Raw genomic sequence first — 143,484 nt, 5'->3', positions numbered from 1 at the left:
CACCAGGCAAAGAGAAGAGTTTTAGGCAGATACATGGGTATTGCCTTGAAGCAGGGAGCGTGACTTGTTCCCAGAGGTGAATGGGGTGTAGGAACGACTGGAGTGTGCTGTGTGTGTTAAGGTCTGGCCATCCACACACAAGACATTTTTGCATTTAAGATTTAGCACAGCGAAATAATTTTGAGGAAAATTAGAATCGGTAGCAGCATAAGGTAAAACAGCAACATGCATATGAAAGAAGTAGAAGGAAAATTTTGACACCAGGAATCTAAGCTGAGCCTGTTGACACATAGTTAATTTGATTATACTTTGTAACAGTTGAAGCAAAAATAGGAAGAAAATGCCAACAAGTCTTAGTTTCAGGAAATCTTAGTGGGTTTTTTACCTAAAATACATGGACAGGGCTGGGAAATATAGCTCAGTTGGTAGAGTGCTTGCCTCACAAGCACAAGGCCCTGGGTTCAATCCCCAGCACCACAAAATAAATAAATAAATAAATAAAATACATGGACAGTAAATGTACCGTCAAGCCTGAGGAGTGATTTCTACACTAGGTGTTTAAATGATTTGTGATAAGGTGAAGGTTTGAAACTCCTGTAGGGACTAAATTGAAGTAGCTACAGCAACTCCATGGTCGAGAATGGAACTTTACATGCGTGTTCGGCAGTTTGAGAGCTTTTGAAGCTCTTGCACATGACTTTGACTCCGTTATTCTCTGTCAGGAAAAACAGGATATGCCCAGCTTCTAAAATGGTGGTTGCTGACTTCCCCTTTGCACTATGGACAAACCAGTGGAACAGTGGAATGTTTGCTTATCCAGCTACGCGTCGCTCCCTGCATTCACTTGTTCTTTTGTACCCTGGGCCCACATTCTTCCCCTTGACTGATCTAGTTACAGTCGGAAGGAACTTCTATTTTGCCAAATTGTACAGTCCTTGGTTCCTGTCTTACTAGACCTCCCAGCCACTTGGTTCGCTATTAGATCTCTTTGTGGGGTTCTGAGAGGCAGGCAGCTCTGGCTACTAGATGCAACTAGTTGTGCTTCTACCTCACTGACTGCTGTTTTGTCTCTAATGGATCCTTGTAGGGGGCAGTACTAGGGATAAGGCCAGGGCTGTCAATGGACCTTTGTATTACTTATTTGTATGCAGTGCTGAGAATTGAACCCAGTGTTTCACACATGCCAGGGAAGCGCTCTACCACTGAGCTACAGCCCCGGCCCCCATCTTGATCTTAAACTTGAAATTGTTCTGCCTCAAGTCTCCCAAGTAGCTGTGATTACAGGTATGTACCACCTTGCCTAACTCTGCTGGATCCTTTTAAATGATTTCATTTATTCTTTGTCCTTGGTGGCTTCCTTGACTTCTCTAGTTCTTGATTTTTGGGGGTGTGGGGAGACTTTGTTGGTGACTGCTACGCTACCACATCAGGAGAGAGCAGCATGACAGGGTTAGGTGGGCATTCAGCCAAGAAGGTGGATCTGTTCCCCTTTAGATCACAGTGGGTAAGTTTCTTCAGAAAAGCCCCGGAAGCAGAGAGCCCCAAGGTTAGAAGCGGACTGAGAAGGCCTAGTCCCAGCTGCCGCCATTCTTGTGGGCTGGGCAGGGGCAGCAGGTGGAAATCCCTGTGACATAACCAGACTCTCCCATCTGACTCCGGAGGTGTGGTGGAGCAGCAGACTCACACCTGCCTCTGCCATGAAGTCGGTGGTACACAGCCTGGCAGGATGGGAGGGCTGTCAGGAATAGGAGCAGGGACATTCCAGCCCCAGCAGCAGGCACTTTGGGCCTGAAGACCACTCTGCTGAACACCTGCTGTACAAGTGTGGTTCCCTTGCCAGAGCCCACAGCATGGGCCCACATGCCAGGGCCAGGTGGGAGACACACCCCATAGGCTGGTCCACCTGGTAAGACAGGGTTGAACACATCTAGCAAAGATCCAGCCAGACTGCAGGGCCCAGTGAAGGGTGCCTTAGTCCATAATCCCCTTGTTAGTACAGCTTATCTTACCATCATGCTGGGCAGACATGCTCTTGTTTAGCAACCCTGTCCCCAGAGGCAGCTGCTGGACTTCGAAGGAAGCTGAGCCATCCTATGCAGAAACTATAGGGTTGTGCCCTGTAATCACAAAGGACTGCATCCAGGTAGCCACCTCTTTCCCAATCCTAGCCAGGCCCAGAATTCCCAGGGTCTTTCCCTGAACTTCCACTTTTCATTTGCCATCTTTCAGTGTAGCTGTCTCCCAGGGATCCTGCCAGGCCAGACACGTGGTCATCCCAGGGGTGAGCTCTGCAGCCCTGAGGATGTTCCTGTTGACGTTAATGATCAGCTTGTCCTTTTTGCAACTTCAAGATCTGTGTTATCCGTGCCTAAAACCAGCCCTACCCAGGCGTGGAGCTGCTGCTTTTTATTTTTTATTTTTAAAATGTTTTTAGTTGTAAATGGACACAATAACTGTTACTTAGGGTTTTTTTTTTTTTTTTTTTTTAATGTGATGCTAGGCAAGCACTTCACCACTGAACCACAACCCTAGCCCAACCTGGAGCTTAACATCAGTGGTCACCATAGTGGCCAAGACAAGAGGACCTTGTAAGGCCTTTGCAGTCCTACAGCTTGACTGTTAGCTCCTTCTTATCTTCATGCTGATACAGAACAAACTGAGCTGGACTCTTATCCAGCTACCAACTTGATAATGCCATCTGATATCTAAAAGGCATTCCAACATTAACATATCCAAAGCAGGGTTTATTTAGAACATCTTCCATCTCCCATCTCCCAATCTTATCCATTCCACTACCCACCGCCATCTTTCATTCAAAGTTGAAGTGTAATTAAAAACAGCAGTAATACCACCCCCGATACCGGGTCATGCACATGTGTTCAACCCGCTACGGCCCAAGTCAGGCCACGTATCCATTCAAAACTCTCAAGTAGCCATCCCGATAAAACCTGAAGCCAAACGACATGGTGTGCCAGTCCAGAAAGCAGAAGAGGGAGGATCCTTGACCCCAGAAGTTCAAGACCAGCTTGGACAGCATGGGCTCTGTCCTGAAAACAAATACAGAACAACAACAAAAAAATAGGATTGGACTAAAGTCTGCTTTGGAATTTCATTGCCACTTAATCTCTTCAGCCACGCTAGCTGCCTTGCTGTTCCTTTAATCCCAACAAAACCAATTTCTCCTTCAGGGCCTTGAAGATCTGCCCTCTTCCTCCATCCTGGAAGGTGCTCCTGTCTTATGGCGTTTCCTCATTGGGTATTCTTCACACACTCCCCCAATTCCCTCCCCTTCACTTTTATGTATGGCAATTATTACTACCTAAAATAGTGCCAGAAACTTTCTTGTTCATAGCTGTTTCCCCAATGATACACACCAAAGGCACAAATATTCATGAACAGATGAGTAAGCGTAGTTGATTGCCATTGCCCCTGAACTTACCAAGGCTTGAGATAAAGCACATGAAAAGACGGTAATTGCTTCCTGCAAGCAACAGTCACCTAAGGACAGGCAGGCAAACACTTTGCAGATGGGACAATACAGAGTCTAGTAGTCCAGGAGTTCTGCTGTAGCTTTCAGTATGGAACAGCAGAGTGTTGGCATGTGACTTACACAGTCCTCCCACGTGCCTGAAATACGGTCCAGATTATTTGCAATACCTAAGTGCTGTGTCATAGTTGTGCTGTAGTGTTTAAGGAACCAAGGACGAGGGAAAGGTCTCTAATGTTCAATGTGATTTTTCTCCAGTTTCCTTCCCCCGTAGATAGTTCAATCTGTCATGAGAAACCATGATACAGGGACCTGCTCGTGAAGATGGGGATGGGGCACGCTGGTCAAGCAAAAATTGGTAGAGACTGTGGGAGAGTGCGACTTACAGTAACTGGACCAGTTCTGATTGTCTAATAAAGAGAAACCCAAACTTCCAGTCTGGAAATTGCACAACATTAATATTTTGAGGAACCAAATCTGCTCTATCCTCAAAGAGTCCATAAGACTCCTTGACTTTTCAAAGCTTATTTGTAGTGTTTTTCATTTGAAAGGTGCACCTGAACTCATACCAAACACTGCCTTTTGACTCATAAGACCTGCCTGTGAGCTGGGGTGTGGCGGTGCACACCTGTGATCCCAGGGTTTCGGAGGCTGAGGTAGGAGGACTGCAAGTTTGAGGCCAGCTTCAGTAATGTAGAGAGACCCTGTCTCAAAATAAAAAAGGACCGGTAGTGTAGCTCTGTGTTAAAGCACCCCTGGGTTCAATCTTTTGATCCCCAGAAAAAAAACCCTGCCTGTGGCTATGTTCCTCATTGATTCTCCAAGAGATTCTGTTGTCAGAGGAAAAATGAATCGATAGGATCTGAAATACAGGCTTTTCCAAAGCTCTTGGTCAAAACTTCCCACATACAAAATCTGTAGCAGGTTGGTGCCTTTCATACCATAAGGAGGGTTTGCCACCGTGCCCACCCTTCATTTCAGGTTTGTAAGAGGAAAAGAGGGGCTGACGTGCTGATTCGAGTAGCGTCTATGGCAGAGAGGGCTGTGGATAGGGAGGAACCTCAGCAGGGAGGGAGTCATGGAGCCCCAGCACGAGGCTCCCTCAAGGAAGCCTGTGGACACACGCAGAGCCCCAGGATAGATCACATTCGGCTTTGAAAAACAGGGACGGACGGTAACTTTGCAGATCAAAGGTCAGATGTTGCTTATGAAGTACGGGTGAGCTGTGCATGGAGGAACATGCCTGTAATCCCAGTGATGTGGGAGGCTGAGGCAGGAGGATCTCCAGTTCAAAGCCAACCTCAGTAACCAAGTGAGACTCTAAGCAATTTAGTGAGCCTCTGTCTCAAAATAAAATTTAAAAAGGGCTGGGGAAAAGCTCAGCTGGTAGAGTGCCTTGCTTTGCATGCACAAGGCCCTGGGTTCAATTCCTAGCACCACACACACACAAAATAAATTAAAATAAAATAAAAAATTAAAAAGGGGCTGGGAATGCGACTCAGTGGTTAAACACCCCTAGTACCAAAAGGAAAAATAATTTGTAAAAAAAAAAAAAAAAAGTTCAATGTGGCTTTTCCACCACATTGGGGTCAGTGCCCCTGTTGTATATATATATATACAACACACACACACACACACACATATCATTAATGTATACATTACCCCCCAGTACTGGGGAATGAACCTGGGCCTCCTCTGTGCTAGGCAGGCCCTCTCCCACTGAGCTATATCCCCAACCTGCAGCATGTATTGTCAATATTTTCTATAGCCAGGAAATTTGGAAAATAGATAAAAAAATTAATAATCCCTAGACCAACATAAAGCACACTGTAGCCCTTTCCTTTGTATTTCTTTTCACCCAGTTAAACGAATTTTAGAAGCTTCTGTTTGTTTAAAACTCTTTCCTGTGTGGTAAGATGGTACTCCTAGTGAGACCGCCCTGTGGGGCTCTGTGAGGATTCAGCACCAGGGAGCTCATGGTGCGGCTCAATCAGGCAGCTGTGAGACCTCGGGACTGGTGACAGAGAGGGAGGGGCACAGCCATGGTCAAGTCATTGTCTGCAGCTGCATCTCAGTCACAGACTTACTGTGAGACCCCAGGACTTTCACCTCCCTCGGCCTGATTCCTCTTCCACAAAAAAGGCATGAACTCAGGAGAATAGTGTGAAGAACTTGGGGGGAGTCTGGCACGGCAGGGGGTTCTGCCTGTGAGAATTTTGAGAGTATTTCTTGAAATCGTGGATAGTAGGATTCACTGTCACTTATTAAATGATGACACCCATTTGTTGTTAGACATCCTGATTTCAGAGAGATCAAAATGTGGGGGAAATGTGTCTTAGATTTCATTCTGTACAGTACTAGCCTATTCAGAAAGGTCGAGGAAGGGCTCCTGAGTCAGCCTGGGGACAGACTCATCGTTCACTTTTTTTTTGCAGGGACGGGGACTGGGAATTGAACCTAAGGGCGCTTAACCAATGAGTCACATCCCCAGCCTTTATTTCGATTTTGAGTCAGGGCTCGCCAAGTTGCTTGGGGCTTCACTGAGTTGCAGAGACTGGGCTTTGGACTTGCAATCCTCCTGCCTCAGCCTCCCGAGCCACTAGGATTACCAACGGGCCACCTCTGATTCTCATTCCATCTGTCCCTGTTTCTGCTTCCCCTCATTCTCTCTCCTATCAAAGCAGTTTTCTAGCTGCTTCCACAGGGTGGCGCCTGGTCCCCGGGGGCTACAGCAGGAACCGACACCCACAGCAATCCCATCTGCCTTCCCTTGGATTCCTTCATTCTCATTTTCCTCTTTCGCTTTCCCTCCCCTCCTCCTTTCCTGAGTGGGAAGCTCTGATTCAGTGCGCAGAGGCTTTCTGTGGGTCTCCTGAGCTGGAAGAACAGCCACAGGCTCTTGCAGGCCTCCAGACCTCACGCTACCCCAGGCTGGATTCCTTCACGTCCCCAGCTGCTCTGGTCTCACTTAACACCTCGGGGTCAGGAAGGAAGCTGGCTGCTTCGTGAGGGCTCTGAAGGGAGTCCCTGGGTCTGGCTCCAGAACCCCACCTCCACCTCTAAGTCATGCTGTCCTCACGCCCTAGAGAGTGCTCAGTGCTCGAGGATGGGGGGAAACTGTCCCTGACTGGCCAAGCAATGCAGCTCACCTCTCCAGTCACAGAAAGGGACATTGTCTCCACAGAGCAGTGATGTGCCAAGAAAGGTCAGAAAGAGTTTTCGGGAGAGGAATTGCTTCTCGTGTCTGCAGGAGCACTGGAAGAGATCCTCTTTCCCTAGACACTGTGTCGAGGGGACGTGGCAGCTGGAAGGGCAGGGGCTCCCGCTACCAGAAGGGATTCCTTTTGAGGATGAAGTCAACAAACACATGAAGGCAGAAATAGAAGAAATGAAACTATTTTGTGGTGATGTTAAGTTACTCAGTGCTGTGTAACAAGTCACCCCCAATTAGGCAGTTTAAAATACTTATTAGCTATTTTGGGAGGCTGAGGCAGGAGGATGGCAAATTGGAGGCCAGTCTTAGGAACTTAGCAAGACCCTGTTTCAGAATAAAATAGAAAGGGCTGAGAATGTGGTTCAGTGGTAGAGTGTTGGTCTAGCATATACGAGACCCTGGGTTTTTTTTTTTTTTTTTTTTTTTTAATATTTTTAGTTGAGATGGACACAATACCTTTATATTTTGTTTCTTTATCTTTACATGGTACTGAGGATCAAACCAGGGCCTCACACGTTAGGCAAGTGTTCTACCACTGAGCCACAACCCCAGCCCCAGGCCCTGGGTTCGATTCCCAGGACCACAAAGAAACAGAAATCATTTCACACACTCGAGGGCTGGGAACAGGAAGAGGCCTGGTGGGGAGTTCTGGCTTGGGGTCTCTAAGGAGTCTACGGTGAGATGTTAGGAGCTGTAATGGGGCTGGAGGATACGCTTCCAAGATGGCACACTCATGGGACAAGTGGCAGGAGGCCTCCTCTCCTCACAAGAGGGCTCTCCATAGCAGATGGCTTCTGCCAGAAAGAGGATGAAGACGAAGCCGGCAGAGCGAAATGGAGGCCGCAGCGCCTTTTATGACCCAGCCGTGGCCGTGCACCCGGGCATTTCCACTCCTTCCTGTTCATTAGAAGAAGCTCTAAGTCCGGCCCACATCAAAGGGAGGTAGTGGCAAAAGCTTGTGGAGTAGTTTTAAGCCACCACTGTGGTGACATCATTTGAAACGGCTGAGTCAAGCTGACGCTCAAGGACTCGCCTCTGAACGTTCAGGACCCACAAACTCCTCGATTCCGTGGCTGTTGAGCCAGGCTGGCTGGAGTTTTCCGTCCCCTGCCCTTCAAGGAGCTCACGGGAGTGCTTCCGGCTTCCTGGGCTCATCTTCCAACCTGCCAGGTGTCACCTTGTCCTGTCTTCAGTGAGCTGGTCCAAGGTCCAGAGGGACGGCCGGGGCCACTCTCAGCCTTGGGACCTTTCTTCCCCCACGATTTTTATTGCTACATTATAATTACACACATTAGCAGGATTCCTGGTTCCATCTCTGCACACGCACAATCATAACGATATAATTTGGCCAGTGTCGCCCCAGGATCTCCCCTCCCCCCTTTCCTTGCTCCCTCTGGTCCCTTACTGGCCTCCTGGTCTCTCTTCATCTCTCACAAGTCTCCCCTCACCAACTTTCTCTTCTTTCTTCCTCTTTAGTTTCCCTGTGTGAGAGAAAAAGCAACCCTTGACTTTCCGAGCTTGATTTATTTTGCTTAACTTCGTGCTCTCAGTTCATCCATTTTCCTGCAAGTGGACAAGATTTCATTTTCCTTATGGCTGAATAAAACTCGGTTGTGTATATGTGCAGCACATTTTGCATCCACTGGAGGACACCCAGGCTGGTTCCACAGCTTGGCTGCTGTGAATTGTTCAGTCTTTGGTCCTTTTATCTCACGACCAAGTACCTGCCACCTTCCATGGCCACCGGCGAAGTCCATCATGGGAAAGCACATGCCCTGCTGACGAAGGGCCCACCACAGCCATCTTCCCTCTGGCTACTCTGGAGACGTAGCTTTTCATCATGGACTTGTCCCCAAACATTTGGCAACAATTTCCAAGTCTCTCTGGCTCAGTCCCCTTTGGGGTGTGAGGGACAGAGGAATCACGTTGCCAGGTGGCAAGTGGTCTGGGTGGACTTCCGTGCTGCCTTGCGGTGTGACCTGGAGCAAGTCCCGGCTCCTCTTTGGACCTTGTGCTCCCTTCTGGATGCAGAAGATCATACTAGCAAATCTGAGGATGCTTTAAGCACTTTCTTGGTTCCCTTCTGTCCAGAAAAGACATGAACTCTTAGGAGCAGCCTCATTTGGACAAACTGGGCCTGAGCGGTCGTTCATCTCTTTACAGAGAGGAATTCCCATTCTTCAGACTTTTTGCCATTCACCATCTGCTTTGATCTTCCCAGCAGCCAGTGAGGACCCGGGGCCAGGCACTGGGGGACTCTGGAGCACAGAGCTGCAGGACAGATGTGAACTCTCCGTCAGGACCCCAAGACTAGGCTGCAGTTGTCATTTGCTGAGTGATTTCTGCTCACTCTGTGCCAGTACCTCACGTGTGATCATCTCTTCCCACTCCTACGTCCACCCTGAGGGGTGGCTACTATATTATCCCCCTTTACAGATAAGGAGACTGACGCTCGGGGGGAAGTAAGGAGACAGGCAAAAGTCAACGGTGTAGCTGAGACGCCAGCCGGATCTGCAGTCGCGAGGTCTGTTGCCCATCCCGCCACACTCCCTCTTGGCACTGTCAGGAGTTCAAGGGCAGAAGTCGAGCGGGAAAGAGCTCAGAGTCCAAAGACTTGACTTCGTGAGCCCACTCCCCACTTGCTCATTCTGTGGCCAGGCCAGATTGCTCTTCTCTCTGAGCCTCAGTTTGCTCGTCTGTAAACTGGACATTATGATTCCCACTTGAATCATGAGGATTGGGGAGAGCCATTTTTAGTGAGGGAACGTCTGTGAGCGTCCCTTGCAGGCTGCCAAGTCATCTAGAAGTTAGAGGGGGTTGTTTTCCTTAACCCCAGAGCAGGAGCAAGGGCAGGAAGTGGGCAGGCTGACCAGGCAGCCAAGTGTCCCAGAGCGATTGTTCCGCCCTTGGCCTACGTGAAGTCCCCAGGAAAGGAGAGGCAGGGCGGGAGGAAAGACAAAGCTCTGGGTCCTTATCTAGAATTTCCCCTCCACGCCAGAGCCCTCCAGGGAAGCAGAAACTTCTGGACTGTCACCACTGAGTTCCAAGCATTCCAGAGGGCTCAGCGGGGAGGAGGTCCATCCTCGCCTGACCCAGCGTCCGCCAGAGAGGCCTGACTACTCCACTCCAGCCTGTCCAGGCCCTGGCCGGGCCTCTTGTCCAGGACCCAGCCCCAGCCCAGCCCCCAGGCTCCAGCAGTGACAAACACCTGCCCCCTGGTACCGAGGGGCAGCTCTGGAGAGCGCAGGGAGCTTGGAGACGGGAGGCCGGGGCTCCGGGCGTCTCTGCCTCGCCTGGATCACGGGACATTATCAACCGACCCGAAGGCGCTGGCACCAGGGTTCTGGTGTGTGAGACTCAACCTGGGCTTCAGTCACAGTCACCCGTGTGCCCGTCACCAGGTTCCGTCCCTCACTCCTCCTTCCTGGGCTGCTGGGGAAACGGCTGTCCCTGCCCAGCGGTCCAGGGATCTGGCTTCAAGTCGTCCGTGATTCCCTGCTGCTGCTTCGTCCTGAATTCCAGTTCTTTCTTGTCACCAATTGGCCTGGGAGCTCTCTGGGGACGAGTGCCTGGGCCTGCTGCCCCACCTGGCCACTCCAGAGCTCAGCCTAGGGCTCAGCACAGTGACTGTCATTAGTGCTGCTGGGCCGTCCCTGGGGCCCCCGAGGAACACTCATCCCGTCACCAGCGGATGACATTCCGGGAGAGGGTTCCGGCCACTCAGACAGGAAGCCCAGCCTGTGCTCCAGGGTCTGTGACACCTGGTCCGATGGCTTCAGGTGAGGCTCTCACAGGCAGCTGCAGTTTTCCAAATGTGCTCCGTGGAGGCCCAGAGAGCCCTGGACGCTCCTCAGTGACCGGGAGACCCAGGGCGCGAGCTGCTGCCCCACCCTCCCCTCCGAGCCGGCCCGCTCCTGACTTAACTTTCACACACTGGGATTCCACACAACACTGTTCTGCATCTACAGCTGGTAAAAATGATAGATGACGAGCTGGCATATGTGACATGCACAATTTGAGTTTTCACACGTACACACACCAGTGAGTCCAGCAGCGCAAGATCGAGAACATACGCTTCTGCTCAGCCTCACCTTCATCCTTTGCAGCTTCCCCTCCCCCTCCGCGGTCCAGGAGCCACTGAACCACTTTCAGTAGGGACACTACTGATTAAACCCAGGGGTGCTTTACCACTGAGCTATATCCCCAGCTCTATTTATTTATTTTAAAATTTTGAGACAGAGCCTCAAGTTAAGTTGCTGAGGCTGGCCTCGAACTTGTGATCCTCCTGCCTCAGCCTCCTGAGTTGTTGGGATAACACACCCGGCTCAGCATGATTATTTTGAGATCCATCTAAAATCAGCACATGTATCACTAGTTCATGCCTTTTTAATACTGAGCGGTATTCTAGTGTGTGAATTTTCCTCCATTGGTTTATCCGTGGACTCGATGAGTATTTGGGTTGTTTCTAGCTTTTAGCTATTACAAGGACAGCTGCTATGAACCTTCATTCACACAGATTTTTATCTGAAGTTGAAATACGAGCAGGAGTAAGACCCGAACAAGAAGGCACCTGAAGTCACAGGCTGGGAAGGACCCAGCAGCTGCTGTGGGCCGAGGTGGAGAGTCAAGGACTGGGGACTGCCTTCTTGGAGCTCCTACGGGTGCCAAGCATGTGAGGGTTCGTCACATAATCACAGCTCGGCCATGAAGCAGGTGCTGGTGTTGGTCCAGTGTAGACAAAGCAGACTCGCGTGGAAAAGTGAATGCAGCAGTTCCATGACACACCACGGCCACCACAGGGCCCTGACTCCGCCCAGGCCTGGCTGCCTGCACACCCAGGCTCACGGCTGCCGCGTGCTTGGGAAAGAACACTGGCTCCTGGCTCCCCGGACTCACTGTGGCGGGGTTACCACCTGCACTGGCTTTGCGCCCCACCACAAGAGACACCCACCAAGCCTGGGAGGATGACAAGCAGGGACAGGGTGCAGCAGGAAGTGAGTCAGTCGTGCACTGAGGGGGGCCCGACCCCTGGCTGGGCAGAGAAAGCCAGGAGGAAGTGCCTTCTTATGCAGAGGCCACTGGGCTCGGCACACATGCTCTGTCCCAGTTACTGACAGTGACTGAATTATCGTCTCTGCTTTGGGGATGAGCCTCTGGGGCCCAGGAGGTTCTGCCAGAATTCCATCAGCTTTAAGGAACGGAAAAACCCATGACAATGGGTTAAATGATAAAGACAAGAAAAGCAAAGTCCTATGCTCAGGAGCTTCCAGATTGTTGATCCAGGGACTCCTTCCCTCTTCCTGAGCTCTGTCCTCTGCTCCCCTCCTCCTGGCCGTCCTAAGATGGCTGCGCTGGTTCCATGGCCACAAGCCAATTAAGGTACCCACAGACAAACAGGGAGTCCTCCCTTCCCCTCTTGCCCCTTTAAAGAGGGAAACAGAGAGCCCAGTGCAGCACCACTTGCCTGTAATCCCAGTGGCTTAGGAGGCTGAGGCAGGAGGATCCTGAGTTCAAAGGCAACCTCAGCAACTTAGTGAGATCCTCTCTCTAAACAAAAAATAAAAAAGGGTTGGGGATGTGGCTCAGCAGTTGCGCCCCCCCTGGGTTCCATCCCCAGACAGTGCTGGCTGGTGAGGGTGGGGGAGGAGGAAACTGATGGCTGAGGGGCAGGGCACTTACTTAGCATGCCCGAGGCCATCCCAGGACTGGGAAAAAAAGAAAAGAAACAAAAAGGGAAGAGAATCTCCCGCAGCTGCTTTCCCTCACTTCCTCTCGCTTCCTATTGGTCAGGATCATCTAAACCGATCTTGGAAGGGACATGAGACCACTGGTGGCTGAAGGGGGTCCCTCCTGAGCTGACGGCCAGGGGTGTTAAGCGTAGGGCAGACATCCCACTTTTTGCTCAGAAGGAAGGACAGTTTGGCATCGGAGGACGTGAGACTCGCTCAAGGACACCTGGAGGCAGAGCTGGGTCCTACGACGTGCTGGGTCTTGAACCCACTGATTTGTGCAAATGCTCTAGCCACATTTCCAGCCCCTAATTTTTAAATTTTGAGACTGGGTCTCACTGAGTTGCCCACGCTGGCCTAGAACCTGCAACCCTCTGCCTCGGTCTCCTGAGTAGATTGGACTAGGCATCTTTATTATCCTCATTTCATGCAGAGGAAAGTTAAGGCTCCTCTTATGGCACCCGGAGCCTCCTGGGCCAGGCCCAAGGCCCACTAGGAGTCTGTGTGTAATAATAGCAGTCATCTTAGGTCGGACACTCAAAGGGCCAGCCAGCTATTATCCCGCCACCAGTCAGACAAAATGCTACTGTCATCCCCATTGCACAGAGAGAGAAATGGAGGCACAGAGAAGATAAGAAGCTCGCCTGAGGTCATGAGGTCCGACAGCAGTGACACTCATATTTGAACCCTGCTTGGTATTTCAGGATTCCATCACACCTAGAGGTCAAGCGGGAGGCCCAAGCCAGTGAGTCAGAGGGTAGGTGAGACAGCCTCCAGACCAAATAGGGAAAGCAAGCAGGAACAAGTCATGCTGGATGTTTGGGAGGCCCAGTGGCCTGGAATGGGGCTGGGGCCAGACCAGCTGGCCCGCCCAGCAGAGCCTGTAACATGAGCTCAGGGGCCTTCACCACCCACCTGCCTTGCCTCTTGCCTCTCAGGGTCCAGGTCTCCTTCCCAGGCCCCTCCAGGAGCCCCAGGAAGGGAATCAGATTTGATGGACAAGAGCTCACAGGACACCTCATCAAACCACAGCTGCTTCCAGCCAAAGGAACCTCAAGGTTCCCAGACAAGTAAACTGAGGCTACTTTTGCATTATGGATTGGGTTTGTTTTGTCTATTTTATTCACTGCCTCCCCCATTGCTTAGAACAATGTTTGGCACATAGAGCTCAATAAACATTTGTAGGATGACTGACTCATTCAATGAGCATGGGTTCCGAGGTGCTCATTGGGCAAAGCCTGGAGGACGGAAAGCTGGCTGTCAGAATTGGGTGTCTTCTCCAAACCCTCCTATCAAGCAGGAAGACCAGCAGTCAGAGAAAGTCGCTTGTCCACGATCAAGGACACACCCTCCCTAGAAGAGTCTCTCGCAGGCATGCATTGAATCCATCTCCCCGCAACTGCACCACGACACACCCACACACAGGCCTCTTTCCTTAGTAGGTCTGGACATACGTAGGCAGCGCAGGTAAAAACTGGCGGGGAGGGTTACTCGCAGGATATTGGTAACCCAGGGCGAGATCAGAAAATAAAAAATGGCATTGCCCGTCGGCACCCCTGTTCTTCTGTCTGCACGCCCACGTGGTTTCGCCTCTTCCCTGCTCCGAGCTTTCCCAGGGCCCCTGGCTGCCTCGGCCCTGCTCTCTGGGTCCTCCGGCTCAGACATTCAGGGCCAGCTGGTGTGCGGAGCTGCCACCGCCCAGGGCCCTCGCCCACTGCCCTGGAATGCGGGGGCGGACCGGGCGGGCGTGGCGGGTGGAAGCCCCGAGCCGCCGGGTCCGACCGCTTGTGGGAACCCCGCCCCGCCCCTTCTTCCCCGGCAGGAAGCCTGAGGTCTCGGAAGGCGCCCTCACTACCCACGCGAGCGCGGCGTCACCCACTGTCCCCCTTAGTCATTATCGTTTGAGTTAAGTCACCCTTGCTCCTTCCGACCTAGCCCATGCTCCTGTCTGGGGCGGCGACGGTTACGCAAGACCGCTCCATCCCGGCGCAGCGTGGGCGGCAGCGGACCATTTTTACACCTGGTAAATCCCAGCCCGGTAAAAGAGAGGCTCTGATTGGCCGTCCCACTCACCAACGTGCCAAGGCTGCTCCTATTGGCCAGACCATTCACACCAGTACTCTTATTGGTTGACAGCCAACCTATAGAGTGGCGGCTCGAGGTCGGATGCCCGCCCACCCCTGGGCCGCAAGCTTAGGGACCATTTTTGGCTTTGGCTTTTGCAACTGTTTTCGTCGCGCACCCTCGTTTTTCTAAGGCCCGGGCCAGTTCCCTGTGCGCCTGCCCCCAGCCCAGTTCTTTGTTCATTGTTTACTGAGGCTTCATTCTTCTCCTTCCCCTGTTTTCCCCACCTTTTTCCTGCTGATTGCTCATTTTGGACGCAATTTTCCTGCTGATTTAAAGCGACGGCCACCTGTACCGTTAGGGCAAGCCTCTTCCCCTCTTGAAGTCTCAGTTTCCCGTTGTGTATACTGGGGCTACCAACTTCCACCTCACCGGGTCATACAGGAGTCGGTTATGTGTGAGAATCTGCCACAGAGCAAACCCTAAACAAGCATCCGCGTCTGACCTTTGTGACTTCAGCCCTTACTTAAAATGGTCAAAGCTTCATGGTGGTGCACACCTACAGTCCCAGCGACTGGGAGGCTGAGGCAAGAGGACGCAAATTCGAGGTCAGCCTCAGCAACTTAGAGAAACTGTCTCAAAAAAAAAAAAAAAAAAAAGACACTCCTGGGTTCAATCCCCAGTACCACAAAAAAGAAAAAGAAAAAGAAGAGGAGGAGGAGGAGGAGAAAGAGAAGACGACAATGGAAAGATCCCAGAAGCAGGACTGGGAGAGAGAAGAGCCTTGAGCCTGAGCCTCAGTTGGTATCTAACATGTATGATCACTAAACACTTATTGGATATTGACTCTGAGTCTGTGCTGCCCAATGTGTAGGCACTAGCTACACGTGACTTGTCTAAATAAAGGTAAATGAAAGTTAAAATTAATCTTCTCATCTCACTAACCACATATCCGATGCTCAGTCCACAGGTGCTGCTAGTGGCTACAGTATTGCCCGGAACTGGGGGCTACTGTTAGAGGAGGCCTGTGTCACTTTAACCCAGCATTTCTTTTTTTGGGTGCTGGGGATGAACTCAGGGCTTTTGCAAGCACTCTACCGACTGAGCTATCTCCCCAGCCCCTAAACCAGCATTTCTTTAACACAAGTGACCACGCACTACTTCCATGGGACGTCTATACCAGCATAAGAAATGTACTGTTCCCAGGAACATTGGGAAATGTTGTGCTCCAGGATCTCTCAGGACCCTCCACTCCAGGAGTGGAGAGGGGGAACGTTCTAGCAGCGGATTCCTCTGTTCAGCAGGGGAGGGAGTTGGCCACAAAGACATTATAATTGTGGGAAAAGAGCCCGGGGTGTGGCTGGTGTGCTCCGGGAGGAAGTGGGCAGGGGACTTAATTGTTCAGGGTAATAACGTGGATTGGCAGGAGAGACGACAGAGGAGATGGAGAGCGGGCTGAAGGTCCAGGGGCTGGCAGCCTGGTGGATGGAGGGAGCTGGGCAGCGGAGAGGACCAGGGCCGAGGTGGATGAAGAATCCTGAGAGCAGAAGCTCCGTTGTTCCTTTTTAAGTCACCTTTGCGCAGCTGGAGACCCCCACCCGCCACCCACCCATCAGTGAACGTCTCCTCTTGCCAGGCCTCGGGGAAATGGAGAAGAAAGGACTGGGTCCCACCTGTGGCTGCCGTGGGGTGGAGAGGGGGAGAGGGCCTTCGGGGGGCAGTCGCGAGCTGAAGGCAGGTTGTGTGGGAGGAAGCCGGGGAGCGGTTGGCTAGGAGGCGCGGACCTTCCCAAAGGTGCCCAAAGAGACTGGGAGGTCCTAAAACGGCCCCACAATCCTCGGGCGCGCCCCTCCGATGGAGATGTGGGGTTTCGCGCGCCCTCCCCTGGAACCTGGGCTCTGTGACCCCTCGGCCAGTAGACGTGATGGAAATGGCCCTGATGGTAGGAACTGGTAGGTTCCGCTTCCTGTTTCTTGGGATACTTGTTCTTGGAATCCTGCTGCCCAGGGCACACCAAGAGGCCATGTGCAGATGTTCTGGCCAACTGTCCCAGCTGAGTTCCCACTTGACAACCCGCGTCAAACCTCTAGATCCAGCCTCCACCATTCAACGGCCACCCTGGAAGGCGACCACCTAGCCAAGCCCGGTCAACCTGTAGAACCATGAGGGTCAGTAAACCATCTTGCTGGAGGCCGCTCTGTGTTGGTCAATTCGCTTTGTAGCAATAGTTTAACATGGAACAGGAAAGAAACCAGAAAGCCCGGCACAGTGGGATGAGATAGTTGAGCCAGTTAGCACCAAAATCTCAAGGCACAAGATTCTGTCTCAGCAAGCAGGAACACCTGGAAGGTAACTGAGGCCAGCACCTGGGTGACCTTGGTGTCAGATCAAGTTTCTGCTGTGACCTTGAGGCGCTGGCCTAGATGCTATCCAGGTCAGAGAAGGATGTCCATGATGACTTGGAAAATTCTAGCAACTGTCCTCAGTGAAAGCATGAGCTATTCTTGGGAGGAGAAGAGGAGGAACAAGTTTTGAGGATGATAAGGACCCTGATTTGGACACACTGTTGCACTTGCCAAATGTCTTCTGCAAATCCCAGAACGTGCTGCTAGATTAATAAGAGTGGAGTTCTTGCTGGAAGCATCCTCTTCTGTTCTCAAAGCAAAGGCCTGAAGAGGCTGAGCCTCCATTCGGCCATACCCTCATTCATTTCCACTCCACCCTCATTCAAACCCACTCCTGGGTTTAAGGTCCAGCTGTACCTCTTACTAGCCGTGAGGCCTCAGGCAGGCAAGCTAATCTCTGTTCCTCAGTTTCCTTTTCTCTAAAATGGGATAACAACAGTACCGGTGTTACAGTAATGATTAAAGGAGGGCACGCCTGGGAGACTCTGAGAACAGGCTTGGAACACAAGACCTATTTACTTATTTATTTTGCACTGGGGATTGAACTGAGGGGCGCTTAACCATGGAGCCACATCTCCAGTGCTTTTTATATTTTATTTTGAGACAGGGTCTTGCTAGGTTGCTGAGAGCCTCACTAAGTTGCTGAGGCTGGCCTCAAACTTGCCATCCTCCTGCCTCAGCCTCCCCAGTGGCTGGGGTCACAGGTATGTGCCACCGCGCCAACCGAGAAGGAACGCTAGCATATGATCCACCACTTGCCCCTGCACAGAATCTTCGAGGCCCTCTTTACAGCATGGGCTCTGGAGGCCTGAGGTCGGGCCAGGCCAGGATGGCTGTCTCCCTGCTCCGTCTCCTGGAGGAAGAGGGCGTTTTTCCACTTGGCCAGACCACCCGACACCCCACCCAGCTTGTCTTCATGGATGCCTGAGATTCACCGTTGGTGAGTCATTCTTTCGGGTTGAGCAATTGCTCGGGGATATCCTCTGAAGTTCCCTGGAGGGTCACCAGCACCTGCACACACCTGCACTGCCGCCAGTGAGCCCCACCATGGCGCCTCCCTTCCCCAGGGCCAGAAGCTGGCCCAGGAGATGTGACATCAGCCGGGATTCAGACTGGAGCAGCTCCCAAGAGGAGAAGGTGGCACACCTGCTCCTGCGTCCCCTGGAGCCTCCCACGGGGAGGCCTTGCTCTGCCTGTCTCGGTGGTGCTGGGGATTGAACCCGGGCAGCGTGCCACTGCCGCATCCAAAGCCCTTTTTATTTTTCGAGACAGAATCTAAGTTGCTGAGGGTCTTACTAAGTGGCCGAGGCTGGACTCCTGTCTCAGCCTCTGGAGTCTCCGAGGCTACAGGCCTGCTCCCCTGCACGTGGCCTGTGCGGAGCCGTCTTGATCCAGCCATCTCAACAGCTGTGCGGTGTCCCCTCTGGAGTCCCATGAGTCTGCCTGGGGTTGTCATGGCCACTCTTCTGGCAGCAGGACCTGGTCTGTTATTTAGGGAACCAGCCCAGAGCTGTCACTCACTGGCCCCTGCTGCCGGATCCCTGGAGCGGGGTTTCTGGACTTTCCAAGGCCTGTTTTAGCTCTCTGTCTTCTCTGTGGGTCGTTCCATACACTCCTTCCAGCATATTCCTTTCTTGTCTAAATAAACCAGAGTAGATTTTTCTTGCTTGCTTGAAGGAACTGTGATTGGAACACTCACGTCACAGGCCAGGACACTGAGGCGCGGAGAGGAGACGTGAAATAAGAAGCAGAACCCTGTCTGCAAGCCAGGTCTGCCTCCAGCCCAGGCACCGCCTCAGCACACGCCCCTGTGGGGTCCTGAGCAAAGCCAGGCACCGTGGCGCACGCCTGTGATCCCAGTGGCTCGGAGGCTCCAGCAGGCGGATCTTGAGTTCAAAGCCAACCTCGGCAATGTCGCAAGACCCTGTCTGAAAATAAAAAATAAAAAGGGCTGGGAATGTGGCTCAGTGGTTAAAAGCTCCCAGATTCAATCCATGGTACCAGAGAGAGAGAGAGAAAGAGAGAGCCAGGGGACGAGCCCGAGGGTAGAGGGTGTGGAGGGGACTGAGAAGTTTTGGAATCAGTAGACCTTAGTTCGAATCCCAGATCTGTTACTTACTAGTTGTGGAACCTTGGACAAGGGATTCCATCTCCTTAGAGCCCAGCTTCCCTCAACTATAACATAAGGTAGATAGGACCTGTATAGACACAGAACCATAGGAACACCATTGATATGTAGAGCACTGGGTGGGTTTTAGCTTTCACACACCTCATCCTGGCTAAATTCCTTTGTGCAGTGAACAACCAGGGCAACTGTATATGGCAGCCCTGAGACTAATGATAATATTTACCTTTTATGGGTGTGAAGGACTAAGGTATGTCAAGTTCTTGGCACAGTACCCAAACACTTAATAAATCCTCAATTAACAGTATCTAAATTGGATGACACCATCACCACAGGCTCAGTCTGGAAAGTTCCGGCAGGCTGTGGTGAAAGAGCCCATCCCAAGTGCCTCCCTTTCTTACTACCCACCTCCAAACTTCATAACCTTTCCTGGGTGGCCTGGGCCCCTGACCTCCTCCTCTAGGAAGCAGAGCTCTGTCCTCTTCTATGACTCCAGGGTTTTCAGTCTGGTGAAAGCCCCAGATAGGCCTTGGCCCGGTCTCCAGGTCTTTTCTGCTCCAGCCTCGCCCCCATTCACACCTCCAGCCTCCTCCATTAGGCCTGTGGCAGGGGGAAATCAGGGTGCAGTCTTGCAGGGGCCCAGCCTCAGCAGGTCCCAAGCCTCCTCCGGCAGCCCAAGCCCCTCAGCCCTGCGCCCTCCCCCTTAGGCAAGACTGGCACAAGGAGGGAGGCCTGGAAGAGCCACGTGTACTGGCCGCGTGCCTGCGGCTCTCAGGCTGAGCTCACAATGGCTCCATTCACCAGAGCCCACAGGGTGGTGTTCTAGGCCCCAGGGAGATCGGGCAGAAGTTCAGAAGTAAGGCAGGGGCTGCGGAGGCTGCCTGAGGCCAAGGTACCAGCCCCTCACTGCGTCCACCACCTGACCTGGAGGCGACCACTCCACAGCCGGGGACCAGGGAGACTCCACGGAGGTTCAGTGTGGGAGCAGATGCAGGGAAGAAGTTAGTCGTGGGGTTCTGGGGAGAAGGGAGGCTGGGCCTCGCCCACGCTCTTGCTGGCATCTGCAGGCCCATCGCCAGCAACAACCAGCGCATCTCAGCCAGCCGACTGTGTCTCCCCCTCCTCCCCAGTCACCACTCCCAAAGCCCAACTCTAGTCCCAGCTGTTCAGTCGCCAAATGAAGCCGTCACTGGCCCTCCCCAGCGACCAGGACCCCAGGGCCCAGGCCGGCACCTTTGTCCTCCCAGCATGCGTTCCTGTTCCATCTAAACTCCAGATCTCTCTACTCCTGGGAAACCACCTCCTGCCGCCCTTCCTTTGGTGCCTGTGATTTGGTTGGGGCTTAGGCAGAGGGATAGGCATGTGACACGGACCTGACCAATCAGAGCATTCCATTCCACTCCCGCCCTCCTCCTCACAGTGATTGGGTGGCCTAAACCAGCCCAATGGGGTTGAATTCTAGAACCCGTGGAGAAAGGAATCCCCCATGCTGAGCCTGGAGCGGGCTGCCCCTGGAAAGGGCCTGCTCAGGGTAGCGCCGACTCAGGGAGGAGTTCAGAGACGGCAAGACCAAGAGCATCATTTGCTCCCCTGGATCCACCCATACCTGAAGCAGATGTACTGAAATTTTCTGTTTCCTGAGTGGACAAATTTCCATTCCATCTAAGCCTCTTGGAATTGGGTTTTCTGTCTCTTGTAACTCAGAGACTCTGACTAATACCAAGGCCCTCCCTGTGCTGGCCTTGAACCACACGTGGACTCCCCATTGTCCTGAAGACCCCGTGCCCTCTGACCCCTTCCTTGCCTAGCTCCTCCTGGCCAGGCGGCCGTCTGGGGTGCACGCACTTTTCCCCTTTTGTACTTCCTTAGTTCTCCCCTCCCCCCTCCTTGTTATGGGGCCAAGGATGGAGCCCCGGGCCTCCTGTATGCCAGGCAAGCGCTCAGCTACTGAGCCACATCCCTGGTCGGTTCAGCTCTGAAAGGTCCAGTTCAAATGCCAGTTCCTCCGTGGTGCCACCTTCTAGCCAGGGAGGACTGCCTTTGGCTCCTGGGCACACCCCCGCAGTGGTTGGTTTGCACACCTCTCTCCCAGGGGCTTGTCGAGCGTCTTGTTGGATTTCTGCTGGGATTCCTTTTTCTTTTCTCAGTGCCTAGCCTGGAGCATAGCAGCTGCTCAGGAAACTGCCTGTCCAACGCCACGCAACCCGACCCGCGTTACTGTGCAGCTGGGCGGGCCCTGGCTGGCGCTGGCACTATGGGGATGAGGCACTCACTATGGAACTATAGCAGGCACTGTGCCCCCCGGGCCCATCCCTGGCCCTGCTGTTTCCTCAAGCTGCAACGTCAGTGTCCCTTCAATCGGACAATCCGCTCATCCATCCAGAACGCGGGGTCTTGGGCACGTGTGGAGAGGTGGCTGTGCAGCTGGCAGGCTTGAGTTCAAGTCCACTCCTCCTGTGGTACCAGTGCCACGTGGGGCAAGTCACATAGCTTCCTTGAACTTGAACTTCCTTGAGTGTCCCTACATGGCAAACACTCGGTGCTCATTATGTGCGGCACTGCCAGGTCTTTCATCCACCCTAGCAGGTGCGGGGACCACTGTTGTCCTCGAGCTAGCAACAGGGAAACGGGGCGGGGACCTGAAGCGCGACCCCAGGTCACGGCCAGGAGAACAGCCTGGCTCCCGTCCATGCCCTCCCACTCTCCTGTCCTGCCTCGCAGATATTCTAGAACCTTCTTCCAAGGGCGCTCATCAAGGTCGCCCTTCAGCTCCTGCCTGTGGTCGGGGTTCAGCAGACACCCCGTCCTCACTGCTGCAGCCCAGGCTCCCCAGGCCTGGCTGGGGGAGGGGCCGAGCTCGTCGGGACGGTGTCCACCTGGCTCTGGCGGCTTGGCACAGGGACTCTGCTCACCACACTCCTCTGTCCAGTCAGCGGTTCCACGACTTCTCCATTCTCCACTCGCACGCCCCAGAAGGGACGGGGGCGCTTGGGTCAGACCGGCTGGGGTTAGAGGTGTGACTTCAGGCCAGTTACTTCACCTCTCTGTGCAGGTGGAGACCGTGAGAAGAGTAATAAGAGAGCCCGTGCCTGGCACAGGGACGGTGGTCCCCAAGTTCAGCATGCGGCACGATTCTCGAGGGCGAGACCCAGGCGAATCCGCCCCTCCAGGTCCTCCGTTTGTTCAGTGAGGAGACTGTAAGTGCCACTTGCTAACAGACCCCCAGGCTCCGCCCGTCCTCTTGAGTAGGTTCCCCGCATGCCCTTCCTCCAGGACAGCTGCTGTCCCTCCTGTTCCCGCCTGTCCGCAGCACCTGGTCTGGGCCTGGCAAATCATGGCCGGGTACACACTCAGGGTCTGTGCGTCTCACCCGAGGGGCGCTCGACGGGCGCTCGTTAGGCCGGCTGCTCTTCCAGCGCTTTCTGGATACGAGGCCTGTGCTGCTGGGACCCTTGCTGGGACTCTCCTAATGCCCATCTTCCTCACAGACCGGCACTCGAGGCACAGCATTACGGGCGTGCGCCTGGGATCCCACGCCAGGCTCCAGGGCTCCCACTGACCTCCTCTGACCCTGGCCTCTCGTCCAGGACTTGGACGGCCCGTCCTCCGACGCCCTCCGCGTCTCCCCAGATGGGCTTCCCCCATCCTCCCGGCAGAGGCAGGGCCGGCAGTGGGGCGTGGGGAGCCGAGCAACGGGCCAGCCTCCCGGGGACAGCTTGCCAACACCTGCCACTCCAAGTCCCCAAGTGGCCTGGGTGCAGCTCACATCCTGTGTTCTTCCGGAGCTGGAGCCTGAGAAGGGAACAGGAAGAGGTCAGGAGGCCCGGCTCAAGGCTGACTCACCGAGGGGGCGAGGGCCGCAGGAAGGGCGAGGGGTGCCGGGAAAGCCCCCTCCCTTCCTCGGACACTCGCTGGCTTCTGCCTGGGCCCTCCTGGCCCCGCGCCCCGGGATGCTCGACATGGCTTGAAGCCCCGGGCGGAGCTGGCCTCCAGGATGGAGAGGGGCTTTGTGCAGCCAGATACAAGGACGACTTCAGTGGCTGGGGAAGACCCTCCCTCCCCTCCTCCCTCCCCTCCTTCCCCTCCCCTCCCCCCTCCCCTTACCCCCTTCCCCTGGCTGGAGGGCCGGTGGCGGGAGGGAGGACTCCAGTCAGGAAGCAATGCCCAGTGAGAGGCCTGAGGCCCAAGTTCGAGTACCCCCAGGAAGCTGGCCCCAGAGAAGTTTCTGGACCAGAGGTGTTTGCTGGATGTTCAACAAGGACATTTAATGTTTGCATTTTACTTGTTTAGCAGTGACTCCCTCCAGGGTCACCACAACCTTCCAGAGCCTCTGCCAGACCTCACCGTGACAGTGGTCAACTGAGGGGGTCTGGAGGATGGGCCCGTGTCCTAGGAGAATACCCAGCTGGACTGGCTTCAGCATGAAGGGAACTAATTATTTTACCACCAGCAAGTCTTAGGCACCTGCTTTGGGAATTGATGGATTCAGTGGTTCAGTGAGGCGCAAGGACTCAGGAACTTCCTGTCACCTACTCCGCCTCCCTCCACACTGGCTTCTACCCAAGGATATGCTCTTGGTGACAAAATGGTCGTCAGTACCTGGGGGGCTGGAAAAGGGATCAGCCCCTTAAGTCGGACACTCAGGACCCTTTTTCCAGACTGATCGGGTGAGCTGTGTCGCGGTCATCCCTGGACAACAACGTGGATTGGCTTAGGCTCCTCTGGATCCAGCCTGACGCTGGGAGGGGCTGACCTCCCCCAGAAGCAGGGGCTGGCGGAGGAGGGCTCCGCTGGGAAGCCCCCGGGGGACTGTGGATGCAACTTGAAAGAGCTGTTACCCTGTCTGCTGGGATCTGCGCTGGTGGAACCCCTGAGTCACACAAATAAGTTCAACACAAGGAGCCACCCAGCGTCCAGCGGTGCCGGATCCAGAGGAGGAAGCAGTGTGTTTGGACTGAGGGCGGAGGTGTGTTTGTGGGAGATCCCTGGAGATTTTGTCTCTGAATCTTGAAATATGAGAATGATTTCTTCAGCCAAAGAAGCCTGGGAAGAGAGTCAGAGGGTGCAGGCCTGAGCGGAGATCTTGGGCTTCGTGGGGCAGGGCAGCTGGGTGGGAGCAGCGTGGGGACCGGAGCCTACCCTTCCCCACACTTCCACAGCCAGGCTGGAGGACAGATGTCACTGAGCCCTTATAAGTGTGAAGCCTCAGGACGACTCTGTCTACCAGGAAAGTACTGTAACTCCCCCACTCTACTGGTGAGACACAGAGAGGTAAAGTCATTTGCTCCAGGTCACACAGGTGACAAGGGCAGAACCGGACCAGGAGTCCAGGCTGCTGACTACAAAGCCAGGCTCTCAACCTGCCCTCTACGGCCCACGCCAAGCCCCTGCCCCAGCAGGGGGAGGGCCGCAGGAGGAGAGAGAGACCAGTGCGTCATGCCATGAGTCACTGCAGCTGGTGATGGCCACAGTAGGGGGACCCACATCTGGCAGACAAAGAGGGGAAACTGGGTTTGTCCCTGGTGAATAGAGACACCGTGCTGCAGCCTGGTCCCTTCTTGGGCTTGGGAACTGGAGAAGTGGACAAGCCATGGCACAGAGGACCTCAGAGCCGGGAGAACTTGCTGCCCCACGTCCCGTTTTGAGGTCATAATAGTTCTCATTATTTCAAATATCACGCCACGGGGAGGGGACACAGGGATGGATGTGCGGAACACAGAGCTGCTTTCCACCATGTCATTCAAAGATCACTGGATTCTCTTATCAAAGCAGAAGTCACGGGTTAAGAGTGCACGGCGGCTGCCTTCTCAGTTTAATTTTTGTCCTGCTTCCTCCGAGACACTGTCTCCCAGAGGCATTTTACTTTTTAATGGACTCCACCCTCAAAGAAGGAACAATACAGGTCATTATTACAACCCCTCCCTGGAACCGCATCTGCATAAAGCCATGCATAGATGCATAGAGTGGTTTTGGAAGGCGACCCAGGAAAATGGTTGAAGCGTGGTGGCCCCGGGGGGAGGGGGTGAAGGTCAGGGAAGTGGACGGACCGCCCTGTGCTACAGGCTCTGCGGATTGCCTGAAGTATTTATTTGTTTATCTCACTATATGCTTGCATAACCTCTTTCGAAGGATCTTTTATTTTAATTTTTTTCAGATGTTGATGGACCTTAATTTTATTCATTTACTTATATGTGGTGCTGAGAATCGAACCCAGTGCCTCACACATGCTAGGCAAATGTTATACCACTGAGCCACAACCCCAACCCCAGGATCTTTTTTTTTAAGCCAAGAAAATAACCAGACTGGAGCCTGAAGCTCCCGCCGGCCCCCCCACCTTGTCATCCTTGGGATCTGTCTCTGGGGTCCTTTCTCTTTAAGTGACACCCCTTTTGGAAAGAGTCGGCTCCGCCTGGAAAGGCTGAGCCAAGGCCGGCTCACCCTGGGCCGTAGCCGCTGTTCCCATAGAAGTGGGCGCCAGGCAGCCCAGGGAGCTAAACCGGGCAGGTGGCCCTCTGGTTCCACGTGGCGGCCCCTGGCCTGCAGAGTGGCCAAGTCTCCGCCCCCTCGTCACTTTCCACTGGCTCCGCACTGCACCTCTGCCACAAGGAGGGCGTTCACGCTTTTTTGTTTTCTTTTTAAAATAAGTTTTTGGTCTTAAGAGCGGCAGGGAATGGGTACTAGCTCCTGGACGCGCTTGCCTAGCTGGCTCGGGACCTGGTCTGATCCCCAGCACCGGGCAGAAAAGTCAAGAGAGGGGACGTTGGTTAGGGCGGCCCAGGCTCTCCTGGCTCCCTGGCCTCCAGTCCTTGACCTTGGAGCCTTGGGGGCTGCCCTTGCCCTGGGGGTCCACCTCCCTGCCCTCGGGTCTTTGCACAAGCTCTTCCCAGACTCCTCTTGTCCTCCATCTGCCCAACTCCCATCTGCTCATCAGGCAAACCTCCTCACAGAGAAGCCTCAGGAGGTGTCCTGCTCAGTCCTGCTGGGGTCCCTACCGGGAGGACCACCGTGAAAGTCCGGCTTCCTTACCACAGAAGTCTGTCACTGTCTTTTCTTTTTTTTTTTCTTTTGGCAGTACTGGGGATTGAGTCCAGGGTGCTTTTCCACTGAGCTACATCCCTAACCCTTTTTATTTTGAGACAGGGTCTTGCTAGTTGCTGAGGTTGGCCTCAAACTTGGGATCCTCCTGCCTCCTGAACTGCTGGGTTTACAGGTGGGCACCACCATGCCCAGCCAGCTCTGCCCCTTTTACGCTTACTGCAGAGCTCTGGGCTACCTAACTTCTCTGTGCCTCAGTTTCCTCACCTGTGAAACCGCACTTGGCTCACTGAGTTGTAATGGTTACATGGCAACATAGAGAAGACACCCAAGTCGTGACTGGTACATAGCAAGGCCAGGGTCGCTCTGGGTTCTTATCACACGGCGGGTGGTGGCGCCTGTCCGTCCCCCAGCACTTTTATGAGCTTTGTGGCAGGGTCACGCATCCCTGTTGTGTGCTCAGCTCAGGGCCTGGTACGTATTAGGCTCTCAGCAAATTATCATCATCCCTTTCCGCTGTCCTGGGGAGGGAACCCAGGCCTCATGCCTACAGGCAAGCGCCCTACCACTGCCTTACAGCCCCTGCCCTGAGAGTCTCGCTAAGTGAATGAAACCGTTAATTTAAATTGCGAGGGCAGGGCCCAGGGTTAGTAGTAATAATAACCAGCATTTGTGAGTAGGTACTGTGCATGGGGCAACCTTTCTGTGTGTGTTGAGGGGGGAGTACTGGGGATTGAACCCAGGGGCACTCAACCCCTGGGCCACATCCCCAGTCCTATTTTTTATTTATTTAGAGACAGGGTCTCACTGAGTTGCTTAGAGCCTCCCTTTTGCTGAGGCTGGCATTGAACTCATGATCCTCCTGCCTCAGCCTCCCAAACTGCTGGAATTACAGACCTGCGCCACCGCACCCAGCAGGTGCCAGCTCTTTACGTGGGGCATCCCGTTCTGTAGCTTCGATGAGCCTGTGGGGCAGTGTGTTACCCCCAGAGGAGGAAACTGAGGCTGTGGAGGTGAAGGGGCTGCTGGGGTCTCTGGCACTTGACCTTGCTAGCTACACCTGTCTAGGCAGCCTGCATTAGAGCTGAGTCACACGTTGCCCCTTCAAAAGCCTCAGTCGTGTGTACCACAGATGTTACAGAACACTTGACGCCTGGCCAGTCTCAGACGCCCCTGGCTGGCAGGGAGCTGCCAAGGCAGCTGTGGGCCAGTTGACGGGGGCTGGACCCAGGGCTCTGAAGAGGGAGAAATTCTGCAGGCATTTTGGAAAGGATGTTGTCACAGCAGAGCCCAGGGGCTTGGGATCCCTTGGAAAGGCGCAGGGTGTGGGCCTGTGCCTCCTGGTGTCTCCTCCCTCCCTTCCTTCCTTTTTCTTGTCTTTATTTTTATTATTATTATTTTTTTTGTACTGGGGACTGAACTCAGGGCCACTTAACCCTGAGTCACGTCCCCAGCCCTCTTTTGCATTTAGACACAGGGTCTCACTGAGTTGCTCAGGGCCTTGCTAAGTTGCTGAGGCTGGCTTTGAACTCAACAGGTGTGTGCCACCAGGTCTGGCTGTGCCTCTTGTTTCGGAGCTGGCCTGCCTGAGAGACCCATCCCTGATGGCCAGGAAGAGCCAGTGTCCCTGGGGAGGATGATGGAAGGGGCAGGAGTGCCCTCCTGGCTCTCAGCAAGAGGGAGAGGAGAGGAAGGAAGTCAGATCCCAAACTCTGCCCCTCACTCCAATGAAGGGCCGGGCAATGCCCGGGTGAGTCGGGAATCAGCTTCCCCTTCGTTGGCACCTCTCCGATGTTTAACTTGAAATAATTTCAAACTAACAGGAAAGTTGCAAGAATAATACAAAGAACTCGTAAATAGCCTTTACCTAGTTCACCATTTTATTTTGCGTTCTGCTACATTTCTTTTCCCTCTATATGTGGAAGATTTGGGCAAAGCAATGCGGAGGATATAGATGGAGAGATGTACACGTATAATCGTTTTTTCTGAGCCATAGAGAATGGATTGTAGGCATCGTGCTTCGTGTTCTTCTGTGCTGGGGTTGAACCCCAGGCTTCACACATGAGCTGCACCCCAAACCCCTCCTGTGCTTTACCCCTTAACGCTTCAACACGTATTTTCGAGTAACCAGGATGCCCTCTTACATGATCAAAGTACCGATGTTAGATTCAAAAAACTTAACATTGATCTGATGCTTTAATCTACTCCTCATACTCTAAATTCTGCCACTCAGCAATTTTCCTTTTGCTTGGTTTTTTGTGGTAGCAGGGATCGAACCCAGGGGCAATCTACCACTGAGCTTCATCCCCAGCTCTTTCTATTTTATTTTGATACAGGGTCTTGCTAAGTCACCTGGCCTTGAACTTGCAATCTTCCCGCCTCAGGCCTCCCAAGTTGCTGGGCTTTCAGATGTGGTCACTACCTGGTTTAGCAATGTATTGTTATGGGATTCTTTCCCCCGTGGTACCGGATCCAGTCTGCTAGTTGCTCTGCATCTAATTATTATGCCCTTTTACTCCCGTCTGGACCAGGAACTCTGTCTTGTGTGACACTGAACTTTAGAATACAGACCAGTTCTTTTATACTCTCTTACTTGATTAGGGTGTGCCTGGCGTCTCCTCATGATCAGATGCAGCTAGGCACCCTCAGCTGGAATAGTACAAAAGTGGCATTGTGCGCCTCTCAGGGCATTGCTGCCAGGGGCGCCTGTGTCTGTCTGCGGGGCAGGGTGACGTCAGTTTTGATCACCTGGTTAGAGTGGTCTGTTTTTCTCACTAAGTTACCATTTCCCTGCCAGCCAAGTACAGAGCAGTCTGCAGGGACTCCTTCAGGTCCTGTAGATATCCTGTTCCTGCTGATCCTTGCAGTGTTTATTTCCGATCAGCAGGAATTGGTGCTCTGTCCCCCGTCACTTTCTTTGTCCTTGTCATCCTCCCCCACTGTGGGGACTGGAATTGGCCTCTCTTAGCGGGATCCATCAGCCTCATGCTATTGAGAAGCCACTGATGTTAGCCAAAGGTAGGGGTCATGGGGCGTGGACCTACTCTGCTCCTCAGGGGCCTTAGGGGGTGAACCCAGGGTCTCTGGTCCCTGCACTGTAGAGTGGACCCAGCAGCTGACCAGTATGGGCAGGTTCAGAGGAACAAAGAACTCCTTCTAGAACCTCACTTAAAAACTAAAAGGCCGGGCTGGGGATATAGCTCAGTTGGTAGGGTGCTTGCCTTGCAAGTACAAGGCCCTGGGTTCAAATCCCCAGCACCACAAAGAAAAAAAAAAAAAAAAAAACTAAGAGGCCAACCAGGGTGTGCAGCTCGGTGGCAGAAACTGGCCTACCCCTGGCTCTGGGTTCCACCCCCAGCACTGCGAAAAATAAAACAAACAAGTTAACAAAACAAAACCCACAAACCAAACTACAAACAAAAAGCTAAGAGGATAACCAGACCCAGAAAGGCGGTAAGTGCGGGTTCCACCCTCAACCCCCGGCACGGCTGCGATCAGCTCCAACAAGACTGTTGTCCTCCGGTCCCTGGCTGTTCCCGCCTGGGGCGCCGTCAGACACAGCGGCACACAGCGTTCTGCACAGAGACCTGCGTCCTGGTCCCAACGCAGGCGATGTCATGGGAAGCCTGACTCAGGAGGAGATCAGGGGCAGTCTTCAGGCGGGAAGCAGACCAACAAGCACCTGGAGCCAGAGCCCCCGCTGTGTCACACCAGTCACCAGCAGGAGAGGGGTGTACCGCCCCGGGTGTGGATGCAGCTGGAGAAACATCAGACCCGCTGCAATTCCCGGCCCGAGTTGCCGGGTCCCTGCTGGCAGCTGAGGCTCTGCAGCTCCGAGCTGGGAGCGCGGTTTATTCTTCTGAAGCGTGAAGGGCACTTGTCAGCTTTGAAAAATACATTGCCTGTTGAATTTCAAATAGCTTCACACGCCCTCTGCTACCTAGCTGTGATCTAAAGGGTTCAGAACTCCAAGTGCCAAATAAGTGAACTGAGAGCGTCCAAGGATGGAGCTGCTCTCAGTCACACCAAATCTTATGGCTGGAGAGGACTGTCAGATTTTGCTCTGACTTTGTAGGGCAGCAGCCGGGCGCTGGCATCCCCTGGCATTCTCCTGGGGCTGAGGCTGGCTGCTCCTACACCCTCAGGCAGTAGGACATGGGCACCGCATCCAAACCAGGGCCACCAACTCTGTGGTGAGAACTGTCTCTCTAGGTTAGGGTCATATTCGTATTCTGAGCTCAGAGGACAAGCAGCCAGGCAGGAATCTGGGGAAAGAATGCTGGACACAGGACACTGCCCACATGGTGGCTAAGGGCCATAGGTGGGGGGCAGGGCTGCAAAGTGCACCATCTGGACACAGAGCAGACTTGGGTTCAAATCCCACCCCTGCTTCTTACTTACCAGCTGTTTCACTTGGCAAGCAATTTAGCCTCAATCTCTGCCTCTGCAGCATGGGGGCTATAGTGACCCTGACCTTGGGAATGATATGGAATGAGATGGCACACCCAATGCCTACGATAGGCACTTATTTGTTTTTTTGTACTGAGGATTGAGTCCAGGGGTGCTCTACCACAGAGCCACATCCTCAGCCCTTTTTATTTATTTTTTTTGAGACAGGATCTTAAGTTGCTCAGGCTGGCCTCCAACTTGAGATCCTCCTGCTTTGGCCTCCTGAATTGCTGGAGCAACAGGCATGTGTTAAGTGTTCCGTACACCTCTAGTAATAGCATATGTGCTAATAACAACAACAGTCGAGGGGCTGGGGAGATAGCTCAGTCGGTAGAGTGCTTGCCTTGTAAGCACAAGGCCCTGGGTTCGATCCCCAGCACCCAAAAAAAACCAGAAACAACAGTAGGGATGATGATTCTGAGCCTTCAGGTTGCTGTCAAGTTTAACTAGGAAGTTGGAGCTGGGGCAGGGTCCCATGGAGCAGGGGGCAGCACTGTGCTGAGGTCCCTGGACACAGAGTGTTTGTCCAGCGCCTGACTCTATCAGTGCCTATCCCTGTCAGTAGGTCCATCCTCCGCAGGTTTCAACATTCTTACTATTATTTTTTGAGGTGCTAGGGATTGGACCCATGCTAGGTAAGCGCTCTACCACTGAGCTACATTCTCAGCCCTTTCTATTTTGAGACAGGGTCTTACTAAATATTGCAGGCTAATCTCAAATTTGCTATCCTCCTCCCTCAGCCTCCCAGGTAGCTGGGGTTACAGGCGTGCACCACCACGCCCCGCTCAGCATCGTCTTTTTTTTTTCTCTCTGTATTGGGGATTGAACAAACCCGGGGCACTTCACCACTGAGCCACATCTCCAGAACTTGTTAGTTTTAAACTTTGAGTCCGGGTCTCTGTAAGTTGCTGAGGGCCTCCCTAAGTTGCTGAGGTTTTGGCCTCAAACTTGTGATCCTCCTGCCTCAGCCTCCTGAGTTGCTGGGATTACAGGTGTGCACCACTGTGCCCAGGAGGGATTATAATTTTTAACAACTATAGAATGTTCCAATGAAAGGGTGGACCATACTTTGCTAGGGACACAAAATGGTGTATTAGAATAAGAATAGGCTTTGAAGATAGACACGGTCAATCATTTAGTCAGGTTATTTATTTATTTATTTTTGGTACTGGGGATTAACCCCAGGGCCTGGTGCATGCTACACCAACACCGAGCTGCATCCCTGGCTTAGGCAACATTTTCTGATCACCAACTTCGGGCCAGGTGGGGAGCTATGTGCTGGCCACACAGGTGAAGAAGATAAAAGTGGGCCTGGCCTTCCAGAGTCATGCCTGGAGGGCAGGTAGTCAAGAACTAGACCCGAGTTTAAGTCCCTGGTTGTGTGACTTAAAACAAACCACCTATCTTTCTTGGGCCATTCTTTCTTCACATATGGAAGGTCGATGCCAAGGGTTGTAAGCACAGTGTATAGCCAACAAACATCAGTTTTCTCTTCCAAGCTTTGCTAGTTTACTTAGTCAATTTTCTGTTGCTCTAACTAAATGCCTGAGTAGTCAATTTATAAAGAATGAAGGTTTATTTAGCTCATGGTTCTGGAGACTGGAAAGTCCGAGGTTGAGTTGCATCTGGTGATGGCCTTCTTGCTGGTGGGGACTCTGCAGAGTCCCAAGGTGGCAAAGGGCCTCATGTGACAAGAGGGGTTTGCAAGAGACAGAACCGAACTGGCTTTGATGACAGACCCAGCTCAAGATAACTTATTAATCCATTAATCCATGAATGGATCAAATCATTCCCAAGGGCAGAGTTCTTATGACTGACTAATCACCTCTTAAAGGTTTCACCTCATCCTACCTCCTAATTCCTGACAATGGGGATTAAATTTCACCCGGTTTGGGTGGGGACCTTCAAACCACAGCCACAATTTTAAATAATTTTTTCATATTCTTTTGCCTTTATGGTCATTATAGCTCTGAATATCTCCCTAAATGTCATCGTTTTCTTCTTTTAGGGCACAGAGTGATTGATTCCTCATGGGGTGAGGTACTTGCTTCAGTTAAGTAAGTTCCTCTAAACCTGCTGCTCCTCAGCGATCACTGGTAAGGGTGGTGGAAACAGCCACTGTGTTGGCTGGAGGTCTCAACAAACAAGCCACAAAACTCTGCAGGCCTCGGTCCCTCTTGAGCGTCTGTGCTGTTGGGCTGACTCACCTGGGGAACACCTGCCTGGGTGTCTTTGCCCTCGCTGTTCCTGGGTCCAGAGCGCTATCTATTTATCTGGATATCATCCCCAGCTCCTCCGGGGCTTGACGGGAACATCATCGTCACTGAATCAGAGATGCCCTTCCTACTCCTTGTCCCAAGGTCCCCTCCAGCTCCTGCTCCATTCTCCTTCACGGCTGCTCTAACTGTTATGGGGCGCAACTTAAGAATAGATCGATCACCACTGAGAAGTCCAAACTGGAGAGTCTTTATTAAGCCAGTCGCTGACTGTCTCACACAATGCCCCAAAAAATGGCTATTGGGAGAACAGCCCTGACCACAGGGTTGTAGGGGTTCTTATACCAAAAATCACAACAATGATAAGTGTCTGTTGCTATGATTCGAAATTACACATTAACATCATGAGATCATCGACAGAGGGGGCAGTGGGTCATCTAGGTACAAACTAAAGAATGATTACTAATAACCACACAATCACATTTACATGGTACATTGGTTAGGAGCAATAGAGATCAAAAGAGAGTCATTTTTCATTACATACAAATTATCATTTTATATTGTTAAACATGTCACACCAAATAACTGATGATGGGGACAGAGGCGGGGTGTTCCCATGGGAGAAGCTTATTTCCTACATAACATGGAGTCTAAGAGTAAAATGGAGTCTCTCTGGCCTATAACATTCTCATGGAGCCAGAGCTGTCAGCCCATCACATAACTTCCTGGCTCAGACATATTTGTTTATTATACTTTTTCTCAAATAGAACTCAATCTTTGTAAGAGCCAAGATGCTGTCTATGTTGGGCCTGGGACATTGCCTGGCACATAGTAGGCTCTCAATAAAAATTTTGCAGCATCAGTAACTAGAGAATGGATAAGACCACTCAGAATGCTTACCATATTTGCTGGTCTCTAGACGGCAAAAAGCTCTTCTAATTAAGGGCGAGTAATAACATTTGAAAACTTTACACAGTGCCTTATTTGGGTGGTAGACCATCCAGGATCTTGGCTGGGGTGCCTGCGGGTGGGGACCGGGGTGGGGGAGGAAGTATTTCCTCTCTGCCAAGTTGCAGCAAGAGGCTAATGGCCTCCCTGGGAATCCAATCCAATTAAGAGCCTGGCTTCAAGTCAACTCGGGTTCCCTTCCTGGCTGGAGCAGTTTCCCAGTGACAAAATGAAACCTGTAACTTCCCTAAGATGAGACAGTCTCCCAGGGAGCAGGGCCAACGGGGGCCCAGGGTAGGGTTTCTGCTTCCAGGGGAATGGATCGGCCTGGCTCCCAGAAGCTCTTAATGCTGGGAGGGATGTGGGAGGGGCGGGCACTCTGGGTACAGAAGTTGGATCCTGGCGCTGCCCAAGAGAAGCGTGGGCAGGAGTCCCAGGCAGAGTGAGGAGACTGTCCTGGTCTTCTTTCTGCTTCTGTCCTACAGGCAAGGAAACCAGATGGGGTGGGGAGGACGAGCCAGCCTGACTCACACGGCTCCCCAGGGCTGAACTGAACACAAGTTGGGTTAACTGCCCTGGAAAGCCTTTCAGCTCTTTCCCCTTTTCCCTCCCCTTTCCCCCCCCCCTCTCCTTTTTGCTGTGCTAGCAAAAAAAAAACAAAAAACAAAAACAAAACAAACAAACAAAAAAAAAACCAAGCCAAACAAAACCCAGGGCGCTGTGCATGCTAGGCACGCTCCATCCCTCTATCACCTCTAAATAAAATATTAAAAGGGCTGGGGATGCGACTCAGTGGTTAAGCACCCCAGGGTTAAGCGCCCTGCACCTCTTTTCTTTTTCAAACCCATTTTTGGACAGGTATAACACACATGTGACTACGGTTACAGAGCCTAAGTACATAGGTAAAGAGATGCACACCTCTGCCCAGGGACCTAGCTCCCCTCTCTAGGTGTGAGTACTGTACCCATTTCATTTCCTCTCCAGAGAGAAATGGGTGTTTGACATACAGTTATTCCAAGATGATCTATACATATGTAAGTGTGATCATTATCACATCAAATTTTAGAGAGGCAAAAAAAAAAAAAGACCAAATATAATGATTTTGAATTTCCCTGTCCAAGAATAGAATATGCCTTTACCTATTAAGATACCTTCAAAGATTTTGTGCGTGTGTGCTCACGCCTGTAATCCCAGCAGCTTGGGGGGCTGAGGCAGGAGATTGCGAGTTCAAAACCAACTTTAGCAACTTAGCGAGGCATTGAGCAACTCAGTGAGACCCTATCTCTAAATAAAATATAAAAAGAGCTGGGGATGTGGCTCAGTGGTTAAGTGTCCCTGGGTTCGATCCCCAGTACCAAAACCCAAAAATCTCCAAATTGTTATAAAGTTTTTTTTTTCCCCAAATGGAACATACACGTATTAAGTATTTTCATATTTCTTAGATATTTCTCTATTCTTGATTGTTTTCAGTTAATGAGATCTTTTCTTCCATTATGATCCTAACTGATGGGACCTTTATTTTGTTTTGACTGGTGGGGTTTCGCAGTACTGGAGATTGACCCCATGGGTGCTTTACCTCTGAGCTATATATACCCCCAGAACTTTTTGTTTTTATTTTGAGGTAGGACCATGGTAGGTTACTAAGGCTGGCCTCCAACTTGAGTTCCTCCTACCTTGGCTTCCTGAGTCCCTGGGATCATAGTTGTGTGCCACCATGCTGGCTTCGTAGGGTTTTGTGCGTGGAAAAGTACTGGTTTTAGAAAACAGTAACTTTGTATCTAGTCACTTCCATGTATCTTCTTATCGTTGGTACTAGATTTCCATTTTTTTCCTCCTGCAGGGGTGGGGTCGGGGAGCTAGCGTGAAGCCAAGGGGGGACCTGTGCCTGCGGAGGCTCTGCCATAGGTGCTTCTCCACGTGCACCAGGGCCCTTCCCGGCCCTGTGCCCTCCCCTCCCCTCCCTGCCTCAACAGGAACTTCTGGTGGACACATTAGTACCCGTCTTGATGGAAGAAGAAAATAAGGTGAAAGGATTTGCCTAAGCTAGTCAAGGGCAGAGTTGGAATTTGAACTGGGGCATTTTATGCAAAATCTTCTGACCTCGGCATCCTGAGGCAAGAGAGTTGGAGTTGGGGAGGGGCCGTGCAGAAAGTGACACTTCCTGAGTGACTGCACTAGTCCCCAAACTTTGTGTACTTTCTTTTTTTTCTTTTGGTGCCAGGAATTAAACCCAACACCTCGCACGTGCGAGGCAACTACTCTATTCCTGAGTTCCATCCTGAATCTTTAAAAAATTTTATTTTGAGACAGGGTCCCACTAAGTTGCTCAAGCTGACCTGGAACTTAAGATCCTTGCCTGTCTCCCAAGTAGCTGGGATTATAGGTGTGTAGCATTGTGCTTGGTTTATGTACCGTCTTTTTTTTTTTTTTTTTTTTTTAGTACCAGGGATTGAACCCTGGGGTGCTTAACCACTGAGTCGCATCCCCAGCCCTTTTAATATTTTATTTAGAGTCAGGGTCTTGTTGGGTTGCTTAGGGCCTCCCTAAATTGCTGAGAGTGGCCTTGGACTTGAGATCCTCCTGATTCAGCCTCCTAAGCCATTGGTTTACGGGCGTGCGCCACCAAGCCTGCCTGAACCACCTTTTTTAAAGCTTGTAAGAACTCTGAGGCCAGTATTACAAGTAAATGGCTGGCCAAGAGATGGGCAATGAGGACAAAGAGATTTGGGTTTAATTATAGGTTCTGCCACTTACCAGCTGTGTGACCCTAGGCAAAACACTTAACTCCTCTGAACCTTGATTTCCTCTTCTCTACCCTTGTTATAAATGGCACCCAGATGGTCTTTCCCTCAATGAAATTTAATCTACAGGGGCTGCTGGCCAGGAAGAACATGTCCATCCTCAGAACCACTGGCATTGTACATCTGGAGCTGAGGAAAGCAGAACTGAAATGTGTCTCCAGTGCTCGTGTTTGTTCAGTGACTCTCGTCTTCCAGGGGAGCCCAGATCTACAGGGAAGCTGGACAGGTTGATGCTTCTGTAAATACCACATTCAGGTTAAGCTTTAGCCAAACTTACAGGTAAGTCACAAATAACAGAATTTTATACGACCTAATTCCGTCCTAAGGACACTGTTGGAATTGGAAGCCAAGCTGATGCCATCACTAAAGATCAACTGAGCCCCTATTATGTGATCAGGGTAGCAAAGGGAGCAACAATCTGAACTCTGGGAGATGGGAGGCTCAAAAGCAGGGCTTGAAATTTATTTATTTACTCCTTCAATCAGTCTGATTAGATTGAGTTGCCATGATGTGCCAGGCACTGGGTTAAGCTTAGGAGAGCAGAAATAATAACTAATGTTTATTGAACACTTAGTATACGCCAGGCACTGTGTATGTATGTACCTTACCTTTTACATTTGTTTAGTCTCTGTAATAGTCTTAAGAGGTGGGTGTCATAGTTATTGTCTTAGATGAGGAAATGGAGGTATAGAGAGGGTCACTAGCTCAAAATTTCACAAATGGGAAATGAAAAAGAATTGTAAACTCTTTTGTGTGTGCATGGTACTGGGAATCAACCCTAGGGCCTGTGCATGCTCACCAAGGGCTCTACCACTGAGCTACATCCCTGCCCTGGAAGCGAAATCTTTTGTCTAAGTAAATATATATATTACAAGATTCTTGCCCTCCAAGGATATCACAGTACATCAAAAGAAGAAGACATTGAAATGAACAGTAATAACAGCTAACATTTATTAATTGCTTATTACTAAGTGCTTTATATGGGTTATCTCGGTTGATCCTCTCAATGACTCTAAAAGTTAGGTTGTGATATAGTCCCTGTTGTGATGAGGAACATGTGGGTCAAGTGCCTTGTCCCAGCTGGGAGTGGACTGTCTGCTAGGGAATGCAACATCAGCGGTACCTCCCTGACCAGGTGACCCAGAATCCAGCCGGGTGCTACCGGGTGCAGAGGAAGGAGATCGTTGCTCTCCGCGTGGTGCAAGAAGCTTCTCAGAGCAGCGGGTATTTGAGTTGGGCCGTGAAGGACGTGGAGGGGCCTCGCTTTCTCCACACCCACGTAGTACACAGTATAGTGAGGAGGGGTGCAGGCTCCAGACAGGTGTGGGTTAGAATCCCAGCTCCGCCTGTTCCCAGCTGAACGACTGTGGTAAGTTGTTCTCTGACCCTAAGTTTCCTTATTTGTAAAATGGGAACAATGGACACTCTGCTTGTGAAACACCATGACGAATAAACATAAGGGAATGAGAGAGCATCCAGTTAGGTGTCCGCCAGGCCTCGGGGGAGCTCAGGGACTGGGGCACAGATGGGTGTAGTACCAGCAACTGGTGCCCATATGCAGTTCCTGGGGCCAGGTCTCATGGCAAGCTCTGGACACGGGTGGGTTGATCAATGATCCTATTAAATAGGTACTAATTTTAAACCAACTTTACAGATGAGAAACTGAAGCTCCAAAGATTACATAAGTTGTCCCGAGTGGGCAAACGACAGAAGCAGGACTGGAACCCAGGCAGTCTGACCCCAGAGTCCATGGGCAGAGCACCTCACTTTTCTGCTGCAATTGCAGAAAGTGGGATTGGTACAGTCAGTGGGCAGGGCCACAGTCAGAGGAAGGAACAGGGAGGGGTTTCAGAACAGGAGGCTGATTGGAGGGGCCCTCTTGTCCTTTGGAAAACCTGGTCCCTTGTGAAGTGCTAATCATGGAGAAACACAACCTGTAATCCAGCTACCTGGGAGGCTGAGGCAGGAGGATTCCAAGTTCGAGGCCAGTCTGGGTAACTGAGTGAGACCCTGGCTCAAAAATAAATAAAAAGGGCTGGAGATGTAGCTTAGCAGTAAACCACTTGCATAGCTCATGTGAGGTCCTGGGCTCAATTGTCAGTACCACAAATAAGAACAAAACACCAACCACCCTGGCTTCCCAGGCCGAGGGAGCAGGACTGTCCTTCAGGAGGACATGAAACCATAGCCTCAACACAATCGTTCATTTCCTAGATTTGTATTGATGAGCTGTTCCATGAACCAGGAACATAGAACATAACCCAACAAAAGTCTCTGGCCTAAAGGAGTTTATATTTGTGTGTGTGTGTGTGTGTGACAGAAAAGAAGCAGATATGTAAGCAAAATATATATTAGACGATGTAAGTGTTAAGGAAAGAAAGAAAGGGGAGGGAGGAGTAAAATAGAGCAGTTTGCAATGTCGGGTGGTTTTTGGGAAGATCACTCCAAAAAAGGTGGTATTTGAGTGAAGGCCTGAAGGAGCCCAGGGAGAGCAAGTGCAAAGCCCCAGGCAGCAGCATGCTTGGAGTGTTCCAGGAACAGCGAAGCGGCAGGTGTGGCTGGCGTGGAGGGCAAAGGGGAGAACAGTAGAGATGAGGTCAGAGGGGCGTGTGGGGAGGAGAAAGCCTCTCCACCCATCTTCGAAATTTTTTTGTGTTATAAAAACAGAAGCATAGGATGCAAACTAGGCTTGCATTTCAAAGCTAGAGGGAGATGTGAATGCAGTGTTCTGGGAGCCTCCCTGCATAAACATCCTTTCAACTCCTCCCCAGACCAGCTTCCCCATCTATCTGAGACACATGGGGGTGGAAATTGGAAGCCAAGTTGTGAGCGTGATCAGTTTTCTAATAGGCTCTGAGTCTGAGTCTCTGCTCCTCCAGGTAGGCCTGGGTCATCTCCGCATCCCCAGGCTGTGAGGCCAGCGTGGGGCCTGCAGACAGGCAGGTGGCTATTCACTGACCCAAGCCACATGTGACAAACCCTCAGGCACAGCTCAAGTTTTCCTTTGCCTCTGGGCCAGTTGGGCCCTTCTTTGAGGTTCCAGTGGGATCCTTCCTTTTAGGTTTGGGTGGACTTTGAACGGATTCCCCACTTTGGTTCCTTTACGGGTAGAGCTGAAGGGAAAGACTGGAGGAAACCTTAATTCAGCTCATGATTCCATGAAAAATTAACACTAAGTCCAGTTCAGAGTCCAGCAGTCACTTCGGTTTGTTTTTCAAGTCCAGATTTAAGGGGTGGCCTCCTGGCATTTATTACTTTTTGACAAACAAGTTGATCACAGAGAGAGTTGAATATGATACCACCCTAGCCCACAGGGAAGGACAGGGACAGCACAAGGACCAGTGCAGGTAACAGCCAGCTCTGACAGCACAGGACACATGGGAAGGTGAGTCCCAGTGAGTAGCTCACCCTACCATCTACTGGATGATGAAAACAAACGTAGGGATTTTAATGACATTTCTGTATCAAGATGTGAATGTAAATACTTGAATTTTAGAGGTATTTTTCTAATTACCTGGATATATTATCCCTTTAACAAAGTCCTTTAAGAATATCTGATCGACTCTCTTTGGACTGGCAGAGGGGAAAGTTGAAGGTTTCACTGTATTTTCATGCATATATTCAATTTGCTCAAACATTCTAATATGTGCTGTGCCCTCAGAATGTGGAGAGCCCCCACCCCGTGTATGGCCCTTCTGGAACTCGCTGATCAACCTCACCTGGGATGTCGGATAGAAGAGTTGTGAGTCAAGCTTTACGGAAAGTCAGAAGAGGCCACAAGTTTCCAGAGGAGATGACATTTGCCCCAGGGGTTAATAGCAGCAAACCAAGGCCAAGTGCCTATCACGTGCCTGTTTCAAAGAATTCTGGCCCTTGCCCTCAAGGCCTTAAGAACCAGTGCAGTTTTTCCAGTTTGAAGACCACCTACTTCAGAATTGTTCTAGTACTTATAAAAATGTGACTTTCTCTCTTCTCCAGAGAATCTGAGAATCAGATAAAGCAGGGTTGAGTGTAGTACCCAGGTGATTCTGATGTAAACTCAAGTTTGCCAGGTGAATGTGGGAAAGAAATCGGGCTGGCTGCGGGTGAAGGGGAGTCCTGGCAGCCTTCAGGACTGAGGCCGCAGTTCGACTGTAAGCTCTAAGAGTAGAGGGTCCTGTTCCATTGTCTGTCGCCCCCTCAGAGCTTGGAACACACTAGGGCTTCATGACACCTGTGACTATGCTGATTTCCAATACAGAGGCGACTGGAGAGTCAAAAAGGAAAAAAGAAGTCAGAGGAAGAAAAAGGTATTTCTAAGGAGAGAAAAACTCGGAAAAGTTTTCGTGGAAAAGGCAGCTCCACCTAACACTGGGAGTTGGGGAGGTAGCCGCTCCGGGAAAGGGCGATGAGTAGTGGAGTGCAGCGGGGGAGAGGCCGGCAGGCGCCTCCTCGCTTCCCCAGGCTGGTCGAGGCATGAGGTCACCTGGAACCGCACCAGCAGCAGCTGCCCAGGACGCGCTGGCGCTGCGGAGGGAGGTGGTGTCAGGCTCCGGGCTCGGGGGGGAATTTCCCTCCCGCCCCCCTCAGGAGGCGTGGCTTGAAGGCCCGCCCACCGCCCGCCTCAGCCGCGCTTAGTACCGCCCCACCAAGGCCACGCCCCGGGTTTAGGTCACGCCCCTTAGCAACCTCCAGGCGCTCGAGTGGTTCCTTCGTCTCAGCTCGGATGAGGCCACGCCCCGCGAGCTCCGGCAGCCCCATTTCCCCTGGAGAGTCCCGCGGCGCCAGGCCTTGGCCCCGCCCCAGCCCGAGGCCCCGCCCCCGGCGCCCCGCCCCGCTGTTTGAAGCTGCTAGGGCAGCGGCCGCCTCAGAGTCGCGCGCGGGGCGTGGGGCGGTGCTGAGGAGCTGAGGCCACGGCCAGCTCGACGCCGGGACTGTCCTGCGAGCGCAGCGCGGCGGAGCCGGCAGCTAGAGTACCCGAAGCAGGAGCAGCAGCCGCGCCGCCGTTCGCGGAGCCCAACCGAGCCGGCCATGGCGTTGTCGATGCCGCTGAACGGGCTGAAGGAGGAGGACAAAGAGCCCCTCATCGAGCTCTTCGTGAAGGTGAGCGCTCCCCGCCGTCCCGCCCCCGGCCGAGGCCGCGCCGCGCGCCCCGCGCCCTCGCCCATTGTCTCGGCCCCCGCGCCTTCCCGCCTCCGAGGGCCGTCGGGGCGCCGGGGCCGGGGCCGAGCGAAGCGGCCCCGCGGCGGCGCGGGCCTCGGGGCGGGCGTGCGCCCGGGTCGCCGCCCACCTGGCCTCGCCCCGCGCGCCCCCCGCCGCGCGCCCGCCTGCAGCCCCCTGGGCGGTGGAACTTCCCGGAGCGCGTCTGGTAGGAAACTGAAACTTCAGCCTGCAGTGCGATCTTAAGAAACCGTGCGGGACCCAAGAAGACCGAGGGTCCCAGCGTGGCTTGCCTGCCCGGCTGTTTTACCCCAGCTGGTTTTCTCGTTTCTGCGGCGCCGAGGGTTCCGTATGATGCAACGTTTTGGCTGAGCCCCTCGGGGTGGCCGCCTGGGAGAGTGTTGTGCTCTTTTATTTTGGAAGAAAAATTGAGGAAAGAGCCCACAACTTCCCTGGGGGGCTTCAAAGGCTTGATCCCCCCAGCTCCGTCTTGCCTCTCCAGCTTTTATATCCTGGAAATACCATTTTTGCTGACAAATACTACCCGTGCCTCTTTTCTTCCTTTGTTAGTGTTTTTCAGTTTAGCCAAGGGGAGAGTAGAAGTTACACACATCTGTATGCAGCTGCTTTTTCGAAAAGTCCTTTAAAATCTTTGAGATCCTTCAGCCACTTAAGAAGCCAGTCTCGTTTAGAGTTAGGCAACTTGCTAGAAAGCTAGCAGGAATCTGGAACTATTCCGTTCCTTTTTTTCCTGAGTTATTTTAAAGAAAGGAAGGCAATGAAGTGTGGCTTAAGAGATGGAGAGAAGAAATGTTCTATTAGTGAGCAAAGCAACGTTTGCTTTAGGATTTTCTTTCAGTTATTGGTCTTAGGAATGTTTTGGGCCCTGGAACTGAAAGGGCATCTGGGTATAGAACTCCCAGAATATCACAGTCTCTGTTGCTTTGAGTGGCAGACAGTACTTTGAGGTGCAGAGAATGTAGGAAGAAGGCCGGAGTAAAGGAAGAGAAGGGAGTGGAAAGCAGCCCTGAGAAGGGAAAAGAGAAGGTCAGAGGTCGATGCAGGTTTTTTTTTTTTTTTTTTCAACACTGGAATATTTTTCAAATTTTTTTTAGCTGAACTAGGAATAGGAAGGAATTTTGATAAACTCAAAGAGTGTATCTGTTTATAATGGTGAAAAACATGATACTTAATGGTGAAACTTTAGAAGCATTGTTAAATTTAGAATTGTATAAGGATACTATTAGTTGTAGCTTGTGTTCAGTATTGTACTAGTGATCCTAGCCAATACAATAAGCCAAGAAAAGTTAAGTATATGAGTTAGAAAGGGGATGGAGGTGTAACTCAGTGGTAGAACACTTGCGTAGCATGCTAGAGCAATGCGGAAAGCAAACAACCAAAAAATTAGGAAGAGACCAATGTTAATACTCTGCTTACTGCTGATTTAATCCTTCAGTTAGAAGGAGATGGGTGTGGTACACTGTTTCCCAAACTTAAATCACTTGCATGCCCTGTCCCAGTTTTCCATATTTATGCTGTGAACCACCTGAAGTCATCCTGCTAATTTATCATAAGTCTTTCTCATTGGGTTTGGAGGCAGAGAACCAAGATTCAAGATGTAGTTCTGGGGGCTGGAGAGATAGCTCAGTTGGTAGAGTGCTTGCCTCTCAAGCACAAGGCCCTGAGTTCGATCCCCAGCACCGCAAAAAAAAAAAAAAAAAAAAAAAAAAAAAAAAAAAAGATGTAGTTCTGTGCTCCTTGGCTAGATTACCTTGAGCAATTTGTTTTCCCTCACCAAACTTATTTCTGTTTGTAAAATGAGAAGTGAAATGTTTTTTGCTGGCCTGTGATTCACCATAGGCCAACTTTGCACTGATATAGACCTGGTTAGTTGTTTGGAAGGAAGAAAGGAAAAAAAAAAAGATAAGTAACATGGTTAAGTTACTGTCAGTTTCTTTAAGACCTATGAGTGGGAAATGCAAATGAGGGAAAATACCCTAATAAATATAGTTGTTTTTGAAAGCAGCAAGACAGCCTGTGATTGTCCAGAGTGGTGTATTAAATAAACAGTGTTGATTATTCTGCCAAGAGGAATCCAGTTAGTAATAGGAAAAAAGCACACAAAATTTATTACGTGCCTAAGGCACAAGACTATTTGACTCTGTATTTCTGCCTAAAGCATGTAGTATGTGAAATAATTAGAAATCTGATGGTGAGTGGTGTTATGGAGAATTGAGTCTACCTGTCTAGAGCTCAGCTTTATGTGTAAGAGAAATAGCCTAGGTCCTTAAATGGTGTGAGTGGACTCAGCTACCTTTCCTTCTTCATGAATATTATTTTTGGAGTTGTTTGCCTGCGAGCCCAGTAACTTTCTATCATAGAGTAGCATTCCATATATATATATATATATATCTCCTAACACCTAAAGGGTAGGAACCCTCCCAATAGTTTAACTTAAAGAAAAATTGTTTTTTACCTGTTTATTTTCGAAGCAGAGGTCTCTTTGTGGCCCAGGCTGACCTTCACTCCGGCGCTTACATGATCCTTAGCCTTCTGAGCTTCTGGGACTACAGGCATGCAGCTCAACCCTCCCAGTAGCAGTAGCAAAAGGGGCTTACCTCAATAGTGGAGATGTGCTCTCTGCCATTTCAGTTGGGAACCACTGTCCAATAAGGTAAAGTTCAGACCCTTTAGCAAGGGCATAAAGCTCTTTATAATCTGACTACTCTGGGTTTCTAATCCAGTTTGTCCACTTACTAATCTTGTGTCCCAAGACACATTACTTCAGTGTCTCTGTGCCATATTCCAACAGTTGGGATATTAATAGACCAACCTCAGGGAACAAATTAATACTTGTAGTATGCAATAATCTTAGAACAGTGTCTAGTGCACAGTAAGCAAGTACCAGCTTACCATTTTGTATGTTAATATTGCGGCAGATCTCCCCTACATGAATCTTCTTGAGTGTAGGGTCTATGTATTGTTGAGAGTGGCTAGGACTGAAGAGAGTACCAAATATTTGAAAGATTGCTTCCTCCTTTCAGAGTATTTTATTGTCAATGTATATGTTTATCAGTCTTTGGAACTGGAAACAGTTTACTTAGATCCTGGTGTTCTGAGTCACAAACCGTGGAATTTATACTTCATGTACCCTTATAAATTGGGATAGTCACTGTCTACAGTAGTCAGTAAGCTGCTGGGTTTGGGGGGGTGGTTGAAAGAGTTAATCTGGTATAGGGTGGCATAACATGGGAGAATAACTTCTTTTAAGGTATCTGGAAGGGATTTCTAATGTGCATGGACCCAAGAGCCAAGACCGCTTTGCTTGAACCTGACTTCTTGTAATATGTCTGACAAGTTTCTTAAGCTCTCAGTGCTTAAATTTCCTTACTATTTTTTGGGGGGCGGGGGGCAGAGTTGGGGACAGTACAGGAATTTAACCCGGGGCACTTAACCTTTGAGCTACATCCCCAGCTGTTTTTAAAATTTGTTTATTTTTTATTTTGAGACAGTCTCACTAGGTTGCTGAGGCTGGCCTTAAATTTGCAATCCTCCTGCTTTAGCCTCCTGAGTCTCTGGATTACAGGCATGTGCCATCATGCCCGTTTACCTTACTTTTAATATTAGGATAATAGTAATTATATCAATTTTATAGGGTTGCTGAAGGATTAAATGGTAGTCTGTGTGGATTAATTAAAGTATTCTAAACTGATGTAATAAGTAATACTTTTTCTTTTCCCCGAACAATGGTTGAAATCAAATGGTAGTTTCTTTTATTCTCAAGTAGCAGTCTGGGAGGGTATTCTAGATGTTGGAGTGACTTTATTCCTCTGAATCACTTAGGAACCAAGTCCTTGTCCCCCCCCAGATTGTCCTCTTCTGACTTGTCAAAACTGGTGACTGAAGCCCTAGTACTGCCAGTGGGAGGTGGAGAATATGGAGGAGGCACATCTAAGTGACCTAGCCAGAAGTTCTGTTATTTCCTGTCACATACTGGAGGGAACTTAAATCACATGGCTTCCTTTAATTGCAAAGGAGGCTGGGAAGTGTGATGTGGCCCTGTGCCACCTTAGGTAAAGCTTTAAGAAGAGTGCGCGACACATAGTAAACACCTGTTTTTGTCATTAGTAATTATTAAATGTAGATTTCATTAATAAGATTCAGGGGATGCTCTGTTTGAAATTACATAAAAATTTTGACGGGATTCCTAACCTAAGGCTTAAAAATCACCATTCTAAAAGAAGTACAGAAGTACAGTTAATGGTGGAGTTCTGAGTATTAGAAACAATTCTCATAAGCAAGGTATGAAACTAGATGTTTGTGCAAGTCACTTCCAGTTCTGATTAGCTGTGACTTAACAAATTGACTAGCATGAGCCAATTGCCTATACTTTGGGAGATTTAAGAAATTATATTTAGGTTTATAAATTTTATTGAAAGGAAAGTAATACAAAAGGTCACATACTTAAGGAGTGGTTCACATTAACTTGGGCTAAGAGAAATGGGGAAATATGGAAGTAGGCTTGAACTTGGCCTTGAAAAAGTAGGTGAGTAATTGGATTGGATATAGCCAAGAATGAGAATGTTAATTTTGACATCATTTACATCCTTATACAGTAAATTGTTGATAGGTTGATACCTTGAAAGAAGGAACCAGGAATGATTTAAATCTATAGTGCCAAGGAGATGAGTTACTTAAGAGTTGGATGAGATCTTTTTAAAACTAACCTAGGTTTTTGTTAAGACATACGTTTTTCCAGCCTTGTTTGTTTTCCCTGTACTTCCCCATTTTCTGGATTGCTGTCTATTCAACTTGCCGTTGGCATTTGGGAAGGTGTAAATGGATCCTGTAGATGGCAACTCAGCTGCTCCCGGTGTGAACTGGGAGCTCTTTGTATTTTCTTTCAGGGCAGACTTCAGCCCCTCTCCTGCCCTTTTTTTTCCAAACAGAACAAAAGGAATAAATTTTCTATAGGATACGATGCTGAGGATTTGTTCTAATAATTGAACAAAAACTAACTCAACATCAAGAGACTGTTACCTTGTATCTCATTGATTTGCCATTCTTCTGTGGTTTCCAGGGGGAAAATTCGGTAAGTAGAAATGAATGTAAAATGTGAAGTTAATGGAAACTCTGTTCTTGTTACTTTTTCCTTCAGCAATTCCTGAAGACCTAATAATGCTACTTTCGACAAAGACCAAGGCAGTGGTTTTGGTTCAATATAAAATTCTGAGAGAAAGTGCTCTGTTGGGGAAGTGACAAGAGGCTTTTGAGCAAAGGGGACTGAAACCCAAGGCGATATGAGTAGTGACCTGCTATCACTAAGTCAATTTGGTTTGGAAAGATGTTTACTGAGGTGCCTAGAAGAAGCCAGTTAAAGGGTGGGGAGAAGACTTTCTCACCCCGTTTCATTAGAAGAGTGGAGTCTCAGTTCTCTGAGTAGTGAATTATTCTATAAAAAGGAAATGTGTTAGGCAGGATGAGAAAGGTGATTAAAGCTTAGTTAAGTTTTGATGGAGTAGGAGCTTAAGTGAGGATACATTTGCTCATTTTAAAGGGTTTTATAGAGAATGGAAAGGGAGTTTCTGAAGGAAAATAACATTTTGGACATGATTAGAAGCCAACCAAATATGAGTTACCAGATATCTAAATTTAATTTAGGGCATTAGTTTGAATTTCCTTGGAACTTTTAATCCTGTTATCTTTTTTGAGACTTGACTTTTATTCCTTAGTCATCAGTACTAAGTACTGGAAGCCAGGCAAGGTTCAGCATGCCTGTAATCCCAGTGATTATGGAGGCTGAGGCAGGAGGATCGAAGTTTGAGGCCAGCCTCAGCAATTTAGCAAGACCCTAAGCAACTTAGTGTCTCACCCTGTCTCAAAATAAAAAATAAAAAGGCTGGGGATGTAACTCAGTGGTTAAGTGCCCCTGGGTTTAATCCACAGTACCGCCCCCCACTCCATACTAAGTATTGGTTTAAGGAATATCAATTAGTCTTATTTGGTTTCTGTTTTTTCCTTATTTAAAATATAAAATCAGGAGACTCTATTAATCTAATTATAAACTCGCAAAAGTGACAGCTTAAATGGATAAATAAGATCGCATTTGAAAATGATGTCAAAGATAGACTAGGAGTATCTTAACTTTGAACATTGATGTTTGAAGAAGTAGCAGTAATAGAACGAGGGCTAGGTACTGATCTCAGAGTTCATTGTGCATGTAGTTTGTACTTCTAAGCTTCCTTTCATAGGATTTTTATACTTTTCTTGAAGCTGAAATACAGTGTATAACTGTAAGCTGGGAGTATAAAGGTTTTCTTCTTGTTTCTGGCAATAAAATTATTACTTCCAGCTTCGCATGTGAAATAATTCATTCTTATGAAAAGGATTTCATTCTCATAATAGAGTTGTGAAAATGTCAGTTTCCTTTTATAATGCAAGTATTGGATTTTACCACTGTGCAGGCAGCATAGCTATTTACTTGTACGTGTGGGAGAAGAATAAAAGAAAATTTGAACACACTTTGACGAATGTGAAGCCAAACAATTAGAAGAAAGTTGTAATAATTAAGAACTTCTAAGCATTTGTGAGTTCTCTGAATTTTGTTTTGTTTTTTTTCCTTTGCTAACAACTGGTTACTTGACTTTGGGAGATAGAGACCAGGTGGTAGATTACTAGAGTGAACATTCATTAAAAACTAAAGAGGAATCAAATTAGGTTATTGTTCACTTAGGAAAGCTGGCAGAGTGGTAGCTGTGAGACCAGACTACACGGACTAATTGGGGAAAACAAAGAAGGTAGTTAAACTTGAGAAACTAAACTCTGGTCTTGAATACAACACATACTCAAGACAGAATTGAGGTTTTTGTAAAGATGTAAGCTTATGAGGAGTGTATAGTTTTATATTACTTGATGGTCGAGGTTACGGAATATTTTAGTTTACACAGGAAACCAAAATTCTAGGTTGAAAATGCTTAGGACTTGTTGATTCTTCATTTAGTTGTGTAAAAATGGTTGCTAGCCATCAGCAGCACAGATGTTATTTACACTTCGTAATCATCCGTAGGACCTTCCTTGCAAATATGTCCTAGTCTTTTTCATAAATTTGCATGAATCATTGATGAAAATTTATGTGTAGTATTTTTGTGTTCTTCATAAGAGCAGAGTGAAAAATGAGGTCCAAATGTAAACATATATTGAGTTAACTAAGTTGGCTTAAAGAAAATGTATGTTTTGTAAAAGAAACTGAGATCGTGCCTGTATTTATCTGCCTAACAGCACTAAAAGGACATTTGTCCTGTTTGTTCTTTGCTGGAGGAAAGCAAGGTTTGATGTTGTAAAATCTGCCAACATCTAGACTTGCTCAAAGAATAGATATCGATTAAATAGTTTGAAGTAGGCTCTTCCTGTGTGCTCTTTAATAGAAATCTGTTTTAAAAATGCAAGTTATTTTTCAGAATTAATATTTCCCTTCCATATCTATGTAATAGGTAAGATCTGCCTATTTTATAGTTGGAGATATAAAATACAATTTTTACCTAGGAATAGTTGAGCAGAGTATAGGGATCCTAATAATAGCAAATATAAATTGAATACTTCCCGTGCACTACCTGCTGGAGAGATTAAGAAATAAGAACAGGTCCCTTGTCTTCAAGAAGCTCACAGTGTAGCTGAAGGGACGGACAGTCAGATGATGAGTAAATCACCTATATAAGACAGTGACTTTGGTTTACTCACTTATTAAAAATCCAGTTGAATTAGAGTTTAAGGAATTATTTGTGTGTGAGTGAGATAATTGACTTAGAATGAGTGAAATATTTATATTGTATTCTGACAGATGAAGGGTAGTATTAGTCAATTAAGTGGTTTATTTGTTGTTTAAACTTTTTTCCCCCTCAAATTGTTTGTTCTGCTTTGTAATTTTGATCTATCTAAAATGGAACTGTTATTATTATTATTATTTTTTTGCATTGCTGGGTATTGAACCCAGGGCCTTATGCTTGCGAGGCAAGCACTCTACCAACTGAGCTATATCCCTAACCCAACTGATAACTTCTTGCTTCGAATCTTTTTTAAAATTGATGCATTCTAATTATACCTAATACTGGAATTCATTATGCTGCATTCATACATGCATATAACATAATTTGATCAATCTCATACCCAAACACCTTCCTTTCACTTCTCTCCTTCCTCCTTCTTCCCTCAAATCTTGAACAGATCTTATTTTGCCAGTTGTTTATTAAATTAGATATAAACTACTTGATCATGATCCAACCTATATTTCCACTCAGCTTTTATTGTAGATGCATGTATATTTTATATTCTAATTATATTGGTCTTGAACATGTCTTGTATTTCTTGCCTTCAGGGAAAGAAGAAAAAAATTTTTTTTCCAGTAATAGGAATTGAACCCAGAGGTGCTCTACCACTGAGCTATATCCCCAGCCCTTTTATAAGAAATATTTTTTAAAATTTTGAGACAGGATCTCACTAAGTTGCCAAGACTGGCCTCAAACTTGTGATCCTCCTGCCTCAGCCTCCAGAGTCAGATTACAGGCATGTGCCATCATGCCCAGCACCTTGGAAAATTTTTGTTGATATTCACATTGCTTGAAATACCTTTGGCTTCTCCGGCCTTTCCCCTACCCCAAATTTCTGCCTGCTCAAATAATATCTGCTCTTCTTTCATTTCTTTAATAAACATCAAGGCACATTCATCAGTGGGTACATCATTTCAGTTGGGGGAGGAGAATAAATCCAAGTCTCCTAATGATGAAGCGCTGGAAAGAAGATGAGGTGGGGTGGGAAGTAGGGTGAACGATGAGGGTGCTGCTGTTTGAGGGGACACGCGGGCAGCACTGAAGGAGAGCTAATAGGGAGGCAAAGCAGAGACTGCTGAGAGGAAAGCCCTTTGCAGTGATCTGGGCATGAGATGGTTGTGACTTGGACACGGGGAAGCAACCTGATTCTGGATGAATTTCTAACATGGAGGTAGCAGGAGTTTGGGATGGGCCGAATGTGGGATGTGAAAGAGGGTCAAGGATGATCCTGGGATTTTGTTCTGAACAGCTCAATGATGGAATTGCCATAAACTGGTGTGAGGAAGGCGGTGGAAAGGTCTAGCTCTGATGAGGACATTGTCAAAAGTTTTTTTTTTTTTTTTTTTGTACTGGAGATTGAACCCAGGGGTCTTTACTGCTGAGCTACATTCCCAGCCCTTTTTATTTTTGATTTTGAGACAGAGTATTGCTGAGTTGCTTAGGGTCTTGTTAAGTTGCTGAGGTTGCCCTTGAACTTAGTATTTCTCTGCCTTAGTCTCCCAAGTCACTGGGGTTACAGGCTTGTGCACCATGCCTGGCTTGAGTTTGTTTGTTTGAGATGGGATCTTACTACAGTTTCCAGTCTGGCCTTGAATTCTTGATCCTCCAGCCTCAGCCTCCTGAACAGCTGGAATTATAGACATGTGCCACAGTGCCTGGTAGGAGTTTAGTTTCTGACATGTTGAGTTCGAATATGTCAACACCTATGGAATCTCTTGTCTAGTGGGAGCGGCTTTTATGTTAAAGAAATATATAAAGAAGGGACAGAATGTCAGACTGGGGACGTGGCTCAGCGGTGTAGCGCTTGCCTCGCACCATGTGAGTGAGGCACTGAGTTCCATCCTCAGCACCACATAAAAATAAATAAAATAAAGGTATTGTGTCCATCTACAATAAAAAAAAGGACAGCATGTAATACTTGATTTTTTTTTCCCTCTTGCTGGGAGTTGAACCCAGGGCCTTGTGCTTGCAAGGGAAGCACTACCAACTGAGCTGTATCCCCAGCCCAACAGTATGTGACTAAGGAAGAGAACAGCACCTTAAGAAAGGATGACCGGAAACTCAATGTAGATGGAGGTTCAATGAAGGTTTGAGACCTGACTTGTAGAATGAGTAGTAATTAGAGGAATAAGAGGGAGAGAGCATTCCAGGCTGAGGAACCACATGTCAAGCCTGGAGATAGTCAGGAAATTGAGAATGTGATTCAAACAGAGTGTAACTGAGGAGTGGAGGGAGGAAGAGAAAGGGGCCTGTCGTAGAGGACCTTGCATGCCCTGTGGTTTATCCCTCGCAAAAATGACAGTTCCCTAAAGGGGTTAGGTGAGGGGATGTCAGGGTCAGGGTTGTATTTTAAGATGGGTAACCTGGCTACTCTCTGGGAGGTGCACTGAAAGGAGGCAGGGGCAGGAAGAGGAAGACTCCTCCTTGGTCATTGGGTCAAGAGTGATCATGGTGCCTGGATCAGGTGGGAGGTGATGGAGAGGAGAGAATGGACTTGCGGTAGATTTTTGGAGGTGGAGTAAATAGGAAGATGTTGAATTAGGAGGTGTGTATGTGAAACTGAGAAATGATGGGTCTCTAGGTAGACTCACTGGTTAAGAGGTGTCTTTTATGGAGACGGAAGAGGAGCAGACAGTGTTGAATTTTTGATTTGTTGAATGGAGACGACTGAAACGTCAACTTGAGATGTTTACTAGATACACAGATCTGTTCAGAAAAAAGTCTGGGCAGGGTGAAGAAATCTGGATCTTGAGGACACATATGCACATTTGGTTTTGTGGTTTTTATAAAATGTATCAGTCGTTCTGTGGATGAGTGAAGAGTTGGGGAGATGCCAAGGACCAAGTTCTTTGGAACACTTAACACTTGGATTGGGTTATGGAGAAGCTAGAAAAGGAGAACAAAGAGGAGTTGTGAAACTTCCAGAGTGAGGGGAACTAGGAGAGGCTTTTAAGAAGGAAGGAGTGCCACTTGTATCAAGTGGAATGTCTTTTGGATTTGTCAGCTTGGAAGTCCTGGATAACCTTAGCAGTGTCAGCTTTGGAGGAGGAGGAGTTGGGGGCTGATGTGTGGGTGGAGGAGCGCATAGGAGAGGAAATAAGGGAGGGGGTCACGGAAAGCCAACTCTGCCAGTAAACTTGGTGCAGGAGAAGTAGTTTGATAGTTGGAAGGGGACAGACAGGTGTCAGAGGAAAGCTTTTAAAACAGTTGGATTGAATGTTGATTTGTTAGAGAAAGAGGTGAAAGATTGGAGACATGGTTTAACAGATACCTGTGGAGGAAGCTCTCAAGTGCCATCTATTCCCCGAGGGCCCCCACGTGAACCTTCTCTCTTGTTTGAACCTCTGGGCAATTCCTTTCTCCCTCTTTCATGGACTGTTTTTCTGAAGCAACCTTCATTATCCCATTCCCATTTGTTTAAAACCTACTTTATACTTTAAGTCTCAATTTTAATGTCTCTTCCCTTGTTGATCCTTTGGGGTTTGTATTTTGTAACTCCTTTATGACTCTTCTGTTGTCTGCTTTGTTGATAGTTTTGCTTGTGTCTTTGCTGTAATAAAGTAAGCCCCAGTGCAGGTAGGAGCCCTTCCTAGTATCTTCGCATCCACCCAGTATTTAGTAGATTGCTTGCCCCACAATAGGCACTCAATAAATCTTTTTAAAAAAATTGAATGAGTAAGTGCACTTGAGTATAATTAATAGACCTTAATTCTGATTATAGTTGGCTAAAAGCTAAAAATATTCTTTAAAATATGCTGTCCTTTGGAAAAGAAGCATCTATTTAACAGCAGTATTTGGTGGATAGTTGACAGAAAATAAAGCATAGACTAGGTGAAATTCTGGCAGGTATAGCATTTACCAATTTGGCTATGTCACTAAAGCACCAATGACTTAAAGTAGATTCGGTGGGGAAATTTTACTTGATCACTTATCGACCAGTGTTTCTCAGAAGCCTTCCACTCACTTTTTCTGGTATCCTAGTGCCTAGTTTGAAAAAGATTCCAGTTGATAGGGAAAGAACCTTATTTGACTCTAGCTTTTTAAGTATGGTAGAGCACTTCTTCAAATTTTGTTGTTTTTTTTACTTTGAAGATTCAAAGCCAAAAGCAGGGTATTAAGATTTTTTTTCCTAAAGCAGGTTCCCAGTTAGGCTTTGCAAGATAGATGTAGTATGCATCTTTTCTCTAATGCTGTAATTAATAGCATCTTCCCCTTAAATAAAATGGGAGTTCAAGCTTGAATAAAATCTGCCCTTCGGCCTGGGGTAGAGTACTTGCCTTGCAAGCCCAGAGCCCTGGGTTCGATCCCCAGCACAGCAAAAAAAAAAAAAAAAAGAAAAATCTGCCCTTCAACATTTAATCTGACCTCTACCTCTTAAATTTCCCCCCCATGCTTCTGTATCTTCTGTCATTTCACAGAATTTGTAAATTGCTTCCTTCCTGTATTTCTGGCAGATATTCCTTTAAATGTGGTGTTTAAAGAAGGCTGTGATGCCGATGCTGGGGCATCTGGATTCTTGCCAAAACCTGTTCCTTTGGCTTGTTAAGAATAATACCTTAAGCAAATTTAGGACTCACCAATAAAGTCCTAAATTCCTTTGTATTTGTTTTGTATTTGTGCCCTCTCTCAATGCCTTTTTATTTTTATTTTTTTGTAAATATGGATACAAATTAGTACCCATTTAAATAATCATCTGTTAAACAAACCTGCACTTCAGTGCCTACTAAGCACTAGGAACTGCTCTAGGCCCTGGGGAAACAGAGAAAATATGCTCTCAAGCTCCAGTAGCTCCGATAGGAGCTCTAATGTAGGAAGGAACAGTGTACACCGTCACCGCAGCTGGGAAAATGTTTCCAGGGAGTCATCACAACCCTCTGCCTGGGAGGCTTTTTCACTTCTGCAAAGATCTGATGTGTGTATGTACAGATGGGTGTTTATTTCTCTGACTTATTTTTATGTTGCATTTCCCAAGTGCATGTTGCAAGAAACATAGAACTAACATAAATATTTGTGGCGTACTTTCCATGCCTCAGATGCTGTGGTGACTGCATTATGGGTGTTTTCTCATTCAATTGTCAATAAAATGTTTGCTGAAGGAATGTACAGAAGCTTTTTTCTTTTTTCTTTTTCCTTGCACAAGCTTAATTCCAGAAGATGCTACTGGGAAAAGAAGAAATAAAGATCACATGATTGGGGAAAAGCAAATGCCTACAAAATTCACAGAAATAATAATAATATAAGAAACCAGAGAAATAGGCTGTGAGGGCAATGCAAGTCACTGGACTTGGGTCATGTTTGCTGTGTTGGTGTAGTGCTTCAAAGGGACTCTCATTTTAGATTGAAATGAACAGATTTACTTTTTCTTCCTTATAAAGTAAAAAAGACTGACAAGAGTCTGGGACTGTGTTTTGGCCCTGGGCCAGTGGCCTGACCACCACTGGGACTAGAGTAGTGGTGGCAGTTATTGTCTTGATGACTCAGCAGGGACCCTGACTTAGGTTTGTAGTGTTGCCTAGGTGTTACTTGCAAAGTTTTTTCCCATCCTTTGTGATATTTGAGATCTGAGATCCCAAAGTCAAAGTCAGAGGACAATTGTTGACCTGAAGTATTACTTGTATTCTCCTTGTAGGCACTGAAATGGTCCATTTTAGAGTTAAAAATCATTAGAATTAATATTTCAAGTTGGCAAATGAGTTGATGTGTAGAACACTGGATCTTGTGTTTTGCTGCTAGAGTGTAGTGGTGACGATGGTGAATTTTGGAGCCAGACAGCTTGTTTCATCCTGGTTCTACCCTTCATTTAGTGCTTCAGTGTCTCCACTGGGGTAATAGTATCTTATCTCTTGGGTTTTTGTGAAGATTAAAAGAGCTAATAAAAGGAAAGCACTTAGAGTCTGACACATAGTAAACTTTGTTTGTTCACATTATTCTGCCTTTGGGAATGTGGAGTTGAGGCTGTGTTGGCCCTGGTTGGTTTATGTGTTCAATATATGTAGTTTCAACCTCCAGGGTGTTATGAAGTGAAGATCTGCCAGGCTGCCACTACACATAGGTGGGGGACTTGCTATCCTTTATCAGACGCAGGGTTAGTACAAAAAAGCCCAAGATTAGACTTGAACTTATTATGGAGTTAATTTCAGTGACCATGGTCCTATTTATACTTCCAGGGTGGTTAAAGGACAGTCAAGGTGAACTTGCCATTGTAGTCCGTTTGCTCCAGCGGCTTTTTGTGCACTTGTAACTAAAGCAGAGGTCATTGTTAGGAAGAGCGTTTTTCTTTTTCTCTTTTTTCCATGAAAGCACAAAAGAAGTAAACAGGAGTAATGTATGGCATGGGATTTAGTGGCTCTGTGGAAGTACCTTGGAATTACGGATTTTGGCTTCTTGTGCTGCTGAATTTTATTCTTCCTGGATTTTTATGGTATTCATTTATAAAATTAAACGGGCCACATTTATCTGATGCTTTTTCCTTTTGCTTGGCAGTACTGGGGATTGAATCCAGGGTTGATCTATTGCTAAGCTGCGTCCCCAGCCCTTTTACTTTTTTGTTTTTTTGTTTTTGTTTTTGTTTTTGTTTTGAGACAGGGTCTAAGTTGACCTCCAATTTAGGATCCTCCTGCTGTAGTTTAGCTTAGATTACTGTTATGCCCCACTTACTCTAGCCTATCTGATTATTTCTTTAGGGCAAGTGTAACATGTATAGATATTTTTAAATCTTCATTATCTCAGAAGGTAAGGAAGACTTTACTTTGTAACAGAGGCAATTGAAACAGTGTAGATTTACAGCTCTCAGAGCCAATTGAGATAGTGTAGAGTTACAAGGTTTTATATTTGATGTTTTTTAAGGGGTAAAGGTACAGCAAAATAATTCATGTATTCTTGATCCCAAATTCATTGTTTTGTGTGGTGTTGGAATTTGAACCTAGGGTCTTGCACATGTTGGGCGAAGGCTCTATTGCTGAGCTACATCCCAATCCCTTTTTATTTTTCATTTTTGGACAAGGTCTTACAGAGTTTGCCCAAGTTGACTTCAAACTTGTGTTCCTTCTCCCTTACCTCCAGAGGTGGGATCACAGGTGTGTGCCATGGCATGTGGCTTAATGTTCATTTTTATTTTTTTTTTACTTCATACCATGGTGGGATGGTGATAAAGCTTTAAAATGTTAGCATGGCTGTGGTTGATAGATGAGGTGGGGGGGTCAAAGAGTGACTTTAAAATCTTTCAATTTATTATAATGTTATAAACTTCTTCTTTTTTTTTTTTTTTGGGGGGGGGGGTGCTGGGGATCAAACCCAGGGCCTTGTGCTTACAAGGCAAGCACTCTACCGACTGAGCTATCTCCCCAGCCCCTAAACTTCTTTTTTTAAAAATATATTTTAGTTGTCAATGGATCTTTTATTTTTTAAGTTTCTTTATTTATGTGTGGTGCTGAGGATCTAACCCAGCGCCTCATACATGGCAGGCAAGTGCTCTACCACTGGGCCACAACTCCAGCCCAATAATGTAATAAACTTCTTGAAACTACCTATTTTTTTCCTAAATAGGAAACAGTGAACTGAGACCTAAAAAAATGAACAGTAGACTTTCATTTCCGTGTTAAAACCAGAATATAGTCAAACGATAATAGCTAGCATTGGGTACTGATTGTGGGCCAGGCCCAATATGCCAGCTGTTTACATGTTAGCTAATTTAATCCTCATGTAAACTCTGAAGTAGGTGTTGTCTATACTACTTTATACATGAGGTGTGGAGGGCATTGCTCGTGCCAGTGAGTAGCAGATGGTGGTTCCAGAGCCTGAATCTTTTATTTTTTGTGGTGCTGGGAGTTGAACCTAGGCCTGTGAGTGTGCCAGGCAAGCACTCTGTCACCGAGCTGCACCCATAGCTCTGCTTGGTAAAATTTAAAAGGAGACTAAAATTTTCATCATCTCACCCCTTTGCATTTTGGAGGTATAGTTAATTAATATTTTGTAAAGTATTTTAAAGCATTTCTTTATACTTTCTTGTTGAAGAAACCTGACTTGAACACTACATATTTTGATTTTCAAATTGTTTTTTTTTTTTTTTTTTTTTTTTTTTTTTTGGGTGCTGGGGATCGAACCCAGGGCCTTGTGCTTGCAAGGCAAGCACTCTACCGACTGAGCTATCTCCCCAGCCCCTCAAATTGTTTTCTAATTTAGAAATGGCAAAGTGATCCAAGTTCAAAATTACATACTAATTTGTTAATATTTTCCCCTGAATTTTCCTTCTTTCTTTCTTTTTTTTTTTTTTTTAACCCTCCCCCTTCAGAGGAGCTTCACTTTCCTTTGTTAATGGGGGGTGGGAGGGAGCAAGGAAGTTTCTTTTTGTAGAGAGGAAATGGCTGTTAGTTCAGGACTTCATCCATATTAGGTATAAACTAAATATAGAGCTGTAATCCAAGGGTGAAGTCACATCTATAAAGTTTTTTAGGCAGAGCTAATGAGATCAGCTAGTACTTTTGAATCGGTCTTTTATTCCCCCCTACTTTCGACTTACTTAAAAAGTTGCCAAACTGATCAATCCTGTGGTCAATCCTGCCTTTGCCCCTTAAAGAGGAAGAAGAAGAAGAAGAAGAAAAAGTCAAGCAATTTACAAGGAATCCTTACAGGAAAAACAATTAAAACTTCTTTTAACTTCATGACCTTGTTCTTTTGCCCTCACTAAATTTTATAAAGTTCGGTTTATCCTTCAGCTTTTGTCATAGGTATTTTTACCATGAGGCTAGAAACTCGCCTTACTTCATGCTTTGTTGAGTTATTCAGCTTTTGACCATTTAAGTTGGATCTCATTGTGGCTAAGTGGTAAATAGGATTTCTTCTGATTGGCTGGTTTTAGAGATTGTAGTAGAATAGAACGATGGAATAAATCTTCCGTTTCTGACCAGAGGACATGTTGTTCTCAAATAAGGACTTTTGAAAGCTCCCCAAAGCATTCTTACTCACAATAACGGTTTTCAGCTCTTGTGGTCCTTCTTAGAGCCCTTTGCAAGCATGCCAAGATGCTCAGCTACTTATGAATGTGCTTCTGAAGGGAAGAATTATGTATATTTATGGCAGATTTTATTAAAAGTAGTTCGAAATACAACTAACTGTACAAAATTTAGCTTACCAGATTTAAAGAGTTTTTTAGGGAGTCAGTTCATGAACCCACGTCTTCCAAGGCTCTGTTTAAGTATCTTCTGAGCCCTTCTCTGATCTTGTTGCCCCCTTAGCAGAGCTAGATCTTCCTACTGTCTTTCTGAAGCAGTTGTGCATTTTCGTTTCCTGCTACTCATCTGGATCCTCTTTCATCACATCTTTGTTTCTGGCTAGAATATGAATTCCAGGAGTTTAGGAATAATATTGTTTTCTTCATCTTTTATCTCCCACCTACCACAAACCTTGATATAGGAGATAATTCATTAACTCAGTAAACATCTGTTAGCATTTTGGGGCATGTTGGTATGCATAGTACTGGGATAGAAGCATGTTAATAAAATAGTATGTCTGTTTCTAGTGTGGTGTTCTATATTACCTCATGGTAAAATACCAGAGATAGAGGTAGTATTCAGTTTTTGAACTCAAGACATGTAATTTGGGTTTGGATAGCTGCTCATTTTATAGCCATTGGTCTAAACTTAATAACAGATTGGTGGAGAGGATTAGAATCTTCAAATTATATAACTTGAAGGCCAGGTTCAACTCTCACTTGTACCTGGACTGATGTGTTGCTATTCTCATCAGTAAAGTGGGTGTGTTTCTTAGCGGTGATGTCTTGTCTAGCCCACGTTTATTTTATATGCCATGGTTACTACTAGCCTTAGGCTTGAGTGTGAGGCCCAGACAGAAAGCTGAGACCTTAAAATTTAAAGTCAGAGCCAGAGAATTAAATTCTCATAGTTAGACATATATAGAGATGGAGCCATTAAAAGTATTTAGTGATAATAGAGATGTGTTGCCAGGGAAATGAATATTCTTTCAAGAGTGAATTCTTTGACTAAACATATTTTTCAAATAAACTACCTGAAAGATAAAGGAATGATTTTGTTTGTCTTGTCTAAAATAAAATGTACACACAACTATACTGTTTGAATTTGCCTTTATCAAATTTAGAACACTTGTGCATTGAAATGGTAAGTAAAAAAAATTCAGTAACAAACATACTGTCTGTACTCTTCAGATATTCAAAGTTGTAGGCCATGGGCTGGGGTTGTGACTCAGTGGTAGAGCACTTGCCTAGCATGCGTGATGCACTGGCCCCAATTCCCTGCACCACATTAAAAAAAAAAAAAAAAAAAAAGATAAAATGAAGGTATTGTGTCCATCTACAACTAAAAAATAATAATAATTAAAAGTTTTAGGCCAAGCAAGAGATAGACAATTATTCTGAATAATAATTTTTCACAGCTGAAATACGTAAGAGTATATAATTTTAAAAGAAACTTATTTTGTAATATTTTTAATGAAAAATTAAAATATAATACAAAAATATAATACCTGAGAAATGTTCATGGGTCATATGCTTATCAAGTACTAATATTTTGTTAAAATATTCTATAGTATTTGCATGAGTGTACTTCTTAAAAATTTTTAGTTGTAGGTGTACACAATATTTTTATTTTATTTATGTGGTGCTGAGAATTGAATCCAGTGCCTCACACATGCTAGGCAAGCGCACTACCATGAACCACAACCCCAGCCCATGACTTTACTTTTCCATTGTTCTTTGTCATCATTAATCTAGTTCTTAGTCACTCAGAGGTCCAAAATTTAGCTATTAAACTATTGTGATATATATAATTATAGTCAATTTTCTGTGCATATCCATGTCATGTAGTTCTGTTTTCTAAAGTTTATCCTTGCAGTCTCATTTATATTCTCAATCCTTTTTTTTGCCTTTGTTTACCTTTATCTCTTTAAAAGAATTTAGATTGTTCTACAAAGGGAGAAATGGGATTTTGACTCCACTGCTGTACTCTTCTTGGTGGGATGTCTAGGTAAAACTGCCTGGTTTGTGGCTTGGTGAGCAGAAATAACTGTTTCTCACTATATTTGGGTAGCTGCTGTAAGCACAGATGGGGGAAGAGGGGTCTTTCTTGCACAATTCATTGTTTGCTTTCACTCTTAGGATTTTTTCTGAATCTAGTTTATACTACAGCATGTGTGTTTTAAAACTGCCCTCAGGGAAAATGGGCTGCTGGATTTTGACGTGACAGAAGAATTTCATTTACCCTATTTTTTTTTTCTTTTTCCTTTTTCTTTTCTTTCTTTCTTTCTTTCTTTCTTTCTTTCTTTCTTTCTTTCTTTCTTTCTTTCTTTCTTTCTTTCTTTCTTTCTTTTTGTGGTGCTGGGGATTAAACCTAGGGCCTTGTACATGCAAGGTAGGCACTCTACCAGCTGAGCTGTATCCCCAACCCTCTTCTATCCTTCTAATGTATTTGTTTTTAGTTGATAAACAAAGGAAGACAGTGGCGGTTAGTGAATTTATCTTAGGTTAGAAGATATTTTTAAAATGAGGGCTAGAAGCTGGGCGTGATGGTGAATGCCTGTAATCCCAGCAACTCAGGAGGCTGAGATAGGAGTATCACAAGTTCAAAGGCACCCTGTCTCAAAATAAAAAAATAAAAAGAGCTAGGATGTGGGTTGGTGGTAAAACACCCCTGGGATAAAATCCCCAGAACAAAACAAAACAAAACAAAAAAAAGAGGTTTAGACCATGAAAAATGTTTTTTGAATACTCCAAAGTAACCAAAGTGAGAATAACTAATTATTAAGGGAGTATGTTTCTTTAAAAAAAAAAACAAAAACGACTTAATACACAAATTAATGTTCTATATTCCTGAAAGTTACTTATTTAAATGCTGAACATTCACATTGTGAATAGTTATCTTAAAATATCTTGACTTCACTTCTGTTCTTTAAAGATATTTATATTGGATGTGGGGTTTTGATTTTTTTAGAAAACGTTTTTTAAAAATGTTTTTCCTGTTTTCTGGCCTCTATGATTTCCAAGGAGAATTCAGCTATCATTCAAACCATTATCCTCTTGTGGGTAGTGGTTTGCTTTTTTTTTTTTTTTTTTTTTTTTTTTTTTTTTTTTGCCCCTAGCTGTTTTAAAGATTTCTTTTCCCTTTGCTTTTTTTTTTTTGCCCCCTGTGGTACCTGGGATTGAACTCATGGGGCTCTAGACTGAGCTCCATCCCTGGTGTTTTTTTTTTTTTTTTTTGCACAGTTCTCACTAAATTGCTGAGGCTGACCTAGAATTTGAGATTTTCCTGACTCAGCCTTCTAAACTGATGGGATTAAATGTGTGTGCTACTACATCTGACTGCGTTTAGCATTTTAATTACGTTATACCTGGAGTGATTATTTTAATCTTGTTTAATGTTCAGGAGACTTCTTGAATCTGTACCTTTGTCTTTATTTGGAAAAATTTGACTAGTTGGCTTGCCTGCCTATCTTTCTTTCTTCCTCCTCATCTTCCTCTCTCCCTCCCTCCCTCCCCCCTCCCTCCCTCCCCCCTTCCTCCCTTCCTTCCTTCCTTCCTTCCTTCCTTTTTTCCTCCCTAATTTTTATTTTTGCAGAACTGGGGTATTGAATCCAAGGGTGCTTTGTCACAGAGCTCCATCCCCAGCCTTTTATTTTTTATTTTGAGACAGAATCTCACTAAATTATGAGGCTGGTGTTGAATCTCCTGCATCTCTGGGATTCTACAGTTTTCTATCTTTATTATAAGTATATTTTTGTTTTTGAGCATAGTTGTGATAACTGCTTTACAGTCCTTGTTTGTATTCTGCAGATTCTTGGTCATCTTAGGGTATGTCTCTGATCTTTTTATTTGTTTGTTTGAGAATGGGTCATGTTTTCCTGTATCTATGGGGACTAATTTTTATCGTTTCTGGATATTACAAGTAACAAGTTGTGGAAACTTTAGATTTTGTTTAGATTTTGTTGTGTTCCTCTGAAGAGTTCTGAAGATTTTTTTTTTTTTTCTTTTTAAAAGTAGACAGTTAACTGAATTTAAAATGCAAAATGTTACACCTTAGGTAAATGGTAACTTAGATTTCATTTTGTTTCTTTTAGCTGAGCTACATGGAGTCTGCTGTGTGTGTATGTGTGTGTGTGTGTGTTTTTCCAGGGACCAACCAGAGATTTGGACAGTTTTATGCAGATTTTAGGGCTCCCCTCCTTTGGCTTTCTTTTTTTTATGATGTTCTTATTTTTCAGTGCCATTGGCTGCTCTGGACTGTTCTTTGGTTCTTCGCTGCCAGCAGGACTGTGAATTTTGCATTAGCTGCCCTGTGTGGCATAAGGATAAAGGGTGAAAATAGGAAACCTGACCAGTACAGCTCCCTTCTTCCAAGTGTCAACCTCTCCCACAACTGCCTACTTTTGTTCAGTCTCCAGGACCTTCATGGGGTCATTTTTATACAGAAATTACAGCTGTTTTGAGAGTTAGAGGGTCAGTCCCATAGTAACTGGTTGACCATACCAGAAGCCTCAAAATAATTTTAAAATAATTTTTAAAATTTTAGATTTATAAAAATACTGCAAATAGTATGGTTCTCAAATTGATTTTAAATGAAAATATTTCTAAAATATGTCAGTGCTTTCTTGACTTTTAAAAATGCTGAGTTTAACTGTTAATTAATGTCAGTTTTCTGAATATAAATTCAGTAATGCGCCAATAGTCTTAGTATGTGAGACTGTTTTGCCTTCCTCCCTAAAGGCCTCAGCTGTACTGCTTTCAACCTCTCTATGAGAGCATTTGTATGCATGTTTTTCTTTGCTAAATTGACTCTATTGAGGCAGTCTGTTTCTTTTAACTTTATATTGCAACATGTTGTGTTTAATAAAACAAATAAATAAACTTGTTAAAATTTGTTTGAAGGAAGAATGAGTATTTTGGAGAGCTTGAGAGTTGATTTAGTGTCAGGCACCTGATCTCTTGTTGGTGGTTGTGGTGAGATTGTGTGAGTCGCCCAGAGGCTGTTTCTCTAGATGTGTGCCGTTCACTACATTGAGCACTACCCATCTGTGGCTACTGAGTGCTTCAAAGTGTCTAGTCTGAATTGTATAATTACAAAATACAAAATATACACCAGATTTTGTAGACTTAGTACAAAGTAAAGAATGTAATAATTTTTATGTTGATCATGTTGAAATAATATTTTAGATGTATTGTTAAAATACTTCAGTAACACTATTCTTTCTTTTCCTTTTTCCTTTCTTTTCTTTCTTTATTTCTTTCTTTTTTTTTTTTTTTTTTTTTTTTTTTTTTTTGCGGTACTGGGGATCAAACCCAGGACCTCGTGCTTGCAAGGCAAGCACTCTACCGACTGAGCTATCTCCCCAGCCCTCTTTTCTTTTTTTATTATGCTGGCAATTGAATTCAGGGGCACTCTACCACTGAGCCACATCCTTGATCCTTTTTATTTTCAATTTTGAGAACGGCTTTTACTAAATTGCCCAGGCAGCCTCAAACTTGCAATCCTCTGGCCTTAGCCTCCTCCGTAGCTGGGATTATAGGCTGGAACTACCATGCCTGGACTTTTTTTTTTTTAAACCTGGACTGTTCAAGACTTTGTCATTTTTGCACAGGGGCCATGCTAATCCTCTCGGTACATTCCAATTTTAGTGTACATGCTGCTGAAAGAGCACTCTTTTTATGTTTTCAATGTGACTACTGGAAAAATTAAAATGACATTTGTGACCCACATTATGTCGAATATAGTTTAGGAAATTTATCTTACTTGATAATGTTGTGAGTTGTACACACACAACTTACTTGATAGTGATTGTGAGCCCAGTCAAGTGGAGATTCTTTTTTTTTTTTGGGTGCTGGGGATCGAACCCAGGGCCTTGTGCTTATAAGGCAAGCACTCTACCGACTGAGCTATCTCCCCAGCTGGAGAGATTCTTGCTTTTCCTGAACCTCAGGATATGAAACTGCATCTTGGTCGCTAATACTATGGACCTTGGCGTTCATACACTCAGTTCTGTCTTCCTCAGTTGTGTGACCTATGGCAAATTACTTGGTCTCTCTGAATTACAGTTTCTTCATCTGAAACATGAGGAAAACAATACCTAAGTTCATATGGCTATTGGGGGTGAAATATATGTGGGCACTGAATATGGGGCATATTAAGGGAGAAATACACTGCTAAATCATTGGTAGCTGTTTTATTTCCAGACAGTTTTGGCAACATTTTGATTTATCCTGATTGATACTTTCAGGGAGTACAATCAGTATTGACCCAGACAGGAAAAATGACTATATTCTTGTTTACCCTCCACCCCTTTTTCTTTATAACAGAGATTTAGTTTGTCCCTCCACTGCTCCCCCCCACTTTGGTGGCACTAGGAATTGAATCTGGGGCCTTGTACATTGCTAGGCAAATGCTCTACCACTGAGCTACATCCCCAGCCCAAAAGTATCTTTAAAATTTTTTAAAAATTTTTATTTTTAAATGGACACATGCCTTTATTTTTTGTTTATTTTTATGCGGCGCTGAGGATGGAACCCAGTGCCTCACACATGTGAGACCTACAACCCCAGCCCCCCAATAATATCTTTATTGGAAGAAAAAAAAAAGGTGAACACTGTGAAAAGAGATGTTACCTTTAAACATCAATTGTTTTATTATATGTTTTATAATTTGTTCTGAAGAAATAGACTTTGCTTCTCCTGTCTCAGGCTTCTGATGTGTGCATGCCAACAAGCAGAACTTACAATTTTCATCAAGGTTCTGTTGTGCTTAGATGGAAGGTCTGGTCATTGTACATCTACATTTTGTTTTTTTGTTTTTTTTTTTTTTTGGGTGCTGGGGATCGAACCCAGGGCCTTGTGCTTACAAGGCAAGCACTCTAACAACTGAGCTATCTCCCCAGCCCCTACATTTTGTTTTTAAAGATAATTCCAGCTGAGACATTTCAGATTCGATTTTAGTACAGATTAAAGTCTTCATTTTCATCATCAGCATTTGCTTGAAAGAAGAAATAAAAATACTCAGAATCTTTCTCAACTGACATTAATTCCTTACATTTTTTTCATCTAGTAGTTTTTGATCAATTACATTTTTTTATTCAAGAAATTATATTTTATTTAAGCATTTTAATATTTTGGCAGCCATTAGGGACAGTATTGAGATTAAACATTTGGAATATTTGCTTATATCTTAAAGGAAAGCAAAACGTGTTCATTATAAAATGGAAAATAAACAAAGAACCCATATAAAATATATAAATAATTAATAAAATATCTTAGTGTTACCACCAAAGAGGAAAAAGAACAAACCCACAAGAGAAGGAATTTCCCTTCCCATCCTTCAGCATATTACAGGCGCCCTTGCTTCCATTTTGAGGTTTTCTTGAACCCAAGTCGCTCAAGACAGCCGTTTAGGAATCATTGATATTTCTCCCCCGCAGCTTGGTTCTGGGGATTGAACCCAGGGGCTCCTGCATACTAGCAGACCCTCTATCACTGAGCCACACCCCCAGCCCTTTTTAACTTTTATTTTGAGGCAAGGTCTTACTAAGTTGCCCAGGATGACCTTGATCTTGGGATCTTCCTGCCCCAGCTTCCTGAGTAGCTGGAATTGGAGGTGTGTGGCACCTTGCCCAGCTTGATTTCTTTTTCTCCATTTTCTCATCCAAATGATCCACTGTCTCCATTTTAACCCATGTTTCTGTCTCTCTTGACTCGTCTAATCCACCCACATTTCAGCACGACTGCTGGCAGCAGGTCTTCCAGCTTCTATTCTTCAGCAGCTCCGTGTTCCTCACCTTTTTTCCAAATGGCAGAATGTTCCTTGTTGTCTCCCCATTCTTCAGTGGTGAGCTGTTGGCTGTTGGCCGACATTCTTCACCCCTTCTTCCTCTCCACTGAAGACCCACGAAATTAGAAGTGTGTTTTCTGTATGGCACCTTTTACTGAGCACTTGTCACATCCTGGCAATATTTTAAGAACTGTTGTATACTCATTTAATATTCATAATAATTCTAGGAAGTAGGTATTCTTCTCCCATTTTATATATAAGGAAACAGGCCCAGAGATGTTAAATAACTTGCTCTGTACCACACAGATGGTTAAGTAGAACTGATATGTCAAACAAGGCACTCTCTTTTCAATCCTTGCTGTTAAACATGTTAAGTGCTTATTTAAAAGTAGGCTTTGGTAAACATTTTTAAAATAAATGAATAAATTGTTCCCTCTGAATTTGCTCTTTAATTTGATCTAGAAAGTCTGTCATGATCTGACCCCTGCCATTACCACTTTCTGTTGTACTCACTAGATTTTGCATGGTCAAAGAGATTGTCTATGACCATCCTTTTTTGGCAGGGAATTGGGGACTCAGCCCAGGGGTGCTTTACCACTGAGCTATATCCCCAGCCCTTTTTATATTTTATTTTGAGATAGGGTCTTGCTGAGTTGCTTAGGGCCTCCCTAAATTGCTGAGGCTGGCTTTGAATTCGTGATCCTCTTGCCTCAGCCTCCTAGTCACTGGGATTATACACGTGCACCAACACACCTGGCTGTGACTATCTTATCTAAAGAAGATGCTCCTTGTCCTTTCTCTGAGTACTTTGTTTCCTTTAGACACTTAACCACAGTTTACAGTTTTTAACTTGATATGCTTACTGTTTTTTTTTTCCCCCCACAAAAATCTAAGTTTCATGAGTCCAGATCTTATCTTTCTCATTTCCAGTTGTTTCTTGTGTGCCAACTACAGTGCTTGGGAGATAGTGGATCTTTAGTAAATATATGTTGGATGTGGAGTATATATATATATATCTGGGTCCTAGATAAGGTTTCTGTAAGATGCTATGTGAGAAAAGAAAGCTCATACTTTGAACTTCAGTGGCAAATGCTGTCTAAAATTGAAATCTGAGACTACTCTATGGAAAACAGAATTAGTTGTAAACAAATCAGAGTCCTGGAACGCTGTTATTTCTCCTTTACTCATAGTTTTCTTTTTTAGCCAAGCATAGTAGAGCACACCTGTAATTCCAGCAACTCAGGAGACTGAGGCAGAAGAATCGCAAGTTTTATGACTTAGTGAGGTCCTTAGCAACTTAGTGAGGACGACCCTGTCTCCAAAAAAGGGGGGGCGGTGTTGGGGTTGTGACTCAGTGTTAAAGCATCCCTGGGTTCAATCTCCAGTAACCACTCCTCCTTAAAAAAAAAGAAAGAAATTTTCTTTTTTCATTCTTTGCCACACTTAAATATTTTCATTCTTACTGCTTTTTTTTTTTTTTTTTTTCCTTTTTTTCTTAAAGTGGTATTAGGGATGGAATGTTAGGTCTGGTGCATGCTAAGCAAGCACTCTACCACTGAGCTACTAGTGCCCAGCCCTTCCAGCTCATCTTTTTTTTTTTTTTTTTTTTAAACAAATTACAAACTTCCTTTGATTATTCTGTAGTTACTTTCGTGTGTGTGTACACACACACACACACACACACACACATGTATTAGTTGTAGATGGACACAATACCTTTATTTTATTTATTTATTTTTATGTGGTGCTGAGGATTGAACCCAGTGCCTCACACATGATAGACAGGCACTGTACCACTGAGCCACAACCCCAACCAGCTAATCTTAATTAGAAGAAATTAGAGATAAATGAAAACATTGGTTTGTATACTTAGGATTGTGAATAACAGAAAACTCCAGTTCAGATCAACTCTAATAATGAAAGCAGTCTAGTAAGAGCGCCATGTGTATGGATGTCAGGGTCCAACTTGCTTGTGATTCTCTTGGCTCTGTCTACTTCTGGTGTTGGTTTCATTCTCAAGCCACTATCAAGTCTGCACAGGTTTCACAAAGGAATTCCTCTTCTAGAAAGAATCTTTTTAAGAGTCAGAAAATTTTCCTGGGAGACTCTGTGTCTTAATAACTAGAAGTGGGTCACATGATTATGTCTAGATAGTCAAAGGCAAGGCAAACGAAACTATTAAACTGACTTAGAATCAATCAGGAATTGCCCCTAGTGTTGGGTTGAGATCATTATCTCCTGCAGTCCTGGGAAGAGGGGGGAATGGATGCCTGATCAAAATGAGGTGTCCTGTCATCAGAAAATGACATGGATGAATGCATGTTGGGCAGGCAACCATCAGTTTGCTGCAGTGCCTTCTGTGGTCTGTTAGCTCGTTCTGAGATGATTCGGAGATTTAAGTTTTTGAGAAAGATAGTGGCGTAATTATTTTTGAGAAAAATTATAAATCAGGAAAATCAGGAGATAATATTTAAGTGGTACAATTTAAGTGAGCTATAATATAGTTAGAAACTATTAGGGCTGATGTAGAAACTAGGTTAATTTTTTAAAAACTATTTTGAAATAATTTCAAGTTTATAGACAAGTTGCAAGAATAACAGTTCAAAGAACACCCTTTACCTTTGTTTACCTATTGTTAACATTTTACCACATTTGCCTTTATTATTCTTTCTCTGTAAGTTGCATACATCATGACTTTTTACCCCTAAGAACTCCAGTAAGGATATGCCCTGTATATATAATGTTGTTACATTACAGTTATCAACTTTGATAAATCAGTCTCTCTCCCTCCCTACCTTCCCCTCCTGGAATAGGAAACCAAGATGCAAAGAGATTAAGTGACTTACCCATGGTTAGGTAGCAGAAGTTCAGCCTGTTTTGCAATAAGTCAGGTAATGGTCCTAACCCTTTTACAACAGAATCCTTTTTCTTCCCAACAAGCCACAACATTTAGTAGTACATGTTAGAGTATAAAATTTGCAATTGTTCTTTTAAACTGGGTATAACTATCCCACAGCACTTGATCTATAAAGAACTCTGGGTCACCAGAATTGTCCTTGACATTATATTTAGTTTTAAGCTAAATTCTTAGAAATATTAATGTTTTATTGGTTTGCATTAAAAAGTTCTCACATCTGCTTTTTAGTTTGTGTGAAGTAAAAATGTTTTTGAATTTGAGTGTTTGAATCTTACAGGGCACTAGGCTGGCTTAGTTTGAGTTTCTCCAAGTTTAGGCAGGATAGGTTAGCATTCCTTTAGTGGGGGGGGGACGGGACTCTTATTTACCAAGCCCAACGATGACAAACAATGATCAGGTTACTGATCTGAAGAGCAGAGTCCAAAAGGCATCTAGAGGGATACAAAGTTTAACCATGGAGCAAAACTTTCCATTTGTGTGTATATGTGTGTGTGTGTGTATGTGTGTGCGCGTGCCCATTTTCCCTTTCAGTGTTTATGAAAATATGGTGTCCCACCAAAATGCTTCAGAATTAGACTTGCTTGAAGATTGCTAAAGATTGCAGATTCCTAGACCTTCCCACAGACTACTGAACAGCAGGCATCTGGAGGGGGATCTGGTAGTCTCCATTTTTTTTGTAGGGGGTGGATACCAGGGATTGAACTCAGGTGAACTTGATTACTGAGCCACATCCAGAGTCCTGTTTTTTATGTAATTTAGAGACAGGCTCTCACTGGTGAGGCTGGCTTTGAACTCGAGATCCTTCTGCCTCAGCCTCCCAAGCTGCAAGTAGCCAGTTTAAAACCACTGCTGAAGAAGTTTTCCTTCTCCTTTATACTTCTGTCACATAGCTGTCCTTTATCTTTTAGAGTTTTCCCATAGTCATTCTGTAACTTGTGTTTACTTCATTTTAATGTTTCAGGTGGAAAGGTTTTTGTTTACTTGCTTTTTTAAAATGAAAGATGCATGTTCATATTATAAATATTGAAAAGTGCAAAAGGGTATAGAGTGAACTACACCCTTGACTTTGGAGCCTTGTACTCTTTTGAGCCTGTGATGTTTATTAACTCTTTGATTCCTGTAACAACCCATTGAGGTAGGCACTGATATGTAGTTCCTGTTTTAAGAGAAAAACAGCCCAGAGAGGCCAAATTACTTTTTCAGAGTACTTAGCTAGGAAGTGGTGGAGTTGTCTGAGAGTCTGGCTTTAGTTTAGTGCTCTTAACTACCATCCTCTGCTGAGTGAGTGGATATAAGGATTAACCAGATTAACGCATGCAACGAGCTTGTGAGCTTGTTTTGGGAGAGCGGAGAAGAGAATTCATCTAGGTGAATGTTCTGTGTGGACTCCAGCAGACTCTCCTGGAGCTCCCTCTCTCCCTGGTCGCTGGGGTCCTCAGGTTATTTCCGACTCATCAGTTCCTCTCAGTTGCACAGGCTTTTATTTGGAGAGTAGATTTTATGAGTTGGTGATGCTGAACAAGGAAATGGTAGCAACCCAAGTCTTTCCATTGTCTTGTCCTGGGTTGTGTTTTATTTACGTAGTTGGAGCCTGGGAGGGTAGTAATTCTTCTACTTCCTATTGTTTGACTTCATTGAATTATGATTCTTTTATATTATTATGACTAGGAAATAATGATACAGTCTGCATGACCAGATTTTTGACATCCTAAATAAAGGATATCTTTGCTCACTCCATTCAGGGGACTAAACTTTATGTAGATTATTTCTTTCTTTTTTTTTTTTTTTTTTTTTTTTTTTTTTTTGTTGTTGTTGTTGTTGTGCTGGGGAATTGAACCCAGGGCCTTGAGTTTGCGAGGTAAGCACTCTACCAACTGAGCTACATCCCCAGCCCTGTAGATTATTTCTTAAAGCACAGGGTCTTGGGGCTGGGGAGATAGCTCAGTCGGTAGAGTGTTTGCCTTGTAAGCACAAGGCCCTGGGTTCGATCCCCAGCACCCAAAAAAAAAAAAAGCACAGGGTCATAATACACTTTGTCAGTTGGGGAAGTTAATGTGGAATATTTAGATTCTTTCCCCTCTCTTTGTTTTCTAAAAGCTAAAGTAATCTAGGGATTCTAATGATCAAGTGTTTCAACTAATGAACTTGTTGTTAGGCCCTGGTTTCTGTACCTGAAGCACGTTTAAAACCAAACAACATTTTAAAAATTCTTATCATGTGCCAGGAGTTGTGTGTATCCTAATCCATATGATCCCCACATAGTGGGTCAAGTTTTGTAGATGTTAAGTAACTTCCTTAAAAATGACATAGCTAAGTAGTGAGGTCAGGATTCAAACCCAGATAAATTTGATTCCAAACCTTGTTACTTCCTGCATACTCTGCTAACCCTATAGGATAACAGCTTATTAAACTGGAAGGCTCCAAACTTTGGCTCCAGCATGTGTTTAACACTAATTCTAAAGAAATTGGTAATAGAGGCGAGGTGAATTTTCCATTTACCCTGTTGGTTTGTGACTTGTAAGTTAATTGAATTTTGATGATTCTTCTCACTTAAGTCAACAGAATCCACATTCAGCGTAAATGGGGTATTGCAGTTTTTAGGTCATTTTAGCAACACTTTGCGTGTTCCCTAGAAATGTGTGCAGTTAAATAACGCGATGGTTGGGAGCCCGTTCTTACCTGTAGGTGGCAGCTTCTTTCTCTGGTCCCCAGCCATCATCACCCCTCACCCCCAGTTCCATAGATGCAGAGAAAGAGGAAAAAAGTTAAAACTCTCCTTCTTAACTATTTTAAAGTCTGACTAGTCTAAAGACTGATTAAACGAGGTTTTCTAAGTGAGCAGTTTCTTAACCTTGACTTAGTAAAACATTAAAATATTTATGGCATTTGCCGTTGACCCTGATTCTGCAATGTAGGAGTTAATCTAGCAGTTTCTCATTAAATATCAGAATTATGCAATTCCAAGAATTACAACAGAGGTCTGGAGCAAGGAGGTTGAAGTCTAGTAGCACAGAATTGTGAGTGTGAGAGGAGCCCCAGACTGAAGTTTAACAGAACACTCCTTTTGTCAGAGCAAACCCCACATGAACGCTAAGATTCATTCTTTTTTTTTTTTTTTTTTAATTTTTTAGTTGTAAATGGACACTGTACCTTTATTTTTTATTTATTTATTTTTATGTGGTGCTGAGAATTGAACCCAGGGCCTCACACGTCTAGGCAAGTGCTCTATCACTGAGCCACAACCCCAGCCCTAAGATTCATTCTTAATCTGGGAAACTGTGGTTATTTCTATGTCGGTGAGATTACTCATGTTTTCTCTGATTATTTAGATTTTACAGTTTTAAGAAAACATAGACATGTATGTTTTTGTAACATGAAATCACAATTTTAGAACTATTTATATACTCCAAATCTTTTTCAGCATGTATTTATACTTATAATATGCCTATACTTTTATTTACTTGTTTTTAGTATTGGGGATTGAATCCAGGGGTGCTTAACCACTAAGCTAAGTCCACAAACCTTTTTATTTTGACACAGAGCTTTGCTAAGTTGCTTAGGGTCTTGCTAGGTTGCTGGGGCTGGCTTCCAACTTGTGATTCTCCTGCCTTAGCCTTCTGAGTCACTGGGATTACAGGTGTGCGCCACTATGTCTGGCTATACATTTTAAAAACAGTTTTATTAGATGTAACTTTTATCCCATACAATTCAGCCTTTTAAAAAAGGTAAAAATCAGTGGTTTTTAATATATGCACAAAGTTAGCATCCATCATAAGTCTAATTTTAAAACATTTCTCTCACCCCCCCCAAAAGAACCTGTGTACCCAATAGCAGTTATTTCCCCTCCCCCTGCTCCCAAACCCTAGGCAAAAACAAATCTACTTTCTAACTCTATGAATTTGCTTATTTTGGACGTGGACATTTCATATAAATGTAATTATATAATATATGATCATTTGTGATGGACTCCTTTCGTTTAACGTTTTGTAATGGTCGTCCAAGTTATACAGGAGGTATCAATGCTTCATTGCTTTTTCCTGTTGAGTGAAGTTCCATTGTATGGATATACGTTTTATAAAGTTTTTGTTTTGCTTCTTTAATTTAATACTTCCAGGAAGATGGGGATGGTATGAGTTTCTTGGTGGAATTTTTTTTTTTTTTTTTTTCTGGCCTTATTACGGCTTGGAACTAAAGAAACAGGCAGCTTGGAAACAAAATAGGCACAGACCCAAAAAAAAGAAAGAAAGAAAGAAAGAAAAGCAAGTCCGAGAAGTCCTGGTCCTACTAGCCAAAGAATCAAGAAAGGGAAAACCCAGGTAAGACTGAAGTCTTAGGCAATAATCGCTGTGCTCCAAACACCACAGTGGGAAGTGCTGGCTCACCCTCACCCATGCCAGAGGCTGAATGAGTAGCCTGACGCCACCCTTGGTGCTGGTGGGTCTGTGATTGAACAGACCCTTTACTGACGAGCTTGCTGCTCTCTAAGGCTTCCCTGTTAGAAACATGCTTCAGGAACAAGACTTGTGTCTTTGGACATCAGTGTCAGTGTTTCTACTAGATTAAATTTCTAGATGTAAACTTGCTGACCAGTGGCATACAAGGAAGAATTCACAAATGGGACTTAGATGGACGACATTAAAACATGGGAATATATAAGAAGCATTTCATTTTCAGCTGACTTTTTTTCCTGTTGTTTACACTGGGTAAATTTTTTTTTTTTTAAACTGGGTTTTGAACTCAAGAATACTTTACCATTTAGTTACATCCCCAGTCCTTTTTATTTTTATTTATGTATTTTTTAAATACACCACCAACCCAGCCCCCAGTCCTTGTTACTTTGAGATACATTTTTACTAAGTTGCTGAGGGTCTTGCTAAGTTGCTGAGGCTGGCCTTGAACTTGAAATCCTCCTGCCCCAGCCTCCTGATTTGCCGAGATTACTGGTGTGTGCCACTGCACCTGGTTACACTGGGTAATTTTTAAAAATGCATTTATTAGTGCATTTTAATTATATGTGATAGTGGGGTTCATTGTGACATATTTATATATGTGCATAACATAATTTACTCCAGGTCATTCCCTAGTGTTTCTCCTTACCCTCCTCTCCTCCCTCCTCCTATTCTCTTTCGTCTTTTCTTCTCGTCTTCCCTCTATTTATTCATGTGCACCTTTTTTCATCGGTGCATTATACTTACACACGAAAGAGGGATTCACCATGGCATAGTCACATGTGCATATATAATATGGTTGATTTTATTCCTCAGTTCTTCCCTTTCTCTCCCTCCCCTCCATCTCCTTCCTGTCCTCTGCTAGTTTCCCTTCTATTTTCATGAGAGCCCCCCATTTAGAAATTCCTTTTCTCTCTTTAGCTTCTGTGCATGAGGGAAAACATTCGACCCTTGATTTTTCTGAGCCTGACTTATTCTACTTAGCATGATGTTCTCCAGTTCCATCCATTTCCCTGCAGATGATATTATTTCATTCTTCTTTAAGCTGAGTACAACACACTGGGTAATTTTTATTGCTTTATCTTCTAGTTCCTTGATTCTTTCATCTATCCCCTCCATTTTGACTTTTGAGCTACAACAAAATACCTGAAATGATTAACTTATAAAAAGAAAATTTTTATTTTGGATCAGTTTGGAGGTTCTAGTCCAAGATTAGGCAGACCCATCGCTTGGGTATCAGGTGGGTATGCTGGGTGGCAGTTGCTGGAAGTGACTGAACAAACAGCTCAGGGCCAGGAAGCAGCAGAGAAAGAGGAAGAATCAGGGGTCCCATGGTCCCATTCAAGGGCATGCCCACAGTGGTCTGAGACCTCCTGCTGGGGCCATCTCTAAAGGTTCATAGTCCCTCCCTGGAGACGAAGCCTTTAATTCCTGGAGACGAAGCCTTTAATCCCTGGACAGTCAGCATCAAAATCATTGCAGAGATCCCATATGCTAAGCCTTTTATTTCAGTTATTGTATTTTTTCTATCCAGTTGTTTTTTGTATCTTCTGTCTGTTTCTCTGCTGAGGCTTGTGATTTTTTTCATGTTCATGCTGCTGATAATTGCTCATTGAAACTTTTTTTTTTTTAATCACAGCTACTTTAGAGAGATACTTTGTTGGATAATTCTAACACCTCTGTCATCTTGGCATTGGCATCTATTAATTGCCTTTTCTCATTTAGTTTGATACTAAATGAGTTTTGGTATTATAGGTGATTTTCAATGGAAACCTTGGCATTTTCATATTAGAAGATCCTGGGTCTCGTTTTACCCTTGTGTTTAAACTTTTCTTATGGAGAGAGGGATAGGGCAAGGTGGGTGGTGACAGCATTGCCTTGTTGTGGAAAGATGAAGGTGGAAATCCAGATGCCCCAGTAGGTCTCCACTGATGCCCAAAGTGGAGGCTCCTCATTACAGCTGGGCATGGGTGAGAGTCCACTTCCCCGTGAGGTCTCACTGATACTACAGAGAGGTGACCTCATTGCTGCTGGTTGGTGATCAAAGTCTCCCTACTAGGCCTCCTCTGACCCCACCCCAATAGGGAGGGAAGAAGCAGGAGGGGCCCCTATTACTGGTTAGCAGGACTTCTGTTACAAAAGGTCCTGTTTCCCTGATTAGTCTTTTCTGATATGATCCTGGCCGAGGGCTTAGAGCCTCTAGAAGGTTGATTACATTAATTTGGAAACAGTACTTAGCTCCTGTTAAAGAATTAATGGCTTATTGCAGATGTAGCATTTTGATGAAATGCTCTGAACTTTTCAGGGGTGCTTAACCACTGAACCACATCCCCAGCCCCCTCACCCCCCTTAAAATGTTTTATTTAGAGACAGGGTTTTACTGAGTCGCTTAGGATCTCACTAAGTTGCTGAGGCTGGCTTTGAACTCACTAACCTCCTGACTCAGCCTCCTGAGATGCTGGGATTACAGGTGTGTGTCACTGTGCCCGGTTTACCAGCATCTTTGAATGACTTGCTGAAGAGTTATTTTGGGAACTCTTTATAGACTTCAGAGTAAAGGGGCTGTGTTGATCCCTAGCAAATGTCAGAATGTTTTCTTGTCTCCTTTTTAAATTGGGGCATACCTGAAGAAATTAAGGAAGATATGTCCCACTTAGATTTTTTAGGAAAGTTCTACCTCATTCTTGAGCTTAGGAAAGTCAGCTGCTCCATTCATTAAATAGTTTTATAAATAGCTTATTATAAAGACATCTTTTGTTATTTTCTTGCTTCCTGACAGAATGTGTAAGACACAATATAGGATTTTTATAATGAAAAAAAATTTTTTTTGTACTGGGTATTAAACTCAAGGACATTTTTCTTTCTCAGTCCTTTTTATTTTTTATTTTGAGACTGGATGTCTCTGAGTTGCTGAGGCTGGCCTCGACACTGCAGTCCTCCCACCTCAGCCTCCTGAGTTGCTGGGATTCCAGGTGTGTGCCACTGTGCCCTGCTCGCCTGGTCATTTCTCGTAAGAGAAGGAGGCGAATACAAGACCAGAATAATGAAGGCCTGGATCTGACCTTTCTTCCCCAAATGCAGCTTACCCTGTCTTCTAGTACCTTCGACTAGAAGTCACAGAGAGCCCTGTCGTTTTGTGAGTCATCATTTTGACCTTGTCTTTAATGTCTCTTCCTGCTTTCCAGGCTGGCAGTGACGGCGAAAGCATAGGAAACTGCCCCTTTTCCCAGAGGCTCTTCATGATCCTTTGGCTCAAAGGAGTCGTATTTAGTGTCACAACTGTTGACCTGAAAAGGTAAGACGTGGTCGTGGTTTGGGATCAGTTTAAATTGAGAGTACGTACGTTACTGTCTTCAGTTTGATCCTTTTCTTCCATCCTTTACTTCGATTGCATTTCAAAGAAATGTATTTTGTTAACCTCTGCTGGTTTGTGGACAGCCTTAACTGGTGTAAGTATTATGGACAACCCAGGTCAGGGAATTGTATGTGGCCTCTCGTCTTTTTCAGAACCTCTTATATGTTTACCTTAAACTCCATGAGCTACATTTTAGTGTGATTACAGTGCAATCCTTGAATTTTACTGGGGATATGGAGCAATGGAGAAGTGTCTCAGCAGACATCTTCTTGGTCTAAAATGTGCTAAAAAATATGACCTTATATAACCAAGATCCTGAAAGACAAGGATGGGATTTTTAGAAGACTGAATACTGTTGTGATCTATGTCATTTAATATTTTCTATTTCATTTCCTACTTTTCAGGGAATAAAAAGAAGTTTTCTATTATAACAGTTTTAATCATATTTTGTAAATGGAATTGTAAAATGAGCAATTATGCATGACCCTGTGATTGTTTTTACCGAGTTTTTTTCTTTTTTTGGGGAGGGAGCACTGGGGATTGAACCCATGTGAATTCTTCCACTGAGCGACATCCCAGCTCTTTTTATTTATCTTTATTTTCAGTCAGGGTCTTCCTAGGTCACCAAGGCTGGCCTCAAGCTTGCGTTCCTCCTGCCTTCGCCTCCCCAGTAGCTGTGATTACACGTGTACAACATCATGCCCAGCTTGTTCTTGCTAGATGAAGACTCGTTTCTAGCTTTCTCTGCATAGGCCAGAGCGAAGAAGAGCCCTGACAAATAGAGTGCTCTTTTTTTATTCAGGAACTTCTATTCTTCCTGGCAAATTCATACTCCCTCCTCCCCAGGAGGCTTAAATCAAAGGATAAGAATGGTTGTACCAATGGTCAATCTAGGATTGGGCAGGAGACATGTATTCCTCTTGACATAAATGCCACAGCATTGTTTGCTGTTTATTTTTTAAGCATATCAAAGTCATGAACAGTGTCCAGAGAAAAATGTGGATAAACTGTCACTTGTGTTAGGTGTCAGAATTGATGTGTTATGCCTCTGTGAACATCACATCCCGAGAGTATTTGAAAGCCAACATCCCATTCCCAGGGAGACGTTAGCATACTTTGGGGTCTCTGTCCATGCCTTAAAATTTATTCTTTACTTGTGCCCAGGGTAGTTTCTTGAAATGGTACAGACTTAAATTTATTAATTGAAAATCTTTCTTAAAATCTTCTAGGAAACCTTTTAGTTAGATGTGTGGATGTAGAAATGAGCCATCGAGGATGGTAGAGCTAAAGCTGCAGGTTCTTGAAGACATTACCTAATTCATGTTGGAGAGCTATTTTAAGAACGAAATCAGTCATGTAGTTACCCTTCTATTACTTTCCCCCGCATGCATTCAAAAAGGAAGTTTCCCAGTATAACTCCTAAAATAGACCACGCCACTAGGCACACACCCTTACTCTGTCCTTAAATACATGGATTTCTCCGTTTCTATTTTTGGCTTTGAGCAAGTGAGTTGCCTGCCACGCTTTTAAAAAGCCTTTGCTCAACACAGAGCTTGATTGTGCCATATTCCAGTCCTGGTGGATCTGGTTCGGAAGACGGGGGAATTCCATGGCTAGTTCATCTGTTTTTTCTCATTACGGATTTTTTACGGCATTATTATCAATATTGAGGACCTGTTTATGACTCAGAGTAATGTACTCTACTTTAAAAAAAGTAAAAAGTGACACACGGAGGAAGGCATTCAGCACCTCACGACCAGGAAAGAGGACATGGACCAGGAAAGAGGACGTGTTTTTCTTGGGGCTTTGTGCAAAATCAACAACCCAGGGCACTTAAAATTGAAACCTGTGTGTGTGTGTGTGTGTGTGTGTGTGTGTGTGTGTGTGTGTGTGTTTTTGGGGGGGGGTGTTTCTTCAGGAATTTGAGGTCTCTGTTATGTCTAAAAAATGCTCCTTAAGGACAACTAAAGGTGTACAAGAGGTACGTGACACTGAGTCCTTCCACCTCAGCCCTGGGAGTGGTCACAGGCTTCCCCTTCACAGAGATAATTGGCTTTTAAGTTTAGTCTTTATCCTTCCAGACCTTTTCCATGAGTTTACTTACATAGAATCTTGAACAAAGCCAGACATGGTAGTGTACGCCTGAAATCCCAGCGACTCAGGAGGCTGAGTCTGGAGGATCTTGAGTTCAGAGCCAGTCTCAGCAATTTATCAAGTCCCTGAGCAACTTAGCGAGACCCTGTCTCTAAATAAAACGTAAAAAGGGCTGGGGATGTGGGTCAGTGGTTAGGCATCCCTGGGTTCTATCCCTTGTGTGTACACACACACACACAAAAGAATCGTGAACAGAATTTTAAAGAGAAAGTATTCCAAGAGAGTAAATAAATGAATGTAAAATAGAATAAAGTCACAGAGAAATGAAACACATTACAGTAAAAAGTAGTTTTCACAATAAGTTCTTAATTTTAAAGCATTCAGTGTGACTTTAGAAATCTGTGGGGGAGAAAATACCTATAAGTGCTTATTTTACTGCCTTTCTTGGTAATTGCCCAATTCTTCTGTGAAAAGTACTGATCCTAGAACAAACCAGTGGAGAGCAGTAGAACCCCCCTGAGCACTATTCAGAAGCCCACTCTCTGCTCTGAAAAAAATGATTGTTGCATGACATTTCATCCATAAGAACAAACCCGTTTCTAGTTCTGGCTCTGATCACACATTCTCTTTCAGTCTTCGCTGGTGTTGATGACTGCTGGTGTTTTCATGTGTCCTCTGTGAGGCTTTGAACAGTCTCCCATTACTTGCTTCGAGTGCAGCCTTTCTCCTTTAGTAGGAGTTATTTCCAAACCTAATATTCTGTTCATGTTGCAATTGTATTAAAGACAGTTTAGCTAAAAAAATATCTGGGCTTCAGAAAGAATTTACATTTATATGAACTGTCATTTGAACAAAAGCTGCAGACAAACATGCAAAAATATTAAACACGGGGGGCACAATTACAGGTATTATCACACGTCATTCAGTGGGGATCATCCATGGTACAGGACAAAGTCCCAGGCATTGCTGGCTCTGTAGAGAGTGCCCTGCCACTGACATCCCTGGGATCCCAGGCAAGCGGCCTCATCTCCTTGAGGTCAGCTATTTGTATTTAAGTTCAGGATAAAGGAGGGGAATATAGACTAACGTGTCTTTAGTCTGGTCCATGTGCTAGGGACTGTTCAGGGTGCTTTTTACTATTTTCAATCCATTTTGCAGCCTTGGTATTTTCTGAGAGAATAAAGACCACTTTTTAGAAGTCTAGGAAATGTGTGTTTCTGTTTGTCCATTCTCACCCTAAATGATCTCAATCTTTGCATTGTCAGTAACTACCTCTTTCTGTTTCAAATGCAAGAGTACCATTTGTAACAGGTTGTGTAAATCTGACTCAGGTACAAGTTACTGTAGCAGCAACGTAAAGTTTTGGAATATTGTGACAGCTTAACAGTTTCATAGTAATTAAAAATGTTACAATGGAGCTATGAAACTGTGTATCTTAAAGATCTATTATAAACTCAGAACAAAATCTGATTTCCAAATTCCACAAATAGTTTTACTTTCATTATCATGCCTCTGTAGTTCTTCTCTCCTGAAAAATGTCTTCAGAAAGTTGAGAAATCAGTTCAGTAGATCCTCAGTAAAGCAGTGTTAGTGACACATGCAGAGACTAACTGGAACACAACAGGCCAGCCTTTTAGAGAAATCACCCGTTTCCTGCTGCTGACCTTTCAGGAAAGTACTCTTCACTCTTCCTGCTGATGAGCTCCATGAAATCCCTAGAACAGTTCAAGGTAACTGTTTTCTGGATGCATTCTCAATCCCATATATGCCCTATGTCTGTCTGCCTTTGTCTGTCTTTCTTCCTTCTTTCCTCCCTCCCTCCCCCCCCCTCTCTCTTTCTCTTTCTTTCTTTCTTTCCTTCCTTCCTTCCTTTTCTTTTCTTTTCTTTCCGCGGTGCTAGGGATTGAACCCAGGGCCTACTCTACCAACTGAGCTATCTCCCCAGCCCTACCTTTGTCTCTCTGTCTCTCCTACACAGACAGGGACAGGGAGAGCTTTGCCACCACAAGTTTTTATGTTCTTTTCAAGATGATTTCAATGATGATAGATAAATCCTGTTGAGGATGCTAAGAGCTGAATTAGGAAAATTATTAGTGAAAATTCTTCTGAACCTTACTCAAAAATGGCATTATTAAAATACATTAAGAATTATAGAAGTTGTATTTGAAATCTTTTCATGTATGCTATTTTTAAAAATATTGTTCCACAAATAGATATTGAAGTAGATAAAGATTAGCAGTGTGCCACATTTAGTGAAATCCATAAAATCCTTTTACTGCTTACACTGAGACACATAGATAGACACTTAATAACCAGGAGTCTTGGTGTCTTTGTGTGTATTTGGTGAGTCCATTAAGGTCCTTCAGTGCTCTTAATATTAGTCAAGCCAAATGATAGCAGATCTAGTAAGGAATAATTAGTAGGAATAATGTGTTCTGAAACAAAGGATTCTGTGGGATTAACTTTCGTGGGGAGGGGATTAGTTATTTGTTTTTATGTAGTGTCCAGTATTCTGTTGATACGTGTGAATTAATTTTGTGCCTCGAAAAATGGCACCTGTAAAAAGGAATGCAACTTAAAAGATAAGTTCTACATTCTTAGACTTTTTTCTTCATTTAGCCATCAGCTGGTTACAGATAGGTCATCCTCACAAGCCAGCTCCAGTGTTGGATAACTATGCTGAGCTCCTTTTAAACCAACCAGCTGGAACTGAGCCACCAGCCCAGTGTCCTCCAGTTGGTCCAAGGGTAGGGAATTAAATTTTAATTGGAGATGCTTAAGTTGATGAAAGTGTTAGATCCTGTAGGGCTCCTCCCTTTTGTTCTTCATTACCCTGTTTCCTGTTTTGTTTCTCTTCATTTCTTTCTTCATCTAGAAACAAACTGGGAGAGTACAGAAGAGTTTGTTTTATCCAGAAGAAACAGGTTCGTAGGGAGACTTTCAGACACTGAGGACTAGCCTTGCCTTTTTTCAAGGCCTGGGCCTCGTGCCCTTGCTGTTTCTAGATGTCACTTAAGGGAATGTTTGAATGAGTTTGAATGAGTTGTTGAGTATTTATTGAAGACCTTTTATGAAATAAACCAAAGATGTCCTATTTTTAGCTATATTGTTTTTCAGTTCATTTTCACGTTTCTCAAACTGCAGTTCCTGCAGTATTAAGTTTCTGCGAAGCATCTGTGACATGAACCTTTGTGAGTCAAACAGAATATCTGAGACCTTGGAGTGCCCGCTGAGAACTAGATGTCACACTCTTAGACTCCATTTGGTTGATAGTCTCTTGTGAGAGAATCACCCCACTGCCTAGAACTTGTCCCTTTAGGTGCAGTCTGCTAATCCATTTAGAGGGATCGTAGCTTCTTCTCAATCTGCTTTTACTCTGAATAACCTGAGATGGTTGTCCTGCATCTCAACAGTTAATTCTGGAAAGTAGTTTCATTACCTTTGTAATTTTTTAAAATATGTATAGCTTTTCAGAAATGGATTACTGGGAAATTGGTAGTGATGTGCCTGGTTTCATGTTCCTTGGTTGAATATATCCTCTAAATCAGGGTTTATTATTCTAATAATGCAGGATCTCCAGTTATGAACCATTAGCTGTATTCAAGTTAAAACTGCTGATCCTGTCCTCTGTGTAGTGCTCTGTTAATGCGATTGGAAAGCAGGCATGACTTCTGTCTGCATCCATTGTTTAGTTCATATCCTCAGGCACTATCTGATTTATCTATACAGGCAAAGCAGATCTACAGATGAGGAAATCCAGGCCCAGAGAGCTTGGGATCTACTTGGTCATGTAGTGAGTGAATGACAGCTATTCAGTTTGGGACTTTAATCCAGTCCACTGTATTCCATCTTTGGTTCTTTCTTCTCTGCCATGCCACCTTAGTCCCGCCTCTAATAAATGTTTTTGCTTGGAGAGTTTAAAAGCTGTCATAATTAATTATAGAAGTAATAGTTGTTATTTGTTTTGGTTCCTCTCACGGGCTATTTAAAAGCACGGCGTACTTCCCCTTTATCCAACTGTACCCCGTTCATGAAAAAATTATTTGTAAAAGGACAGACTTGTGTTATTACCTTATGCTTAGGCACATAATTTACTGTGTGTTGTAAAATTGCTGATGGATGTGCTTTATGACTTTAGAATGAGAAAATTGTTTTCCAGGTGACACAATTTATACATGACAAGAGGAAAGAGCGTTCCACTCATCCTGGCATCACTCCATGGCTGGTGTGTGTGTGTGTGTTTTCCAGTGCTGGGGACAGAACCCAGGGCCTGCGTCTGAAAGGCAGGCACTCTCCCACTACCACTGAGCTACCCCCAACCCCTCTTTTGTGTACTTTATACAAGTTTTATTAGCCTTCTTGCTTTGATGAGATATTTTTTCTTACCTTTGTGCTAATTTTTGTTTTAACTTTCTAAAACATTTTCTCTTCTTTTAGTACTGCGAATAGAACCCAGGGGCACTTTACCACTGAGCTACATCCTCAGTCTCTTTTATTTTACATTTTGAGACAGGGCATTGCTAAGTTGACCAGGCCGGCCTCAATTGCAATTCTTCTGCCTCAGCCTCCTGAGTCACTGGGATTACAGGCATGTGCCACCAGATCCAGCCTGTTTAACTTTTTTAACTTGAAAAATATTAAGATTTGAAAATAAATATATGAACCCTGAACTTTTGGGGTCTCTAGACTCTTGATTATATATAAGAACTTCTTGAATTGAAGAGTAAGTATATTGCCAGTGGGAACAAATGAGTGTGAGTGAGTGACTTCTGAACTAAAGATGACTGTGGTCTTGAACATACAGGATTCTTTCATCTTTCAATGAAGAACAGATGTCTGGATGATAAAGAAATAATCAAAAGAAACCAATGAGGTGAAGGATAGAAAAGAATTAGTTCTTCTGCCTTTGGGCCAGCCGCACCCCAACATGCGACTGTGTGGTGCTGAGCTCCACGGCTCTTGCCTGACAAGCCTTCTGTTTTGCTCTCAGTGAGTCCTGACTGTGTTCTGTTTATCCACCCGAGTCGGCACTCAGAGAGAGGCTGATAACCCTAGGGCTTCTGTGAGCACTTTAATTTTCTTTTTCATTTATTGCTAGTATCACTGTTTCTGTTAATGTTGTTACAAACATCTGCCAAAATATAAAAAATCACTTGCAAAAAAAAAAAAGAATTAGTTCTCTTAGTCAGACCAAAGTACCTGACAAGACTAATTTAGAGTAGAAAAGATTTATTTTGGTTCATGGTTTCAGAATATTCAGTTCATGGTTGGCCAACTCCATTTTTGCTCTGGGCCTGTGAGTTAGAACGTCATGGTGGAAGGGCATGGCAGAGGAAGATGCTCAACTTGAGACAGTCAAGAAGCAGAGGGAGAGAGAAAGGGCAGAGAGAAGATAAACCCTTCCAGAGCATGCTCCCAGTGACTCATAGGTCCCACCTCTCAGGGTCCATTCAGCCGGCAGCGGATTGGTGAGTTCACCCTCAGCACCTAATCACTTCCCAGAAGCCCCACCTCTGAGCACATGAGACCTTGAGGGACAGTCTAGATCCAAACAAACCATAATAGTTATAATTTGGAGTTGAATACTTACAAAAAGTAACTTTAACGTTATAGACGTACCCCTATTTTAATGAATATAGGTCTGGAAAACCTCAGGTTTCATGTATCCCATCATTTTGCACTCACCTTTACCTTGTCAGACTAAAGGTGCTCAGGGAAAGAATCAGGGTTGAAAATCAAATCAGACCTTTTAGAAGTCATCTTTTGGAGCTTAGGTTGTCATTGAAGTTGATAGAAAATGTGTCTTTGATTGGAAGAGCGAGCAGCCCTAGAACTTGGATGGAGGGGGGTTTCTAAGTCAGAACATTGGATTAATCAAATAGTTAAATAAGTCTTTGTGTCTTTGATTGGAATGTGAATCTTCGAAGACAGAAGAGGTACTCTCCAACCTGGATTGAAAGATGGAGCTCGAGAGAGAAATCGAATGAATGAATGAGACCAGGGCTAAGGATGGATTGTAGGGCCTTCTGTTTTGAAAATTCTTTTAACAACCAAGTATTTCATCTTCATGATCCACTTAAAGATAACTTTTATTTCATTCGGATTCTGTGCATTTGTGTTCAGGAAGGAAGGAAGAAGGCAGGCAAGCTAGCTCCTCCCGTGTATGGGCTATAATGAGAGGGGGAAGTTCTTTGAAGTAATATTTTGTTTTATATTTTTTTTAAGTTTAAAGTTTATCTTTTTAATTAATATGGAAATTTTCAAACATATACAAGAATAGAATAAACTTCTCCATAATCCCATTAATTACCAAGATTTTACTATGTTTGCTGAAATGTTTTAAATCTTACTACATTTTCTTGGCTGAAATGTTTTGAAGAAAATCCTGGGTATTATGTCATTTCACCCGTGCTAACCTCATTGATGTCTCCAAACAACAGGGACATTTTCTTACCTGACCACGATGCCATTGTTATGCCTGGTTCTTATAGTTTATAATCCGATTTTCCTGGTTATTGCCAAAGTATCTTTTTTATTTGTGGCAGGTCTGTTCAAATCAGTGTCTAAACACATATCACTCATTGTATTTGGTTATGTCCCTGAATTTCTTTCTTTCTTTTTTTTAATAATAGTCCCTCCTGAATGTCTTCCTTAATTGAAGAGGAGACTTGTATCTGTGTTAGTGTTAACATATCACATGCCAGGTAGCCAAGGTAAATTTGGAAAACTGCACTGTGCGTGAGAGTGATCAGGCAGATAGTGCCCTAGTACGGGGAGGGTGGTGTTGACCTCATGGACTACTCTGGGCAAGGGGTTGCCTGGATCACACTTTGAGAAACCCCCAGGGTTGATTAGATTAGTTTTTTTGGGTAGGAATGCTTCATGGCACTTTATGCTTCATGGTTTTTTGTTTTGTTTTGTTTTGTTTTTGCGGTGCTGGGAATTGAACCCAGGGCCTTGTGCTTGCAAGGCAAGCACTCTACCAACTGAGCTATATCTCCAGCCCTGCTTCATGTTTTATTATCAAGAGACACACGGTATCTGGTCATCCCATTTATGTATTCAAATATTCATGGTGGGCCTGTGTGAGGCATTCTGCTTTTTAGCTGTTTAGTAACAATATTCCTTGCTATTAGTGGTAGTAGTAAGTATAAAGTTTTGCTATCTTTATTAGTATCTTATGGTATTTTCAGTTTTTCCTAATAAGAGGAAAAAAATGACTTCATTGTTTAGTTTTTAATTCCTTGGACAGTTGTGATATTTGACATATTTCCATGTGTTCACTTATCTCCTATTAATTTCTTTTAACCCATTCCAATTTGATCTTTTGATGACTTTAAAAAGTGTGAACAAAAATCCTTTTAATATAGATTTTAAGTCTTTTTCACTATAATATTTTATAGTACCTTTTCCCATTGATTATGCTATTGAAATAATTTTTTTTTTGGTACCAGGATTGGGGCGCTCAACCACTTTTTAAATTCTATTCAGAGACAGGGTCTTGCGGAGTTGCTTAGGGCCTCACTAAGTTGCTGAGGCTGGCTTTGAACTTGAGATCCTCTTGCCTCAGCCTCTTAAGCCTCTAGGATTATAGGCATGCGCCACCATGTCTGGTTATTGAAGTAATTTTGATAATTTGTTATATTATCTGGTGATCTTTTTCCTTCTTAAGTCTGAACTCCTATGAAAATGAAGAGAGGTAGCACCATGATTTGGAATCTTATCATCGTTGAGAAAGACTGCTGGATCAGCTGTTCTCTTGTATTTTATCCTATTCCCTCCCCAAAAAGGCCTAGATAGTTTCCATCTTAGGCACAGTTGGTACCAGAGTCAAAAATCAGAAACTGACTTTCCCAAACCTTTCCCCGCCCCTTGTTCTACCACCATCTCTAATAAGCACCTTAGTTAAATTTGGAATGAGAATGAAGGACTTTGTCTTTTGGTTGACAGATGAAAGACACTTAATGGTCTTACCATAGAATATGTACTTTGCAGTGATTGGCTGTCTATTGAAGTACTTTTGCAACTCTTAGACTTAGTGAAAAAAAATTCTGTATCTTATTTATTCTAAAATACTTTTAAAATTTAGAACCACTCTTGAGAATTTAAAGTATTGTTGGGCTTTTTGTTTTTTTTTTTTTTTTTTTACTGGGGATTGAAACCAGGGGTACTTTCCCACTGAGCTACACCCCCCACCCTTTTAAGTTTTTATTTTGAGGAAGGGTCTTACTAAATTACTTGGGGCCTTGCTAACTTACTGGGGCCTTGCTAACTTACTGAGGCTGCCTCCAACTTGTAATCCTCCTGACTCAGCTTCCTGAGTTGCTGGGATTATAGGCTAAAATATTTTTGCTTTCCTAGTGTTTAAAAAAAAAAAAAAAAGCTCTCATTTTGACCACTATTTTGCCTAACAGGAAACCTGCAGACCTGCAGAACTTGGCTCCGGGGACCCACCCACCATTTATAACTTTCAACAGTGAAGTCAAAACGGATGTAAATAAGATTGAGGAATTTCTTGAAGAAGTCTTATGTCCTCCCAAGTAAGTATGTGCATGGAAACATTTCCATCTCTTTGTAGCTTTGTATTATTTGTGTTTAGAGACCCTTTACCTGATGGTACTTAACTTCTCATAGCATTGATTTGGAATGGCCAGGTGTCTTTTCTAAGTTGCTTGTAATTAATGCTATATAGATGTCAGAAATGACTTCTTGCTAGGCCAATAAGTCATACTGGGAAAGGTAGGAATGTGTCTAAGCTCTTGGGAATGTGGTGAAAGCAGGTTTGATACATATGGGAAGGGTTAGGAAAGACTCATTTGTGGGCTGTTGGCCCCCAACCCAGAGAGTCCAGGGAAGAGGAGGGTTGGGAGCAGATAGGTCCCACGGACCCCAGGCAGAATGTCTGAGCAGGCATGTGGTGCAGGGTGCTGTTGGATTTGCTCTCACTCAGTTTTAAAGGTAACTTTCTGAACCTATAGTCCAGGGCAAGTGACTTTTCACACTGTTGTGGGATTCATGTTTACTTATTTCTTTGAGGTATTCCAGATCTCCAAGTTGTACATATAGTACAAGGGTAGTTAACTAAATTGCAGACATTCAGTTTTGGATCCTGCTGTAATCTTGGCATAGATTCAAAACATTATTAGTTTCTTTTAGGCTTTTTCAGTTTCATTATCCCAAAAGCTGATGTGTTTCTTTTCATTTAACCCAAGCCTTTCTTGTTAGTTATCTTGACTTTTACCCTCCATGTTCAGATAAATTTCCCAGGAATGGGATTATTAGGTGAGAGGGTTCTAATATCAATTGCTTATTATCCATCCATTCACTTGTTCATTCCTTCATTCATTCTGCAGTTACTGGGCACAAAACAGTGTAGATACACTAGTGAATACGACATAGTCCCTGCCTTCAGTCAAGTTTGGGAGGGGTGGTGAGTGGAAGGAAGATAGGCTTTAGAGAAGAGGCAGCGCTTGAAATAAGCCTGATTTAAAGGGGGAAAAAATGTGGCATCTAGCAGATGAAAGAAGGAGTGACAGGCATTTTAGGGTACAGGACTCATTTTGAAGAAATAGTGTTTCTTTTGGGGAGCAGGAGGCGTGACTGCGGGCGGTAAGGGCTGGGTGGAGGCAGGAAGGCTGCTGGAGTGGGTTAACCAAGCTCCTCCTGCACCAGCCCACTGCCCGCTGAGAGCAGAGCGGCCCCTGCTTGGCAGTCTTACGTCTGGGTTCTCTCAGTCCTTTTTTTGTAATTCCAAGAGCCTGTTCTCTGCCGGCCTTCCTTCTTTCTAAGAGCTTCAGACTTCTTTCCTCTCTTTTCCCCACTTTCAAACTACCTTTCAACTCCAATAAAGTATCTCCAGACCAATGTTAATAAAACTAAAAGTAGAAAAACTTTGAATGACTTACTCATTCTTTATGAAGAAAACTATATTTTGTTTTAAAGCACTGTATGAAATACTTACTGTTTAAACTCCTCCAAGGTTTTTCTGTTTTGTTTTTGGGTACTAAGGATTGAACTCAGGGGCACTGAACCACTGAGCCACATCCCCAGCCCTATTTTGTATTTTATTTAGCGACAGGGTCTCACTGAGTTGCTGAGGCTAATTTTGAACTCTCTATCCTCCTGCCTCAGCCTCCCACGCTGCTGGGATTATAGGTGTGTGCCACCATGCCTGGCCAAGTTTAAGTTTTAGAAATCAGTGTGTTGATAATATATATACCACTTTAGTCAAATGGACATTTTCCCATATTCCTTTCTAGTCTCCTTCAACAACAGTAAAAAAATCAAGAATTTTTTATTATTCCTTCTTTTTTCTCTCAGGGGTATTAACCTTAAGAGAAATGATAGTGCTAATATCAACATATTCTGATTTCTTGGCATCCATTGTGCAAGACATCACAGCTTTGAACTGGACCATGGAAATAAACATTTTCATTTTGCTTTTTTGTATGGAAATTTCAGCCCCATTTTATTGGGGGCAGATTTGAAGAGATATTATAACCGGAGATGGTCTTTTCTTTCAGTTTAAATGCTTGGAAATCTTTGTTACAAAATGTTCATGAGGTGACAAATTCTCTCTAGGGTATTTTTCTTGTTTATGTGTAATAGTTTATATTCTGAAGAGAGTTTCTGAATAAAGTTTTAAAGTTTAACTTTATATGGAAGGAACCACTTTTGATGCTGCTAATGCTTCAGCTGTTAATAATATTCATGCTGATTATGTATCATGTACTGTGCTTTGTGTATTATTTTGTGGATTGTCTCTGTTTCTCACAAAGACTCCAAAAAGGAAACTGAATATGAATAATCCAAATAATTTGTCCAACCTTTCACAGTTAATGGTGTCAGAGGCAGGGCACTTTTAAAGCCTGGTTGATATGACATTAAAAACGTGTGTTTCCTCTGTTCTCTGCTTTCTCTTCCCATTTCATTGGGTTTAGCTTTTATAAAAAGAGGCAAAATGTAACTTTAATCATGATTGTGCTTCATGAGTGAAAATTGAAGTCCAATTTGACCTTTAGAGGAAGGGTAGGATAGAAATCAAAGATGGTGTCCTTACCATGCCAGGCAGGTGAGACTGAAGGTAGCTGTTAGTGCAGCGAAGGCCTACGCAGGCAGGCGAGGTTTGACTTTGGTTAGTCTCCATTTAGCTGAGCTGAAGCAGCATGTTTGGATGGCGAATGCCTTTCCCAAGGGGCTCTGTTGGCCACACGTGAAGTCCTGACCGAGCACAGAGCTCTTGTGGAGAGGTGGCAGAGAGAGTTGCTGGACGCACCACCTTCAAGCCCGTTGCTCTGCACCCGGGGTCTCGGACCACCTGGCTCGCAGGCTTGATTTTTTTCTCTCTGGGAGCAGAAGTCTTTGGGTCTTTATTGCTGATCCTCTTCACTTTGCTGTGAGCTGCTGGTTTCTGAAGAGGATGAGAAGAGGCAGAGGAGCTGTGCAGGCTGCTACCCAGACCTGGCATTTCTAGCAACAGGATTTTGGCCCTTGGTGCTGCCAAGGACAGTGTTTTAGGTGAACACTTCCTGGTTTAATCACAAAATACAGATACCAGGCAATTTTCTACTCCACAGTTGTTTGAAATTTAGAGACTGATGGAAAGCTTAACTCAAAGAGCTTTTGTTGGTGTATGAAACTGTTGGTTCTAAAGTGATCTTTCTCTCCTCTGGGGAAAGTATTTTTGTATTTATTTTAGTCCCTCTTGCTTGAACTACTCTGCCAAAAGCCTTTGAAACTTGGATTTTTAATGCAACTATACTTGACTAAAGGACTTATAAAAAGATAGAAGGATAATAGATAATGGGATAAATTTGGAAGAGAACTCTATAAATGTTAAGCCGCTTTTTAAAAATGAGCACAGTAAAATAATTTACAAGATAATTCAATAGTGTATAACCAGTTTTCTTTATGTTAATGCAAGAATGAAGAAAATATCAAGATTTTTGTCCCTGAAAGGTTAGAATATTCTTGGCTAGTCCACCTTTGACAGTGTGTGATGTGAGGTGGGATGAAGGGCTGGTGTGAAAGTCTGATGCCCTGGGTGCTCTCATCTCTTCTGTTGTTGATACAAAGTTCATGAATTATTTGCCTCTCTTTTGTAAAAAGTAAAATGAATGCTCATAATAAGTGAGAATCATTGCTTGATCAAGCTCTTTGCTAAAACTAATAATGGATGAATTAAATCTAATGTTTTGGGAAGGTGCAAGAAAAATTGACAAATGATTTTTGGATCCACTTCTTTAGAATTTCATTTATCTGTTAGGATCTAATCTGTAATAGTAGCAAACAAAAAGTGCCCAATGATCCTGGGGCCAGGAAATTTGAGTTTTTTTCACTAATGGATACTTTTAATTTGTTCAGTGCTTTTTTGGACCAAGTATGTAAGCTTTCAGGAACATAATTTTCTTTTAGGCAAAATAAGATATGAGGTGATTGGTCTCTTGTAGCTATACTACTCTGTTCATTAAATTAATAATACACATTTAGTAATTGATCACAGCAGGAGGAGACCTTGTAGTTAGGGAAGAAATTCATACACGTGCATAAATTCAGGTAAAACTCATTTACTGTTTGTTCATTGAAAAGCTCTATGTCATTGTGTCTATAAGGGAAATATTTAAGATTAAAAATTGTGAACTATTTAGAGACTATGTAGACCTATTAAAAAGAAGGTCAGCTGGAGCATGGAGGTGTTCAGTAGGTACTTCTTATCTTCCTTCCCAGTGTATCGTATCGTGCTCACCTTTCAGAGGTGTACCTCTTCCTGAGTCCAAAACAGGAACAGAAGAAATGCAATTATAAAATCTGCACCGAAACACGGCTTACAACTGAACTAAATTTCTTAAAGACTATCTCACTTTTGCCTTTGAGAAGACGGCACCTTCTAGTGTGCGATTAAATTGAAATAACTCGTTCAGTATGAGACCCCCTCAGCTCTCCTGCTTTCCTCTGCTGATTGATCTTCCCGGCGTGGGGCGGAGGTCGCACTCCTGCAGCCCTGACTCTGGGCCTGTGCTGGCCCTGGAGGGAGCATGTCTCGTTGAGCCTTTTCCTGTGTTTTCCAAGTTGAGAAGTAGGCACTGAGTTTGTGCAGTTCTGTGCATTTGAGACCTAAATATGCAAAACGCACACGTGTGTTTCACTAAGCTGCTGTGTGGCGTCTCTTCTCAGAGTTGAAAAACTTCGTAACAGTGCATGAGAGCACTTGGTATCGTTTCCGACATCTCATCTTTTTGTTGCTCACTGCTGCCCTTATAACTATACTATGGAACCTATACCACGGAGGTTTGAGGTCAGTCTGGGTAAGGGTGTGAAGCGGATGGTCTGCCTCCTACCGGGTTGTCTTCCCCTGCTGTGGATGATCGAATGCCTGAGCAGCCCAGGCTCTTTCCTTCTGACAACACCTCTGGTACTGCTGCGCAGGGCTGGTTCAGTGTGGAATGCTGAAGATCTACCAGAAGGCGCCAGTGCTGGGCTGTCTAGTAGCTACTGAGCACTTGAAATGCAACTAGTGTGACTAAGGAAGTGGATTTTTAATTTCATTTTATTGTGATTCATTTAAATTTGTATTCAGATCGCTACCTGGCACTGATGACTACCATACTGGACCTTGAAAATGTAGAACATCTCCATCATCACAGAGAGTTCTCTTGGACAGCACTCCAGAGGTCTCATTCTGATGCCCGTCGGCTTGGCAGGGATCACTGAACAAATCTACTGTTTCCATAGCATTCTAATCTATCAAATGGAGGTGGAGTGTGGATGGCCTTTGGTTGCCAAGAATATTAATACGTGAACAAAAACACCGCAGAGCTTTGTTTCCTAAGGAAAATCACATTTAAAAAATGTTAGAGCAAACAAATGATGGCATTTCTTACAGTAATAACTGTTACAGGAGAGCTAGCCCAGTTCTTTGTTGATAGACAACTTAGGCTAATGCATCTTTGAAGGGTCTATAACACACTATCACCTTTTCTATTCAGGTACTTAAAGCTCTCACCAAAACACCCAGAATCAAATACTGCTGGAATGGACATCTTTGCCAAATTCTCTGCTTACATCAAGAATTCAAGGCCAGAGGCTAATGAAGGTAAAAAACAAAAATTGAATTATCACTGAAAAAAAAAATTTAAAACCAGTATTATGACAGTGATTGTAAATGAATACTTGGAATCCTGGTATTTTCGTAAGCATTAAGAGCATCTTTCAGAGTTGTCCAGAGATTTGGTGATAGACTGGAATAGTACTTAAGTTGCTGTTTTTCCATGTTTTTACCTAATACCCTAGTGCTCTGCATAGAACAGATATGTGATGAGATATTTATTGAAAAAATTGTTCTTATATTCTTTTGAGAAGTTTCTGTGAAGAGAATTTATATTCTTTCTTTTGAGAAGTTTCTGTGATAGGAACTATGCAAAGAATAAAAGTAAATAGAAAATAATGGATGATGTGATTGTGGTGGTTTGAAATTGATTGATTTAGCTTAACTTAAACTTGCTAAATCTTTTGTTTATTGTTGGGTACTAGCAGCCTAAAATCAGCCTGCGTGATTTTTTTTTTATGTTAATTACCCTTAAACAGTTTTGAAGAGTTGCTTTCAGAGCATATTTAGACTCAACAGCCTTCCAGATTTCTCTGCATCATAAAACTAGAATTTTGTTTCAAGCAATACTTTCATGTTGAATTATTTAGTAGCACAGAGGCAGTTTTAAAATTTTTATTAAAAGATACTTTTATTATTTCACTTACCAGACTTACATATAGTGAAGGGAAGTCTCTTTGAAAGCAGTCCCTTCTAATGAGCATTGTCTGACATACACCATTTAGTAAGTTCTCATTTTCCTTTCTTTGCGATGTTAAGCGTTGTTCTCCCTGGAGAAAACTGTATAGAGGGAATGCTAGTGATTATTTAAAAGTTATAGCAATAAACAGAAAAACTACCTTCTAAAAATACTTTACTTCATGGTGGTTTTGGTTTAGTAGCTTAGGTGGGTTCTGGATTTGTATGGAGCGAGTGAACGAGAGCACCAAGTGCGGGATGAGTCCATGCCGGTTAGACAGCAGAAAAGACCCTTTTAAAGACTGAAACACTTGCTGATTTCCTTATGTTATTTTGTAGACAGATTTCTAAACTTTTCAGGCTATATTTTATAATGAAATTTTAATATTGTAGCCTTTTTATAATTTAGTATTGAATTTTAATTGTTTTCTTCTTTTGGTTTCTGGAATAATATTCCCTGCATGAAATGTTTTTCTCCAGTGAAGAGAAAAAAGGGCAAAATTTTAGTGCCCAGGCCTGGCTTGTGCCTATTTGTAATGTGTTCCAGTTGCTGCCTTGGTTTGGGACAATTTTCTTAGTAATTGGCTTATTTTTCTTTTACTGACTAAGCACACGGCTGGGTGGAGCCCCCCCCTTCCCGTGTCTTCCTGCTCTGCCCTCCTTCACGCTCTCCAGCTGTTTTTTCCATCACACTGTCCTTTGATACCCAGTCCTCTTGCTGAACAGTCCTTTGAGCTCCCTTAAAGTCATGATGTTTTTATTTCTCTGTGTGGCTTTTGAGGGCTGGAGGGTGGCTGAATTTCTTTTGCCACTTGGGAGGAAAGGGGATTAAAATGAGTCTGCTTTTTCTTTGAGGGAAAAGGTTGGGGAAGAAAAAGTGACTCATTTAAGTATAACTCTGTATTCTATTTTTTCCTATCAATTCGTTACTGCCTTAAGTAGCCACCTACACTTAACTGCCTTCAGAGTGCTGTAACCAGTAAGAATGGACAACAATGGATCACGCAGTACAGAACTCACACAGCTTTATATTAAATTACCTATTGGTAAATAAGAACTCCAGTTGCCAAGCAACTTCTCCCTACAGGGACTTGTCACTGCCCTGAGACTTCAGAAAACAGTATTCTAAATCACTCTGGAGCTTAATGGCTGTCCCTTATGTATGTTTTTTCATGTCTCTTTTCTGTTTAGTACAATTAAATGCCTTTAATAAGGCTAGGAAATTAGTGATCCATTCTTTATTCCCCCACACACTCACCCAAATACTGATAATCCCCATAGAGATGGGTTTGTCATTTTAACATGAAAAATCAGAGTCAACAAGTTTCAATTAGTTTTACCAGCAAATTAAATATTTTACAAAATCTACTATGTTTGGACAATTTTAAGACCTTCGGGGACCTACTTTTAAGTAAGGGTTTAGATGCCTAAATGCCCTAACTTTACAAAGCTAGATTGGGGTGTATAGAGTAAACAAATAAGATTTAAAGAATAGAATAAAGGGAAACTGATTGATAGAGAGATAGCAGATGATAGATAAATAAATCTTTTGGTGACAGGTCCAATTTGATTGGTAGTAAAAACTTGTGTGACCTTTTAAGCATTAAAAGAGAAACGAATGGTAATTCCTTTTGTAAGAATGGGTTAGTTATGACCTGTCTCAAATCTCCTACGTTTTTTCAGTCCTGTGATTTCATTAATTTAGGTAATTTACTCAGCTCCCAAATAGAACTAATCTATTGATATTTATACTATTCTTAAGAGAGAAATGAATTTATCATTGTTGAAATTTCCCATTATATGCTCTGAGGTATGTTTCATAATGTCTAAATTCCTATTTTTAAATGGTGGCAAGGAATCTGGAGTTTCTTTTTAGTTTTCTTTTTATTCAAGATCCATGTCCTCCTTTGATTTCTGCTGCCCCCAAGCTCACTCCACCACTCATTGCCTGCTTACTCTCTCTCTCTCCCTTCCTCCTTTTTCCTCTTCCTTTCTAGTAAAGTGGGAGTGAGGACGGTTGTTCATCATTGTAACTATGAATAGCATTGTATACTGAGTCATTGTGAAATGCTCACTATTCCTCTCCCATTTCCTGCTGATGCATAACCTAGCCTTTAAAAATTGTGTTAGCGTCCCCCTGTTAAAACTAGCAGCATGGGCTGGGTTGTGGCTCAGTGGCACTGTGGTTGCCTAGCATGTGTGAGACACTGGGTTCCATTCTCAGCACCACATACAAATAAATAAATAAGGCAAATGTACTGTGTAAATCTACAAGTAAAAAACATTAAAAAAAAAAAAAAACTAGCAGCAGTTTATTAAAGCTACTCTGAGATTTCCTCTTGCTCCAGTTAGAATGGCAGCCATCAAGAATACAATGACAAATGCTGGTGAGAATGAAGGAAAGGAGCACTTTTGCACTGATGGTGGGATTGTAAATTAGTACAGCCACTATGGAAGTGAGTATAGAGATTCTGCAAAAAACCTGGAATGGAACCACTGTAAGACCCACCTATACCACTCCTGAATTGAAGTCATCATACTATGGTGATACGCACATCCATGTTTACGGCAGCCCGATTTACAATAGCCAAGCCCTGGAACCAGCCTAGGTGTCCATCAGTAGATGAATGGATAAAGAAAATATGGTATATACACACAGCAGACTTTTATTCAGCCATAAAGAAGAATGAAATTGGGCTGGGCCTGTAGCTCAGTGGTAGAGCGCTTGCCTAGCACGTGTGAGGCACTGGGTCTGATCCTCAGCACCACATAAAAATAAACAATACAAAAAAACTTTAGGAGTTTTAAAAAGAAGAAGAAGAATGCAATTGTGTCATTTGCAGGAAAGTGGACATTATGTTTGGTGAAATAAGTGAAACTCAGAAGGTCAGAGGTGATACGTTTTCTCGTATGTGGAAGCTAAAGAGGAAAAAGGAAAAGAAAGGAGGTGGTGCTGGGAAATGTGCAGAGTAAGGAGAGGAACGGGGAGGGAGGGAAGAGTGCACGGGAGCACTGGGGAATATTGGCTGAATCGTATTGCCATGTTGTGCACATGTACAAATGTGTGACAGTGACCCCACCGTATGTAGCACTCTAATGCACCAATAAAAATATGGGAAAAATTAGCAGTAGTTTTAAAATTTGGTTTTATCCATGTTAAGCGCTCATAATTGTAAAATGATCTTTGTTGTCTTCATTGTGAATTTTTTTTTTTTCTAAAATTTTTTCAGTTCTAGATGGACACAATACGTTCTTTTATTTATTTTTGTGTGGTGCCGAGGATCGAACCCAGTGCTCCACGCATGCCAGGCGAGCGCGCTACCACTGAGCCCCAGCCCCAGCCCGAATTGTGTTGTTTTTTAACAACAGAAGTGCTCATGTTACATTTAATGCTTCCTGTCATGAAGTTTATTTATTCAAATCATACAAGTAGTAGAGACATGCATGCTGTTGGAAATGTTAAAATGGCATAGAAATAAAAATGTAACTTCAGAGTCCCTCCTTCTAATTAATCACATTACTCGCTCTCCTCCCCAGCAATTCAGTGTGCACCCTTTTTTACCTATGTAATCTTGCAAACATTTTATGTAAATGTGTGTTTATGTATATATTTACAATATATAGTCTTCTTTTTTCACTTAATATGTAGTAGAAATCCTTCCAGTCTCAAAATATAGGTCTACCTCAGTTTATAGAAATACTACTTATTGTGTAATATAGGTTTTTATTTGATCATTTCCCTATTGGTAGAGTCTGGATTGTCTCAACTGTTTTACTGTGACAAACCAGTGAATGTTCTTGCACTAGATTTCAGATAGGTCAAAAGTTTAGGCATTTTAATTTTACTCTATTTTGCCAAATTGTTCTTTTAAGGTCTGTGGCAGTTTATATTTCCACTAACCTAGGCATTTCCGCACACTTCTGACCCTGGTGTGCCTGTGTTTTAATCTTTTTAATTGTGCTTTATTCCTGAAGGCAAAAGAAGTGTGTTTTAAAAACCTTTCATGATTAAATTTAAACTGTATGGTCCCTGTCATACATATTAATTTTTCGAGAGCATTTGAAATAGCTATTTAGAGATAAAGCATTCCTGTAGCAAGGGTATTGGAGAATAATAGTGCTTCCAATTAACTTCAAAAGACAAAGGGGCTACTTTCTGATGGCTTACTACTGCCTTCTAGTGGTTAATCTTGACATTTTCTTCAATTGAACTGTATACTCCTTCATGATAGCATCTCTAAAGCTTCACTGTTCCTTTGACGGTGCTGTTTGGGTACCTATTGGTAGTTGTTTTTGATTGTTTTATTGGCTGTACCTTATGTGGATACATATAATTGTATCAAACTAATTCATCTTTCTGTTTCCTTTGGCTCTTGTAAGTCTTGGGATTCTACTCTCTCTTTTTTTCTTCCTTTTAAGAACAACCATGAAAAATTTTCTATCATGCCCTGGACTCCTTACCGAACCTAGCTATTTCTCAGTGCATTCTTCTGTTAGTTTATGAACTTCATGTTCCAGCTCACTATATGTGTTATCATTAGCTGGCATGCAATTTATAATATGTCAGATCTGTTGCTTTGTATTTTAATTTTTTATTTTTAAATGGCTTGATTCCCAGTCACTTCTCCAGTTTCATTAAGCTCTCCTAGTTCATCAGCTTTATTTTTCTGGGTTCCAGTGCCCTCTGTTACTTTTCTGTTTTCTCTGTGAAATAAGCTAACTTGATCATGGCTATGACTAGGGTGACCTTTTATTAATAAAACATGTAGCCCTGTGATCTTGAAACATCACTTGATGTAATACATTCAATTTGGCATTTACTGGTAGTAAAAACTATCAGTTCTTCTTTTATAGCAATATGCAACACTTACTTATTCCTATCTTCCTGCAAATATATAACAGTCAAGTACAAATTTCTTCACTTACGTGACTTTATTTATGTAATGGGGTGCTGGGGATCAAGCCTAGATTGTAGATGTTAGTCAAGTGCTGTACCCCTGAGCTTTGTCCCCAATCCTTTTTTATTTAGCTTTAAAAGTATCTCTTCTGCATTTTGATGTAGTTCTTCTAAATCTTCTTCATACATTTTTAAAAACTCAACTTATATACTTAGTTATTGGTCTTTCTAAGTCTGGGTGAACAGAACAGGTGGCATATAGGAAAACTGTAGGCTGGGGATAGAGCTTAGTTGGTAGAACATTTGCCTAGCATGCGCAAAGCCCTGGGTTTCATCACCAGCACATTAAAAAGAAAAGAAAGAAAACAACAAAATGTGGTGACATGTTTAAACCAGTTTTTAATAATTATTTTAAATATAAATGGTTTAAATATTCCAAATACAAAAATTTACCAGTTAGTTTAAAATGTGTTGTGCCAGGTGCAGTGGTGCACCTCTGTAAACCAGCAGCTCGGCAGGCCAAGGCAGGAGGATCTGGAGTTCAAAACCAGCCTCAGCAACTTAGTATCACCCTATGCACCTTAATAAGACCTTGTCTCAAATAAGACCTAAAAAGAGCTGGGGATGTGGCTCTGGTTAAGCACCCCTGGGTTCAATCCCTGGTACTGGGGGGAAAAAAAGGGCAAAAAACATTGAAATTAAAAAAAAAAAGTTTTCCCTAACCAAAGAAAATAACAAAAGTATAACTAGAAAGTTTCTGCCTAAAAATTAAATACTACATTTTTAAATAACCCACAGGATGAAGAAGAATGAAATGATGAAAATATGTCTACGTTTGTCAGATATTGCTAAAGCTGTGTATAGAGGGAAGTTTGTGGCTCTAAAATGAGTATATTAGAAAAGAAGAGCTAAAAATTGGTAATCTAAAAATATCCATCTCAAGGGGATTGTTGGGGGGGGATTAGCAAATTAAACCCAATAAGGCAGAAGGAAGGAAATGATATATCAAGAGCAGAATGTAATGAAATAAAAAACAAACATTAATACCTGCAAAGGTAAGACTTTTCTTTGAAAAGTCTAATAATAAAAATTGATAAATTCTTCACAAGAAAAGTGAGAGAAGCAGTAGTAACTAATATTAGAAACGAGGAGATAACTACAGATTATTTAAATGATTTTGGAGGCTGTTATAAAAATGTGCTTATAAATTTGAAAATATTATTAGAAATGTATAGAAAGGACAGTGTAGCAAAATTGTCACAAGGAATTAAAAATATGAACTATTAATCTATAATTAAAAACTATGAGTTTTCAAAAGAAAACTCCAGATTCAGTTGGCTTTACTGATGAATTCTTGCAAACATGTGAGGAGAGTAACCTTACTCTTTCACATTCTTTTCCAGGAAACAGCAGAGAGAATACTTTGGAACTTGCTTTTTGAGATCAGCCCTAATACCAAACATCACAAGAATATAAGGAAAGGGCAATTTCAGGCTAATGTCTGTCTTGAACACAGATGCAAAAGTCTAAACAAAATATGCCCAATCAAGCAATATGTAAATCTATTACATGCATAATCAGGTTGGATTTTATTCAGGAATGGAAGATTGTTTACATTTTCAAGAATCTGTATTAGTTGTCACATTAATAAAAGAGAAAACGTAGATAATTAGATTTTTGCTTTTAACAGAAGCAATAAAAAAAGCACTCAATAAAATGTAATACTTATGGTCAAAATTCCTTATTTAAGGGACTGGGGTTGTAACTAGGTGGTAGGGTGCTTACCTAGCATGTGTTAGGCACTGGGTTCCATCCTGGGTTGTAGCTTGGTGGTAGAGTGCTTTGTGAGATACTGGGTTTGATCCCCAGCACCATATAAAAACAAAGAAGGTATGTGTCCTTCTACAACTAAAAATATATATTTTTAAAAATTCATTATTTAAAAGAAAAATTTAGTTAACCAGCCATGGCAGGGGACTTCCTTAATCTGATAAAAAAGAGTTAGAAATAAATTATAGCAAATATCATACTTATGGGGAAAACAGTACAAGATTTTTCCCTTGGGATCGGGAACTAGAAAAGGATGCTCATTGTCACTTCTGTTTTGCATTTTACTGGTAGTCATAGCCAGTGCATTAAAGCAAGGAAAAAAAAAAAAAAAAAAAGGATGAGAATTGTAAAGGAAGGAGTAAGTTTACCCTGGTGTGTGTGTGGTACCAGGGATTGAACTCAGGGACACATGACCACTGAGCCACATCCCAGCCCTTCTTCTTATTTTATTTAGAGGCAAGGTCTCACTGAGTTGCTTGGGGCCTCGCTAAGTTGCTGAGGCTGGCTTTGAACTTGCAATCCTCCTGTCTCAGCCTCCCGAGCTGCTGGGATTATAGGCGTGTGCCCTTGGCTGTTGTTAAATAATAAAATTATGTGCATAGAAAATCCAAAAAACGTACAGATAAACTATAAGAATAAAACAGCTGCTAGATATGAGGTCATTCTAAGGGTCATTTATAGAGGGGCTTCTCTCTCTTGATAGCCCACATTCTCCCCTGAGTAGGTATCTACTTCCTAAATAAACCTCAGTGCATGCCTTTGAAAATAAAAAAACAGAAGTCAGTTGTATTGCTGGGTGTGGTGGTGCACACCTGTAATCCCAGCAGCTTGGGAGGCTGAGGCAGGAGGATCGGGAGTTCAAAGCTGGCCTCAGCAACTTATCAGGGCCCTAAGTAACTCAGTGAGACCCTGTATCTAAATAAAATACAAAGAAGGACTGGGGATGTGGCTCAGTGGTTAAGTGCCCCTGGACTCAATCCCCAGTGCCCTGCCCCCCAAAAAAGTCAGTTGTATTTTTAAAGCATCCTAGAGGAATCCCATGATGTGACATGCTCTAGGAGTCTGCCTTGTATGAAGAATTGGCTAGGGTTTGAAGGCTCTTCTAACTGCGAATTCTAAGATCGCAGTCTCTGCAGTCTTCTCCTACCTCACCGCCCGCTAGATGATGTTCTTAGGGCTTCCGTGGGCTCTGCCTCTCCTTCACTTCACAACGTCCTGTTCATGTGTGTCAGGACTCCTACATATGCTGCTCAGCCCCACTCTCCTCAGGCAGTGAGTATCGTCGGGTGTCTCTACACTGGGTACCTCAGATGGCATTTTAGCTGAACCATCTCCACAGTCCCTAAATCTGCTTCTTCTCCAGGAAGGCAGATGCCTCAGGAAATGGCCCAGCACTCACCATGGAGTTGTTAGTTTCTTGACTAACTTCTCTGTACTAATCCCATCCCCCAAGAATTAAACTAAGAATAAGAACCGTTCAGCTTTTACCCAACAGCAGGTTTAACAATGCTTATAAGAAGATTGGGAAAGAGCATGAAAGAAGATGACGCCAAGGACTTGGGCTGGAGCTGGTGACAGCATTGCCCAGCATGCTCGAGCACCGGGCTGGGTTTGACCCCCGGGCAGCGGGTGGGAGGGGGACGCAAGTCTTGGCTTCCCGTGTGTTGTACCTGCGCACCGCCAGGAGTTTCTGCGTGGATTGTTGGTGCAGGTGTCCATGTTTCTTAACACATTTCTTTGTGATAAATTCAAATACTCCTGGTGGAGCAGGATTTAAAATTGGGAGCTACAGTCTCTGTCTCTGCTAGAATCTCTTACCTGGATTTCAGCTGATACCCTTCCCCGTTCATTCGCGTAGTGTAAACACCCACCGTGTTGGGCCACAGTGTGCTCGTGCGTGGGGTTTGGTGATTAGCCAGACTTGACAGGCGCCGCCACCTGAAGCTCTGGTGCTCGTAGGTGTGTTTACCTGACCGTCGTGTGCACACGCTCCTGGAGAGCGGAGGCAGTCCGTCGCTCTGCAAGGGCAGTCAGGGAGCCCTGGCAGTCGCTGACTAAGAGCAGTGCTGCCCTTTGAGGGTGTGGGTCGTGTTCTTTCTCAGCGTGCCCATCTTTCTTTCAGCGCTGGAGAGGGGACTCTTGAAAACACTGCAGAAACTGGACGAGTACCTGAATTCCCCGCTTCCTGACGAAATCGATGAGAACAGCATGGAGGACATTAAGTTTTCCACACGTAAATTTCTGGATGGCAATGAAATGACATTAGCCGATTGCAACCTGCTGCCCAAGCTGCACATTGTCAAGGTGGGCCTGTGGGAGGTGGGGTCCCGCCTTAGGCCTGCCATCCTGTTTACTGAGCTAGCACTAGGAACTCCCAGAGGGGTGTAACTCGATGCGCTTAGGCAGAGTTAATTGCATGGAAAACAGGTCTTAAAATTGAGGCATATGAGAAAGAGAAATATTACTTACTTTTTTCTGTGACTGAGTAAATATTCAGAAATTTAATATGTTAAATCTGAAATTGGAGTTTGCCACACTGGCTTACTTTGTCAAATTCTGTTCTGTGATCACCTGTCTTTTTCTATTCCAGGCAGAAACTATTGTGTCTTATGTGAGACCTTGTGCTAAATAGAATAGTGATAAGCACTGGTCATGTAATAAAGCTCTGAGATAAGACAGGCAAGTCTAGAATAGCATGTGTTCTAAAGGCATTTGCCAGCAGCTTAAACAGCTGTATCTCTGGGGTGCCCAAGGCACACTTTTACAGTTGCTGTCCCATTTCTGAGTCCCTGGTGTAGCTTGCAGTCTTGGTCATTATTTAAAAGTCGAATTAGAATTGTGGTGATGGACTTCTTTTCCAAGAGAAGAAGCTCTTCACGATTCATAGACTTAATAATCTGCTCTAAAATCAGACACGTGTCTCTTTTATGAGATGTGGAAAATGTATGTTAACTTGTGATCTCTTTGTGTTTCAGGTGGTGGCCAAAAAATACCGCAACTTTGATATTCCAAAAGGAATGACTGGCATCTGGAGATACCTAACCAATGCCTATAGTAGGGACGAGTTTACCAACACCTGTCCCAGCGATAAGGAGGTTGAAATAGCATACAGTGATGTCGCCAAAAGACTTACCAAATAAAATAGCACTTATGAGAGATGTCTTCAGATCTTCCCCTAAGAATACGCTTTTCCTAACAGACTGCTCATCTTCCTATAAAGTAGAAATGTATTTTGCATGAACATGCAGTTATTCATGGTTAGGAGCAAGGATAGACAAGATATAGTAGTTATCTTAAAATATACACTCCTAAGCAGTATTATGTTAAGACCCTCTCACCCTGCCTACCTCCCTCCCAGTGGTATCCTCCTCCTCTGACTTCAGGACACTCCGTCACAGACCCTTCACCTGAGAGGCAGTTTGCCATCTCTCCGGAGTCCTCACCATTCTGTGTATAGATGGCAGAACTTTTGAGGTGCAATGTTTAGCTGTTAAAATAGTAGCCATGACATCAGTCAACCCCAAGCTGGTGCATAATACAGGTACAGAAGAATTTATGTATTTTTTGGAATTTTGTAGTATTTAGTAAGAGTATATGAAAGGATTGCTACTGTGTCAGAAATGTTCTTTCAGTTTAGTCTATCCTAGATACATACTGAAAGACACCACCACCAGAGAAGGGCGCCTTCCACAGAAAGTCACTACAAATCCTGCTGTTCTTTATAGACAGATTTTTAGTTTTGCCTAAAATCATTCATCCTTCATACAGGTTGCATCATCTGACGCCATGTGGAAGGTGAAAGTTTAGAGGGAGGAATGGTATTCTCAAGGTCTCCAGCATTTTGTTCTCAGGAGGGAAACCAATGGACGCCTGATACTCTGTGTTGTTAGCTGGGTGTTTCGCCCAGTGCCATTCATTCGGAACAGGATCAGCTGCAGTTTAAAAAGCTCCTTTAGGTAACCATACACCCTGCTGTTTGTAGATTTTTTTGAGCAACACTACATACCCTGACACTTAGTTGACTTAGCTCTAGCAGTGCAGTGATTAATAAGTACAGAAATAAGTCTAAAGAATGTAGAGTGGGTTTGTCAAAATATCAAGTATATTTTGTTTCTAAAGCATATTTAATGTGGATTAAATCTGGAGAGCGCATTATCCGTTCTGTTTTGAAAACTAAAAAGCATACCTTACCAACTCTCACACCGCCCGATTACTGTCGGACTTCGCACAGAGGGTGCAAAGACAGATTGCATAGACAGATTGCAGTGTTAGGGTGAGTACACATTCACCCGACTGGCCTGATCTTGGTCTCTGTGCTTCCTTGAGTTAAATTTTTCTGCAGCCGCATTGATTGAGGAATAGCACTCTACTATGTGCTTTTGACTTGTTATTTAAATTGAGGTCCTCAATTAGAAGTTATTTGTGCTCTAACAAAGAACAATGAACTTGGTGAAAGTGGAACAAATGTTTGCTATGTGTTTTATTTATTCAAAAAACAAAACCAAGATGGACTTTCTTAGTACTGCTCCAAAGACTGTGGTTATAATAACATTTTTATACCTAACTTGTTTAAGAAGTGCTATTTCTCATAGGCGTTTCTTTCTTTTTGATTTTCTTTAAGAATTTTAAGAATATTGCTTTAAGATGGCAATGTTTTCTCCCCTTTGATATGCTAACATTTAGTAAGCACTGGCTTTGTGGACGCAGCCTGACTTTTATAAGCACACTGCATTTTTAACCTCAGTAATTAGCTTAGTATAGGAAGATAAGGAAAAGCTCCGGAGGGCATCCGTGGGGTCAGGGAGATTCCTTGGCCTTGCCTTTTGTAGAACTGTTGCTGATCAGATTTTAAGCCCCTGTCTTTCTGTAACTGAGGGTTGGATGGTTTACTTGGTTCCAGAAGGAAGCACCGCCTGGCACCCATCGAGAGCCGTGGTGCAGTGGCTGGGGGGAGCAGTGTCCCGTCCCCCCCGGGGCGCAGCAGGTCTCCGCACCCCACAGTCTTCACATTTTAAACAGGACAGTTTGGCCTCCAGGTGATACTGAACCACACCTGCTAGCTTAAAGCTGAGGGAGATTTGAGAGAAGGGGCGACTGTCCTTTAGAGAATGGAGGGCCAGGTGACGCAGAGTGGGAGCTCCTGGAGAAAGCGCTGCCTTGCCCGAGAGGAACCGGCGGAGGCCCACCGGAAAGAGTACCCTGTGGGGCTGCGTTCCCTCATTTTTATTTACCAGTGACTACACTTGGCCATCTCTCTGAATGTCCAAGGAAGGCAAGTCTTTATGGTTTTGATGAAGGCAGAATTATTTTTCTCTGTAGAGAGACAGATTTTTTTCTATCAAGGAATTAGTCAAACATGATTTAGATTGGCGACTGCTAAAGGCTAGTAAAGAGACAGGTCCTGCACCCAGCTTTTACCCCACTGTGTGTCTGTGGGATGCCCTGAGCTTACAGGCTTGAGAGAGGGACATAAAAATGCTTGTGGCAATTCAAATAGTATTGGACTTGACATAAGGAAATCATCTGATTTTATTTCTACAGCTAAAAAATAATTCCCCTTCATTTCATTATACTTCTTTAAAGAGATTGGAGTCTGAATGGAAAGAAAGTTTCATCATTTTCCAAGGGACGCTGAGAAATTACAGTTGGAAAGTCTGTACTATTCCAGTTAATATCACTTCCTTTTTTTAAAAATTAGAATTCAGTAAAATTCGGATACGTTTTATTTCTTCGTAACTTTGGCTCTCACTACTCTAACCCTTTGAACAGTCTGTATACAATTAAGAGGTTTCTGACATTTATTCTTACACTGTGTGGATCAGTTCTAGAATTTAGGAATTTTTACTTCTGTTGAGTTTTGAATCTCTCCAGAGCGGCATGCAGATAGTTTTTTATTTCTGTACGTTAAAGAAAAACCCACGTAGAAAGTATCTACAAAGTAAAAAGGAGAGGAAATAGAAATTATTTTTTCATGAACATTTTGATACACATTTCATCAAACTAATTGGTTCACCAATTTCTTACACTGGTTATAATCAATATTTAATTCAAAGAGAGGGAAGCATTCATTATTGATATTTATAGGCTTTTAAAGTTCCATCCTTTACAGATTATCAAGGTTGGGGCAACCAAAATTATATTTTTATCTTGGGAAAAAACAAAACTCCCCAAGTCATAATGTTAAACAGAATTGGAGTATTTTCTTTAGAGTTTCTCGAATAGGCAAATGAAAGCTTACTATAGAATGCTTGTATTTTCTTTTCTCTCTCTGGAACATCAACACCAGTATATTGCTGGCAGCTATTGTATTAAAAAATAAAATATATTTTCACTATCATAAAGTATTCTTTGTTTTCTCCCTCATGAAAATAAGTAACAACTTGGGGTAAAATTATTTTGGGGACTTTTTTCCTATGAATGTACAATTCAGCACATGTAAGAAGTTAAAGGGAAATAAAATCCATATGAGCAACTCCGGTGCAGAAAATAATTTGTTAAAAATGTTCATGATATTCCTAGCAAAGTAGGAACAGTATTTTAACATGATAAAGACCTTAAATGGCATATAAAAGAAGACTTCTCATTAAAGTTAGGAATAAGAGAGTTGCCCTTGTGGATCACAGCTACATCTATGTACATTTAGAGACCTCAGCCAGTGCAGTAGAACAGTAAAAGGAATAAGGAATGAGAAAGAAGTGACAAGGTGACTACTCTTTGTAGGCATTTGTGTGGAAGATCCAAAATAACCTACAAATTGTTAGGAATACTGAGAATTCAAATGGATTTTTATATACAATATTGAGGAACAAAAGTCATAGATCACATAGTGTAGTGTAGTTACTGTTTACTAATATGAACCACAGTACCAAAGTTGCAAACGTTGATCTCTTCTGAAGGAAACCTGGATGATGGAGGGAAAACAGGATGCATATGCGCCTTTGAGCTTTTAGGAATTTGTGAGTATATTACCTGTTCTGAAAAACAAAGTGCTTTAAAGGATTGAAAAGACCCTAAAACCATAAGCTATTTAAGATCCAATCTGACAAAGAATGTACAATTCCTTTATGGAGAAAACCACCAAATGTTGAAAGGCCTAACAGAAATCTGCTCACTGGACAGGCATACCATGTTCATGGTTGGAGGGTCAAAAGCATGGGGGTTTCAGTTCTATCCCATTTTATAAAGTCAGTATGTCTGTGCTAGCTTCCCGTCACTAAGAGGAACACCCTGTGTAGACAAAAGACTTCTTTTGGCCCCTGGTTTCAGAGCTTTTCAGTCTGCGATGGCTTGGCCCCATTGCTTTGGACCTGTGACAGCACAGTACCTCACTGTGGGAACATGTAGCAGAGAAGGCCTCTCCACCTCATGGAAACTGGCTGGCAGAGGAAGGGGCCAGGGACCCCAGGATCCCCTTCAAGGGCACACCTCCAAAGGTTTCCAGCACCTCCCAGTAGGTGGCTTGCAACCAAGCCTTTAACACATGGTCTTTGGGGTGACATTCGAAACCCGAGCTATGGCAGTTTTCCGACAAAAATCTCAACAGGGCTTTTGAAAACTACATACAGATTTCAAAAACTCATTGGGAAGGGTTTTGTCCCCAAAGAGCCAACGTGGGAGTGGGGCGAGAAAGGGAGCTTGACTGACAAGATACGGGGATGTATTAAACACGCACAGTATTGACAGGCAGGACGTCGGAGGTCACAGCGACACGATGTACTGATGCATGGGGCGGGAGGACGGTTCAGACGCCAGAATAACGAGCCCCAGAATACCATGTCAGCAGGAAAGACTGACTGCGCTGGAATTCAGAAAGGCAAGCGCTTCTGATGATCTGGCTGTTTTCCTCCCTGTGGGCATTGTTGATTCTGGGCCCAGAACTGAGGGTTGGGTTTGGCTCATGGAGACGGGTTTGTTAGAGAAAAGAGCACGTTGGAAACCCAAGACACTCGGATGTACAACTGGTTTTCTTACAGCTGGACTGTTTTCCATGCAGTTTCTTTTGCTGAACTCCAGAGCTGTACATAACAGGCCAGAAGCCAAGCTGAGGGCTTCTAAAAGGCAGAAGAACGTCTATGATCTCACAATACTTGGATGACAGATTTTCTAGGGAAAAGACCTGTCCAAAACAAAACATTTTAGTGATCCTGGTGCTGGGGGTGACTGCAAAGAGGACCTTTTTGGGATGATGGAACTGTTCTAAAAATGGATTGTTGGGGCTGGGGAGATAGCTCAGCTGGTCAAGTGCTTGCCTCGCAAGCACAAGGCCCTGAGTTCGATCCCCAGTACCGCAAAAAAAAAAAAAAGGATTGTTAATAAGGACCTTGTATCCAGAATATATGAAAATTTTATACAAATCAAGATAACCAGTTTAAAAACGGGCAAAAAACCGGAATGGACATTTCCTCAAGGAAGATACGCACATGACTGATAGAACACATTGCATTTGCCATTTTCCATTGCTGTAACAAAATACTCGAGGTTGGATACTTGGTAAAGAAAAGAGATTTATTTAGCACTCAGTTTTGGAGGTTCTGAGCCATTTGGAGGTTCACTGCCATCAGTTTGGCGCTGGTGAGGACCTTCTGGCAGATGGCATCACGGTGGCAGGAGTGCTTGAAGGAGAGAGATCACAGCAAGACAGGAAGCCGGAAAGAGGGATGGACCTGCTCTTTTATAATACCTTTTTTTTTTTTTTTTTTTTCCTTTTTGAAGAACTAACCAGGGTCCCAAGAGAACATGAAACTTGATTCAGTTCCTTTCAAGGGCAGTGACCCCAGTGACCTAATTACCTGTACGTGGCATCAACTCTTAAAGGTTCCATCACCTACCAATGTCACCAAACTGGGAACCAAGCTTCTAACACGTGGACACACTCGAAGCCTTCGCAAAGCACAGCACACATACAAAAGTTGCCATTTTTAATCATTAGGGGCATGAAAATGAAACCCACGGTGAGATCACTTCACCCCACCAGGGTGGCTCTGACTGAGAGGCTGGCCCAAGGTGTGGGGAAATGAACTCGTAGCTGCTGGTGGCCAAGGTGAGATGGAGCTGTTTTGGAGGAGGGTTTGGGAGCGCTATCTAGCACCCAGCAAGTCACTCTGGGCTCATGCCAGGAGGTCGGAGCCCGTCCCCAGGTCGTGTGCCTGGATGTTCCTAGCAGCATTACTCGAGGTAGCCCAGCAGTGGAAACAGCCCAGTGTCCACCCGATGCTCGGATACCCCACAGGGGAGTAGTCTTAAGGAACACTAGCAGAGAAAGTGGCAGGTGGACCGGTGTCACGACGTGGTTGAACCTGGAAAATGCCAGGCGAAAGAAGTCAGGCGCAGAGGACAAGATGTGTGATCCCGTGTCCTGAAGTGTCCACCATGGGCAAGGCTCTGAGGCGGTGGTCACCGTTGCTGGGAGCTGGAGGGAGACGAGGGGCGTGCCTGTGGCGGGCGCGGGGTTTCTGTGGGTGACCATAACGTTCTGGAATTAGATAATCAGGGTGGCCGCACAATTTTGTGAATATACTAAAAATGGCTGAATTTAAAAACACAAACTTTCTGATTCATAAGTGATAACAAAAATATTGCAGGGGGACAATCTGCCTTGCTGAAATTTTGATCCATCAGCTCATTGACAGGTGGAGTGGCAGCAATGTGTGGCTTCCTTCCTTGTATTCGAATTAAAGATTCGATTCAGATACATTCTAAAGTCTATCAGAAAGAATGAATGGTGCTGATGGAGGTCCAACTCCATAAAGTTGTTCAAAGTCTTAACTTTCACCTAAAATTTAGAGTGAATTATGAATTCTATAACCTCAATACATTTTTAAAAAAATCTTAAAACAACACTTAAAGAATTCATTGGACGGGGCTGGGGTTGTGGCTCAGTGGAAGAGAGCTTGCCTAGCATGTGTGAGGCACCAGGTTTGATTCTCAACACTGTATAAAATAAAAATAATAAATATCCATCAACAACTAAAAAATATTTTAAAAAATTTCATAGGATGGGCTTACCAGCAGAAGTCAGCATTAGTGCTTGAAGAAAGGTCAATAGAAATCACTCAAACTAAAGCCGAGAGAATAAAAAGTGCAATATGAGCCAGGTACAGTGGCAACACCTGTAATTCCAGAGACTCAGGAGGCTGAGGCAGACGGATCATAAGTTCGAGGCCAGCCTCAGCAACTTAGGCCCTCTCTCCGAATAAAATATTAAAAGGTGTGGGAATGTGGCTCAATGGTTAAGTGCTCCTGGGTTCAATTCCCAGTACATAAAAAGAAGAAGAAAAGAAACCAGAAGCAAAGAAGGCGAGAGCAGAGCCTGAGACACATGTGGGGTGCAGTCTAAACACATGTATGGAAGCCCCAGAAGGCAAGGGAGTGGCAAGAAGTCATATTTAATGAAATAATGACTGAGAATTTTCCAAAACCGATGAAATTTCCAAAACCAACCCACAAATCTGTGAAACAGCAAACTCCACATGGAATAAAAACAAACAATGCACTTAAGAAAAACAAACTGTTGAGAACCCTCAACACAGCCAGGAGAAATGAAGTTTGGTGTAACTTTTGAAGGAGCCACGATAAAACCAAGGTCTGACTTTCCGGTAGGAGCTGGAAACCAGAAGATGGGAGAATGAAGCTCTCAAGTGCTGAAACCCCAACCCTGCTCACCAAAATCCCCTACTAAGTGGGGTGACTCTCAGCCATGAGGTTAAAATAAAGGATTTTTAGGCAAAAGCTGATGAGAATTTGACACCAACACACCTATGGTACCAAAGTACTTCAGGACAGAAGAAAAACGGCCCCAGATAGAAATGTAGAACCAGAGTCAGGATAAAAAGCAACAGGTTGCTGAGCGTGGTGACCTGCACCTGTAATCCCAGCAGCTTTGGAGGCTGAGACAGGAGAATGGAGAGTTCAAAACCAGCCTCAGCAACAACGAGGTACTTAGCAACTCAGTGAGACCCTGTCTCTAAATAACATACAAAATAGGGCTGAGGATGTGACTCAGTGGTTGAGTTCCCCTGAGTTCAATCCCTGGTACTCCCTGCCCCCCAGAAAAAAGCAACAGGTAAATATGTAGGCAGATCTGAAAGGATGCTATTTAAAAACATCAATAATAATGTACTGATGACAAACACTCATCTATTTTATGAAAAATGTAACAACAATGGTGGAAGGAAGTACAATCTGTAAGATCTCAACATTATTTGGGAAGTAGTAAAAGTACTAATTTAACAAAAGTATAATAAGCCAAGGGCAAATATTGCAGCTACTAAAAATCATGAGAATAATTTTAAAAGTCTAAGGTTCATGGTGGACATGAAAATGCTAAGAAATTCAATTTAAAGAAAGCAGGACTAAAGGAACAAGGAGCAGAACAGACTGGAAAACAGCAAAAGGCTAGCTGTGAACCAGCATTCTTAGTAATTATGAGGTGAAAATGCGCTGGACAATCCAACTCAGGAGCAGCTCTCGCTGGATCAAGAAATCAGAGCCCGATTCCGCAAGTGCCCTACACAGGAGACTTGGGCCTTGGAATATTACATTCAACTACAGAATGCATTCTTTCCAAATGTACATGGACCTTTTAGCAAAATGGAACACATGGTGACCTAACATGCCAGCTTCAGCAAATTTCCGAGGAATGAAATCATAAAGTATGTTCTCTTACCGTCGTAGAATTAAACTAGAAATCAATCAATGATCGATAAGGAGACATGCATTGTCCCCACACGGCAATTAAATTTTTCCCCTACTTTGACAAACGTGCTTAGTATGTAGTGGTAAGTCTTCAGGCTCTTACTGTATGTCATGGACTCAGTCTCTCACAGTCTTACTAGATGGGACTGTCATTCCATTCTGTGGTTGAGGAAACAGGCACATGTCTGTGAAACTTGCTTAAGGTCACACAGCTAGTAAGTGGCAGTCAAAATTGGGGAACTTAGCAAGGTCCAGGCGGTGCTCAGCCGGCTCCTCTCTAGTCCTCTGGGTTCCCCGACCTCCCACAGGACAGCGCGAGGAGGGGGTTGCCGGGTGAGCCGAGGACCCGCGGGAGCGCGGGTCTCGCGCCTGCGCCCTGGGGCGGAGCTCCTGCAAACAGGCAGGCGGCGACGGCCCGGGCCAGACCAGCCCTGCGGCCCCGACAGCCCGCTTCTGCGGCAGCCCTGGCTCTAAGGCCACCCTCGTCCTCACGGCCCCCGCGGGGTGCGCCGCAGCCGCCAGCAGGGGGCGCGGGCTCTCGTGCGTCCAGGCGCCGCTTCTGCAGACGAGGCCGGGCAGCTGCAGGAGCTCGGCCGTTTGCGGAGCCGTCAGCTCGGCTCCGCGGCGGCGGCTTCCTTCCTCTTATCAGATCTGCGGGGCTGCGGGGGCCGTGGAGGCCCCTCGGCCGCCTGCCCTCCTTCCTGTGGGGAACGGACGCTCGCCGCGCTGCCGCTCCTCGGCCTCGGCCGTGGCACCCGGGGGCAGCCCCGCGCCCTCACGTCGCGCCGCCCTGGGCCCTGGCGGCAGCGGCCCCGGCCCTGCGCGCTCCTGCGCCCCTGCGGCGCCCACGGGAGGACGCGCTCCGCCGGCGGAGCCGGGAGGCCGCTGCGGGTTCCTTCCCCGGGCGCCCCGCGCGCCTCCCCTGCCGTTCCCGGGGGTCCCCGAACGCCGTTCCCACTCGGGTGGACCAGGCACGCAGAGCAGGTGACTCCAGAGGGCGGACAGGTGTCCCCTGGAAAGAAGCCGGGCAGGCCCCGCCTCGGGAAGAGGCCACTGGCTGAGAGAGCGCGGCGACCTGGTCCTGCCGACGGGGAAGGGGCGCTTCCTGCCCGGGCGAGTGGCATCCCTGGGAGAGAGGTGGCCTTGGGGCATCATTTGGGGAAAAGAAGGGAAAACCACTGACCCAGTGCTGATCTCGTGTCGTGAAACAGGAAGTGGTTAGACCTCAGTTTCTTCAAGCGTTCCTCGGCCCAATGCTAAAGAAAATTATTTTCATTAAATGCCACGTGCCAGCCGCTGTGCTGTTTTATTTTTTAAAAAACAGAGCACAAGTCTTTTAATGTTCTCAACCATCTATTGGAGGAAGACGATCATCATCCCCATTTTTTTTTTTTTTTTTTTTTTTTAATTTAGGAAAACCGATGTATAGAGGTTGAATAATTTGTCAAGGTCTCCCAGCCAGGAATGGGTGAGGTCATCTGGCTCTTGAACTTGAGCTGTGCACTGAGTTCTGTGCTGTCACCTCCCCTGCGTGGGGAGAGGCTCCTGTGGCCACCCAGGAAGGGTTATTTCAAAGGCCCTGGGAGGATAGGCTGGAGGCCCCAGGTGGACTTTCCCAGTGGGAGTTCAGGAGCCTGGCGGGAGTGGGGTGGGGGTGCAAGGAGGACCGCAGTTTCAGTGCCAGAGCCAAGTGCAGAAGAGAGGGGTCCTGTCTGGTTGTGAGGGGACTTTGCCAGGCCAGGGACAGCAGAGTCATGTCCCCGACCCCTAAGCTCAGAGGTGGTCTTTCAATTCCCAGTTATCTACAGAGGTCACTGTAACCCAATAAAGTCCATCATGGAAGGGACAGGGGAAGAAAACCCTGGGCCCTTTTCATGTCCTGTTTTTCTTTGAAAACACTTTAAAAAATCAATTTCATCTCATTGTCTTAAATAGTTTAACTGTAAAGAATTGCTCCTAAATTCTACAGATCCTCCAAGAGTTCTTTGACCCGTGCAAGAACCTGGAGGCTGCCTACTGTGCGTACATATATGTATGTATGTACGTATGTACGTGTGTTTTTATTTATACATACTGGGGATTGAACCCAGGGGCACTCGACCACTGAGCCACATCCCCGGCTTCCCTTTTTGTATGTTATTTAGAGACAGGGTCTCACTGAGTTGCTTAGGGCCTCCCTAAGTTGCTGAGGCTGGTTTTGAACTCTCGATCCTCCTGCCTCAGCCTCCTGAGTTGCTGGGGTTACAGGGGTGCCCCATAGCGCCAGGCTGTGCATTTTTTTTTTTTTTTTTTGGGTGCTGGGGATCGAACCCAGGGCCTTGTGCTTGCAAGGCAAGCACTCTACCAACTGAGCTATCTCCCCAGCCCCTGGCTGTGCATTTATTTTTGATCAGGAAGTGTACATCAATGAAACCGAGGTGGAGCCCAAGTCACTGGCCCACAGTATGGATTCCATAGTCAATAGTTTTGTTTTGTGTTTTAATATTTTTTGTTGTCCATGGACACATTAAGATGGACACATTAACTTCATATTATTTATTTATTTATTTATTTTTATGTGGTGCTGAGATCCAACCCAGGGCCTCGCACGTGCTAGGCAAGCGCTCTGCCACTGAGCCACAACCCCAGCCTGATAGATTTTTTTTTAATTTTTTTAAATTTTTATTTTTTAAATTTTTATTTTTTTAAATTTTTATTGTAAACGAATGGGATACATGTTGTTTCTGTTTGTACTTGGAGTAACGGCATACCATTTGCGTAAGCATACCTTTACATAGGGTAATGGTGTTTGATTCATTCTGTTATTGTTTCCTTCCCCCCATCCCTCCCACCCCTCTTTTCCCTCTATACAGTCCCTCTTTCCTCCATTCTTGCCCCTCTCCCACCCCCCATTATGTGTCCTGATAGTTTTGTTTTTTAAAAGAAAATTCCCTCGGTGTTCTAGAGTTACCTGGCAATTTGATTTTCGATACCGCCTCTCATTATCCGATGCTTCTTAGACATTTCGGTGACAGCAAGCTGGATGTACGGCCACATCCCTGTCTCGTGAACGAACTGAGGATGAATGAGCGGCTCAAGGCTCTGCAGTCGCTTAACTGCAGTGGGGCTCCTAGGATACGTTCTCAGGAGAGACGGCCAACTGGCACAATGTGATGACCACCAGCCGGGGACAGAGTTGCCACTGAGTCCCGTCTGTAACTTTAGCCTCTCTTGTTGGCTTTCAGGTGGTTCTTGGACTTCAAAAATACTGGTTTAACAAATAATCCTTGTGTTCACACACGGACATACGGTGCTGGAGATGAGCCCAGGGTGTCACGCGGGGGGCGGGGGGGGCAGCACTCTGCCACTGAGCTACATCCCTAGACCATAATAATCCTTGGTACCCAGAATCTTGATCACATTTTAAAATATTTTCATCTTGTGTTTAAGCCCACACAGTAACTACACGGGGTGCTCAGTTTCCTAAAGATAACGCCGTTGTGAATGCATCTGATGGCCAGGCACCAGCTGGCTGTGACTCAACAGAAGCATGTGACTTGTGCCTTTCAGGAGCTCCAAGGATCACAAGGGAGAAAAGCCATAAACCAGGCAATAAAAGCAGAGGGTGAGAGAGGACTCTCAGAGACACAGATGCTTTCCGTTCACTCACTCACACATGTTCATGGGTCCTGCCTTCGCAGATCCATAAAGGAAACTTCTCACTTGGAAAACCAGAGGATATCCAGGAGACTTTTGTTTTGTTACAGGTTCTTGACTCTTGAAGTGATTATCAAAGTAATTCTGCTCATTGGAGAAATTTTGGAAAGTACAAAAGAGAGTAAAAGAGACTGGGCCAATTTCTGCCAAATTCACCACTCAGAGGTGACCAAGTCATGTGTAGTACATTTTCCAGTCTGTGGACTACGATTTTCTTTTTCCTTTAAGAATTTTACAGTGTATTTTCTCTGGGCACAGTGGTGCACGCCCGTAATCCTCGGGAGGCTGAGGCAGGAGGATTGCAAGTTCAAAACAAGCCTCAGCAACTTAACAAGGCTGTAAGTAATTCAGCAAGACCCTGTCTCTAAATAAAATGTAGAAAAGGGCTGTGGATGGGGCTCAGTGGGTAAGTGCCCCCAGATTCTATCCCTGGTACCAGAAAAAAAATTATAACTTGCTTTCTATCATGAATCTACAGATTATAAGAATTTCCCTGAATCATCTGGGGCACTTTTTTTTCTTTCTTAGACAATTTAAAGTTATATTATCTTGAGTTACAATTATCTGCTTAATGTAATTGCACAATTTAAAGAACAGCACAGCCAAGAGATGTTTGGGAAGACATTTCTAGGTCAAGCTGAATTTAAATCATCCTCCAAACACTACATTCTGTCTTTGCGTTGTAATCACTCCATCTGAGGCACGCAGAAATTAATCAATTGCTTTTAATTTGTGACTACGGAATGTCAACCCTAGTGCCTCCAATAAAGAAATGTTTTGATAGCGTCAAGATAATTAAATTTATTTGCAAAGACAGTTTTAATTGAGACTTATTTGCACTTATGACTAATCCATTATAAACCAAAGCCAATCTTAAAACACAATTCCTGAAAAAGCACAGTCACGCCAAGAACAGATGAGAAAGTAGGAACACCTCACAGGCTACGCTGTGCCCAACACCCGCGTAGAACTGATTTTATACCATCCATCTCTAGAAATAAATAGATGAAATCCTGTCTTTTCTTCTTCTAGGTATGCTTAGATTTCTTGCACAAATAACAAAATGCTTTATTTCATTAACTTCGATAGAATGAATTCCTTAGAAAAAGACTGAAAAGAGTTGATAATCAACTCCAAAGTTTTAGTTCTTTCTCCTCCTCTCAATTTCCCGACGTGTTTAAGCCAAACAGGGAAATCTTGTCAGTAAATTGAGCGCAGAGTCTTGGAGAACTCTGGCAGATCATGGAGAGCTCAAGCTGTTTTCTGTTTCCCATGTCTTCTTTGCTTTGAACTCCAGGGCAGGTTTCTTCTTTCTTCAAGTAGCCTAGAAGTTTCAGCCTCCTTTTTAGCTTTGACAAACTTGAGGCCAGCAATCGCTTTGACGACATTTACACCAAACTCTCGAGTGGCAGGCTGGTTACTAAGTTCTTCAACCCTCTCAAGAGCCTACTTTCCTGCAGTCTCGTCATATCTTTTCAAGGTCTGACTTGTCAATCTCTCATTTTTTATTATTATTTTTTTGAACTGTGGACTGAACCCAGAGGTACTTTAGCACTGAGCCACATCCCCAGCCCTTCGTATTTTTTATTTTGAGACAGGGTTCTACCAAGTTGCTTAAGGTTTCTCTAAGTTGCTGAGGCTGGCCTCAAATGTATGATCCTCCTGCCTCAGCCTCCCGAGTTGCTGGGATCACAGGTGTGCACGCACCCTTTTTCTGTGTAGCAACTCTATCTTCGACTCCCAAGTGCTGAGTGAGCTCCTCCCAATGGGTTTCATTGAAGGACCATCCACTGTAAGATACTTTTTCATTCTTCAATTTATCTTTTCTGGAACATTTTCTCTTTTTCCCTCTGAATCTTGAGGTTGAGGTTTTCTGTTCAGAATGTTTTTGTAGGCAATTCTTGAAATTTCTTCCATGAATTTAAGGGAATTCCAGAAGGGCACCCTTCACATGCATTCGCATCGGCCTCTGTTTCCGTTTTGGGGCTCTCTGCTGGGAGATTGGATAGTTCTGTTTCTCTCGTGGTCCCCCCGTCTATCTTCCTCTCAGTTAGTCCAGACCTCCGGGGTGGCTTCATCTTCGGAATTCACTCCACGTCCCTTTCTTTTAGGCCAGGAGGCAGCGGTCCACGCCATGTCTTTTCTTTGGCCGGGAAGTGGTCCCTCTCACGCAGGACTCCCGATGTCCCTAAGGCTGTCTGTTCAGTGCTTCCAGTCACAGGGACCCCCTGATTGCCTCACCCTTTCCTGACCACAGGGTGTTGGGGCTGTTGCTGGCTTCCCCTTATTACACATTTAACCCCTGGGGTCATCTTTGTGCATATATCATTGGCTGTATTTCAACATCTGGGCACCAGAAGAGATCATCAGAAACACGAATCGGAAGTGTGAACCTTTGAGAGACATGGACAAGTATCACCAAATTAGCTCCCCAAAAGTTTGCTATGAAATGTTTTTTTAAAAAACATACAAAAGGGCTGGGGAGATAGCTCAGTTGGTACAGTGCTTGCCTGGCATGCACAAGGCCCTGGGTGCAATCCCCAGCACCGCAAAAAAAAAAAAAAAAAAAAAAAAAACTACAAAAAGTAGGAAATATTTATTTATTTATTTTTTAGGATTTCAATAAATCTGCTCAGTGACTGGCAGATCTATTTCCCAGCATACACACCCCTGGTGCCTGGGCATGTGCCATCTTTCTGTGCTTTGGCTAGCAAAGAGGGGTATCCTTTCTGACTTAATGTTCTATTATTGCACTTGGTTGACCCTTCGAGAGATGCACCTTCTCCATCTTCCAAATGTTTATTGGCCATTTGTATGTTTGTTTCTTTGTTTCTAGTGGTGCTTGATTTGAACCCAGGACCTCACAAAGGCTGATAGTGTTTGGTTCTCCCACTGGGCTACATCCCCAGTCCCAGCCATTTACGTTTACCTCTTATCGTTTGTATCCTTTGCTTTCCGATGCATGAATACCTTTGACTTATTTTTTTTTATCGATTTATGTGGGTTCTTTCTAAATTAAGGACTCCAGCCATCTGCTTTTGGTATCTGCTGCCCAGTTGCTTGCTTGTGAGTTTTGCGTGTGTTTTGATCATACCGGAGTCTTATTTTTCTGTCAGACCTTCCTTTGCGGCTCTTCCTCAGCTCTGAAGCGGAGAGCCCTTGCCTGTGAAGATCGGTGGGTGAGGGAGCTCCAGGGGAAGGACACCATGGGGGCTTGGCCCCGAGGCCGGAGGTGACACGGTGCTGGGTGCATGGTGGCTTGGACTTGTTCTCCAGGGCCCCCTCGGGGACACTGTGTGAGTCTGCGCTGTGGGGTCCTGAGCAGAGGGGAACCGCAGAGGATTCTGAGCAAGGGGTCGGAGCTGGGAAGGGCTGCCAAGCAGAGCTGGTGGCTTCACAAGGAAACCAGATCCACAAGCGACCATGAAACCCTGAGTTGCTCCGTGCAACCTGAGAGTCCTCCCCACAGCTTCCTGAGTGTGCAGCCGATGTGGGAATTGAGGGCGATGTGTCTGCTCAGCTTCAGCCCCAGGAAGGATCCTCTGGGCTGGCAAATTTCCTTCTTCCTCTGCCAGAGATGCTCACTGCTGGTGGCTCCCGGTGGCCACCACCCTCTCTCCCTGCGGGGCGTGGCTTCCCTTAGGCCTGGTTCCTTGGGGCACCTGCCAAGGGACCTCCACTTTTCTGCCCTAATGAAAACGGTGTTTTCAGTAAGGGATTCTGCTGGAGAAAGCACACCGGAACGTTGAGTAGGCTCTCTGGGAAGCGGAGCTTGCGGGGGCCACGTTTTTGGTGAATAAATAGCTTCCTCCTTTGAGGACACCTTGTGGAAACGTATTATGTCCCCTGTCCTTTCTTCATTCTCTGTAACAAGGCAGTAGGACACATTCTTCAGTGGTATCCTTACCTATTTTAAAGTTCCCCAGAATCCCTGCCTCCCAACACCAGCGCTCCCTTTCTCCGCCTGCCTTCCCCGTGCCGGGGTTTGCAGGCTGCAAATCATTTGTACCGACTCTCCCGAGCGAGGCCCCTTCCCCCAGCATAGCCGGAACCCCGGGCATCCAGATTTTCTGGAGCGAGTGTAAAATGATCACTTTAAAACATTTTGAAGTTGGAACAAGCATTTTAATTGAAATACACAATAGTTAAATATTTAAGACCCAATGGTCTGCGTGGCTCCTGCGTGCACATCAGGGACAGCGTGGATTTTGGCTAACTAAGCACACCCCTGTGGCTGGCCCCCAGACCAGGCGAGAGGACAGCCCCGGGCCCCCCATCCTGACAGAACCCTCCCCCTGCAAAAGGAATCACTACTGTGACTTCTGACGTCACAGATTCATTTCAAGTGTTTTTGATCTTTGCATCAATAAAATCCTAACATGTCGCTGGGTGTCTGCTGCGTCTGCTCCACACCACGTCACTCTGTTGAGCAGCAGCCGGTGGCTCTCACTGCCATTGTGTGGTCCCTGGGACGAGGCGTCTGTTTTATCCGCTGCTGCGGGACAGATCACCCCCAGACTGGTGACTTAACACAACCTCGGTCCTCTCCCAGGCGTCTGTGGGCGAGGAACCCAAGGCGGCCAGCTGGGGGCTCTGGCTGAGACCCTCCACCAGCTGCAGTTAAGGAGTCACCCAGGGCTGCGGCCACCTGGCTGGGGCTTGAGGATATCCATCCCCAAGAGGACGACAGTGGGCAGGAAGCCCGTTCCTCTCCACAGGGCCCTCCAGAGCTGCTTGACATGGCACCTGGCTTCCCCCAGAGTAGGTGATCAAGAGACCAAGGCAGAAGCGGCCACATCTTTTATAACCTGCCCTTGGAAGTCACACCTGGTCACTTCCATAATCTTCTCTTGGTCACCAAGCAACCCCATTCAGATGAGAAGGGGCTTCACCAGACTACCAGGAGGCGGGGACCACGGGGCCATCCAGAGGCTGGCGACCACTTTCATCCAAGGTCAGCGAATCGCGTCTCGTCCCTCCTTCAGGCGGCCGAGGCGTGAATTGCTCACTGTGCAGCTGACACGACGTGAGCGTCTCACGTGTGGCTTCCTGTTCGTGTGAGGCTCTTAGGAATCCACCTGCCATGGCCTCTGAGTCCAAGGATCTCCCCCTGCTGTGGTTCGTGCTTCCCAAAGGACAACATTCAGAGCTCCTGGCAAGGACAGGGCAGACCAAGGCCCGTCCCATTAATGCCACCCGGCCAGACATCACACAGGGGACATAAGAGTGACCCTCTGTCCTGAGCATAGGATCAATGTACACCAGTCGCCGCCTGGGCTGCCCTGAGGGACACCTGGGGACACTGCCATGGGGGCACTGGAGACCCTTCTCATGAAGAGTCCTCCGGATGTTTTCAAACCAGACTGGCTTTGAAGTCACATGTCTGGTGACCTCATGGAAAGGTACTGAGATGAGAAGAAGCAGGGATTTGTTTTGTTTTGTTTTGTTTTTATTAAAATATTTCTTATTTTTACAGACACATTTTGATTCATTGTACACAAATGGGGCACAACTTTTCATTTCTATGGTTGTACACAATGTAGATTCACACCATTCATGTAACCATACATATACACAGGGTCATACTGTCTGTTTCATTCTACTGTTTTTCCATTCCCACACCCTTCCACCCCTTTTTCCTCTACACCATCCAAAGTTCCTTCATTCTTCTCTTCCCCTGCCACCTCCCATCGTTATATATCTTCATCCACTTATCAGAGAAAACATTCGGCCTTTGGTTTTTTGGGTTTGGCCTATTTCACTTAGCATGATATTTTCCAACTTCATCCATTTCCCAGCAAATGCCATAATTTTACTATTCTTTATGGATGAGTAATATTCCATTGTGTATATATACCACGGTTTCTTTATCCATTCGTCAATTGAAGGGCATCCTGGTTGGTTCCACAATCTAGCTATTGTGAATTAAGCAGCTATGAACATTGATGTGGCTGCATCACTGTAGTATGCTGATTTTAAGTCCTTTGGGTATAAACCAAGGAGTGGGATAGCTGGGTCAAATGGTGGGTCCATTCCAAGTTTTCTGAGGAATCTCCATACCGCCTTCCAGAGTGGCTGCACCAATTTGCAACTCCACCAGCAATGTATGAGTGTGCCTTTTCCCCCACATCCACGCCAACACTTATTATTGCTTGTGTTCTTGATAATGGCCATTCTAATTGGGTGGTTTTAATTTGCATTTCTCTAATTACTAGGGATGCTGAGCACTTTTTCATATATTTGTTGATCACCTGTATTTAGAAGCAGGGATTTGTGAGAAGCGGGTCTTGGGTTCAGTTTTAGCTCTGCCACGTCCCTGTGGGCACAACGAGGACCAGATGGCTAAACTCTAGGCAGCTGTGAGGATTAAGGAACCAGTGGAGGCAGCTCTGGAGGGCACCTGGCCAGGCCAGCCCTCCTGCTCTCCCGTCTCCTCTCCTCGGTGGACGAGGCTGGTGCAGTGGGAACTCACTGGGTGGAGCGTCCCCAGCGCTGGCCTTGGTTTCTCCTGGATGTGCAGGACGTATATTTTTCCAATTCTAACAGTGAGGCGTGTTCACCACAGAAAAATTTGGGAACTGTGGGAAAGTACAAAGAAGGAAATAGAAATCACCCAGTTTCACGCCCCAGATCTGCCCTGTGACCGTGTGGGTGTGTCCCCACCAGGTGTCAGGCCACTGCTTATTTTCAGAATTCTAAGGTGTGGCTCCAGGGTGGTGTGACAACTCCGCCCAGGCCCTGTGGTGCGGGGGACCTGGTGGGCTCTGGCGTCCACCCCATTCTCAGACGGGTGTCCCTGGAGGGCTCCCCTTTCTGCTGCGCGTGTGGAAGGAGACAGGATTTCAGGACCAGTGCTCACCGTCTACAGGGGGCCAGACAAGGGCCAGAGGGGCACAGGACTGTCCTTGGCTGACCCCTTCCCCTCGAGGTCCTGGCCCCTCCTGTCTCTGGGCCTCAGTTTCCTCACCTGTCCAGCCCAACACTGTGGGGCACGGCGGTGTCCGTGACAGGGAAGGGCTTTGCGGCCTATAGGGCCTGTGCCTGTGTGAGAGCAAACCTCTGCCACCTGCAAGGCAAGGGACTGAACGGCCTCTCAGCCTCCTCTGCTGCCTCCACCGCCAGGCTGGCCAGCCTCTCCTTACTGTCACGAATGCCTCCGGCACCAACTCATAAAGACAGAAGGGCCATTTTGGTCTGCAAAGGTCTGGAGGTTTCAGTCTAATTCGCTGACCGTGGTGCTTTTGGACCTGTGGCGATGCAGCAAATCATGGTGGCAGCCCGTGGTGAAAAAGCCCAACCAAACCAAACCCTGCTCGCTTCATAGCTGGGACTCGAAAAAGAAAGAAAAGAACCTGGTTCCCCAGCCCTCTTTGAGGTAAGCCCCCCAATGGCCTAAGACCTCCCACCAGGCCCCACCTCTTAAAGTTTCCACCTCCGTCCAATAGTGTCACCAGCTGGGGACCAAGCTGCAGCCAAGGGGCTCTGGGAGACAGCCCAGACCTAAACTAGAGCACTGTTCTTACAGCACCTGAGTCAGACAAGGAGCCCCAGAGAAGCTGTAGTGAGCCTAAAGTGACAGGAAGCACCGGAGGCCTCTGAGTCAAGGGGACAGAGTTGTCAAGGCCTCATTAGGGGAGGACTGACAACCTAAATCCCAGCTCTTCACTCGCTGGCTGTGTGACCCTGAGCAGCTTACTTGACTGCTCTGTGCCTCATTCTTCTCAAAACTGGGAAGACAATGATGATGCGTGGGTTAAACTGCATTCAGGTTAATGAGTTACTGTGCATGAAGCCCTTGGAGCTGTGGTTGGGACACAGTAGATGCTGCGTAAGGACTATTATCATTACCTGCCTGCAGTGCGCTGAGATTTGGCACTCCTAGAACTGGAAACAGACACGGCAGGATTTCGTCTCTCCTACCCTACTTGATCTCCCTGCAGGACGCCCTGGTGGAGTCCAGTGAGCCACCTTCGGATCATTCTCTAGAAGCTCACAGTGACCGGTCAACACACAGGGCTTCTTTTCCCAGCGTGGGAGCGCCTGGCACCTGGCGCAGGTTGCTTCTCCATCACCAGGTCAGCGATAACTCCTCGCTGGGCAGCAGAGCCCCGAGGCGGTTTCTCCATCGTCAGGTGAGGCAACGCCTTGGTTCCCTGAGACCCTTCTAGAAAAGATCAGGCTGGGCTTAAAGGCTGGGCAGCAGACCAAAAAGACACTTAAACGCGACTCCTTGGGTTTGTTTGTTTTGGAGGGAGAGGCTTAGGAATTCTTGGCTGCTGCCACCGGTGAAGCTCAGCGGGAGGGAGGCTGCCGTGTGGGGCGGGGACGCCGCTGGCAAGTCTGTTCCTAGCTTCGGACTGAGCCACGAGTCTGTGGACGTGCGACCCCTGACTCCAGGGACGGAGGAAACGGAGGCGCACCGTGGTCCCTGGTGCGCGCGGGTCCAGGTTCCAGGCGCACAGCCTCCCCGGCCAGCTCCAGTCCTCCCCTGGTGACAGAAGGCGAATTTTCCCTGCGCCATGCTCAGGGGTGATGGGCTGACCCCAGCCTCGCAGGGTCCCGTTTTCCCTCATCCACATCCAGTTTTCCTTCCCCGCCACCATCCTGGTGACCAGTAGTGACTCCGGGCCCCACACCAGAGGCTCGGGCGAACCCTCATCCCCTCCAGGTGGCGAGGCCGGCTGGCCTGGGGCTCGGGAGTGTCGCTGGCCCTTCGCTCTCCCTCCGTCACGCTCTGGCTCCCTCCTGCCTTCCTCCCTCCCCAGGGCCCTGCCCGCGAGAACAGAGAGGCGACCGCTCCATTAGCCGAGTCCCCGCCAGGCAGCACGCAGACAGCTTTGCAGGGTCCTGGTGGCGCACGGCGGGGACGTGGCTAGGGGTTGAGTCCTTCCCCAGAGGAAAAGAAACGGAGTGGCGTGCGTGTGTGTAGGTCTGCGTGTGCGTGTGTGGGTGGCAGCGACCTGTCTGGTCCAGGCCAACCCCCGCGCCCCACGGGAAGGAGGTGGCCCGGGCGCTCCCAGCAGGTGCGTCCTGGGGCTCCGAGTTGAGCCCCCGCAGCGGCCGCGTCTGTCCCCCGCTGCCCGAGGCCCCCGATGGCGAAGAGTCCGCGCAAGGGGCCCCTCCTGCGTGGCCTGAGCCCTTTGCCTCGCAGGGTTGGGGTCCCCCCGCGCCACCCGGTCACCTCTTTTCTGGGAGCCGCTCTCTGCGCGCGTGGGGCCCGCGCGTGCCAGCGGCCGCCGCCGACCCCCTTCCCAGACTTTCCGGAGTCGCCCTCGTTAGCGCCCTAAAGCCGCCCATAAAACCCCACTTCGCACTCGGTTTCCTCTCCGCCCTTCTCTCGCGCCCGCCGCCCGCAGCCCGGGCTTCTCGCCTGCGTTCGGCCAGATGTTAAGTAAACACCTCGCGGTGCCGGAGGAAGCGACCCTCGGGCGCGGGGGCCTTTTTAATGGGGGCTGAGCCTCTGGCAGCGCCGCGCTTCCTGTCGCACCATCTCGCTTTGCCCGGGAGCCGGGCGGCTCAGGCGCGGGGTGTCTGGGGTTAGGACGGGACGCGGCCCACCCCGTCGCTCCTGGCCGGGCCCGAGCTTCCCTCCGTCTGTGCACCCGTGTCTCGGAGAAGGCCCCCTGAACTGTGAGCAGGGCAGGCATGAAGCTCCTCTCCCGTCCCGGTCCCGTCCTAAAGGGCTCCCCGGGGACAGCGAGAGAGCAAGCGCCACACCGGGAGGGAGCAGCTGGACCTTCCCAAATGCCCTGTGGGAATGCAAACTGCATGGGGCTCCCCGGAACGGGTCTCCTCCCAGCAGGAGGGCTGCTCTGGGGGCCTGGCAAAGGTAGAATGAATGAACCCCAGGAACAGCAAGGAAACCCTGCACAGCATCGGTCCCTGGAGGGTGGTGATCCCAGAAGCAGAAGGTCCAGATGTGGGAGGTGGCCCCTTCTTCCTCCTGTTTCCTCGGGCAGATGCCATTTCCTTTTTGGAACCTTAGTTTTTCCATCTGCAAACTGGGAGCATGGCCTGCTGTGTGTATCCCAGACCCGTCAGGACCCAGCAGAAGGCTGGAGGGAAGGCGCTCCGGGAAAGGTAAAGCTCTGAGCCGGGGAATCAAGCCAGGGAAGAGCCACGCGGGAGGGCACCGCCTCCCACCCGCTTCCTCGGGCCTGCTTCTCTCCTGCGGCCCTCCAGGTGAGGCAAAAAGGCCTGCGAGTCTCTCACCCACCAGCCCGTGGTTGCCAGGAGCTTCTGAGCTTTATTCACCATCTCATTACTAGAATGTACGGAGGGTCTATTTTTGTATTGGAAATATTTTAATATGTGCATATAAATAAAATAAGAAGAATACTAGTCCATTTATTGGACTCTTTTTTGTGTGTGTGTGGTGCTGGCGATTGAACCCAGGGCCGCGGGCATGCTAGGCAAGCACTCTACCCGCTGAGCTATATCCCCAGCCCCTGTTCACTGGACTCTTGCTCTGTCACAGGCTGTGGGGATGGTAATTGTGCCATTTTATAGATGAGGAAACCAAAGCCCAGAGGTGAAGGGACTCCCCCAAGCTCACACAGAAAGGCTGCCACAGACTCTGAACCCAAGGAAGACTGACCCCAGCAGGGAATTATTAGTCCCTAACGTGGATGCTGATCACAGCCACAATGGGCCAGCAGGATAAAGGATTCAGAGCAGCGTCCTCACAAGGGGAGACTCAGCCCCAAGCGTGTTGCTGGGGATGGCACTCATGACGTCATGTGGAAGAATAAGGGGTTTGTAGTCAGCAAAATCTGGGCTTGCGCCCCAGCTCTCACGTTCTTGCTGCGTGTCTTTGGACAGATCCTTCCGCCTCTCTGGGCCTGAATCTGCTCGGCTCCAGCAGGCACGAGAGTGGCCTCCTTGCAGGCTTTGGTGGATTGAGTTGTGGTCGTGAAAACATCACGTGAACTGTAAAGTGCAGTGAATTTTATCCCTGAATTAAACACCTGGGGTGCCACTTCCACGCCACGCCCCTCTCAAGAAACACTGAAAACGCCCAAAGGAGGTCCCGCTGCCTGGGGTTACATCCGGGTGCTTGGAGCCTGACACTCAACTGCAGGCCAGAGGGGCGGGGCAGCCTCAAGGAGAGCAGGTGCAGGACTGGTGACAGCTGCTGGGAGGCTGGGCTGCGGGGCCAGGTGGCCAGCACCGGCCTCCCAAGCAGGTGACCTCCGACCTGAGGCCACGTGGGGAGGGGTCAGCGGCAGAGTTGAGGGACAGCCTCGAGAAAGGGGGAGAGCAAGCAGTTTGCAGAGTGAGGCTGCACTGGCCAGTGGCCGTGTCCTTGGTCCCAAGAGTGGGAACGCGTTCACGCTGGTGGACGAGCTCTCGTCTTTCAGACTGTGTCGCATTGGACAGCTTGTTCAACCTCTCTGAACCTTTGCTTTCTGTAGAACAGAGGTGGCTAAAGGCAGGCAGCTGGACCAAGTCTGTGACCAAGTGACAATTGTGACTCTCAGTTCTAGCAATATTCACCCATAGACCAGATCCCTGGGGGTGCATCGGGGACCAGCCAGAGTTCTGGTACCTGGATGGCAGGAGCAGCACTGCAGCTCCTGGGGGTGGGTCCGCAATGCGCGTGGCCAGGCGCTGCTGGCAGTCACACTGCATGTGCACAGGGGACCAGCTGAGGGGCCGCAGAGCAGATTCTGAGCAGGGCTGGCACCGGGCGCAGCTGGGGCGAGGTCCATCGCAGCCTCGGCCGTGGCAGGGAAACCTGGTGGACGTGCAGCTGGGCTGAGGCACCACAGGGACACAGAGGACCCAGGCGGAGGAGTAGGAATGAGAACAGGAACTGGCACAAAGCCACCATGCATCGTTAAACCAGCAGCTGGGAGTGCAGGCACAGGACGGAACGGGAACAGCCCCGTGTGGTCGGTGCGACCCTCCAGAAGCTGACGGTCGCTCTGGGTGCTGTGGAAGGTCCTCGTTCTCAGGAGCAGCACTGAGCAGTGTGACAGGCTCCACGAGGCTCGGTGAGTGCAGCCTGGTGGGTGGGACAGCCTGGGAACTCAGGCCACAGGGAGGTGGTAGTTCACCGTGGTGTTCCTTTGTCACCTTTTGGGTGGCCCATCTTAGCTATGCCCGAACGCCACAGGCCGGGTGAGTCTCAGAGCACAGAGGTTTGTAAAGCCCACAGTTCTGGAGGGTCATGGGCGGTCAGGGCGGAAGGACGCCTGTCCTGGGGCTGAATCAGCTCTGCGGCGGCGTCCCTGTCAGGCAGCCTCCAGCCTCAGCTGCTCCGCCCTGGTGACGGGCACTTACTCCCTCCCCTTCAAGGTGGCTGGTGCCACCACGGGCAGTTGAACCGGCAGCTTCTCCTGACAGGAGCTCAACTTTGCACACTGATGGGCTGTCCCCGGGGGTCCAGTCCTTTCTCCTAACCAGCAGGGCCATCGCATCTGGCCCCCTTGCGAGTCGCAGCTGCAGGGTTTCCTCCCTGCGCCTCCCCGGCAGCCGCCTGTGATGCTCTGTCCCCCGGCCCTCCCGTTCGTCTAGGTCCTTCTACCTGCTGAGCTTGAGCCTGAGACCCTGGGAGCGGAAGGCCGATGATGCGGAGGGGCCTTGGGTCCCCACCAGGCAGGGTGGGCTTGCCCGGGCCTGGACTCCTCCCTCGCCCTCCTTCTCCAGCATCTGCAGCACGCAGGTGGGCTTCTGTGGCTCCTGGACTGTCCCCTCCCTCACTCACCAGGGGAGGGCAAGCCAGCCGAGTCCCAGGAGACCCGAGAAGTCTCCCGCAAACCTGGGAACAGGCTCTCCTCTCTTCCCTCCACAACATGGAAGGAGCTCACTGGAACGAATGCCGTAATTCAGAAGCACACAAGTAAACCGCTGAGCCCTTTCCGTCCCCCAAGTCTCTCCCTCTGCCGGCGTTGGGTGTGGCTCCCTGCAGGCACGTGTCCTCTTCCTTGCCAAGGGAAACTGCGCCCCTTGGTGTCCACATGTCAGGGACCCGTCTCCATGCGGCACGTAGAACTCAACCTCATTTTTAACTCACTTGAAGAATTTGTTTTCTTTCCTTTTTTTCTTTTGTTCCAGGGGTGAAACTCAGGGGACTGAGCCACATCCCAGCCCCTTTTATATTTTATTTAGAGACAGGGTCTCCCTGAGGTGCTTAGGGCCTCACTAAGTTGCTGAGGCTGGCTTTGAACTCATGGTCCTCCTGCTTCAGCCTCCTGAGCCACTGGGCTTACCATGGGCATCCCATGCTCTTCTGCCAGGTTTCGTCATCCTGGGCATTCCGATTTCAAATGAGGCTGCCGTGGTCGCCGTGGCACTGAGGTCCTTGGGCCTGCGTGGGAAGCATTCCCAAGTGGTGGCACCTCAAAGCAGGCTTTTTAAGCCCCAGAGGTCCCCGAGCCCTGCCAAAGTGGCACCTGCCAGGCTGCCCTCCAGAAGCTGGTCCTCATGCCCAGTCTGGCCAGTGTGACCCAGAATCTGTTTCCTGTGAGGCTGGGCTGGGGACAGCATAACACAGGGGACAAAGAGCACTGGCTCTGCGGCTTACCTGCTGGGCCTCCTTGGGAAGTCGCTTCCTGCTTCTGTTCCCCACCTGCTGGGGCCGCTGGCCCAGAAGCTACCTGGCGCGCGGAGGATGCCAGTCTGTAAGGCTGTGGGGTGGGGACATGCCCTGCTCTCTGGGAGCTCTTCTGCCGTTGGGAACTGGGGCTCTTGGTTCTGGAGCACCACGGACAGGCTCCTGGGCTCTGCTGGCTTCGGGGGTGTTCAGGTGTCGCCCCTGGACCTTTTCCAGTTTGGGTGGTGCTGGCCTGTCTGCTGCCCCTCAGAGAAGTCGGCACTCAGAGGGGGGTTGGTGGAGGCCTGGGTCACCTGAAGCTGAGCCCAAGTCTCAGCCTTACTTCCTGTGAGTGACCGGCACTCCCGTCTCGAGGCACCAGGAAGGATCCATCCGTATTCTTCAGTTCCAACCAAGAAAACAGAAACACTGGGTCGTTCAGACGGAGAGCTCCTGCAGGGAGCGGGTTGCACAGGAGAAGGGAGCACTCAGAAGAGGCAGAGAGGGCGGGTCCACCGCAGATCAGCCACCGTGGGAAATGGCCCCACCCCAGTACCGAGGGACCGGGAGGGGGTGGGGGCCCAAGGGACTGTGCTCTGGCAGGAGGGCAGCGGAGGGCACTCCGCCTCTTTCCTCAGACCGCCCCATCTTCTGTCTCCTTGCCTTGGCAGAACCCTCTGGAAAGCGGCCGGCAGGGGCCCTGGGCCATGCAGCCTGCAGGCGCCAGCCCCCGCAACACCGGGCGGCGTGCATTCGAGGTTGTCCTGCTGGCCCTGTGTCGACTTATGTTCGAGCTTTGGGCACCGGGAGCTCACCCTTTCACTCCACAGGTGGCAGCTAGGACCCATTTGCAGCCAGCAAAACATAAAGAGTGTAAACCTTTGACTCGAACGAGGAAGAAACCGGTTTCCTCTGAGGGCCGCCCACCCGGCCCACACCTAAGAGCGTGGGGTTTGCCTGCGGAGCGGGAGGACTTGTGTGCGGCTTCAGGCTGTCATCTGCCAGGGATGTATGTCCCCAGTCTCCGTCACTGGGCTGATACCCAACCAAGGAGAGGCAGGAACCTTGCAGCACCCCACGCCGAGTGACAGTCCCCTAGTGTCCCTCCCTAGCCCGTGCCTCCTTCCCTTAGCGCCAGTGACACTGCGTTAGATGTGCATTTCCTCTTTGTCCCACCTGATCTCTGAGCACAGAGCTTGGTGACCTTGACTTTGTCCCCTGCTACTACCACCAAGCCAGGGAGTCGCCCACAGTGTGCGGGGCTGCGGGATCTCTGCCGCATCATCTCCCGGGGTCTCCTGGCCACCCCGAGTCCTCCGGGGCCCCTTGCCCAGCTGAGAGCCTGAGGTTCAGAGAGGAGAGAGCCCAAGGCCACTGGGCCAGTGAGGGGCAGAGCTAGGATTTGCCCCCCGCCTCTTCTGGCTGAGAAGGTCAAGTTCCTTGGTCACAGACACGTGGTCTTGCCACTGGCCAGCGGGGCAGCAGGCGGGATCGCATGTGACCTCATGGGAACATTCCCAGTTCAGCTTCTGGAGCCGGGTCCCCACCCTCTCTGACCAGGGCCCCACGGCAGGCCTTTGTGGACAAGGAGGCCATTCCCACGGCCACTTCTCCATTCTGAAGTGACAGAGGCCAGGTGGGGACAGCAGTTGTGACCGCAGATGGACAGATGTTCCCACATGAGGCTGTTCTGGGGGCCTCTTCCCACTCTTGGTGGGAAGCGTCCCGTCACCGTCTGGCTGCCCGGAAGTGTTTCTGTGCCCCCCTCGCATAGTCTTTAGGCCGCTGTGACAGCGGCCGAGTGTTTCCCAAAAGGCAGAGCATTCAGAACCTGCAGCTCAGCAGACCCTTGGGTCCATTCGACGGAGGGAGACTCAGAAGGATGTTATTATTATGCTTACTTTGGAAGTAGGGAAACAGGCTCAGAGAGGAGAATCGACTTGTCCAAGGTCACACAGTGGCAAATCTGGACCTAGAATCTGTCTCTTGGATTGGCCCCTCCTGACTCAGTGTTAGAACCGACTCTTGAGAACACCTGAAAAGCTCAGAATTACGTATTATTCTATTTTTAAAAAAATCTATGACAGCATTGAAATTAGACACACCACACCCTAGGACATAAAAATGCTGTCCATAAAACTGACACCATACTTTATCACTTGGAATTATTTATTTAATTCTTTTTTTACTTATGAAAAGAGTTCTTTAAGATTTGCGTGCATGGTGCGTGTGTGCGTGCAGACACCTGTAATCTCCCTGTGGTCCACGCGTGGCAGGAAACTGCACATGAAGATGAATTCACGTGAAGTAAGCTTCTTCACATTCGAAATCGGACTCAGTAGGCACGGCCTGTACTTGTTCACACAGTGTGGTCCTTGGTGCCAGCAGGTGCTGGTGACAAAGGGATCTCTCCCTTCCCTCTAACCTGGGGTTTTCTGGGGGTGGAGCTTATGGACAGTCGATGGTGGAGTGACGGTTTTTGCTCTTGTGCTCCTGCATTCAAAGTTCCTGGCGGGCACAGGGACCCATTGTTAAGTAATTAGGAACTTTGAAAATCCATTTAAAAAAATGCTGGTGGCTTAAAATCAGCCATCATGTGAATGTGCACACCACGGGCAAATGCTTCACCAGCGACGACACTGAGCCTAACTCCCACCCAGGGCAGGGAGGGATTGGGGTACCCCGAAGGCTCCCGTGGCCCCCCAACCCCTCTCCGACCTGGAAGCAGTGCTTCCTCTGATGGCAGAGCGGCTGGCGCTGCTGTCATTGTTCAGGGGCCCCTGGCGGCTCCTTCCCTGGAGGGACGTCGCTGAGCCTCCTCCACCCTGGGCCCACAACCTGACTTCCCAGAGCTGGAGAGGACACCCTGTGGGGTTTGTTCCAAGCCACAGAATCCCCGAGGGACTGGATGACGTTCAGCTTGGGCAGGCAATGACACACGTCCCAAGAGCCTGCCAATAGCCGCTATAGGACACGCCCTGGGTCCAGACAGGCCGAAGGTGAAGGCTGGCCCGCTGCCGGTCACCTGAACACAGCGTCCACGTCCAGTTTACCCGGAGCGGCAGACCTGTTGGTAACTGCGCCTCTTGGAGCAGCCGGGCCCAAGTCAGCTGGGTCACCCGGTCACCTGCAGGGCGTTGGTGCCTGCTGCTGCTCAGGTGGGTCAGCCAGCTATTACTGCCTCCGCTCCCACCCTGGAAGCAGAGGGTCAGGCTGACGTGGGAGAGGCCAGGAACGAGCCGGTGTCTCTGCAGGCTGCCTACCTGGCTGTCCCTGGGAAAGCCACTTTCTGTAAAAGCGACAGCAGCAAACGAGACACCAGTGCCAAATGGCTTTGCCTCTGGGTTCATTGTGTGTCTGTATGTGACCCCCTCCTCCTGGAGACCTCAGGGCCACATCTTCTGTGACCTGGCTCCGGCTGCCCTCCTTTGACCCCACCTGCTGGGCCAAGACCTGGGTCCCAGGGCCCGGCAGAGGTGGCAAGGGGGATCTGACTCCAGAGAGGGTGCGGAAGGGGAGGGCCAGAAGCAGAAGTCAGCACGGAAGTAGGTCCAGAGGTGGGCAGAGCAGGCCTTAGACAAAATCCCAGAGAGGCTTCACGTGAGAAGGGCCTGTTGAGGATGGAGAGGGGCGGCACCTCCCGGTCCTTCACTGACGGTGGAGAATTCTGAGGACCGCGAACTGGCTCCAGGCTGGCGGAAGAGTCTTCGACCTGGAGCTGGAAGACCAGCACTAGGCCCCAGCTCCACCACATCGACCCTTTTCTGCTGGAAGCTGCTCCCTGCTCTGGGCCTCGGTCGCCACAATCGGGGGAAACCAAGATCCTACCCCCGGGCCTGCACACCAGCGCGGCTGGTTCCTCACCTCTCCCACCTTGTCGGAATTCGCTCATGGGACACTTGACATGAACTCATTCTCAGTCTGATCCCGGGACCCGCGGCACCAGCAGCACTTGGGAACTTGCCAGAAATGGCATTTTCTCAGGCTGCAGCCTGAGAATGGACAGCAGCCGTGCTTTGGCCAGCCCCCCAGGAGAGTCTGCTGTCACCTGAGGTCTGAGAACCGTGGCAGGGCTTGCTGCTCTGCTCAGGGACTGTTGGCTCTACTTGGTTCCTAACTTCTCCAGACTTGAAGGCGCCTCCTTCTAAAGAGAATCGACCCCTTTCTGTGTGCGAGTCAGTGGTGTTTAGTATATTTACCGAAAGGCCACATGCAACCACTTCCATCTTTCCAGAATATCTTCATTGCTTCAGCAGGCACACCTATTCCCTCCTCCCTTGGCCCTTGGCGACCACTAACTTACGTTCTGCCTCTAGATCTGCCTACTCTGGACGCTTCTCATACTGGACTTATGCAAATGTGTGGTCTTTTCTTTCACTCGTTTCTAAGACTCACCCAGCTTATAACATGTTCCCACAAAACATTACTTCATTCCTTTAAGAGATATATATATTTTTTCAGTACTGGGGACTAATCCCAGGGGTGATTTACCACCGAGCTACATCCCCAGCCCTTTAAAAAATTTTTTACTTTGAGACAGCACCTCATGAAGTTGCCCAGGTTGGCCTCGACCTTGAGATCCTCCTGCCTCAGCCTCCTGAGTAGTGTGCCACCACGTGCCTGATCCGGGTCATGCTTTGGGAATTAACTCACGTGAAGTGTCCAGCCCCTGAGCCCCAGCACAAGGGCTCAATATCATGCCACCGCCACCGTAGAGGAGGTGGGAAACGAGCCACCCTGGTAGGCAAGACCAGGGACATGATGGTGGTTTTCCCCGACTGGGGAAACTGAGGCCCCGAGAAGGCAGTAACTACCAGGAGTCCCCGTTAAATATTTCTTTTAATGTAAAAAAATTTCATTCCTTTGAAATAAAAAAAAAAAAAATTAGTACATTCAAGCATTTTTAAAGAGCAGTTTAGGTTCACAGCTGAGGAGAGCACAGGCTTCCCATAGGTTCCCTGCCCCCACGCGGGCACAGTCTCCCCATCGGCTCGGTCCCTCCCGGGGTGGTGCTATCGTCACAGCTGGTGACCCCTGAGGACGCACTGCTGTCCTGCCAGGCCCACGCTGACACCAGGGCTCATCCGAGGTGTTGTGTGTCCTGTGGGTTTGGACAAACCCGCATGACATGTATTCACCTCTGTGTGTCATACAAAGCCCCTTCCCTGCCCCAAGCCCCTCTGCTCCATCCAGCGTCCCTCCTCCCCCCGGCCCCTGGCAGCCCCTGATCTCCTGGTCTGCACAGTTTGGGCTTCTCCACAGTGTCACTCTCCAGCCTTTTCAGGTTGGCTTTGTCACGCAGCGTGGACGTCAGTTTCCCCGCCGATCCTTGACTTGGTAGGTAAGAGTACGCCAGACTTTGCAGGAAACGTTCGCGCTGTCCGGGGAAGGGCTGCGCCACCCTTGATTCCCACCAGGGGCAACGGGAGTTCCCCTTTCCACACACAGATCTTCCCTGGAGAGGCGGCGACCTCAGTGGCCCGTTTTTTAACTTGGTTGTTTATTTTCTTGTCGTTGAGCTCTCAGACTTCATGATAGATTTTGGCCGAAGGTCCTTTATCAGGTGTGTCATTTGCTAGTATTTTCTCCCAGTCTGTGGCTTGTCATCTCATTTCCTGGACACTGTCTTTCACAGGCGCCTTTTTATTTTAATAAAGTCCTGCTTATGAATTGTTCTTTTCCAGGGATCATGCCTTGGCATTGTATCTAAAAAGTATTGCCATCCCTGAGGTTATCTAGGCTTTCTCCTGCGTTATCTTCTAGAATTTTCTCAGTCTTGCATTTTGCATTTAGGTCTGTGATGCATTGTGAGCTAATTTTTACCACCGGGTAAGGTCTGTGTTGAGGTTCGTTTCTTTGCATGTGAATGTCTGGTTCCAGTGACATTTGTTGAAATGTCCTTGCTTTGTTATTCTGCCTTTGCTCCTTTGTCAAAGATCTCGGTCTACTCTGGGCTCTCTGTTCTGTTTTACTGGTCGATCTGTCTGTTTGGCCAGTAGCACACTGTTGGATGACTTCTGCTTCACAGTAAGACTTCAAGTCAAGCAACATCTGCCCTCCAACCTCTACTCTTCTCTTTCAGTCCTCTGTTGTCTGTTCTGGGTCTTTTGTGTCTCCATATAAATGTTAGAATCAGTTTATCAAGATCCACAAAATAACATATTGGGATTTTGATTGCAATTGCCTTGAATCTATGGGTCAAGTTGGGAAGAAGAGACATTCTGACAATATAGAGTCTTCTTATTAATGAACAGGGAATATCTGTTCTTTCATCTTTGATTTTGTTCTTCAGGGCTTCATAGTTTTCCTCATATGGTCTTGTACATTTGTAGATTTATACTTAAGCATTTCATTTGGGTGGGTGCTAATGTAAATGGTATTATGTTTTAAATGGAAAATTCTACTCGTTCACTGCTAGTATATAGGAAAGTGATTGACTTTTGTATATTAACCTTGTATCCGATACATACCCTGCTGTAATCATGTATTCATTTTTTGAGTTTCTGTGTCAATTCATTTGGATTTTCTATATAAATGATACTGTCATCCACAAACAAAAGCAGTTTTATTCCTTCTCATTTCCCTTTCTTATCTTATTGCATTAGCTAGGATTTCTAGTGAGGTGCTGAAAAAGAGGGTGAGAAGGGGCATCCTTAGTGGAAGTTTCTAGTTTCTTACCATTAAGTATGATAGGAGTTTTAGGTTTTTTGTAGATACTCTTCATCAAGTTATGGAATTTCTCCTTTCTTCCTAGTTTACTGAGAGTTTTTTTTTTTTTTTTTTAAATCATGAATGGGTATATGATTTGGCAAATGCTTTTTCTTCATCTGTTGAGATGATTGGGTGCATTTTCCTTTATAACCTGTTGATGGGCTACATTGATTCACTTTCAAATGTTGAACCGGCCTTACACATTGAGCATAAGTCCTTCTTAGTCAAAGTATATAATTCTTTGTAAACACTATTGGATTGAATTTACTAATATTTTGTTGAGAACTTTTGCATTTATGTTCAAGACGGACATTGGTCTCGCATTTTCTTGTGATGTGCGTGTCTGGTTTTGGCCTTCTGGTGATGCTGGCTTTGTAGGATGAGTTAGGAAATGTTTCCTCTGCCCCTAGTCTCTGGAAGAGATTGTAGAGAACTGGTAAAAATATGTTTCTGGGAGTACTTTAAATATTTGATAGAATTCTCTGGTGAACCTATCTGCACCTGGTGCTTTCTGTTTTGGAAAGTTATTAATTATTGATTCAATTTCTTGAATAGATGTAGGCCTATTCAGATGGTCTACTTCTTTTATGAGTTGTAGTGATTGTGTCTTTCAAGAAACTGGGTCATTTTGCCTAGGATATCAAATTTCTGGGCATAGAGTTGTTCACATTACTACATTATTATCCTTTTAGTATTTATGGTGTCTGTAACAACGTCTCCTTTCTGATATTGGGCATTGTGTCTTCTCTTTTTTTCTGAGCCTGGTCAGAGTCTTATTATCTTTTCAAAGAAACAGCTTTAATTTCATAATTTTTCTCTACTGATTTTCTGTTTTTAATTCCACTGCTTTCTGCTCTAATTCTTATTTTTTTCTTTTCCGTCCCTCCCCCTCTTCTGTCCTTCGGTGGACCAAGTCCAAGGTCTCCCACATCGGGCCAGCGCTATACCACTGAGCTGCACCCCCGCCCCGCCCCGCCCCGTCCTTCTTCTGCAGACTTCGATCTTCTTCCTCTAGTTTCCTGTGGTCGAAGTGGAGAGTGTTGATTTCAGCTCTCTCTTCTTTCCTCACATGTGCCCTCGGTGCTATAAGTTTCCCTCTGAGCACACAGCTTTTGCTGCATCCCATAAATTTTGATAAGTTGTGTATCAAGTCTCATTAGGCAAAAATATTTTAAAATTACTCTTGAGAGTTCTTTGACCCAGGCATTATTTAGAAGCGTGTCATTTAGTATCCATCTAGCGTGCTGCTTCCCAGTTATCTTTCTGTTATTGCTTTCTATTTTGATTCTGTTGTGATCTGAGAGCAGACATCATATCATTTCTGTTCTCTTAAGTTCATGAGAGTGTGTTTTATAGGCCAGAATATGGTTTACTTTATTCCATTTTATGGTCAAATAATATTTCATTGTATGGAGACGACACGTGTTGTTCATCCACTCATCAGCTGATGGACACTTAGCTTGTTTCCGTTGCTTGTTAATCCACTGTATACTGAACGTGCAATTCAGTGGCATTTAATACATTCACAGTGTTGGGCAATCATTGCTTCTGTCTAGTTTTGAAATATTCTGAAGGAGACCTTGCTGCTGTTAAACAGTTCCTGTCCACCTCCATCACCCTGGGCAAACTTTGATTTGCTTTCTGTCTCCATAAATCTAACTATTTTAGATATTTCATATAAGTAGAATCATTCAATGTATAATCTTTTGTGTCTGTTTTTTTTTTTTTTTTTTTTTTTTTTTTTTTTTTGGTACTAGGGATTGAACCCAGGGGTGTTTAACCACTGAGCGACATCCCCAGCCCTTTTTATATTTTATTTTGAGACAGGTTCTTGCTGAGTTGCTTACAGCCTCGCTAAATTGCTGAGGCTGGCCTTGAACTTGCCATCCTCCTGCCTCAGCCTCCTGAGCTGCTGGGGTTACAGGCGTGCGCCACCACCCGGCTTGCACCTGGCTCTTTTCACTCACGATGTCTTCGGTGTCCCTCCATGCTGGAGCTTTGTCCGTTATGACTGAACAGAGTTCTGTGGCGTGGATATACCTCACCGTGTTGGGGGACAGTGGCTTTATTTGCACTTTTGGCTGTTGCAAGTTGTGCAGCTGGAAGCCTTTGTGCACAAAACCTTGCTTGAACACACGGTTTCCGTTCCTTTGCATAAACGTCTAGAAACAGTTGCTGGGCTACGTGGTGACATCCTGCGGAGCTGCCAACCTGCTTTCTGAAGTGGTTGCACCACTTGGCGTCCCCACAGCAGTGTGCGGAAGCCCTCATTTTTCTACATTTCCCCTGACTCTTGCTGTTTTTCTTTTTTTTCCTTTAAATGCAGAAGCATGCCTGCAATCCCAGAGACTCAGGAGGCTGAGGCAGGAGGATGGCAAATTCAAGGCCAGCCTCAGCAGCTTAAGACCTTAGTAAGACCCCAGCCAGGCTCCCCTCCTCGCTCTTCCCGGATATGCACCAGTGGACAAGGTTCTGCAGCGGAGGAGAGAGACTCCTCCCTGTCCCCCGACGCTGTCGCCACTTACCTGGTACCCAGACACTCCCTGCTCTTCCCCCAACTGGACGCTGGTCCAGCTCCAGGCCTGGCGTCTGTCCCATTTAGCCAGATGCAGGTCCAGAAACAACCGCAGAAGCATTTGCCCACGTTTTCCAGGCCGGACTAATGGTGCGGCTGTCCCAGCCTGGACCTGGGTTCGCTTCCCGCGGGTGGGATCGCAGCTCCCCGCTGCCTGGAACGGTGTGCGTTTTGTCTTCTCGTGTGTCTTTTGGAACAAACGTGGCTTCCCGAGTCTTCCTGGCCGAGTGACGTGGTGCGGGCCCCTCAGCCCCGTATTCTGCCTCTACCTGTGATCCAGATGTTCCCAGGTGTGCTCGTTTCCTAGAGCCGTCCTGACAAGGGGCCACAAACGCGGAGCCTCAGAACAACAGAAATTTGGCCTCTTTCTCTTCTGGAGGCCACATAGTCCAAAGTGGGCTGGTTCCCACTGGGGACTCTGAAGGAGGGTCCGCTCGAGGCCCTTCTCCCGGCTCTGGGGGTGGCCAGCAGTCCCTGGAGTCCCTTCGCTCACAGATGCATCACGGGAGTCTCTACCTGTGTCTCCCTGGGCCTTCTGTGTCTCTCTCTTCTCGTAAGGACTCGGGGGCTGGAGATGCAGCTCAGTGGTAGGGTGCCGGAGGGGACTCTGGTGACTTTGGAGTGGGGGCCACCATAGCACCATCATCAGTGTGACCTCGTCCCAACTCATTACAGCTGCCTCCATCTGAGTCACATTCCAAGGTTCCCAGGGAACATCGTTTTGAGGGGGTGCTCTCCGACCCAGCACCCCTGGGATGCCGAGGGCATGCTGGGTGGGGTGGTAGCTGGCACCCCTTTTCTGTGAGCCCCTCCTTGGTCTCCTCCTTGGTCTTCTGACTTGGCATCTGACCGTCTTCACTTGTGGCTCTTCGGAGCCCCCCCTTGAGACACCAGCACTCTTCCTTCACACGCTTGTGCTTGCCTGTGTGCACACACATGCACACACACACACATGCACACACGCAGAGCCACGAGAGTCTGGGTGTTCGGGTGCCCCGGGGCCACCTTAGCAGGGTGGTGACTGACAGGTTCCCGCACAGCATGCATGTGCAGCCCAGTGGCGAACTCCGAGGTGTGACTTACCCTCCAGGGTCCTGGAGGGCAGGTTCAAGTCTCCCGCTTTGCCCCCTGTACAGGGTCACCTGCTCAGGCCCCGCTTGTCCCAGGAGCAGTGCCTCAGCAATCACGTTCACAGCAGAGCTCAAGCTGCATCTGCAGCGGGGCAAGAGCTTGGCGTCCCTAGGGATGAGCTGAGGGAACCCCGGCCACTTCAGCATAGACTTGGGGTCACACCTGCCTGGAGGAAAAGCTCAGTGGGGCTGGGCGGGGGCTCCCATTGCACCCCAAGATCAGGCCACGCCGTGCCCAGTGGGACCTGGGTCAGTGGACCAGCGGTCTCCGACCGGGGAGGCTCACTGGGCCGAGGTAACAGGGGGTCTCAGTCATTTTAGAGAGTCTTGCAGGCAAGAGAGTTTTGCATCTGAAGACCAGCGCCCAGCTTCAGTGCGCCAGTGAAATGAACTTACTCTGAAAAGGAAGTGGGGGGGAGGAGGGAGGGGAGGAGGGAGGGGAGGAGGGAGGGGAGGAGGGAGGCCTTTCACATGAAGCTGCTTCTCAGTCTGCACCCTGTGCCTCTGCAGCCAGGGCTGGTCCAGGAACCCAGGCTGGGGAGCTGCGAAGGGACCACCTCACAGGTGTGGGAGGGGCTCATGGGTGACAGTGCTCCTTGGGCACTGGCTGCCTCCCACAGGCTCAGCTGCACTGTCCCTTCTCAGGGGCCCTTGTCCCCACACACTAAGACTTTCTCAGCCAGCTCCATCCCGTGACAGCACCACCTCCCACACAGGCAGAAGGGGCCCCATGTGCTGTCACAGTCCTTGAGCCCACCCGGAGCCAGACCCGAGTCCCCACTCCCTGACGGCCACTGTCAGACTCTCCCAGGCAGCCACAGCGTGCTGGGATCTGGCCATAACCCTGCAAGACACAGTCCCAAACACCGGCATCTCGACTGTTGCAGTCCCCAGTGATCAGCACCCCTGGAGGCTGAGACCACCCAAACAGCAAATCCTGAGAATAGAATTAATTCTGTTGGGTCTTTCTTTTTCATCCATTCTGACAGTCTATGTCTTTTGATTGATGAGTTTAGGCCATTAACGTTCAGGGTTATTATTGAGATATGATTTGTATTCCCAGTCATTTGGCTTATTTTTGGTTTTTAAGTTGGCTTGGTTTCTCCTTTGAGTGGTTTTTCTCTAAGGTAGTTCCTTCCTTTGCTGACCTCCATCGTTGTTTTTCATTTCCTCCTCATGGAATATTTTGCTGAGAATATTCTGTAGTGCAGGCTTTCTATTTGTAAATTCTTTTAACTTTTGTTTATCACAGAAGGATTTTATTTTGTCTTCAAATCTAAAGGTTAGTTTTGCTGGGTATAGGATTCTTGGTTGACAACCATGTTCTTTCAGAACTTGAAATACGTTGTTCCAGGTCCTTCTAGCTTTTAGGGTCTGGGCTGAGAAATCTGCTGATATCCATATTGGTTTCCCCCTATATGTAATCTGATGCTTTTCTTTCGCAGCCTTCAAAATCCTATCTTTATTTTGTATGTTAGGCATTTTCATTATAATGTGCCTTGGTGTGGATCTGTTGTAATTTTGTATATTTGGTGTCCTGTAAGCCTCTTGTATTTGATTTTCCATTTCATTCTTCAGGTTTGGGAAATTTTCTGATATTATTTCATTGAATAGGTTGTTCATTCCTTTGGTTTGTATCTCTGTGCCTTCCTCAATCCCAATAATTCTTAAATTTGGTCTTTTCATGATGTCCCATAGTTCTTGGAGGTTCTGTTCATGATTTCTTACGATCTTCTCTGTTTGGGCAACTTTATTTTCAAGATTAAATATTTTGTCTTCCTTATCTGAGGTTCTGTCTTCCAAGTGATCTAGTCTGTTGGTGATGCTTTCCATTGAGTTTTTTATTTGGTTTATTGTTTCCTTCATTTCAAGGATTTCTGTTTTTTTTTTTTTTTTTTTTTTTTTTTTTGAGAATCTCTATTTGTTGAGATGATCTTTTGCTTCCTGCAGTTGCTGTTCAACTGCTTATTGGAGTGATCATTCATTGCCTGCATTTGCTCTCTTATCTCATTCTTTGCTTCATGAATCATTCTAATCATGTATAATCTGAAGTCCTTTTCTGACATTTCTTCTACCATACTGTCACTGAATTCTATTAGCATAGAATATAGGTTTGTTTGGATCATTTTTCTCCTTGTTTTTTCATGTTGTTCATGTATCTTCCCCTCTAGCAGTGCAGATCTGGGGTATTACAGTCCCCCCCCCCCCATAGGCTTATAGTGACCCTATAGGTTTCCAAAACCTTTTCTTTACAGGGGAGATCAATATTAGCAGTGCCCAGTTCAGACAATATGCTGCCCTAAACCAAATAGCCCCTATGAGGACATTAACAATATTGTCATAATAAACAGAATGAGTTCAATTATTATCTACAGCATAACAAATAGATTTTCAACAAGGTCTGCAGTTTCTAATGGTGGACAAAGAGGATGGGGAATGTACATCTACAGTACAGTACAGCTACAGTAGAATGTAGCTGTTAATGGGATAAGAAAAGAGTGTATACAAGTTCTAGATCATAGAAAGTGAGAGTGTAATCAAAGGAAGTTAGTTGTTAGCATGCAAAAAGGGAGAGAGAGAATCTGAGGAAACAGGTAAATGGAAAGAAAATAGAACACGAAAAGTAAAGAAATAAAAACTTTAAATTTTTCAAAAAGCAGGAAAAAAAACAAAAACAAAAACAAAAACAAACTACACCATAACAGTCATATAGTATTCAAACCTCCCAGTCTTTAGTAGCCTGATGCATGAGAGGTAGCTGACAATGAGCTTCAACTCTCCAGCAGGCGTCTCAGGGTGGGATTCGCCCCACCTAAAAATGGCAGCTTCTGCTTCCAGGATAATCCAAGATGGCCCCTCTGGTTTCCAAATGTGTTGGCAAATGGGGAGCTGCAGCTAGGGATGTGGGCGTGGTGGCCAGGGGTCCTCGAGGCAGGATGTGGTCGGTGGGGCTGAGGGGTCCTGGAGATGGGGCTCAGTAAGTCTGGCCAGGGGTCCTACAGGTCCTGGCTGTTGTCTCAAATTAGCAGCAGCCACGTGTAACCAAACCTGCAGGTACTGTGACAGTGGACTTCCAGGCAACAGCAGGCAGCTGGCGATCCACTAGCCATCTGCGGTCAGTCTGTAGACTACTGGTGGACGATCGGCAGGTGGATCTCTGGCGGTGGGTGATGGGTAGGTGAAAGGCAGGCAAGGGGCAGTTAAGGGGCAGGCAAATGGCAGATGGTAGGTGCCAGATGGTGAGCAATCTGCACTCAAAAAGTAGTCAACATGCTGCAGACTGCAGGTGATGGCAGTGGACAGATGGGGTAAACAGCAGGGGATCCATAAGCAGCAAAGACTGCCTCACCGAGCAACAGATATCCTCTGCTTGAAACCCGAGTTATGGAGTGACAAGGAACGCAGCCTCCCTCTAGTCCGCCATCTTGGATCTCTAGAACTAATTCTGGAAAATATGTTTTTTTCTTTAAAAGAAATTTACGTTTTTAAGGGAGTTATTCGAGAAACATAAAAGTGGGATGGAGGCCTTCATGGGACTTCACATAATAAGACAGCCATAAGGACAGGCATGTGGCTGCAGTGCAGACTCAAACGTGAGAGCGACA

At 45.9% G+C, this 143,484-nt stretch overlaps 1 protein-coding gene, 1 non-coding gene and 2 pseudogenes across 2 annotated transcripts; 2 read left to right on the top strand and 2 right to left on the bottom strand.

Annotated features, from left to right (window-relative positions):
• Window positions 1–41,303: 41,303 nt before the first annotated feature.
• Window positions 41,304–106,871, top strand: Clic4 (chloride intracellular channel 4). Its single transcript, XM_047553276.1, has 6 exons — window positions 41,304–41,555; window positions 76,764–76,873; window positions 87,442–87,567; window positions 93,013–93,119; window positions 102,659–102,840; window positions 103,512–106,871. The coding sequence occupies exons 1-6, from the start codon at window positions 41,484–41,486 to the stop codon at window positions 103,674–103,676; spliced, it is 762 nt and encodes a 253-aa protein (XP_047409232.1). The 5' UTR covers window positions 41,304–41,483; the 3' UTR covers window positions 103,677–106,871.
• On the bottom strand, window positions 63,997–64,096 carry LOC124968516 (uncharacterized; annotated as a pseudogene).
• Trnat-ugu (transfer RNA threonine (anticodon UGU)) lies at window positions 71,051–71,135 on the top strand. The gene has a single exon. It is a non-coding gene; the product is annotated as a tRNA-Thr (tRNA).
• A 10,295-nt stretch (window positions 106,872–117,166) lies between the features above and the next one.
• Window positions 117,167–118,004, bottom strand: LOC124965879 (protein FAM204A-like; annotated as a pseudogene).
• Between the last annotated feature and the right edge of the window lie 25,480 nt (window positions 118,005–143,484).

Source organism: Sciurus carolinensis, chromosome 1, assembly GCF_902686445.1.
Source record: "Sciurus carolinensis chromosome 1, mSciCar1.2, whole genome shotgun sequence".
Taxonomy (NCBI): Eukaryota; Metazoa; Chordata; class Mammalia; order Rodentia; family Sciuridae; genus Sciurus; species Sciurus carolinensis.
Note: the sequence above shows the minus strand (reverse complement) of the source record. Positions and strands in the feature narration are given on the sequence as shown.

Bases quoted from the DNA above. Each gene is read 5' to 3' on its own strand.
- Clic4 (XM_047553276.1), top strand. From the start codon at position 41,484: ATGGCGTTGTCGATGCCGCTGAACGGGCTGAAGGAGGAGGACAAAGAG. The intron at 76,874-87,441 runs GTAAGACGTGGT...TTTGCCTAACAG, and splicing joins ACAACTGTTGACCTGAAAAG to GAAACCTGCAGACCTGCAGA. The intron at 93,120-102,658 runs GTAAAAAACAAA...TCTTTCTTTCAG, and splicing joins AAGGCCAGAGGCTAATGAAG to CGCTGGAGAGGGGACTCTTG.